Source organism: Vigna unguiculata, chromosome 7 (assembly GCF_004118075.2).
Source record: "Vigna unguiculata cultivar IT97K-499-35 chromosome 7, ASM411807v1, whole genome shotgun sequence".
Classification (NCBI taxonomy): Eukaryota; Viridiplantae; Streptophyta; class Magnoliopsida; order Fabales; family Fabaceae; genus Vigna; species Vigna unguiculata.
The window spans coordinates 36,019,852-36,153,707 of NC_040285.1; the positions used below are offsets into that span (position 1 = coordinate 36,019,852).

A 133,856-nucleotide genomic window follows, 5' to 3' on the forward strand; every position below is an offset into this window, starting at 1 on the left:
TAATAATTTATTTTTATTTCTAGTCGATGTTCTAAGTAATTTTATTTTTGTTTTTGTTACTGGTTGCATTTTTCTTTCTCTCCTTCACTTGTAAAAGATTTTTGGATGGAAAGTGATTTGTATTGACAGTTGAGAGATTCTTGACATGGCTAACAATACCCGAAAATCTTTGTAGATAAGAGGACTCAATTTGAAATATACCTTATTTGAGACAAAATTATCAATGTTGATATAATTATGAAACGTCGTAGGTATGAAGATGGATGCCCCATTAGCAATTAAGAAAAGGAAAATATGTTCAGACCACTGTTTCATCATCAATACAATTGTTTATTGTGATTTATTTTTTGGGTATACATAATGCCCCACATCATCAATACACACTTACAGAACCCAATAATGTCTAAAAGATCTTTGGATTATATTCTGAATTCGACGAAGCTATTGGTTCAATAAATGTATTTGTCAGAGAGAATAAGATTATGACAGCCAATTTTTTTAAGGCTTTTGGTTAATGTCAGGGATCATGTTTGTGTCATACAATATTATTATGCCAAACCATTCCATTGATATTTGAATATTTGGATTCAAATAGGTCTAATTTGGATATTAATTTTTATTTAAAGTACTCTAATTCTCAAATTAAACATTATTTAATTATATAACAAACTGAACACCAGAAAGAAAAATTCACCTTACCTTTAGTGCTCGTTCTTGACAAAAGATAATTTTACACCCCAAAAAGTTTCATATGTGATGGCAATAATTACATATATATGAAAGAAAAACATGACATAATGTTATTGGTAGGAAGTAAGAAGGAAGTGTTGAGTATATTGACCTAGTTTCTAATTTAAGAAAAAACATATGAAGATCGTTTAAAAGTGTTGTTTGATAGGTTATATAGGTTGTTTGATAGATCATTTAAACTAAAAATTGCTAAATAGGTTATATAGCGGTTGTATAATTATATAAGACTACTTAATTACTTTTGTTTTTTTATCAGTAATAATTAATATATAAATAAAAGATTGAGACATTAGGGATTACTTAACCCATGTACAATACCAATAAAAATAGAGAAAATAAGAAAATAAACTTATAATATTAAATCTTTTTTTCAAGATCCAAACTTTCAAATAACATTCAAACTCCGCACGAGATAAAACACAATAAAATGTATTTTATGATGTTTATAGACCTAAAATATTACAAAGAATATATATATATATATATATATATATAATTGATTATTTTTGAATTATTTTTGAGTGTCGAATAAAAAGATTAAATAAATATTTTAAATACTACATCCAATAATATGGTAATATAATATCCATACATAAAATAAATATGATTTATTTATCTAAAATGAATATTTAAAGTTTTAAAGAAAATAAAATTAAAATTTACACTTATAAAAATAACTAAAAACAATAATTTAAGATTTTACCAGAATAAAAAAAATGGTAAAGATGACTCTCAAAACTCACAAACTTGTTAAGTTTGAAAAATAAATACAAATATCACATATCTATCTTTGTTACATGCATGCACCATTACAGCTTTATAATTGGTGGTGGTTGCTGCCGTTGTAATTTTGGAGAAACAACGACAGCACTAATGATAATGGAGAGAGATTAAATTAAAACATAATGATGATTGATATGGACTTTTGTGGTTATGACCTATATGTATGAAAGTTCTATCCATTTTTGGTGGCCATTGTAATAGTCTCTCAATATAACTTTGAAGTGTGAAGACTAAAAAGTAGGTTACCAATTCCTATAGATGATTGATAGTGGTTGGATACAAAAGAAAAGAAAAGAAAGAATCCACATTAGGAAGGTAAGTGCCATGTGGGTTGCCATGTGAACACCATTAAGTTTTTTTAACACTTCCAACTAATATTTAACATAACTCCAACCAAGCTATGCATGTGACAAATCATTCACTCATCAACTACTCACATATATACATACAAATTTTCTATAAGAATTTTAAATAAATATTTTCCATAAAAATTAAGACTAGTTTATATATAAGAGAAATTATTATTCTCATGTAAAAAAAATTATTTTTATTTTTAATTTTTAAGTTAACTTTAATTGATTGGGAAATTATTATTTTTTTCTTCTTAGAACTTTTCTGTGAAAAGTAGTTCAAATATATATGTTTTGTACATATATAAGTACAAGACAAACATAATTAAAGAGGCTTAAGGTAGTTGACGGGTGAGATTCTTTTTGTTTTGAGCTTTTGCATTGAGTATGAAGGATTAGATTATTATTGTTGTAATATTATAAAGGACAACAAACTTGACAGCAGCGCACATAGAAACAAAAAGTATATAAAAAAAAATCTGGTTGGATTTTCAGAACGAATAATGCTATTAGGTGGATTAATGCGGCAGAAGCATAGCCGCAGAAAGTTAAAATGAAACGACAAACCAAGGACTTGAATGGATAATATATATAACATGCGTTTAAATACTATTTTTTCACACTCTTGTTATCATAGATTGTCGTGCTTTGTTTCTGGGTTTGTTAATTTAAGTCTCACTCTAATTAAATGAGATAAATATAAAGATTTATAAATTTATTATTTTAAAATGTTAAACTAAAAATGTTGTCCATTCTTTATTGAAAGATGATATTATAATAACCAAATTTTTATAACTTTTATTATAATTTAAATTTGTATTTTTTAATTAATTTTAAAATATAAAAAAAATAAAAAATATAAGAAATAATTTAGAATATGTACTGTAGACCTATCGAAATCCTAACCAGACCATCGGTCAAGCGATCCAAGGATAAGCTACCGAAGGCCGTCCACTACAGGCAGATGATTCCTTTGGTTAATATGACAATCTCTCCGAAGTGATTTAAGGGAGTTCGCGACCGAACGGTCCCGTTGATCATTCCAATTGAATTTTGTCGCCATAACAAAGCCCTCTTTATGAGGACGCACGACCCTCCGGTCGGACGATTGCACCAAAACTACATTAATAAATTAAAAGTAAATTAAAGTAATACAAGTCAATAATCAACTTTAAAAAACAATTAGGTCATGATTAAGAAAATCCTAATCACGGGCCCATGTCAAAAACTATAAAAAAGGAGATCAAGGTAAGTTGGTGAGATTTTTACTTCACATTTATTACAACATTAATTGCACTTACCAGAACGGACTTGAACTGACTTAAGCATTTATAGACAAATACAATCAACATCTATATTATTCGCATCACTTATAATTCCAAAATTAAAAATAGTATATTTATAAATTTTCATCCTTAAATAATATTCAATTTTCTCATTTTAACTCCATAAAAAAAGTAGACCGAGACTTAGATTCCTGTGAAGATTGGACTCGTAATTGAGTGGTATTATATTTCTCAAGTGAATACCCTCACAAAACTCGTCTCATACCACTTTCCCTCTCTGTACATATACGACTTATCTGACGAGTTTTATACACATGGCGAGCAGAATGACATGAATTAGGTATGAACTCTAAATAAGGCACTCCCTGGATACGCTTTGAATATATTGTGGCGTGCAAGAAATGGAGAGTTACATTGCTCGTATCTATTGCATAAAAGAAGAAATGTTACACATCTTCTTCATGCATGTTCATATCATAAACTTTCTTATATGAATGATACAATTAATACCCATGTTTTGGATAAATGAAAATGGCACAGTATGTGGACCTATGAGTAATAAGGAACTTACATAGTTTCTATCCCTTGGAAGGACACTCACACCAAACACACTTCATTTTCTTCTCATGCATGGTTCTTCTATATATCATGTATCAAAAACTTGCATGATCTCTGATAAAACAGATATTGGATGTAATTTTTACTCGCAGCTATTAACAGTGGCAGGAGTAGTCACTATTTTGATCACAGAGATCGATGGTTCCATTTTAGGCTTTGGTCACTAACATGAGTGGTCCTAAAATTATTACCAAATTTCTGCAATTATTGTTGGCAAGTTAGCCCACTCAATTATGATTCTTCTCATGTAATCAACCTAACTAACTTTATTTTCCGCTGCTTAATAATGATCTCAATAGGCCCTTCAAAATCAGATCACTGGTCCCAAGAGAAGAAGAACAGCTTTTCAACCCCTTCCATTCACCATCACTTTCCTTTCAATGTCAAAACCATCATATTAAAGCCTGAAAGCTACCTTTGTAAATGAGTTTAACTGTTCCAGGTTAAGTGGAAAGAGGATGAAGTTCATTGGAAACACGACATCAACGATATCTAAGTCCAACCAAATAACACATTCATACTAGTATCAATCTAAAACTTTAAGATAATAAATTTATGAGTCTTCATTTTTATATAGTACCCTATTACTATTCACACAAATGCTCTTCTGTAAATTCGACATTCCAGATCTGTTAATATCCAAGAGAAACGATTCGCTGGAAAAGGGAGTTCAAACTTTCAACAGAAGATGCACGTTCCATGTTTCATTTTGCACATCCTCCTCCATATATTTACATACCTACTATGACTCTGACTTTGACTTTTTTTTCAGCAAATTTAATCAATTCAGGGTTCTGAGCTCATGAGTAATTACAGACCAATTGTGATCTTCCGTGTGTCGGGAGTATGAGAAGAAGACCATATTTATTTTCATGTGAAATGGCATCAAAAACTATAGACCAACGAATATGTAGTTGAAAGCAACATTGATCAAAAACAAATATTAAAGTTGTGGGAAAATATAATAGTATATAGCAAGTGATAGTTCTTTTTCATTGATGCTAGGATATTGTCACACTGGCGTCATATTAATTGAGACCTATAAAAGCAAGTTCAACATAAATTGAACAGGTGCAAAATTGTTGAGTGGGGTGAAATTGTGACCCTTTGTAGATAATATTTTTATCTTTTTTGCATGCAATCTTTGAGAAGTGTGTAATTAATTGCATGCGCACTTTGTTAGAGGAAAAGGAGCATTCCTAAATGTTTTTTTTTTTTTTAACTAGAATCACTCTATGAAGATGCTTTGTCTATGTGAAAGAGAAAAAGGAAGAGAAATGTTTTTTTAGGGGAGAGAGTAGAGTAGTATTATTGCAACTTTCGACAGCTTGGAAAAATCTGGCAATGTGTAGTCAAGTCGTGAATTTATTATTTGTCACATTCTTTTGTCAGGTAATTTTAAAGTGAATTATGATTGTAATGAAAGTATAGTTTTGTAACTTACTTTTATATGCATTTCCTTTTCATCCTTATATAATATATTCCCACACTTTTTGGTGAGAGATTTTTTCTAAAAACAACAACAATAAGGTGAGGTGATGAGGTGCCCAATCAGTCCACAACTTTTAACAAAATATATATATTGAGAATTCACATTCACTTTAACTCTCTTCTTTTTTTTTTTTTTTGCATGTTATAATTACCTTATGTATTTGTTATAATTTTCCCGTATATCAGTCGATCACACTTTTATTGGAGATAATTATATGTTAAATTTATAGAAGAAGTTTCACTAGAAAAAAAACAACACTAATAAAATCAGAGTCCAAACACATAAGACATTGACAACACTCTCAACTCAAAATATATTGACACCACTCTCAACCCAAAACATTAAGATAATAAATTTATGTGTTTTTATTCTTATATAGTACTTTATTTTCTCTTTCTCATTTATAATCAATGTGAACTTAGACTCACACTTAAATTTTTAACATTATATTTAATTATATGTTATGGTAATAAATATGAGAGCAGTATAATGAAATTGGGATAAGGACGGTACATAAACATGGAAAAAGTTGCGACGGATTTGATCAATTTTTGTTTTGTGAGTTAGGATGGTGACTGAAGCTTGCACAACAAAGGCTACTTGGCACAAAGCACATGGCCATTATGAGAGGAAATCTTGACATCTTGCACTAAAAAATATTGAAGGAATGAGAAAATTAATTGGATTAGCATTTGTAGCTTTACCTTGCCATGTGCTTTGGGTTTCTCTCAATTTTCTATTCCTTATTTCTTCTCTAACAACCGAAGGAACAAAAGAAATAGGGAAGCTTAGCCAAGTCAAAAAATAAAAACAAAAAAACTCATTTTAAGTGTTTTTGAATAAGGTTGAAGTTATAATGTCAACAACATGTATAAAAATATGAACTCTACACATTAATTACATGTTATGAAAACTAAAACTTACTTATTAATGAACTTATAAGTTCAATATTTTACCTTTTAAAATTAAACGAATAATTATGCATTGACACCTATTATTGTCATGAGGTTAAAATAATATAAATAATTTTTTATTATTTTAAAATTTTTGTTATATTTTTTATATATGGTGAAATAAAAATAATACTTATATCAATAGACATGTAAGATTATTGTTTTTTATTTCAAAATAAATATATTAAATAATATACACATGAATTGAAAGTGGAGTACTTACGTTTAAGTGAGGAATACATAAATCAATTAAAGTAATTATTCTAATTTAATTAACAATCTTGAGTTTAAATATTGAGATGAAGTTATTGTTATTTCTTTTATAAGGATATCAAATTGTACAAGTAAAATGAAAAGTTTATATAACATTTCTCAAGAATTTTTGTGTGTTTAGTCCATTTGAATTCTTCTTAATTTGGACTAAAAATTCAAATCGTTGGCTCATATAAGTTTGAAGAGTAGTGATACTTATGAATTTATTCAAACTTACCAACTTAAAATTATATTACTTAATAAGAGTAAAGATGCACCATGTTAGATTTTATGAACTCAACTCAATGCAGATTTTCTGACCAGAATATCTCTAAGATAACTCAATATCATTCACACAATAAGCTCACTAGTTATGATTTCTTAAAGATTTAATATGAAAATGTTAATCTCATTTTTTTTCAATTAGATTTGCTTGAAGAATAAGTGTTTACAATGACCAAGATATATAAAATTAAGTCTAGAATCATTTGTCTAAATTGTTCGATCTTCAAAATCAAGTTCTAAAAATATTTTTCAATTTTAGATACAATTAAAAGTATAAATAATCAAATCATGCAATACGAAACATCAAGAAAAAACACGAGTCACACTACATATTTATGTTTCAAAAGAAAAATTGCATATATGAAAAAATCATTACATACAATCCCAATGAAAATAGGAGTTAACTGTTCCTAGACGATTAGAAAACAAAAAATAGTCAAGAGAATAACAAGATTGAAGTGAGAAGTCTTTATGAAGTTTCTCCTCTTGTCTCCCTAGCACATAGTTCCTTTCTTCCTCTAAATATTCATTTCAAGAGATTCAGGTTTCCAGTCCAAACTTTTGATTGAGTTTTTTTTTTTTTTTTCTCTATGCTAAACAGACAACCTTTTAAGCACAGTTAACTTTTTCATTATTGAACAAATATCGGTGATTCAATGAATATAATAATCCTTCAATTAAATAAATATTGTAGTTACTAAACAACATGATTTCAAACTAACTTCCTCTCCTTAACTTTCACATTTCTATAAATAATACTAAAAGAAAGTGTTTAAACCTTAAATTTAAACATTTAATAAACAAAGCTCATAACTTAATAGTAAATTCAGAAGTTTAATTAGGATGATGACACAAGATATTATAAACACTTATCAATAATGTTAATTATTTCAACACAAAAATCAGTGAACTCTTTATACACATCTAAAGAGAATGATAGTTGGGCTTTTGTGAGCAGGGCATTCCAAATTAATCATATTGAAATACTGCGGTCTAACTCATTGTTAAAGTCGAAGACTTTTCTTGTAAAATAATTAATAAGAAAAAACTATTCATGCATTAGTATAAAATATTGAAGTGAGAGAACAGGGCATTGAATAAAAAAATAGAAAGAAGGACTAAGAAGTTAGTAAAAATGCAATAGAATAGAATATTATAGGTTTAATTACTAAGATGATCCTCGTTTTTATTCAGATATATTAGTTTGGTACTCGTTTTTAAAAATGTGTTAATCGAGTCCCAATTTTTAAAAAGTTATCTCAATCAGGTCCCTTTCAGAAGAAAATTGTTAACGTCGTTAACAGTATTGATATTTAAAATGACGTACAAAATTAAGTATTGATATTTATATTAAAATTTAGAGGTAAAAGTTATGAATAAAATTAACGGTATTAAAAATTTTTGTCAGAAAATTACCTAATTAAGATATTTTTTTAAAATTTGAAACTCAATTAACACCTTTTAAAAATGAGTATCAAATTAAACCAAAATTATAATATATAGATAGTATTAACTGTTCAGGTACCCACCACTTTGTCCCACTTATTTTACATTTTGGGTAGTTTGATTTATGGGTAGTAGAATTAAAATATTAAATGCTAGAAAAGGGCAGAGCAAAGGTCCCTCCGACCAGCCTTGTCACATTTTCCACTGCCCATGTCCCTTAGAACATGGAGGAAATTATGGCATTTCACTATCTTAAACTTAAACACACTTTCTTTCTCTCTCTCTCTATCTCTCAAACACCATAAAGCCCCTCATTTCACAACAATACCCACTTCCTAGTCCTTCGCCCAACAAAACCATGCTACACGCTAGTAAATAAACAAGACCACCTCAATCATTGTGCCCTTCTTGCATGTCTTAAGGAGAAAGAAAGATTCTCATCCTTACAAAAAACAACAAGTTCGAAAACAGGTATTATAAAGATGGAGATTGAGTCAGTGAAGTGCGAGTGTTGTGGGTTGAAGGAGGATTGCACCCAAGACTACATCACCGAAGTAAAGTCCAAGTTCGATGGAAAATGGTTATGTGGGTTGTGCTCTGAAGCAGTGAGAGACGAAGTGAGCTATGGAGGGAAAAAAACATCACCGGCCATGGATGAAGCTGTGAAGGCTCACATGTCATTCTGCCGCAAGTTCAAATCAAACCCTGCCGTTAGAGTGGCTGATGGGATGAGACAGATGCTGAGGAGAAGGTCCGGTGACCTTTCACAATCTCCGTCTTCATCAAAGAAGTATACAAGGTCAACCACCACTTCTCAAGTCGGAGATTCTTCAACTTTCCGTTTATACTGATGCAGGGTTGGAACAGAACAGAACAGAGCAGAGGCAGAGGCAGAGGATACTCTGTTTTTTGTTGGAATAAAACTAGGTTTAGCCTTATGGGATAAGTTCTTTCTTCTTGTCATGTACAGGAAGTCTTATTTTCTTCTGCTTTTTTTTTTTTTTTTTTCTCTCCAACTGATCTCTAGTTTCTAGTTTGGTATTCCTAATCCTCTTTGTCATCTCTTTGTTCACTTCATTGGCAAAATAGTGACCGAGTTTCAAGAAAAATAAAAAAGATGACCTCAAACTTTTCTCTCCTCCAAAATTTCGACTCGTTTATGTGTATAAATGTACAATCCAAAAACCTTTTTTGATGCTTCTGATTGGGATGAAAGGTAAATTGGTGTTTTGGGTACCAGCGAACTTCTTTGATTAATTATTAGCGTGAGTTTTTTAAGGACTTGAAATTGTTATGAAAAAGTGGAAGGTTGGATTTTTCTTAAGCCTTATCTTCCACTCGCATTAGGATATGTTTTGTGTGAACTCTGGTATTCCAGAATTATTTGAAATTTTAACTGAATTTAAGTTGAGATGAGTGGAACAATTAAGGAATGAATTCGATAAGTTTGGTAAGAGAACAAGAATTCAAGACATTTCATGAAACCAAAATGAAAGTAAATTAAATCTTTATAGTATTCTATAATCATTAAGAAAAAGAAAACAGAAGGAAGAATATGTCTTTAAACTTCACATGTCCATGTTTTTTTCACAGATTTATGTCATCATGTTTCTTGTACTGTCGATATTTCTTCTTTCTTTTCTATCCCTATCTCCATCACCGTCTTCCTCTAGATGCCTAATAAGATATTAATATCCAAGCATCATTTTCCTTACACTTAACATTTCCTTCTTTTTTTTTCTGTGCACATTTTTCTTGCCAGAAGATACTACATAACCCATTTTGCAAGTCAAGCAACACAATGCATTGACATTGCCCTGAAGGAAATAAATTGTTAGGTTTAAGAAACAATTTTGGACCACTCTATTCACCATAATGCCAATGCATTTGTCACATTTGACGTAGTCTCAAACAATCAATAATATCCCCAAGAAAAAAAATTAAAAAAAAAATCAACAAACACGTATGAAAATTTGGTGAAACCATATCTATGGTCAACTTCCCTCAATTTCTAAATATAATTTTTTTCGTATTATGGAGGAATCACGACATTATCGTAACTGTTAAAATAGTGTGTTTTATTAAAATAAAAACATAACTTAAACATGCACAAGATATAACAGAATATCAGAAGATCTTATTGAATCACACATTGGTAGGTAATATGACGTAGTTTTAAACTTTTCCTTTTTCAACTTGGTGATGTGGTTACGATAGTTTTCTTGAGGTTGATGTAATGATGGTATTAAAGTTTGAGGAGATGAAGGACCATGAAGTAGCTAAGACACTCGATTGGTTGTGGTTAAATATGGCGTATCAATAATGTTGATGTTCATTAAGGCACTTGATTGTAATTAAGTTAGGTGTGTTGAATTAAGAAATCATCATTAATGTGTTGCCACTAATTCTAGTCCCGTTAGAGATCATTTCCGAAATGCCTTGTGTTATTGTTCAGTACTCCCTTAATGGATATTTTGTTTTGATTTGTTAGTTAATTCAAAGAAAATCTCTTAGTCTAAAATTCTCTTCTACCCCTCCTCTCATTAGTGCACTGTAACTGCTCAATCAATTACCTACGTCCACAAAATAATAAAATAATTAAGTATTGCGTATATTTTAGTTACCTAGTAGCAGATTCGGAAAGGCATCAATTGCCATTTTATATACATATAATTAGGGATAAGGTAGGATAATACTTCATTCATACTTATTCCTACTTTATGTAAATATCTGTTTTGTATTTATATTTATATCCATCAAATATCTATTATGCGGGTACTTGCATAAACTTTTAATACTCACAGATATTTACAAAAAAAATAAAAATAAATATTTAACAATATATTTTAATTATAAATTCAAATAAAATACAATACAAAACATTCATAAATTTTAAATAAAGTCTAAATAACACATTTAAATAGTGTTGAATAAAAATTTATAAATAAATAAATTTTTTTTAAAACTAATTAATAAAAAAATAACTCATTCAAAATAAATATGTTAATATTTTAATCATATTTTTTTATTTAAATTAGAGTATAGCAGGTACGAATATCCACGGGTACGGATACTATGATACATGTACTCGCCCCGTTAACATATGAATATTAAAAATACTCGTACCAACTACTTGCGGGTATCCATTTCCTACGAGTAATTAAGTTTTAATTATGCTCATTTTAATTTAGTTTGAATATATTATCTTTAAGTTTACATTTTATTATTATTTTCTTGTCTACTTGAACTTTGTTATATATTTTTCAGTTTTGAAGGTATTGGTTGAAAGATTAAATTTGGAAAAGAGATTTAATAACTTTTAATGGCGTTAAAATAGAGAGAACGAAGTAAGTTGAGTTTAACCAAACCAAAATTATATTGTTTAATGTTCATAACATATTTTAAGCGTGTCAAAACTCGTTTATAAATATACAAAAAATTAAAAAATGATAAATATGTAGAATATAGTAAAATTAAAAAATATATTTTTATTTATACACTAGTGTAAGAAAAATAAATTGGAAGTCAAAGTCCTCTGAAAAAGATCTAATCCCCACCACTAACATGGGCCTCATTTTATGTGAAGACTTAAACAACTCATTTACGTGTAACATAAGTTAATTTTGAGAAGAAAAAAAAGTTTTCTCTTAAACGATTTGTTTTTTAATAATTTAAGCACATCAAACAAAATATCATAATGGGAAATATTTATTGTGATCTCTATAGTTTATTCTTTAAAAGTACATTTCTCGTTTTAAAGGGTAAATGGTTTTTATTTATTTATCGTATCAATTGATATATCAGTTGTCACTTTTCTAGTTCCACCTCTATATGTTAAAATTTAAAAATTACTAGAAGTTTATTTACCTAACTAGATGTTTAAGAAAGAAAACCATTTAATCCTTTTAAAATATTATGGAGGGGCTTAAACAATAAGTTTTTTTTTTACCATAAACTTTTAAATTCGTTAGAAAGGGTGATTCATAAAGCTAAGTTCAATAATTACCGAAAATCATGTTACTAAGTCAGTGTGGTCAATTCAATCGATTAATAAATTTTTGAGTAGGTCTGGTTTGTATCCATTCCCCAAATCATGATTTGAAGGTACAAATTGAGTTTCACCCCCAATTCAACACATATTTGACTAAATACAGTTGAAATATGTTTAATTATATATTTTTAAAATTTATTTTTGACAAAAACAAACATAAGTCACTTAATCGCTTTTCTTTTGACTAAAGTGTAAAATCTAAGTGGATCGAAAACTACTTTATAAAATATAATTTATTTTTTTGTTAGATTTAATTAACTTTATAAATTTAAATATTTATAATTGAGTTTGTATTAATTTTTTTAGTACATTAAGTATTAAAAATTCTATATTTTTTTCTTATTTAATTTTTTGGTTAACTAGATATGATGTGAGGTTATGTTTTTAATATAATAATAATGCAAATAAATAGGAACATTCATTTATTTCATTAATGAAAACGGATAACACCTATTTAAAGTGATAAAAAATATTATCTTTGTCATCATCAATAATAATATTTTTAGTGACCAGAATATTATTTTATCACTATTCTTAAAAAAAAAATCTAGCACTATATCCAACTCATTCTCAATAAAAGCAATGAAAATCGGTTACGATTTACATCAACTATAATATATTTTTTATTAGATATAATTATTAATTTGGTCCCAATTATTTTTTATTTCATTTAATTTAGTGTTTGAATTTTTTAAATATTTAATTTGGTACCCGTATTTGTTAAAGTGGATCAATTTAGTATTATACTTATACATCAACAGACTAAAATGATGTTAATTACATCCAACAAACAAATCAATCAATTAACAACTTCATCAAGTTTCTATTGCACAATGACAGCTCACTGGTGTGCAAACTAGTTAACTGAAATATAACGGAAAGTACTAAACTGAACCATTTCTAAAAAATAAGAGTACCAAAAATTAAACCTTCCAAAAACTCAAGACCAAATTGAACCTTCAAAAAATTTAGAAAACAAATTAAATCAACTCAAAAAATTGAGAGACTAAATCAATAATTATACCTCTATATTAATAGTACAGAACTTGGATACAAGAAAATAAGACAATAAGACGTTGAAGATAACAATTACATGATCGTTAAACGAAAAAATAAATAAATATTAATTAAAAGTATAAAAAAATTTAAACATTTAATAAAATAAAAAAATTTAACAAAAACTTAATTAGAAATATTAAAACTTTTGAAAGATTTAAAATTTAATTAAGATAATTTTTTGTAATTATATAATTATTCGCATCGTAATTCTTTATCAAATACGTGTAAATGTTAGAGTATTATTGTATATAAGTAATTCTGGATTATCTATTTTAGAATTATATATATATAAAAGATTGCTTTATAACAAATAAGGAAAGTGTGTTCAGCATTAATTATTTCCGAATTTACGAGGAATCACCAGAAAGTAAGGAGACAAATAAAGAAAAAGTTTGTCCTTTTACCTTCTTTCAATAACCACATTTTTAAATTTTTTTGTCTTCTGATGTAATATTATTTTATCTATATATTTTGATCTTCCTATCAGTGGAGAGATATAAAAATGTTTTATATGTTATTTTTTTCTACTCATTTTTTTCTTTTTGTTTTCATTTCTTTATGTTTTGTAATTTTCTTTTTTTCTTTTTCTTATCAAAGCAGGAAGAGAGATACGAGAGATAGAGTGTATATTTGGACGACATCAACAAAATAAATTTTAAATGAAATAAATTTTGAAGAAATATGAGTTATATTTGAATGTTATTATTATAAAACAATTTAACAACAAAATGGAGTGCAAATTCTTTTACTGAATACATATGTGAATATAGTTATAGATAATGAAGGTGAAACAAAAATGGTATGGAATGATAGATGTTTCAATAGTGGAGGACATACATAGCATTGGAAGGCAGAACAAGCATTGCATTGAAAAAACTTCGGAACTTATTCATTGCTCAATCTGTTGGAAAAAGCGATACTTTCCCACCGCAGGTTTCGTATTTTCCTTGCTTTAGTCCAAATTCACCAACCCTTCCATACTCAACTTTCCTTATTTTAGCTCCTTTCTTTCTTTATTTTAAAAAATGGTATTTGAATAAGTAATTTTATTTTAACTAGTTGGTCTAAACATTACTAATCAAATTTACTATTTGTTTATTTATAATGATTTTATGTTTTATTTAAATCGTTTTTACATTTATTTTTTTATGAAATTTTTACATAATATTATATAATATAACAGTAATTAGTTCGTTAATTTATGTTTTAATTCAAACTACAAAATAAATTAAGAAAAATAATCCAAATATATGTGTAATATTTAATAATTAACATGTTTAATATTAAAAATGCTCTTTAATATTCTGATAAAAGCAATAAAGATAAAGAGTTTAATTTTATAAAAAAATAACAAAGAAATGTATTCAAATATGAGAAATCGTAATAGAAGAAAGATAAAAACGAGTTAAAAATTAGTTGAACTAACATATAGCTATAAGTCAATTTCATTTTAAATAAACTATTTTAAAGTATTGTACTAAAAAATTTTATTTTATTTACACTAAAGGTTACTTTAATTCAACAAATAGATTTGTATTTACCATTAATTTGTAAATTAAGAATATTAATTGTCAACATAATTAAAAAATATATTTTTCATTTAACCGAAGAAAACAATCGTAAAACTTTTATATATTTTGTGATTCTGAGAAAAATTGATTATTATGTGATTATGAGAAGAGATGTTAATCAATTTCGTTTAGTTATTTTATATGTTTTTTATGCTAAAGAATCGATTCCTTCATTGGGGAATTGATTACCCTCTTTTACCTTCATTATTTTTTTTTTCTTTGAAACTTCTTTCCGATCCAAAAGTAATTATTCACTTTTAACGTTAGAATCAGAAGATCATATATGGTATTTTTTGGCTGACGTCATTTTATTTCAAAATCTTCTAATTTGTATGAGGTAGATCTCGCTTTTATTTTCCTTCAAATTAATCGAACCAAATACTACTAATAATTATTATAAATTGTATGAATTATAATAATGTATGTCAACATTTTTTTTATTAAAAAAAATTCTGGCTTGCTATTTAATATAATGACAAAAAACATATTTACAATTTCAATCTCCAAAATCATATTTACATCATATACTAATGTAAAATTATAAACAAAATTATATTACGTGTAACACTTTTGTAGGGTGCGACTAAATTACACTAACTTTTTTTTTATTCAATGGAAGATATTGTACACGTTACTATACATTACTATATAATAAAAGTGTGAAAGAGAAAAAAAAAATAACAAAAAATAATACTTTTTAATAACTATTAGGAAATTGGCTCTAGAGAATAAATAACGACTTCAAACTTGAAATTTGAAAACATATTAACAATTAAAATAAAATAAAATCCTAAATTTCCAATATGACCGTTGGGATTCAAACTCAAAGGTGGGGCCTGAAACCGACGTTCGAATGCTGTTACATCGGGCGCTAGAGGAAAAATCGAAACCAGAAAATAAAAACAAACATCTGTGTTGGGAGGGAGAAGGAAGAAGCCATGGGAACAGTCTTTGTGCAATCAAAGTCAAAATCAAAATCCAGCTCATGGGAAGAAGATAACCGTGAGAGCAGCTGCTACTTTCCTGGTTGCAAGAAAGATGCCAATTGCAATTGCGAAATGTGTTTGGCCAGCATCAATGCCACCCTCGATCTCATGCCCACCAGCGTCCACAAAAGCACCCTCACCAAGTTCTCTAAACCCCACAAAATCAACAACGTTCTCTGCACCCCTCTCTCCTTCGATGCCTCTGTTGTGTCCACTCCCCGATCCAGTTCGTTTCAGCTCTCATCATCCACTCCTCTATCCAGATCAAGTTCCAGATCAGACTCCACCCACGAAATGGAGAAGCAGACCATGAGACAAGAAACCTCTGCTTTCAGTTTCTTCAGGTTGCTTCTCCTTTTTGGATTATTTATATCTGCGGACCTTGTTTTCTCCTCGGTGGTCTCTGGGGTTTTCAAGCCTGCTTTCTCGCCGCATGTGGTCAAAAGGGTCAGTGAGAAATGTAGCCGAGTGAGTGATTTGAATGGAAAGCTGAGGCTTTTGCACACAGAGTTGACAAGTGTGGTTGTTGGGCAAGTTTCAAATTGCAGTTTCACTGATATCTCATCGTGGGAAATCAGCCAGGTATTTGTGACTCTTAAAAAGAAAGCTTTTTTATTCTGTTTTCGTTGATTCTAGGGTAAAATCTGGTTCTCATATTTCTTGAATATGAACTAGCGAGTTTAAAATGTGGAGACTAGAGCTAATTTTTACTGAATAAGCTACAGCACATTTTACACTACATTTTTACCTTGTTAATAAGGCAGTGTTGCTTACAAAAAACAATTGACATTTTGTATAGGATGGTCTGCTATTGAATTCAAGGTGTACAATGTACAAATCTGCTACAGAAGAGGTAACAATTTGGGGATGGCCTTTGCAAACAGCAGGATTGCTCACAAATGGGTTCTCTACTCGAACATTCACTCTTTTATCAGGAAGAGTCACTCAGGTGAATTCTCTGCAATGTCTTGTTTTTTAGTCAGCCTCCACAGGTCGAATGACTAGGATTGGTTTATTGTTGTTGACTAACACTGAGTCGTTGTCAATCTGTTTATAAAGTGGAATGGTGGACAAGGAGGCTATTTGATTCGGAAGGGAAATACTTCATGGATGCAACCAAAATGGGGTGCTTCAGCAGTGCAATTAGACCCAAATACTTGGGTTCTTGAATATCAAAGGAGCTCTATTATTGATGGTACAAGGTTGTATTCTGCAGTATTGGAGTTCCTCAAGTTTAGGATTTCAAGAATTGTCGGCAGACTGAAGAAAGATTTCTGGCTGTCTGTGGCATTTGAAGATAACCGCTACAATGGATTCACTGCAAACAAAAAGGCTCAAATCCCAACTTGACCAAGAGTAGATTTTGGAGTTATAGCTCTTTAATCATCAGCACAAGTCCCTGTCCTCATCTCTTGTGAGGAGCTTCATTTCCTTTAGTTTTAGGTTCTCTTGTGTGTACTTTTTTATCTTTTGATTTTGAAATTCATTTGTATATGTTTTGACTATCCCAACTTACCCTGCAAAGCTATACATTTGAATACAATTGGACAAATGCACTTTTAGAAGAAATTAAGAGAGTTATAGCTCTTTAATCATCAAACAAACTTTTCTTTTCGCTCTATGTTTACAGAGAAATTTATTTAAATATGTAGTAAATCTTATTGAATTTCCAGTTTAAAACAAATGGAAAAGGTTGGACTTGGACATTTGAGAACAAGAACATCCAAGTTGTTATAACTTCACCTTTTCCAGAACTGAAATCTAACATCCATTTCTTTGATATCATTACATCACCTTTAAGTTTTCATTTGTTTTCCCTTTTTATGCATACACTACTGCAAATGACATTTATTCTAGTGCATAACATTGCTCTTCTGCTTAAGTCTTAATATATTTTCTGCAACAAAACTTGGTGTCTGATGTGTGGAGTACATAATATCAATCAGGGCTCTTCAAAACTCGTTTTATCTGCATATCTGTTTTATTTCACTTCGCTTGAACAAGCACGCCAACAAGAGCCAAGCACAAGTGATATCAGCATGCTGGTCTTATCAAGCAGCGCTATGTGGTGCAGTTACATTTGATTGAACATCTTAAACTGTTTGGTCACATATCAAGCGAGTTTCTAATAAACCACTCCTCCATGTTTTGCTGCAAGGATTGCAGTTGAAGAACTTCTGAGCCAAATCCATTGCACTACAAATTAATGATTATCTTCAAAGAAAAATAACAGGGTGCAGATTCTTCTGTTCTTCTTTTCAATGGCGTGACTCCAAATTACAGTGATTTTAGGTGTTTAACTACACTTCTTAAAAGGCTTATATGAAAAAAAAATAAAAATAAACATGTTAGATTTTTTTCACAAAAATAAAATGTTAGCATATAGAGAAAATACATTTCATAACTGCTTGAGAAACATGAAAATGTCTATTCTCATCTTTATATTTTTTTAGAATAAAAAATGATGAGGTTGAAGTGTTTTATTATACATAGGAAATCATGGACAATAGAAGAGACTTTTTTTTAATCTCAAAAAGTTCTCCAGCCCAAATTGTTTTTTCTAAGTACTGCACCTGTCTATTTTTTTTTTTAAATCAGTGTCAATGGGTTCCCTGCTAATGCTATGCTAGAATTTTTATCCCTCTCATGATTTCTAACGTAATTGTTTGTATTTTGACTGGCATTTATTAATTATGACTTGCAATAACATAAATTATTCGTTTCTAGACTCTGTTTCCGTTGCTGTGTATTCCTTTGGCACAAAATTTGTACACTTTTGGGCAAGTGTTTAGTTATAACTTTTATCGGTCTTTGAGTTGTAGTGTTGGTATTTACAAAATACTTTGAAAGGGTACTACCAGAAAGCAAAAACCTTAGGATTGCTTTAAAATTGCTGTTTAGAAACATAAGAAAGTTCGTCCTATTTTTGGGCCTGCGACCTCACCAAATATCTGCCTTTTTTTTTTCGTAGAAAAAGTTTGCCAACTGAAGAAGAAAATATTGTTCTATCTTTCATATCTAAACTTGTCAATGCTGGTTGACTCACTGTAGATGCTGTAATAAGATACTGTGCTGCTGGTACTGTAAGCGTGTTTATGGAACGATGTTGAGTACCCGTCATCGTATTGGATATTTTATGAACTCTTCAATTTCTGTTAACTATGTTTGATAGTTTTTATACTTTTATTTCCTTAATTTTTACCCCCAAAACTTTTACCCCAGTACCACAATAATTAGATAATTTTGTGTACATTTTGTCTTAAAATCTTTTGAATCTGTCATATTCCTATATATTGTATTGATTGATATTTGCAAATAATATAAATCCTGATATCAACCTTCTTTTTTATCTTATTTGTGTGTGTGCAATAATTACAAAATTTGTATGATTCTGTTTTACTAGCAATATTCAGAAATATTGCGGTAATCTAAACAATTAATTTGCATAAATGGTCCATCTAAATCTATTTTGGCACACCATATGCTTATATGAGTTTTTGTACACATTTGGTTATTAAAAAAAAAAAGTTATTTAATTACAATAATATATGAAGAATATTGGATCTTATTCGGTCTAACATGTAATCAAAAGTAAATTTTAAACTTAATTTAATAATACAAAACTGACATATAAGATAAGGTTTGCACTCATTTATATATCATGAAATAGTCTTATCTTCAACGTGGGATCTCCAATAACTCCCCTTCACACCGAAGGTGTGAGACTAGACACTAATGAATAGTTTGATAGTAGGTGGCACCATAAGTCCATCCATCAAACAACAAATCATTTGATAATGGGTGGTACAATAGGCCCAACAAACAATAAATTTCGTTAAGATAGACTTGATACCATGTGATACGATCCTTACCGGAAGTACCAGAAAGATGATGATCTCTTCTGACTTTAGATTTCTTCTGTAAAGAATCACTTAAATAAAAATAAAGAACGTGAAATAAAACAAAAATGGAAAGACGCCACAATTTAACAGTTTGATAAGTTAAAGGAAAATTTGCCACAAAGATGTCCCTCTTTGATAAGGATCGATAGTAGAAATGCCACAATCAATATGATTGATAAGTCGAAAGAAAGTTCGCTACAAAGATCAACTTTTGATAAGTCAAGGAAGGTATGGTTTCCATTGATAGTCCTCTATCACCATATTAAGAAATAAATTTTAAGTCTAACTCAATTTCACAAAATTGACTTGTAAAGTGGAATTTGCTCTCATTTATATATTATAAAATCGTCTTATCTCTAATCGGTATAAGATCTTCGATACCTATTTAACTCCAATCTAACTAGTTAACTTTAATGTAGATCAAAATCATTAGATTCGATGTAGATTCAATCTAATTCAGCTTAATTTGATTTAACAACGTATTTTTTGTCAACTTAATTTAACATAAGTTGACTTAATATTGTGTAACTAACCTGTGATGAAGTAATTGAATAGGAAAATCTTTATATTGGAAAATAAGTTAAAAAAAATCAAAAATAATATAACATAATAAAAATTTAAAAAATTGAATTACAACTTAAACATACCTGAGCATTACGTAACTAACAATGAGATAAAGAAGAATCATAAAATCATCCCATCAAAACTTATCAACATTTTAAGTATTATTTGTCCACTAAGACAAATTGTTGAACTAAAAAGAAATATGCATTGGCATAAACATGTTTTATAACGTATATTTGAAGATAAATCATATTAATATAAATATGATGTAATATTATATTCAACAAATTATAATTTATTAATTTAAAAAAATATTGAGAGACGAGTAGCTAAAATTGTTTCTTAAATGAATTTGTGGCAGTGGGTCAAATTGGAACATTCTATATTATTGCTTCCAATGTACACGGAATCTATTTTCTTAGATTCCAATTCATCAAATTCTCTCTTGTCCGAAAATACTTTATAGTGATATTTTATGCCGATTTAATTTAATCTGATATTAGATATTCCTGTCTTAAAACAATGATGCACTATTTTAAATTCTAATACAATATTTTTAACTATATTTTACATAACATATGCTGTATTGGCTTATCCCATAAATATAACGAAATTAGAATCTATTTACATCTCAGAATTTTTTTCTCTATTTGATTTAAATTTATAATCTCTCGTGTAAATGATTTCAGTCCTGTCTTGAAATGATTTATATTTACACTAAGTGTTTAGTTGACAAGGACAATCTAACTTAACATAGTCACATCTATCATGGCCATTATTATGTAATTGCCCAATTTAATTTTAATCTGTGTTCACATATATCCAAATTTGATTTCAGTCTCTTGAAATACCTTTGGTTGGTTAAAGTTTTTATTGTTTTAAAAGCGAATGATTTGAATATTTACTGTTAATAGACTTCAATTATTAGATAACCACTTTATTTATTGTATGCCAACTTACCATTACTAATTGGCTAATTAATTATAATCCAAACTCTCACATCACACTTGGGGCCTAATTAATTTTCTCGATTCTTCAGGACTCCTCCAATACCTAAAATGATAATGTAAATAATAGTAGGTAAATAGTTTCTTCATCTCAAGTGTAACTTGTAATTTTTTCATAGTTTCTGCCATTATTTAATTTTACTGTGACAAAAATAAATTGGGTTAACATTATATTTTTAAATTAAATATAATTTCAATGTTTAACATATGTAAAGTTATTTGAATTTATTCTCTACCCATTATAAGGAAGTGTGAATCAATCTTTTATTTTTCTACACATGTATTGCACATTTTTTTCATCGATAACAGTATTGATCCCTAATTTTTCTCTTGAAAGACAAAACACTAGAAGCTGTAAATCCAGTAACAAAATTGAAAAACGAAAATTAGCTGTCCCTATTAAAATTCGATCCTAAATTGACGAAGGAGACGAGAGAAAGAGCAAATATAAGATATTATTTTTAACTGTGGATTTAAATTCATTTTAACTCAAACCAATAATTAAAATATTTTTAAATACTAAAACCAAATCTCAATGGAATTTAGTTAAAAAAACTAAAAGAAGTCTATCAAAGTCAAATGTTAGTTAAAACATTATTATTTTTATTTGTCAAGTAATTAAATTAAACAATATACGTACTTAAACATAACTTATAATAATTCATAACATAATTTATTATAATAAACTTTATATAATAATCATATTAATAAATTTTATATAATGACAATATTTCACTTTACAGTAAAATTATAGATTTAAAAAATTAAAAGTACATTTGTAAGGTTTAGATTTTGTCTCTCATAAATTAGAACTGGTGAGTGTTCATAAAATCCAACCTCTTGTAAACTTTTGTCCGAATAGAGTAATATAAGTTTAATCGAGAAAGTTTTGAATGCTTTTGAATTATAATTATTATCATTTGAAACGATTGGATGAAAAAATGTTTATATTCTTAATCCAAATTAGTAAAATTACACATTAGCTAAACATACTCAAATATCTTATGAAACAAGTTTCTAAATTATTATTTATTCGATTTGATATATCTATCAATAAAATGATAATTTTTTTATTTAATTTAGTTTAACTTGTTATTTTAATATAATGTACATATTAAAACCACAAATATCATTTTTAATAACCAAAATTCAATTATTAATTATTTAAATTAATTTCAAAATGGATTTATTTTTAAAACCACATTTCCAATTTTTTATATATTTCCATGTCAATATTAATTTTTAAAACGGTTAGTAATTTTTTCTGTAATATTTTTATATATTTTAGAAAAGAACATGACTTTTTAATATATATTTCAAAAAATATATATTTTTAAATGTAATAGGATGTATAATATTATTTTTATTTGTTTTTTAATTTTATATTTTTTCTTTCTCAAGTCAAGTGTTTTTTAAAAAAATTCTGATTCTGCTGACTTACTTATTGTTTTTTCACTTATCTCAACTTTTCTGTCAAAAAAAATTAGGAGAACTTTTAATTTGATTATTTATATATATTATATAGAAGAAAAATTGTCTAATTTTGTTCCTATCCAATCTCTGAGTGGATAGTGTATGTAGATTTTAGCAGTGAGAGGGCAGGTTGGTTCAGCAATGATGCCAACAGAGTGAGGAGATGCAGGAATACAGAGAACCACAATAATGTGCATTGACGTCAAAAGTTCATTTAATTGAGACCTTTGATGTTACATTACATCCTCAACTTTTGTAATCTGAATGGAGACTCATGTCATATAACATGTGTTGTCAATTCCCATTTTTACAAAAAAATAATAATAATAATTAAAATGAGAATATTAGAATTTGGTAATTTGGACATGAGATCTCATATTTAATGTACACAAGAAAAAACAATAATAAATACAAACTCGTTTTAGTTATTTATGACTGAAATCCTTTTAATTATTGTATGGTTTCTTCTGAATTTGTTCATTCAAAGAATATAACAACATTTATAAGCACTCTTGACTTGTTCCATCTTTAATTGGAATTTAATTATTGAAAAATTAACTTGCTGTTGTGTTTTTGTTTAAACATGTATATATATTTATTGGAGTGATGTACTATTAAACAAAGTTAAGTATTTCTTTTACAAAATTAATATAATGTTACTATGTTATTGTGCAATTGGATAAATTAAATAAAAAATCTATGCATATAAGTAAATTGTGCTTTAGGAAAAGAAATTATTATTTATATTTATTAGTTTCATAACTCTACATAAACACTTAAATGATTTGAAGAGGCTTGACTAAACATAGATCAAATTATATTTCTTTTTGCAAAATCTTCATACAAATACTTATCCAACATCAGAGTTTAGGGATTGATGTATATTACACAATTCAGTCGTCACTACAACTAACCGTTCCAACACTCAAATTGAGAACTCTCACGTGATCAATCATAAAAATGTTTAAATAAGTACACTAAAACATGAGTTCATCCTATTGAAAACATTATTAGTGTCGAACATACCGGTTGAGAAGTCAACAAAGAAGCACAATTAAGGATGTAATCTATGATTTACCTCCATAAGCAATGTTTATGATGTCATCATTAGATCACAATTAGGCCTGACAAAAGGTAAAAACTCATTATTGACACTATAAATATAAGATATAAGTAAGGTAGTTGATATTATATGATCTGCATTTATTGAGACTGCTTAAGTGAACACTTACTTAAACATATGAGTATTTTCTACATGTGTTTCGATGACCCGATAACCTTGTGGAAACCAAATGGTAGAGAACGAACAAGAGACAACAATTAAGGAGAATTTTAGATAATCACACAATCAAAGTGATATTTAATCCAACAAAAACACAAATAATAAAAGTCACTTGTGATTTTATATTAACAACAATATTATTTTTATATTAATCATAATAAATAATAGCAACTATATCATACCTAAATTAAAGGAAATATTATATTACATATACTCAGTTAAAAAGTATAAAACTTTTAAATATTCAGTAAAAAAAAATTAATTGAACATTAATTAAAAATACGCAAATTTAATAGAGACCCAAAACTTAATTAAGTTTTCTATAAATATATTTGTTCATTAAGGTGTATTTAGCCTCATCTTAGTTTATAATTATTTTTATTAATCTTTTCTTGTCTTATTATCATTGTTTGTTTGAATATTCTATCTCATCTTATTTAATTATTTTATATTGTTTAACTAATATATATTATTGCATGTACTTCTTCATTTTAATATTCATTGTTTTTTATTTGGTAAATAAATATAATTATACTTATATTTAAAAATATAATAATTATTAAACTTAAACTTCTCATTATAATTTTCTACGAAAATGATTATTAATATTTAAACTTTTACAGACAAATTTATTTATTTATTTCAATATTTATTGATTGTGATAATAACTTATCGTTAGAGTTATTATTATGATTATTATTATTATTAAAATAAAAATTTGATGAAATTGTAAGTAAAAGTTTGACTCAATATTCAAATTAATAAATAATAACTTTTAAATAAATAAAAATTAGTTTATTCAACAAATCGTTACAGAATTAATTCAACATTTTAATTAAGAATATATATTATTTTTATTATTTATAATATTTGTTTTCATTTTATTTTTTTATTTTTTGTGTAAAATAAAATATCAATTTAAATATGTTAATATACGAAATTATCTTAGCAAACCTTATGGATACTGATTGAAATTCAGTCATAGTCACAAACTCTATTATATCTAAAAGAAAATGATTATTAACCTTGACTTTTTATTCCTCCATATATATTCCTATCACCTTGAAAATGTCAATATTTTCTCTATCTCATACCACTCATACAAGTTACAACCATTTAATAAACATGTTCATACAGACATTGTAAATATAATAATACTATTAAAAAAAGAAAAATTATGAATAAATAAACTCGTTCTTTTTTCTTACCTAATAAATATATACTTTTATATTATATATTAAATTACAAAAGAAAAAAATATTGAATTTTAAAAAAATATATTATTTTAGATTGAAACACATATTAGTAATAGTTATTGAAAAAGAAAAAAAGAAGAAGCTCAAACATAAAAGATAATTGTCGAAGATTTATTCCCACAATGGAATACAAACAGAGTAAATTAAAGTTTTCTTACACAGTAATTTTTTATAATGGAATAAATTTATATATATAGAATTTCTATATAATATTATAATAGAAAGAGCATGTACATGACTCCCGACTTCTTTTTTTTAAAATATAAATTATATATGTTTATATTTATATATTTTATATTATATATTAAAATAAAACTCAAAGCTTTTTAGGACCATTTATTTTAAATCATGATTTTTTTTAGAAATCATTATTCTCTCGTTTATCTTTTTCTAAACTATCACAAAAGTAAATCACTGTACACTTTGTAAACAACTAAAACCCGTGTGGTGTTATATTCGCTCAAAACTCACGCGGGCTACACTAATATTTTTGTCCATATTTACAAAATCACAATTTTATGGCTCAATTATTAATTTATATTTTCTTAACTTTAAAAAATGGAGATTTTAAGCACTATATACGTTTAATTCAGCTGTTACCAAATCTCGTTCAAATAATTTGGAGTAGAGAATGTCTAAATGTCCACATCTTTTGTTTTTTATTTGGCAAAGGCAAGTATCTTCAATCCTTTTTAAATTTAATTAGGAATTCAGAAACCCAAAAGATTAGGCTTTGTTTGATTTAAAGATTGAAAAATATGGGAATAGGAGAGAATAAATAATTGAAGATAGATATTAATTTTAATGAATGAATATGCCACAAAAAAAGAAGATGAGAAAGATAACTTTCCGCTGTTATATTAAAAATATAATCAATAATTTGTTCACTTTTTAAAATCAATACCATTACTTTAATTTTTTTATTATATGTTAATATAAGTTACATACGTAAGACTCTAGAAAATGACATTTAAAAAGTGATAGTGATTTAAAATAGTGAGACTCGATTATTTTAATATTAAAAGGTTTTAGTATAAATAGAATTGTTATAAATGAGTTTCATTATTTCAAAACACACAATCTCTCTAGAAACCATTTTTCTAGAGTTCTCTGACTTCTCTCTAGAGGTTCTATCTCTTTGGTCGTCTGATTGAAGAACCGAGACCGTAGGATTGATCCTCTCGGCGAACTCTTCAAATTGGACCGATCAATTTCTCAGTTCGCGTAAGTTGAGTTTCCGCTCTCTTTTTAGTCTTTTCTTGTTGCATGCGAGCTCTCTTCCGCTTGCATGTGACGTTTTAATCATCAGTATGAGTCTTTGTTGATCAGTAATCATAATGGTAGGTCCTGATCGTTCTTGTGATGTTTCTATGTGTAGATAGAGCATCCTGTGGAGTTATATGCGTTTTGGTGTTCTTTAAGCGGTTTGGGTCTGCAGAGTCGCTTTGTCAGGTAAGGGAAGTTGATAATTGGATTTAATTAGAGGATACAATGAATGTAATGTTTGTAATTAGAATTGATTGTTTGAAGTATGATGGAATGTTAATTGTTTGATGTTTGGTATAAGTGAAATTGTGATTGCATTGTGTGAATTGAGGTTGAATTGAAAAATGAACACTTGAATCATGGCTCTAATTGGTATCATCTCACTTTGCTTAAAAACCATTTTGAAAACTAGACAACACTGCCATGGAGGTGCCAATTTGGGTCATGAAATCAAGTGAAACATCTCCCAATGAAAACCAGAATATGTGTTATTTTCTGGTGTGAGGCTGAGCCTCCGAATTCAAGGATGAGCCTTGAAAAATGCGAGAGGATCAGCGCTGAGCGCCAGCCCAGCGGTGCCTAGTGCTGAAAAATGCGAGAAGAATGAGGCTGAGCGCCAGCCGAGCGGTGCCCCAACGCTGAGACCCCTGCAGGTCTAGAACGAGATTTTAATGCTGAGGTTGAGCGTTGGAATCTGAGGCTGAGCGCTGGCTGTCAGATTTCATGTGTTTGCTATTTTGATGTGTTTCATTGCATTAACTTATCTGAAATGAATCTTTTTGACTGTCTTGGTATGCTTTGAGTGAGATTGGGTGAATATGGACCTATTGTATGTGAATTATGGAGGAATTTCATGGAGAAATTCTAAGTGTGGATGAGGTAGGGTATGCAAAGACATAAGGACTCAGTTTTGGTTAGTATCCTGACGCTCCAATAACCATTAAGGCTCATATAGAGTATAATGAGTTATGTCGTGAGGAGTAGCAGGAGGTCTTAGCCACTGGACTCGATCAAGTCTTTGGCGCGAAGGAGACTTACTTGGTGTGATGATTGGGTGATAACCCCTTGAGGCCAAACTCTGCAGAGTTTGGGAATCATACACGGTGCAAGCCACCAAGAGGTCCTATGTTAATTGCATATATCCGGATGATTGAGTTTATAGTTGAATGGCGTGTGAGTATTGGAATGTTCATGTGTGAATTTGTGATAATTGATTGTTATTATGTTGTTACTCTAATGTAACTTTCTTTAAATCATTATTAGCTTACCCTTGCTTTCTGTGTTTCTGTCTCGTGTTGTATGTTTTCCTTTTGCGATGATTACCTTTTCGGTGGGAGCAGATGTGGTTGCAGTGTCAAGGACACTTCTGGAGAATGAGGATCCATCGTTTTAGGTTATGGAGGAGCTTTCCAGTAGGAGCTTTAGTAGGGGTCAATTTAAACATAGAGTTTACTAGTTTAGTTTAAGTGTATAATTGACATATTTTTATAGTCATATCTTTTGTAAGACTATATTAATATATTGTGTACACTGGATTATCTGGTTTGGAACTATGATGAAACTCCCTATTTCTTTTATTAATTTCAAGCTGCTAAAATTGGGATGTCACAATATTAAAATTGCTAATATTTTTTTGACAGCTAATTGGTAAATAACTATTTATTAATTGTAAAACTAAATTAAATAAAACATATAAATAATAGGGGCAAATAAGTAATCTTATTTTTATGTATTCTTTTATAGGAAAAGGAAGGTTCGCGGCAACCAATATGACACAACAAACAAAACGTAAGCACTTTACTATCTTCTAATTTTCTAAAAGTGAAGAAACAGAATTTAATAATAACTCATTTTGTGTACCGAAAATGATGGGAAAAATGAATTCTCATCGCTTAAGATAGGAGAGAAGAAAAAAAAGACGGACAAAAAGCGAGAACTATAATGAATAAGTAATCAATTATTATATTATTATAAGAAAGACTTTATCATAGATATATAGTTTTTTTTTTGTTAACTTTTTAGGAAATCTTTTATTTTACGTTTTTAATTCACAAAATATGCGCCACGATAGTTAAAGCTATTGTAATGAATATCCATTTAAAGCGATTAAGGTAATTATGATAACTAAATATGTTTTTTATTAATGTAATTAAATTGATCTATATTAAGACAATTAGATCACTTTCATGATTAAAGATACCTTTCTCTCTTCTTCTTTTTTTCTTTTATTTGATAATCACTTCCCTCGTTGATTAAGTAGTGGTGGAAAGTCTTCACGTGGAAGAAGGAATTGTACTCTATGGAAACATTCAAATGGTGAAGTCAAGAGATAGTTTAATAAAACTACAATAATAATAAGGCTCTTTATTGGTGACATGTGCTAAAGAGAATTCATGATCCTAGTTTAGAGGATATATACAAGGAAGAAGAAATGGTTACATCCCTTATATATTATTATCTTCCCTCAATTTCTTATGTATCTTCATTATTTGGACTTGATTTTGAAGTAGTCCAAGATGCATTAGGTTTGATACTTGATTTCGGTCATGTTTTCAAGAAAAAAATTCACAAATTTTATCAAACTCACATCTCACCTTTTGGGTTTCAACCAATGGTAGTGACTTGAAAGCCCTTTATCTCTACTTAATGAACTGCTTGGATTAAATATATTTTAACCACCACTTCTTAAAATGAATATTTTTCTATCACCTGTTTATTTAATTCAAAACAAATATAGAAAGCGTAATAACTTCTTTATCTTTACATGAAAACAAATGATTTATTCATTATTGAAAATACATATTCGATCTAAAATAAGAGAATAATTTGAGATTTTGTAGCCGTGCATGTATTGTGTGATGGTGCAAAGGTCTAGAATTTTCAGAGGCGTTAATAGTTAGTTTTTGTTTTTGACAAGTGGTTTTGTTTCGTAGTTGCTTTAAATTAAAATGTTAATAATTGTTAATAATTGAGGAGAGACAAATATAGTAAATAAAAAGAAGGAGAAGGGCAACACAGTAACATCAAATCCGAATCATCCTCTTCTTTATCTCCGCACGCACTTATTCCGCATCTGTTCTTCCCTTCCGCTCACACATTTTATCAAATTCCCCGCAGCATCTCATTCTCCCCACATTTTCTCCACAAGGGAAAATATATCTTAATAACAATAATAATAAAAAGGGAACCACGCTTTTGCAATCCGCGAAACGCGATCGTCCCGGCGCAATTTGAAATTAGGGTTAGGGTTTTCATCGTCTTCGCCCGAAAAAGGAAGGGGGAAGAAGGAAGAAGGACACCAACAACCGTTCCTTTATGATACAAAAGCTGTCTCAGATCATCTTCATCATCGCGGTATTAATCTTGGTGGCGCAATCCTCTGCGGCGTTCCACGGTAGCAAAAACACCATCATGAAGGTCCACCCTGTTCCGCGAAAACGCAACATCTCAATCCAATTCGGCGTCGGCGGGGGGAACCCCATGTCGGAGGCGCAGGCGCTGTTGGGGATCGCCGGCAAAAAGCTCCGGAGACTCCCGCACGTTTTCAGCTGCGTCCTGGAGCTCCCGTTCCGCTCCGACGCCGACGTGGTGGTGGAGGAGGCTCCTGACTGCTTCCGCTTTGTGGCGGAGACCGACGGTATCGTCGACGTGAGGGCGCACACGGTGGAAATCCACCCCGGCGTGACGAAGATCGTGGTGAGGGACGGAGGCTCGGTGGAGTTTTCGCTCGACCAGCTCGAACTCGATATGTGGAGGTTCCGGTTACCGGAATCGACGCGGCCGGAGCTCGCGAGCGCGGTGTTTGTCGACGGCGAGCTCATCGTGACGGTGCCGAAGGGGCACGGAGAGGAAGACGGGGATGGTGATAGAGGTATGGGTGGTGGTAGACTTGTGCTTGTACAGTGATGAATGAGTGAGTGAGTGAGGTAATGAATGATTCTTTTGTTAACTTCTTGTTGCCCTCCAAACATGGCCATATTAGTATGTTGGTTAGATTTCAGGTTGTTGTTGGACCTAGTTTCTCTGTGAATTTTATTGTTGCTATTGTTGAATCAGGAACAAAAATGTTCTATCTGGAGAATGGTTTATTCATGGCAATGGCAATTTTCGTAAATAGGTGTAACCGTGTTCCTTTGCTCTTTTATTTTCTCGGTAGACATCATGCAGATAACTCTGGTCATGAAATTGGTTAACTTTGTATGTGGCAGTTGTATTATCAATTTTTTGTTGGCTTGAGGTGGGAAAAATTTTAGGGAGGAATTGTCTTGATGAGTTTGGATCGTGAATGATGAGTGAAAGATGGAGAGTGACATTAGATCTCACAATAAGAGAAAAATAGACATGAATTCAGTCTCTTAATCATGTGGATTATCCACAAAGGATATTTTTTGGTGTTACTCTTTTTGATTAAGGGATTAGATTAATTTCAACCCAATCTTATTAGGAAAAAAAGTTAACTTTTACACAATTTTAGCATAATTTTGAAAATTAATGTTTGAAAGGGAGGGGGAAGCAGAAAAAAGACGAGAGAGGAGATTATTTTTGTTTTCTTAATCGCAAATTTTTTTGTTCAACTATTGCATGTTAAACAGTTTATTGACTTCAAAAGTATTTGAACATACGGAAAGGGATCTGGATTCTGCAACTTTGATATTTTTTATGTGGGGGTTGTGTAAAAGAAAAGCGTGGTTGATGTGACAAGTGGTTGAGAGAAATAAAGGTGATTTTCAAGTAGGATGAAGAAAGAGTTCATGGTTATTTTACATAAGAAGAAAATGAGAGATGAGAGAATCCGGAAGGGAATAGGCTAACAGAAATTGACAGAATGCTAAAGAGAAGATGGATTGAGAGGAAGTCCTAGAATCATTGGAACTGGGTTTATTGAAAATGGTGGATGGTCTTGTTTGGTAATTTTTGTATCAACTGAGCGGTTGGAAATAATGTAATAATTTTTGAACTTTTGCTACTTGTATGATTTTCTACTATTAGTTTATTTCTATTTTGGTCCTTTGGACTGGATTGCTTGAATGGGGGGTGATATGCGTCTTTATCTTCTTTTCATTGCATTCAAGCCACATGATAAAATGTCTGCATCTCTAAAGTTTCATATTTTGCCGTCATGGGATTATAGGATGTTTGGCAGGACTTTTCTTTTTCTCATGGAAGGGATCTCATTGTAATGTATAGTGGTTTTATTTGATGAAAGACTCGGGTAGAGGCATTTGTTTAGTGTGTGACCTGGAATCTTTTCCGAAATATTCTTTTAATGACCTCTTTGTCAATATTCTCAAAATGTTGTGGAAATGAATGAACTTCTAATTCTTAGGTATTATGTTCTATTGGTCGATAAGTTACGGTTGCAAAGAAATATGCGACACTTTTAAAAAGGATAGCTGCTCGATGTTGGACACTTCAAAGTTTCAAATGCTTTTGGCTCCATTTTGTTTTATAATTTTTATTTTTTTTTGTGTCAATACTGATTGGAAAACCACGATAATTAGATAATTGAGCATTTTTATCAGTTTTAGGCGTCGTACTCATTTTTTAAACATGAAGTCTTTCGTAATTTGCTTTAATTTTATATATTGTATCATTGCCGTGTTGTGTCCTATGATTGGTGTCGTGTTGGACCGACAACCATGCTTCTTTATCTGTTTGTCTTTGTTCTGACGTGTCCTTTGTAAATTTCAAAGGATAACCTTGCTTTTGGTTATCCACCCGTGTGACATGTTTTATTTAAAATCCAGTCGTGGCATTATGACATGCTCTTTTGGAATAGCTGCAATTTTCTGCATGTGGTGGGGTTGGCTTCATATATGTTATGATACATTGAATATTGAAGGAATTAGTGTGTTCAGTTTACATAATGTGATATGAGAAAGGCCATCTTTTCAAATCTCTTGAATGTTTTGTTGGCATTTGAACAAACCATCCCAATTCTTTGTATACTTGCATTTGAATCTCATCTCTTCTGCTAAAGTATTAAGTGTGCCCACTTTGTAATGTTGAAAGTACATTAGAATCACGAGCTTCGATTAGGTCTAGCACTTTCGTATTAATCTCATTATAGGGTTACTGATAGATTAATGTTATCAGTTGGTGTGTTAATTTTCTTACAGTTAGTGTTCCTTAGTACTGTTTTATATGCACTAATACGCAATTTAAGTATTTCACGCTGCAGTTTAAAATTTGATTATAGTAAAAAGAATCTATAGATGCTGGTAATGCTAATACTGTTTCTTGTGTGTACAGTATCTTAATAGACAACTAGTATCTAACAACTGCGTCATAAATGTTAAAAATAATAATTCACTTTTGTATTTAGATTTTCAACTCAATTCCTCTTCACACCCTTTCTGTCAACTTTACACGAAAAAGAGTAATTAAGATGAGATCACATTATTTAATTTATACATTTGGGAAAGTCTGTTCATATATTTTTTTTAAAATTTCAGTTTTAATTTGTGTATAAACTATATTTTAATTTATGAAACAGTCTGTTTTGTTTTTCTCATTTTCTTTCCTAAAAATATTTTTTGAGGTATTAATCTAAACAGACAGTGATATTTAATAGAATGGAATAGTTTTCTGTACATTTTATAAACATCAAAAGATCATATACCTTTCTTAAACGCGGGAATTAAATCGCACGTGACCTAACTTTTGAACATTAATATGCACTTCCCTTTTCTTGTTACTTTATTCATTTAACTCCAAATTATTTAATACTTTGCAAGTTTTAGTTTATTTCTCTTCAAAATATTTCTAATTTAGAAACCTGAGAAAACACTTTGTTTCAATTACTTTTATATTAATTGGTTTCTCAATTGAATGACTAAGGATTATGTTCCAACTCTATAAAAGGTGTTTTAGTTTAAAAAAGCCATTCTTTATACTACCGTAATTCATCATTTTTCTTCAAAATGTTTTTATTAGAAATACTTAACCTACAAGCAATTTGAATAAAACAATGTCATGATAAAAATATTCCAACTCTTTTAATACTCTTGTATTTTTAAAGAGGGGGAATTTATTGACCAAGCCCATGTCTTCAAGGGTCAAAAGAGACTTGATGAAAAAAAGAATGATACTTTTAGAAACTCTTATATAATAATGTCCGGGATATCATTGAATCTTGCATTGGGTCCATCCATACTGATGACAATGGCCGAAAACGCAAAAGCCCAGAACTAATTGGACCGATAATAATAGAAAAAAGGTCGATGCTTTTTGAGAGCTTTAACAATAAAATTTCTGCATTAAATTATGATGCATCTTTTATAATTTCAAATTAAAAGCCTACTCAAATGTTGGACATTTTACAAGTCACTCCAGAGGGTACTACTAAAGTTAAAAGAACAAGATAGAACAATGAATTAGAAGAAAGATGGAAAAGGATAAAACTGAAATTAAATCATTAGAATTTATCCACGAATGTTCTTAATGTAAGATCTGAATAGAAAAAAAATGTGCTTTTGCTACTTTTTGATTGTTTACAAAGTTTACCAGAGAAACATATAGATGATTTAAAAACGAAGGCGATAGGTGATAAATTTACAATAAAAAGCTACCAATATTGATATACTCTACTAAGTAAACAAACATGCATGTTTGACAACGTAGGATTGGATCAAAATACTGATCCACAAGAAAATTCTTATGACTTTTTTTCCACCTAGCACTTCTATGTTGTGTGGTAGGAAAGATCACTATGAGAATGGTAAGAAAAATTGAATTCATAATGGATAAATCATAGTTATCCATTTAAGATGATACCATTCTTATTGATATTTAATGACTCTATTAGTTCTGTAATTGTTTATTAATTAGTTTCTGTCAAAGGACTTATAGTTTGTCCATCTTCCACCACCAAAGGAAGTGAGTGACGTTCACTTCTAATAACACAGATATTTGGTGTCTTGCTATTTGTGAGAAGTGTAGAAATATCTGGAACACCTAAACGGCATAACATCGGCACCGTCCACCGCCATTTTAATGTTTAATTTAAGAGGAAGAAAAGTGACACAGGATTTAGAAAATATAATTAACATTGTAAAGAAAAAAGCTTCGTGGAAGCAAATGGAAAAAGAAGGTAGAGGCCGACACGTTCCCATGCTATCACTGGTCTTGCTGCCAAGTGTAACGTTTGGCCACGTATTCTCCCTCACCACCTCGATTGCAGCTTATTTATACCAACTTCATTACAGAACCATTTCAACACATTCAACTTAATTCTCGTAATATACCAAACGGAGAAGATGAGTCAGGAACAGCCAAGGCGTCCCCAACCAGGCCAAGACCCCATCAAATACGGCGACGTTTTCGATGTCTCCGGCGACCTTGCAAAGAAGCCTATTGCACCGGAAGATGCTGCCATGATGCAAAGCGCAGAAACTCGAGTGTTGGGACAAACCCAACTCGGCGGGGCAGCTTCCGTCATGCAATCCGCCGCCACTCAGAACGAACAGGCTGGCCTTGTTGGTCACCTCGACGTCAACGATGTTGCCAGCGACCGCGGCGTCACAGTATCGGAAACTCGAGTCCCCGGAAGACGCATAATCACCGAGGCCGTCGGCGGCAAGGTTCTGTTTTTATTTTCCAAAAGCTGACTCTTTTAAGAAATAAGAAGATTTATGCGAGTTTTGTATACGTTCTGTGATTGAAGGTTGTGCAGCAGTATGCTGAACCGACCCCGGTTCAAACCGGACGAGTCAGTGCGGTTGGGGAGAGTGCAATAACCATAGGGGAGGCGTTGGAGGCCACGGCCCAGACCGTGGGCCACAAAGCGGTGGATCAGAGTGACGCCTCCGCGATTCAGGCGGCGGAGGTGAGGGCAACGGGAAACAATGTCACATCGCCGGGTGGGCTGGCGGCTATGGCTCAATCGGCGGCCGCTTATAATGCTGACTGCACCCGTGATGAAGATAAGGTCAAGTTGGGCGACGTTTTGGGCGGAGCCACCGCGAAGTTGGCGGCGGACAAGGCGGTGACAATGGAAGATGCGGAGAGGGTGGCGAGTGCTGAGTTGAGAAATAACCCGGATGAGACTGCCACTCCTGGCGGCGTAGCGGCTTCCGTGGCGGCGGCTGCTAGGATCAATGAAAATGTTGGTGCATTTTGATAAAGATATTTGGGAGTAGTGGAATGAGTTGTGTTATTTGCTTATAATCTAGTTTTAAGGACTCTACTATGTATGTTATATGTTATGGTTTCATATATGCTGTCGTTAAAACGCATGTCAACTATATTACCTACCCCTCCTTTTCCTTTAAATTTCTATGTTCAAAGTATTTTTTTTTTTCATGTCTTAGAAAAATTTTAAAATTTGTGAGCTAAATTAAAAAAAAGAAACCGTTGTTAAAAGTTATTTATGGTAGTTAGATGAAAGAATGTTTTGATGAGAGAAGATAAAAAGAAGTGGAGGATGTAAGCTATAAAAAGATGATGAATGCAATCACGTGATTCCATGGGAGTAGGAAGGAGCGAAGGACACTCCCACTCACATGGGACAGTTGCAGATTAGAGACAAACTCTGATTATCAGCAACAAGTTTTAAGTGTGGGGGCTTATTTTGTCTCCCCATAAATTGGTTTTTATATATATAAGATATAATATAAAGGAAGGAAATAATTTTTCAACAATTAAATTAATTTTGACAATTTTATTTAACATAGAATAAGGCACGTGATAAACACAGGATCCTCAAATTAGAAGGTTTTTCTCCTTCACAAAATTTTCTTCACGGTATAATTATTCATTAATTTTAATGGGTTCTTATCACCCAAGATTTTAGATTGATCTTTGGGAGGTTCACACAATTAATTCTTCAATCAAATTGCGTAACAAACCAGATTTTGTTTTTAAGTGTAGAATCATTCATGAATTATTCATGATTTTTTTCTTGAGTATAACTCTTGATGGATTTTTATCACAAATACGCTATCTATCTGTTTACAAGATGTGATGTTATTAGATCTTTGGGAGAGTCAACATGAAACTTTAATTCTTCTGCAAAAGTTAAGTTATTATTCTATAGAAAGTTTGAAGATTTACACGCGATAATAAAAAAAATCATATTTTAAACTATATTTTTCACTAATAAATAATTATAGATTATTTAAAATCTTAAAATAAAATCTTGAAACAAAATAGCACTTGGCATCTTTTTTAACAGGAAAATCAGAATTCGATCGAAGACATGTCCAGAATTAGAATTCAGTTTAATTCTGAAAATTCTGAACTGCCTGTTCAATATTTTAAACTAAATATGCTCTTACAACCAGATTTAATTTACACTAACCATTATAAATTTACTAAGTAAGATGAAAGTTATGGTTATTATTAATACTTTGTTAATTTATATGAAATTTATTTATAATCTGTTGAAATAGTAAGAGATTACCCAGATAAAAAGAGATAAATTATGATAATTTTGTTAATTTTTAAATTGTTATTTTCAGAATAAATCTAGAGCAATATTAATTCATAATTAAATAATGGTATACAATATTTATCAAATTAAATTCCATATTTACATTATATATATATATATATATCAATACTTTGCTATGCTATTGCTATGCTATCCATATGAAGTTACGAGTTTTGTAGTTTGGGTCTGAACAAATTTAGTCTGATTTTTTTTTTTTTTACAAAAATTTACTCTTATTATTTCAGTTTTTGTTTTATTTGCAAAAAGGATAGTACTGGTGTACCTAGTAAATTGAGTAGTGTTCACTGCACATGATAGTGTATGTTTGGATTAAAATGGAAAGAGTTCCAAAAAGTTTTAGTTTCAAAGCAATAATTTTACTTTTTCATTTTTATATTGAAATTTAGAAAAACATTTTCAAGGTTTAAACCAAATAAATATATATACATTCACCTTTTAATGTTAAAATTAGTGAGTGACTAACTTTTCCTATCCTTTTAAGATAGGTTTATTAATTAGAAATGTAATTTATTTTTCATGTTATATGTAACCTTGTGGGTAACCGAGTTACAATGATTAAACTTTTATCTTCAGTTAGTTAAAAGTTTTTAATATGCCAATTTATCCCAAGTTTATGTTCCTGGGTAGTACTTTTTACTTTTTTTTTTTTTATCAAAAACCAAGCAAGATTTTAGAAATGAGAATAAAAGTAAATTGAAAAAGATATGTAAGTTTTTTTCTAGTGTCTATTTTTTTTTTCATTTGAGGAATAGGACTCATTTAAAAAAAAATCCAACGTCATAAATGTTATTGAGACATAATTTTAATTAAATTTTAAATCACAATTTTAAATATATTAGTCTTTTATAAATTAAAAACATATACTTATAAAAAGGTAAAAGAGATAAACTGACTTTTTAACTTAAGGTTTATTTCGAAGTGGAATGTGAAAATTAACATATGTTCAATATATTTGTAATTGATTTTCCATCAGTGTTATTGGTAATCTGATTTAATTTTTAGCATAGGAAATAAAATAAATAAAAAATTGGACCAAATTTTAATTAATCACTTGTTATTTAAGTCGGTTTTCAGTAGCCCACTTGTTTAATTTCTGTACTTTTGTATTTTTTTTTATTTGTAAATACTTAATTTTACATACATATATATTATACAGATTGGAATCATACATCATCCGTACATTTAAAATACATGCTTATGCATACTCTTTTTATATGCAAAATTGTAATTTAATATTTGCTTTGTACTATTTAAATAATTCCCTTCTGTACTGAATTAATTTAGAGATAACATTATCAAACATAAATAAATTTTAAAATCGAAATAAACTCATGTGGAAGTTTTTCTTCTGGAAAAGAATTGGTCTGAGTCCTACATTGGGACCCCCCATGTGTGGGAGTCCAGTGCAGGGATTCTCCTGTATTAAAAAAAAAAATCATATACTAGTTTTGCCATTTTTCTTATAATTTTATTAATCTAATTCCTATTTTAAAATGTGTCTAATTGAAAAACAATGACGCATTAAAAAAAGAATGCAGATAAGAATGAGGATATGATTTAAAATTGAGAGTGAATGCACTTTACCTTGATCGAAGGGACATGAGGTATTCTAAGACCTTTTGTTGTTTACACTAAAAATGAAGTCATGAATTATACCCTTAAAAGACCATTGAAAAACCCGTGACCACCAAAAGCTGTAAAAATTAACGTTACCTCTTCTAACTTTTACCTCTTTACTATTAACATCAAACTATATCTTTAATTGCAAGTAACAAGTGCACAACATACAAACAACCAAAATAATATTTTAATAATTATATAGTTGTAGTAAAATGTATTTAATGTTTCCTAATTAATCTCTTACCAAATAATCACTCTAATAACCAATCTGAATAAAAAATTCTGAATCCCATAATTGGAGTATTAAAAAGCAAAATTGTCAAACTGAAGTATCCTTAAACACCATAGGTTGATTCACCCCCAGAAAAAGATAAAAAGAAGTATTAGTATAATGTAACTAATATGGTATTTAACGGTGAAAAGAAAATAGAAAAAAAAATTATTAGTAGTATTTATTTTTATGAATTGTAGCATGTGTGTGTGTATGATTGGTGAGTGTGAAGAGACAGAGCAAACACAGTGGTAGAAGTTTATATAAGGCACACACAAACAAACTCTTTCTCCTTGCTCCTTCTTCTCTCTCATATTCTCAAAGCAAAAATGCCTACCCTGTTCTCCAAACGCCTTCACCTCTGTTTCTTCAAGCTCAAATACCCCACCATTCTCCACCACCCTCACCCTCCACCTTCCACCGACAATTCCACCACCTTCACCCACCCCTCTTCTTCTTCCGACGACGATGACGACCGTTCCTCCTCCACGGAGCCCGACTTCGCCTCCGTCTTCGCCTCCCAGCGCTTCTTCTTCTCCTCCCCGGGCACTTCCAACTCCATCGTCGAATCCCCGGACACCCGCACCTTCGTCCCCACCGGCGGCGGCGTCACAGTCCCCAAGTATTCCCTCAACCCCTACGTGGATTTCCTCCGCTCAATGCACGAAATGATCCGTTCACGACAAGTCTTAGACATCACCCAAGACTGGGACTACCTCCACGAACTTCTCCTGTGCTACCTCGCTCTCAACCCCTCTCACACCCACAAGTACATCATTCGCGCCTTCACCGACCTTGTCCTCCAACTCCTCTCCTCCACCCCCTGTCGGACGCACAACCAACACCACCACCGGCGCCACCGTAGCCTCTCCGGAAACTTCCTCTGAACAAAAAAAATAAAACATTAACTCATCATCATTAACACGAGGTTGGTTCGTTTCGAGTTATTTTATCTTACCAGACAAAGAACATATTGGCGGTTGAGCGATCCACTTCATGGGATTCTTTTTTTTTTTTTTTTAAGTTTTCGTATCTTTGTCTTGGGTAAGAGTGGAACCAGAGCGACGTTTGTATTTTGATGATCAAAAAGAGAAAGTTAGCGAAACGAAGGAGAAAGCAGGCGTGTGTTTCGATGAAGGTGTTTGGTTATGATGTATTAAAGAGTATATAGTGCTGCTGCTTCTTTGTTTGTTGTTGTGTTCCTATTATGTAAAATAAGTATAAAGTATACTATACTCTCTCTGGGTTTGAAAGAAAAAGCGAAAGGTGTAAAATTTGTTGGAGTTGTTTCGTGACGTTGGTGATGGGGATAGTGGGTGACAAGCAGTGTTGGTTTATTGTCCTTGTGTTTGTTGCTGTTGCCGCTGTGTGTGTGGTCCTCATAATGGTATAATTAACTCCGCGAATAGCAGGGGAATTCTGCACACTAACTCACGAGCACCTTGCTTTTCTTGTATCTAGTAAGGTACGATGGTGGGCTTTCTTTTGTCTCTCCAGCCACATGTCCTCCAAAAACAGATATTAATTTCTTCATAACGCCAAATCATCCAAATCATGATTTTTAATTCTCCAAACTAAAATGCAGGTATCTGAGTATCTCTATGATTTTAGACATTGAGCTTAATCTCTGCAGGATGTGATTTTATTAGCTTCAAGAGACAATGATCTTGATCCTTGATGGAAAGAAATTGGACCATATGATACGAGTGTTCGTGGGAAGGATGAAAAGGAATATTGGGATAAATTAATGGAGGGAGGTTGCAGGTTGCAGGTTGCAGGTGGCAGTACTTCCTTTTCCCCCTTCTTTTCAGCTTTTTCACCCCATGAAAATAATGCACCCATCAAAAGCAGAAACAAGTACAAAAACAATCAAGGACGAGGGAGAGAGCAAACCTGACAAGTGACAACAAAAAACAGAACTAGATAAGGTTCTTTACCAAACCACCAATTAAAATTCCTTAGTGAATAACAACACCCAAAGAAACAAACAGTTTAGTGACTCTGATGTACCAAAAACTCACTGCTGTGTCTTCCTGCATTTTCATTCCTTTCTCACATGTTCACTTTTCAATGTCTGTATTACTAACGCACACAATCATTTACCTCAGACGTGTGTTCCACTCCAAATTCTCTACCTTAAACATCAAATTTTAGTTAACTTTTAAATTCTTAACGTAGCTCTTCGGTAGTGATTGGTCTAAGTCAATTGGTTGAGTGGACAGTGTAAACTCCCTCGATTCTTATTAAACTACAAAAACCACACAACTAACACATGCACCAAGATTGGCTTTTGCCAGTTATAAAAATGAAGAGTTTTCACAACTTGCTTCGATACGAAAATTCAGAAGGCCCACAGGTTCAAATCACCATGGCCAAGAATTACTTAGCGTGGAACAACACAAATTCGCATCGGGCATAAAAAGCTTTCTGGAGGTTTACTCTACGTAATAATTGCTATTTATTTAATGGCCCTTGTAGGGAAAACTTGGGGACAAACAAAGAGTATCCAAAGAGAGCTTCAACAACTGCGGCTAAAGAATGGATATTGAGTTTAATTAATTTTAATTATGGATTAAAAGTAGTTGGTTTAGGTAAGTTCATATACCGGACTATTTGTCTTTAAGTGTATGCATTATTATTATATGCCAATGTTCATTTCCACGACAAGTTTATGGAATATGTTAACTTAGAGTGGGGGTAGAGAGGGGTTTAAAATATCCCTACGCGAGTATACCAACTTCCATATACACTTCTCACTTTAACTAAATAAAACAACATTGTTAATGTACCAAATCATATTTAACTATAAAACATGCTCGGTAAAGACCGCTAGTGACTTAATTAATAGTAGTATTAGAAACAGTAATGATAAGGACTGCTCTAGAAAAGCCAAAACACGCAAGATTCTCGTTCGTAATTTTATCATACGAATAAAAACATGAACGAGGTATCGTATACGATTTTCTGTTTTGTTACGAACCATTTGTTTAAGATTACTTTTACAAAGTTCACCTTTTAACAAAAACTTTACATTTTTCTTTTCACCATGCCTGCGGGCACATAATATAAAATATTGTTTGTTAAAAGAAAAAACTCGATTGTTCTTAGACTTTTAGCCGCTCTCCCATTTTCTGAAAAATAAAATAATCCACTTTCACACCATAGGTAAAAATTCTTAAATCGGTTAATTTAGTTAAACCGTTTGACATAAAATGTAAGTACACAAGTTTAAGATACACAATGTAATTACACCCTTACCTTTTCATTACGTTCATCTTTATAAGGTTCGTTTTTTGTAAGATTACGGTATACGTATATTAATTCTTCTGTAAGAAGAATCTACTATTGGGATTCAGGATTCAGGATTCATGATTGAGAAGTTGGATTCAATGAATTATTTAACTTATGTTTTTCATATGATCTGATGAGGTAGTTTGGATAGAAGATATAGCACCCTACGCAACATATCTTTCTGAAAGTGATTTTCGATTTAATTAGATCCCTTATTGACCAAACATGAAACGCAGAACATAAATAGTTCAATCATAAAATGTGGTAAGCATGTTTTATTATATGTTTCAAAATAATATTACATGTACAGTAGAACACTTTTACTATTAAGAAATGGAAAAGAAAAATACAAGGCATATAAATATTGCGACAAAAAATTATTAAATAAATTAGTGTATGAATTATTTATCAAACGTAAGCACACGAACATTGAAGTTTGGACAGGATTTGACGCTGTGACCCCTCCTATAATTGAAAATAATGGCAACGTAGAGGAGAAGTTAAAAATAGAGTCCAATATAAACATGTTACATTAATTGAATACGTTCGAATCAAAATTGTGCTGATACAAATCTTTGAAGTGACCTACACACCTCACTTCACACAAGACATGCATATTAGAGTAAGTAAAAAGTTAGATGACTAAAATACAAAAATGACAAATCTGAGGTTGTTGGATAGTATATATAAGTTTATATAAAACAATAACTTTATATATATTGATCTTAAATTTATACTGTTGAAAAAATTACTGCTTCTATCATTATCATATTGTGTGATCTCATAATCACCACATGATTTCAACACACCTCTCACACAAAATAATCTAAAACTAAAAGTCATTGATCGAAAAAATGTTAATGACAATTGATTAAATTAAAAGTAAAAAGGGTAATTAAAAAATTAACTCGAAATAATTTAATTTAGATAATTAAATTCATTTGAATTCCTATGAACCACAAATGGAAATGCAAAAAAAAGAAGCCATGTTGTTTTGCAAATACGAGCGCTGAAACAGGACATATTGGGAGTGATAAAAGTGGTTTTGTATTCTTTTCAAAATCCTGTTTTATCTTACACACCTGTCCTTCTTTTGTAGGGCTATATAGGCTTCTAGGTAGCCACTATTCTTGTTTTCATGCACAAGGACAACGTCCATTGCATGTTTCATGCTCCATGCTTCTATCCTTATGCTTCGTTTATCTTTATAATAATAATTCATCTGCTTTTTTTAAATTACTCATGTTTCTTCATTTATGTTCACCCTTTTCTCATTTTCACGTCTTTATATACGCAAAATAATTGTATTAAAACACTGAGTACAAAGCAATAGTAAAAACAAATTGATTTGCAAATTGTCTACAAAAGTTGAAACTAATATGAAAGTATAAAAATGAAGAACTTTATATTTTGAAATAGTTAGTGGCAGATCTTCAACCAATATTTTGAGATGTTAAAATTTTAGTTGAAATACTCTTTTTGATTTATTTTTTGGTCAAAAAATGTCAAATTGGTCATCTAGTTTTTTTAGTTTCAATTTGATTCTAATTTTTTTAAAAATTATGTGATTCGATCCTTTTTGTTAAATTTCTTGAAGCGGAACAAATATTTTTATCAAAATTGACATTAGGATTATCTCAATTATACCAATAAAATAAACTATCTTTATTCATAACTTCAATTTTGATAAACAAATATTGATCCGATTCAAGAAATTTAACTAAAAATGATCAAATTGCATCTTTTTGTCAAAACTTGGAACCAAAGTGAGACTAAGACAAAACTGGATGACCAACTTAATATTTTTGAATGATAATAGAGACCAAAAGAATATAATCCCAAAATTGTTATATAAACAGCTAAAAACATTGTATTTACTTTTTTCTACGATAATAAAAAATAATAAAATTATTACTTTTGTTATTATTAATTATAAAATTAAATATAAATAATTTTTATAATTATTATAATTAATTTTCATTTATAATAATTAAGTTTAAAAAAACAATTAAATTGAAAAAATGGTTAAATTAAATAAATGATCGCTTAAAAAATAATATTAATAAAATAATTATTTTAATTTAAAAATATATATTTAAAAGGTAAAATTAAAAAATAAATGTGGACAACAAAAAGGAGACTATTTCTTTATATATAGATATAGATATATAAAAATATTTTAGAATATAAAAAATACAAAATATATTAAATATTAAATTTAAACAAAATATTTGAATTACTTATTAAATTATATAAATATAAAAAAATTTGGGGGGCATGGTCCGCCTATGTCACTATTAAGGTTCGTCTCTAGTAATAACACTAAAAGTGTAAGAAACGAAGGAGATGAATATTATCTTGGATAATGATACTATGACTCTCATTTTTTTTACTTTGATCATTTCCTCTCTGACGTAACTTAGTGTGTGTCATTGATTAATGTACCACTGTCTTTTCCTCCCACATCCTATACTTTTTTGTGTGCTATCCTATTAATTTTAAATATGTCTTTTGCTTTTTATTAAATTTTCTTAAAATGTTAATGATATTGTATAATTTAAAAAGTAGAATTATAGTTCGAAAAGTATAATTCCTAATTGTAAACTTGATCATTCTTGACTAGATTAAAAAAGTATATATATATATATATATATATATATATATATATAATTTTTGAAAGAATTGATTAATTTTATTTATGATTTAACTAAATTTTATTTTTTAAAAGTTTGAGTATTTTTAATGGGATTTTTATCGAATATTATTATTACATGAAACCTTAACAAAATCTATATTTTCTAATTAAGTCTCTCTTAGTTGACTTTTTTGTTAGTTAAGTAATATGATTATTATTATGTTTAGTTTCAAAAGAAATAGAGATTTTATGAATAATATAAAATAATATTAATGTTAATGTAACATATGATTTTTATTATTTTTGTTAAAAATGTATTGGATAATAAGATTATATTTCTCGGTAACTTTCATAACATCACAATAAAAAATTATCAATGTACAACTATTGATGTAGAAGAGCATTTTTTTTATCCAATAAAATTGTCAATAAAAATAAATATACAATTCAACATGATCATGAAATAAAATAACAACTACGTTACTTAGTTAAAAAAATAACAAAAATTAATTAAAAATATATAATTTTTAAGTATTTAATGAACTAAATAAATTTAATAAAATTTTAGGTAAAAGTATTTAAAATTACAACGGAATTAAAAGTTAATTAAGTTTTGTTATTCTATTCAAGAGTTTATAAAACCCTCCGTCCATCATAGGACAAGGGAGGTTCCACCTAAAAATATAAATGGAATTTATTAGTTTGTAACATTTGGGGACCTCGGAGAGAGAATAAATTTCAGAAATAAGGTAAATATTTTAGTCTTTGCACTCCATGCGGTACACTCCATTTCAAAGTAAGATGTTGCTTCTAAACCAACTAATTTTGTTTTTATACAATTGAATAAAGTAAAATAAGATGAAATGACTGTTATTAGATTATTCTTTTTGAACATTTTCCAGAAAAAGAATAAAAAAACACATGAAATGTATACTTAATATTCCAATGGAAAATAAAAGTTGAGATTATGTCATCCTGACATTGATCATCTTCTAGAAGAAAAAACTATCGAGATTTGACTTAAAGACAGAGATAAAAGAAAAAATAGTGGATTGCTAGTTAATAACATTACTTTTTTTAAGAGAATAATGATTTAAAATTGATCACTGATATTTTTTTTATTAGTTTCTATATATTTCTTTAAACTTTAACCATTTACTTAATATATTTATACCTTTTTAAAAAAAAATTGTAATGTATTTTATACTAAATAAAAGTTTATAAGTATTTACATTTTATAAATGTTAATGTATATTAAAATATTACATAATTGAATTTGAGTCATATCACCGTACATTAGTCATACTCAACATGATTTTTGTTAAAATTAAAAAAAAATAATGTAATTTTAACATCAATTTAATAGTTTAAAATCATTAAATAAAATATTTTGTATTTGATAATAACAAAGCACAAAATAGTTATATTACACTCGTCCTAAATAAGATAGGCTGAAATATAAATTTATACATCTCGGTCTAAAAGATTGAAGTTTTTCAAATATATATATATATATATATATATATATATATATATATATATATGTACTGGGATAGGACTAGCTCGGATTCCGACCTAGTTCTACTGTGTACCAGGATATAGCTAGTTCGGATTCTGACCTGACTTTTGTTGTGTACTGGGATAGGACTAGTTCGGATTCCGACCTAGGTCTATTGTGTACCAGGATATAGCTAGCTCGGATTATGACCTAACTTTTGTTGTGTACTGGGATCGGACTAGCTCGGACTCCGACCTAGCTCTATTGTGCACCAAGATATAGCTAGCTCGAATCCCGGCCTGACTTTGAGTGTAATCACTAGCTCGAAAGGCGAAGTTGGATGTTTCTCTCTCAGTAATGGGTCAGAGTAGCGTTTTTTAGGCCCAACAGGCCCACTATGAAGTGACCCCCTGAAATATAGGAAGTAGTTCCCCAAATCTAGGCTCGAATCCAGAGACTATCGAAATGCATGGGTGGTTACTTGGGCGGTTCCCTGAATAAACGCTAAAAGATAAAGCAGTTCCTTATCAGTCGGGATTGGAGGTTATCAGAAGGGGTATAAAGAGACAGAAAGGGATAACTAAGGGGGCATGAGTGAAGAAAAAAGGGAGAGTGGAAGAAACTAGAAATTAGTTTGGTAGCTAATTGTATCTGAATTTGCATACCGGAACAATATATATATATATATATATATATAAGAACTTTATATGCTAACTAAACAACTATACTATTATCTTTTTGTATCGATCTAACTACAAGATCCTCATTTGCTCACACCAATAAAGTGATCATTGAAAAAAAAACAACACAAGACAAACAAAACACAGAGAAAAGGACAAGCTAATCTATAAAAGATAGAAGTCTATATCCTTAGGACTCCAAGAGGGAAATCCTTCAATAATTCATTCAGCGAGGGTGTTCTTGACAAGCGACTACAATGTTATTAAACTCTTTGACTTTTGATTCGCTTCATTGAGCAAGTAGCGACTCCTATGCCATTGAGTCTTTGACTTTGTATTCGTGGAGCGAGCTATCCCTCAACCAGCGATTCTACTTAATTCTGAAGATGATTTTGCATAATTATGCCTTCTCAGTCAAGTCTAAGTCAAGAATTTTCACATATACCAAACTTTAATCAACCACAAACATAAGTACCAAACACTCTCAACAGCAAAACCATATGTTTTTTACATATAACAACCTCAATTTTTAAAACATCAACTTCATACAATCATGTATCATTCCATAGATCAACACACCAACAATCCACAACATTATCAAACAAGCAATTGAATATTTCTATAACTTAAAAACACTTAAATTAGCTTTCCTAACTTGGAAGATGACTCCTCGAAACACTCAAAAAGTAATAAATCTCCCTTCCAACTATCAAGACGCACTACTCAACCTAAAGACATCGCAAACATGATTAGAAAACATCATTAGAATCATTGATTAGCAGAAACTCTCAAGGAAGACACAAAAAGCTACATGCGAGTTACGATCACTCACATGCGCAAAGATTAATCCAGATAAAGAAAAAAGACAGAAAATCAATTTACTTGGTTTGAGAAATTGATCAGACAAGAGTGAAGAGCTCGCCACAGAGATCACCTTAACAGTCTCTGATCTTAAAAAAATGCTTAATAATATAATAAATTTAGATAAAATAAAAAAGGACCGAGAGAAAAGGTTTGTAAAAAAATTTATATTAATAAATAATAAAATTGGTTTATAAACTTCTATTTATACTTAAATATTTTTTAATATTAAAATAATCAAGTATTCACTCTTTTAAACATTATATCGATCCATCCTAAAATACCATTCTCTAAATCTTCATAAATAATACTCAAATCGTATTTTATCAAACAAATACAATTTTATTTTAGTGAGTAAAAATTGCATGAATGTAACACGAATTATTTACTATGTTATATTAACTAAACACAACTCTTTTACTTTTGAATTTTTTTTTCAAATTTGTCAAAGTTTCTGTGATTTTGAAGAAAAAATGTACCATTTGAATGCTTTTACCTCTCTTTTCGGCGTATGGATCTCATGAATGTGGAATAAAATTATATTATTTATATTTTTTTCTTGATAAATCGAGTCAAATGAATAAAATAGCCTTTTTATTTAATTATCATCAACCAGGTAATATAAGGTTTGAACATTATTTACAGAAACAAAAATTATTTAGACCCAAAATAAACTGAATCAAACCCTAACAACATCTAAGAATAAACCGATGCTTAAGTAGCGCAACTTAGAAATTTGAAACGGCATGCAAGAAAACCAAAGCTTGTAGAAAAGAATGCACTCTGTTTTCCGATCACCATATCCATGAACGCGCCCTCTCCAAACCTGCTTGGTTCTCTGCTGGAGTCAGCAGTTTCAACCCACTCTTCCCTGCTTGGCCGTGCGGCCCACGCGCTCATCCTCAGAACCCATGACACCCCTCTCTCATCCTTCCTCTGCAACCACCTCGTCAACATGTACTCCAAACTCGACCGTATCAACTCAGCTGAAATCCTTCTCTCACTCACCAACCCCCGCACCGTCGTCACCTGGACCTCTCTCATCTCCGGCTGCGTTCACAACCGTCGTTTCACCTCCGCGCTCCTCCACTTCACTAACATGCGCCGCGAGTCTGTTCTCCCTAACGACTTTACGTTTCCCTGCGTCTTCAAAGCTTCGGCTTCGTTGCACATGCCCTTTACTGGAAAACAGCTTCATGCCCTCGCCCTAAAAGGTGGAAATATATTGGACGTGTTTGTGGGGTGCAGCGCCTTTGACATGTACAGCAAAACCGGCCTTCGAGTTGAGGCTCGTAACATGTTCGACGAAATGCCGCACAGGAACTTGGCCACGTGGAATGCGTATATTTCCAATGCAGTTCAGGATGGCCGGTGTTTGGATGCAGTTTCCGCATTTAAAAAGTTTCTTTCTGTGGGTGGAGAGCCAAATGCGATAACGTTTTGTGTGTTTCTCAATGCGTGTGCTGACATGGCGAGTTTAGAGCTCGGGATTCAGTTACACGGATTTATAGTGCGGAGCCGGTACCGGGAGGATGTTTCTGTTTCCAATGGGCTTATTGATTTCTACGGAAAATGTGGGGACATCGTGTCATCTGAAATGATTTTTAATAGAATTGGCAGTGGCAGGAGGAATGTTGTTTCCTGGTGCTCTATGCTTGCTGCTCTTGTGCAAAACCACGAGGAAGAGAGAGCGTGTATGGTCTTCCTTAAGGCAAGGAAGGAGGTTGAGCCAACAGATTTCATGATATCGAGTGTACTCAGTGCGTGTGCGGAGCTTGGAGGGCTTGAACTGGGCAGGTCAGTTCATGCTCTTGCTGTTAAAGCATGTGTGGATGAGAATATATTTGTTGGGAGTGCACTTGTTTATTTGTATGGAAAATGTGGAAGTATAGAGAACGCAGAGCAAGTATTCAGAGAAATGCCGGAGAGGAACCTAGTCACTTGGAATGCACTGATAGGTGGATATGCACATTTGGGCGATGTTGACATGGCATTGACTTTATTTGAGGAGATGACACTGGGCAGCTTTGGTATAGCACCAAGTTATGTTACACTAGTTTCGGTATTGTCAGCGTGTAGTAGGGCAGGGGCAGTGGAGAGAGGTTTGCATATATTTGAATCCATGAGAGGGAGATATGGAATTGAACCAGGCGCTGAGCATTATGCATGTATTGTGGACCTTCTTGGGAGGTCTGGTTTGGTTGATCGTGCATATGAATTTATTAAAAGAATGCCAATTCTTCCTACTATATCTGTATGGGGAGCTCTACTCGGGTCTTGTAAGATGCATGGGAAAACAAAGTTGGGGAAAATTGCAGCTGAAAAATTATTCCAGCTAGATCCTGATGACTCTGGCAACCATGTAGTGTTTTCCAACATGCTTGCATCTGCTGGCAGGTAAAAATTCACAATTTCGATAACTAAGTTTCCTTCTTGGATAGAATTGACAAGTTAGCTGAATTGTTCGTTCTATTTGGTAGAATAAGCTGTCCCATCCAAATTAGTCTCAAAAGAATTTACCTTCTTTTGCATTTTTCTGCATCTAGTAGGATAAGGTTGTATTATTGTTGTGGTGGTTTTCATTTTTCTGTAGTTTCTTTAACATGTTTAGCCGGAACTAAAACTGTCTCTTCCTTCTGAATTAACATTGTTTATGGTTCTATTGCTAATGCTTGTAATTGCTAAATGCAGATGGGAAGAAGCCACTATTGTCAGGAAGGAAATGAGAGATATTGGTATTAAAAAAAATGTTGGTTATAGTTGGGTTGCTGTAAAGAATAGAGTCCATGTTTTCCAAGCAAAGGATAGTTCTCATGAAAAGAACTCCGAAATTCAGGCAATGCTAGCTAAGCTCAGAGTGGAGATGAAGAAAACTGGGTATGTTCCTGATACCAACCTATCACTCTTCGATTTAGAAGAAGAAGAAAAGGCTTCAGAAGTATGGTACCACAGTGAGAAGATTGCTCTAGCATTTGGCCTCATAGCTCTCCCTCATGGAGTGCCCATACGTGTTACAAAAAATCTTAGGATTTGTGGAGATTGTCATAGTGCCATCAAGTTCATCTCAAAAATTGTTGGAAGAGAAATTATCGTGAGAGATAATAATCGTTTTCATCACTTTAAGGATGGTTGGTGTTCTTGTAAAGATTATTGGTAATAGTTCCACACTCCCATTATTTTATCCGTTTCATATTCGTGAAAGAATATTTTTTAAACAATACATCAGGTTCTCTTTACCCATGATGATAGTGAAGGCCAATAATTGTAGCATTCTCCAAGTGTGTCCATTCTGCACAGGTGCTCATTCAGGGTGTTTACTTGGTAGAGTTTGACAAGGGATTCTGCAGGGTGATTTATGTATGGGACAGGCTGATTTGATTTTGGTATGTGCTCTGCTGTAGTTGATATACCTTCTGCCTTGGATGGGGGCATTACATATTTTTTGGTGGTTGAAGTGGGAAACAGACAATTTTATCCGATTGTTACCAATGTTGCTATAAATTTAGTGACTCGGTTTATAATTTGGTGTGGTTCGGGGCACACCTTAATTTAGGGGCTGAAGTGTGGCTGTGAGTGGATTGTAGGGTGTTCAACATCTGATGAGGTCACAACAAGGTGTTTCCATACAAGCATGGGAAATGCGTAGAAAGTGTTGTATGGGAAACATTGCAGCTGCTGCTCCAGAGCCTAAAAAGGAAATATGAATAATGGAAGAAGATGGACAACCAAGGAGGAAAAGGATATATGAATAATGGAAGAAGATGGACAACCAAGGAGGAAAAGGATATATGAATAATGGAAGAAGATGGATAACCAAGGAGGAGAGTGAATGTATTCGGATAAACCCTAATAGCCCCAAAAGTCTTTAAGGTGTCTTCCACACTTCTGAAAATCCCAAAAGACTCTTTTTCACAGAGAAACAAGGAAAATAAGTCAAATGTGTCATGTCAGCAAAAGTGGTGACGCCCAACGCCACACGTTATGTGCACTCAGACGGAAGAAACTAGCTCTCTGTCCAGCTGGCAGTCAGCTTAGATCACCATTGGGAGGTGGCACCCGGCTTGAGGTAAGTGGCGGCCAGCCTTGAGACAAATTTCCTGTCTGCCTTCATGGTGCTAAGCTCGGTTCAAGTAGCGCCTAACATTGGTAATCTTTTGGAAATCCTAAATTTGACCTTCTATCTCTACTTTGATGGATTTCAATCTTGCTTCACTTTATGTAAAGTGACTAATAATAATGGTGAAAATTAACATTATCAACGGTGAAGTCACTTCATACCAAACTATTAAAGAGAAAACTATATCGAATGAGTGAGTCATCAACAATTTGAATACGTTGTTATTCTATCATATTGAAATTGAATGTTGAACATATATAGTATTTAAATTGTTGTTCTACCATATTGAAATTGAATGTTGAACATATATAGTATTTAAATTGTTGATGTAATGTATCATCGATGTGTACATTCAAAGAATATAAAGTTTAATCTTTAAGAATATTTTGGTCCACATTTGTAGAGTGTGAAGTTTTCTCTATAAAAATCTAGTATGAAGTGATTTGGTATTGTACAATTTGATAACATCCCAACTCTCTGTTGTAGTCTTCTTCTATGTAACGATAGATAAAATTGGCTGCAACGTTCTCGTCTATCTTTAACCACTTTCCATCAATTATATCTGCCGGTTTACTTTTAATTGCATCTATACAAGTTTGTTTCCTCAAAGTTGACCTGATCTTTAATTCCCATAGGAAAAAAAATATTCCCGTTGAACTTCTGTCTCATTTTTGTTGCCACTATTTCACTCTGTTTTATTGTTTTTCATTGATTTGGCTTATGCAACTTTAATTGTCAATAGTACCACCTATTGAAATAATGATGGTAGGAAGTAAAATAGTACCCAGGTGAGTTTCCAAGAAAGAAAATTGAATCGTCAACGGGCACACTTGAATATCAAGTCCTTTATAAATAGAACTTTCTTAGACATATACTTTCATGTTAAATATCAAGTAATAAGATAAACTCCTTTCTGATTGACAAATCAGACTATATTTCAACCACAATGCATATTACAAATTGTCATCAACACTATACTAGTGTACATCACAATGGAATAATATCAATAACCTATTCACTTTGATACTACTAGTGCTGGTTATCATAGTCACAGTAATATCTTAGCTAGAAGATGAGAAAGTACGAATATTAACACTATTTTCACACAACAAACCCTCATCTAGTAAGGGAAAAACCATGGGGCAAGAGTAGAAAAGTATTCTCACTAAGTGGAAGAAAAACTACAGCCTCTCTAAATACGAGTAGAGAAACAATACACTCTCTCATAATAGAATACCCTTGCTTCTAACTCCCTCAAATGAGGAGTTACACTATAGGAATGCATCAAGTTCATGGAATGACTTACTATTTATGGTAATAGGATGAAAATGGTTATTAATAAGCAAGGTAAAAGTTTGTCTGCTTCCTAACCAACTTAGTAGCCTAGAATTGCATGATGTACAAACTTTTCAACTATCTATGTTTTAATTTTATGCCAAAAAATTGGGTTACGTGGTTTCACAGATCTATTCATCTATTTAGTTTAATCTTATTTAGTAGTATCATACTTTATTATGAAGTGGAAATATTGAATTATTGGTCATTATGTTATGCTAATATGTCATTAATAGATTTCTTTTATGTTAGGAAAACTCTTGGGAGTCTACGAAAGAGTTTATTTAGATTTTCAAGTTTGATAACTCTGCATAATAGTAAAATTTAACTAGTATAGTGGTCATTTTCATTGCTATTATTCGAGATATCAAATGCACTCATTAAGAGAATAAAAACCATAGATTATATTCCACGAAAAAGTGCCATTCTAAATAATTTCAGAAGCCTTCTTCATAAGTAAAAAAATTTCCTTTATTTTCTTCTGAAGTAGTGTTTATTTGAGAATTGCAATTTGAATCCGCCACTTGAAATCAGGATTCAAAAGTAAGGCTTTCAGCTTCCCGTCTGACTGATTCAAACAGCACAGAGGACAGGTACCTCTCACCAAAGCTTGGGAAAATAACCTGTACATAATCAAAACAGAACTGTCCGCTAAGTGAAACTTAAAATAATGCTCATTAATCTCAGTTGTCATCCATCAAAACTAAACAAACAATCCATTGACCAAAAACATGGGATTATGTTGCAAGTTCTTGACAGACATTTGTAGAGAAAGAGATCAACTTACAACAACTAGTTTTCCAGCATTTTCTGCTCTTTTTGCTATCTTAATGGCAGCTGCTGCTGCAGCTCCAGATGATATTCCAACCTACAGTAATATTTCAAGTATAGATTCAACAAACTGTACAGGTATTATACAATAAATTTGTATCCAAAATCATAAAAAGAGACAAAATAGATAGGCATCTATTAGAGGAATAGGCTCAATCATTGCTGTTTTAGAGGTTTAGAACTTACGAATAGACCCTCTTTAAGTGCAAGAAGCTTTGCAGTTTCTATTGCTTCATCACTTGATATCTGCCAAATCATACATCCATTGTTAATAAATCTTAAACTGTTAGAAATGTCCAAAAAAAATCGCAAAAACAATGAGAAATAGAGCTAACGAGGGTGCCATTCAAAATTTTCCCAACTCAGGACTTGTGTATGGAAGGAGAGAACCATTGTACTTTGTAGGACAATTATATAGCAGAAACTATAACTGAATGCGCACCATTACTTCCTTACTACCTTCATTTGGTACCCAAAAAAATAATAAACAATATACACCTAAACATGAAATACCTCATTTAGTTGCAAAAATCGGCTTTGCTCAAACCAAAGTGGGCACAATGCAACAATATCAGCAAATTGATATTAAAACAAGAAACACCCATTAGCAAACCCATGTAAAAAGAATTTTACGTTATTTGTCAATCATCATATGAAATAATAAATAGAGGAGTTTTCACATTGTTTCCCAAAACTGTGCTTTTCGTTTCCAAACAACTTCAGAATAAGGTTATAATATTTCCTTATGTATTATTCTGTTAAGCCTTGAAAAACATAATGACTATTCAAAAGGCATTAAAAGCTTACTTGAACTACTTCATCTAAGAGACTAACTTCCAATACTCCTGGGACAAAACCAGCACCAATCCCTTGAATCTTGTGTGGACCTAGATGTTCACAATGGCAATCTGCTTATCAGCAACAGTTAAAGAACATGTTCTTATCTCAACTCTCATTTTTTATTATAAAGAAAAACCATTCAGCGTGTAAATAGGTAATTACCAGAGGGAAAACAAACAGGAAAACGTACAGGGACAGACTAATAAAATTCCGTAGGGACACAAACAATCAATGTTCTGCTGAATAAATAAAACTTGTGGCAATCTTCTTGTAATAATAATACGAGTACGCAGATCAAGACAAAAAAACAGTTCTGCTACAACAACTTCAATACAATCTCTACTTTAATTTCTCACGCAATCTTCCAATAATGAATAAATAGAAAACTAAACAAAAATCAACTGCCCAACATTTTTGTGGAGGAGTGCAAAATATTTCAAATTGAACATTTTGTCAGTTTTCGTCACAGTGGAGCAAAGAATGTGTAAATACTCACCAGGTTTTCCTCCTGAGAGCACTGGACTTTCAACTGGTTCCACACCATATAGCTTCATAAAAATAAAATGAGTACATAAATATATAAAACTGTAAACCATAGCCAAAATATATGGCTCCATTCTCAGGAAAAATTACATGCACAGTTCTATTAAATTATATTTAAACATACAAATTTAAAAACTAACCTTTATATTATGATTCTGCTCTTTAAGAAATTTTCCTGCACCAGTTATGGTGCCACCAGTTCCTATACCACTAATAAGTGCATCAACTTCCCCTCCTGAGCCTTCCCATATCTCTGGGCCTGTAGTTTCATAATGTACCTTCAAATTCAATGATAACAAAATGTGTCACCCAAGTTGTCAAGCATTCACTGCTGCAGTTACAGAACAAATTTGTAGATTACCTTAGGATTGGCAGGGTTTTCAAATTGCTGAAGTATATAGGCATTGGGAGTCTTAGCTAATATCTCTTCAGCTTTGTGAACTGCCCCTTTCATTCCTTTTGCAGGATCTGTGAGAACCAACTCAGCCCCAAACGACAGAAGAATGGTTCTTCTTTCAAGACTCATTGAAGCAGGCATTGTAATTATAAGCTTGTAACCCTTCGCTGCTGCCAGGAATGCTAATCCAATCCCAGTATTCCCACTCGTTGCCTCAATCAGGGTGCTCTTCAGTAAAATAACACAACCCACATGCACCATAAATTGTACTTGTCAACTCAGGGTTACACCAAATTCATACAAACAATTTTATTTTATTTTCTCTCCTCCACTTCCTAGAAAAGTTTTAGCACAAACTAACCTAACGCATACCAGTGTTTTCATACACCTTTAAACAAATAAGTGCCGTGAGATTTAACGAAGTTCATCAATTTCATACACTAAGTTGTTTGTGACTCAAACAGCTTCACTATTGATGCTCAATTCGACGATATTTCTCTGTACTAACCTGTCCAGGGGTGATAATTCCTTTTTCCTCGGCATCAGCAATCATACTAAACGCAATCCTAAATTTAGCGTGCATATATATCATAGGAACAAAGTCATCAAGTGATTCCAAAAAACATCTGAAAGCAAGAACGAAAACTCAAGTGATTGTAGCAAGGTGAAAGAGATCGAAATCGTTACCTGTCTTTTACACTTGAGCATGGCTCCATCAATTCTAGTTTGGCAGCAACCCGGGCAACAGAACCCTCCGTGATTTTAGTCAGATATACTAATGGGGTTTTACCGATCAACTTCATCAAATAAAACAACATACATCACTATGTATACGAGTTACAAACACCAAAACACAAGGGAACAACACTTCTAAAAAAACATTAAAAATGTGATAAAAGAGCAGAAACTCACTTCTGTAACATCTTTGGCAATTCCAGACTTTTCAACTGCCATGATATCAGCTCTCTACAGTGATGGAAGATAAAAAAAGATAAATTAGTATACATATGTGCTTTAACCCGCAAAACGACCAACTTTGTGCAGTCTATCTGTGGAATATGAACTATTTCTGAAATATGAAATTCACATAGTTTCCTATTCTCTCTGGCAATTAGCCTTAAAAACACTACCACTTCAAATTCAATCAGTGTCAACAAGAACAACAAAAATCTCAACCCTTTTGGTTAAACATCTATACCTAAGTCTGATAAATATATAACTTCGGTTACAGAAGTATCTAAACTGAGGGATCTGGTTTAACTTAAAATTGTAAGAAAAAAAAAAAAAAACACAATGCAAGAACTAAATTGAACATAATTGGTATTGATAAATTAATTCCTCAGTGGTGCTGCGAATGTGATGAAGAAAAAACCTGGTTTAGATGACTAATTGGAAATTTAGCCTAATTTAGTGGAGAGGACGAAGAGTGAGCGACCTTTGGAAATGACAATAGCAGAAGCCTAGCGTGTGACCTGACTATAGTTCTTGTCCATATTAAGTAGAGATATTATTTTCTTTGTTTGAAAATTCTTCTAAAATCATTGGTTCCAGTTGAAAGATTTTGAACATTGCCAACTTCTCGTCCACATAAGTTTCAAAGAAATTGTTAAACTTATCATATTCAAACATAGATGGCTGTGATGCATGCAAAAGTAGAATGTAGCATTGGAATGGATAGAAAGAGCATTTTCAGTTTTTGTTTTATTTTTCAATTATGATCCTAAAGGATATTTGTCACACTGAATTTAGAACAAAGAAGAAGGAAAATACACTGGTGTATTTGGACGCTATTCATAATACTATCTTTCTATATTCTATTTTTTTCTTTCTTATTTTGTTTGTACTATAGAACACAGCTAAGCACGTACACATCATGATAAACACAAACATAAAATGGACCATCACTGAAGATGATTCATTTATTGAGTTAGTTTAATATTTTATTTACAATAAAAATTTATTGCATGTCAGAAATATGTTAGAACCTCGTAAAGAGTATAACAAAATAAAAACGGGGATAAAACAGAGAAAATATATGAAAAATTAATGAAAACAAAAAATATTTATTTGTTCCGATGTATTCATTTCCTGTTTTTTTTTTGTCAATCAATTTTTTTTAAAATATTTGTACAGAAAACACTTTTTTTTACTGTTGATCAGAACAAGTATGTGTTTTTATTAGATAAATCAATTCAGTTGCCAGTTGTATTATGAGTTTTTATTTTATATAATAGATTATTTAATTTGTTAAATTTTGTTAAGGGTTAAATATGTTTTTAATCTTTGAATCTTGACGTGAAATTGAGATTTGGTCCAAAATTGTGATATATTTTGGATCTCTAAATTTCAGAAATAAATAAATATAATCCTTTAATCTAATTACTTTAAGTTTTATTTTTAATGTATTTCGTTTTATGTTAAGATTAGAGTTGTTTATATCATTTGATATGTTCTTGTTTTAATGTTAGTTCAAAATTTTTATATTAACATTTGAGTTGTTTACCACATTCTTGCTTTAATGTAAATTGAAAATGCATTTGATACGTAAAAAAACTTAAAATAATTGGGTCGAAAAGAATGTATGTACTCATTCTTTAAGTTATAATTGGAACAAAAATACTATATCTAATCATTCTTTTTTATTTTGAGGACAAAAATGTATTGAAATTTTGAAAAAAAAAATTCCAAAGTTTATGGACTACAATCATATTTAATCCTTTTATTAATATTTTATACAATCACAACAATCTTATGTAGAATATTTCTTTTAATTACATGAAAATATATAATTATATTAAGTAAATAGTTTTTATCAATACGTTCTTTTATATATTCTCTTACTATTTCTTCAAATTGATTCTTCATTTTATTTTTATTAAGTTGACTTCCTTGCTTTCTATATTTGGTTTGTGTTTTCCTGTCAAACTATTTTCTGGCGTTAAAGTTACTTGTGCTTTTTATTTTCTTCATATTTTAAGAAAAAAAGTAATTTTTCTTACTTCTTGGTAATATCAAAACTATGATGTGATAAAAATTTATGGGACAAAATTTGTATATAAAAGATACAAATTGTCATTTTAGTTTTATGGGAAACGACAATGTGGTACAATAAACATGGTTGTAATGTTTAATGTATTATAAAAAAAACAATACTGACAAAAAAAATAATGTAACTAACTATATGATAATTTGTACTAACCGGTCCATTTCGGCAAGTTTTGTATGTTTGTTTGTGTATTGCCGGAAAAAATTTATGAAAATGGGTTCACTCATAAAATATTTGATAGATTATTTTTTTTTAACGCACTTCACGTAATTATAGGCAAAGAAAAATACTATGCTAAATAAAATAACAATGCCAGACAAACTAGTTACCCTTTCACACAAAATACTCAAATAATACAACATAAATCATCAATAAAGTATAAAAATAAGTTATTAAACTCTCAAATAAAATATAATAATAATAATAATAATAATAATCAACTATAAAATTCACAATAAAAATCCAATTACATAATAATAAAATGACATTCCCATTCAATTTAACGTAAATAGTACCACCAAATATTCACATTATCATAATTAAATTGATTATTATGTGCTTTATTAACTATAATACTTAATGTAAGTTTTATAGTATAATATTACTACTGCTAATAATAATAATATAGTTTCTATTATATATATGAGATTGATGTTAATTTATTCAAACAATATTTGATAAAAATATTTAATTATTTCTGGTTTAAACTTTGGCACTTTAGTTAGTTAACAATGTTATTATTATATTATATTATAAGTTATAGCTACTTAAAATTAATTAATTAAACCGATTACAGATCAATCAATCTCATCTTATCTTTGATTAATTGTGGTATGTTTGTAAATTATATCGGAAGGAAACTATGTGGAGTAAGAGACTGAAATGTTTACCTTCGTATATATTTCATAAATTTATAAACAATGTTACTCCTGTAATTAAAAACTTAAAATAGCATATATCACAAAAATTAGATGTAAGTAATAATTTAAGTTTATTAGTTAACATAAAAATAATAAATACGATGACAAAGAAAAGAAATAGTTTATAACAACAATTGTCAACTTCTTTTCAATATGACTTATATTAATATAACTGATTTATATATTTTTTGTAATGATATTAAATTTTACCCAATTAAACAAATTCAAATTTTAATAATTAAACTTAGGTTCTTTTAATTATTATTGGACCTTCGATTTACTACATTTACTATCATTATTCAAACTTACAGTACAGTTTCTTGAAAATATGTTTACTTAAGCTTTTATTTTATTTTTTTTATAAAAGAATCTTAAAAGGAAAAGAGAATCCAACTTTTTTTAGTTGATATTTTTTTGATACTATCAAAGTATCACCTTGTTCTTATTAAATTATTCAAGATGGTGAACACATACAAGTTTTTATATATATATGAAAAGTTGGCAGTAATACTTAAGAAATAAGGATATATACTTTTTTAATCTCAGCTTATTTGTATTGAATTTTATCATATATGAAAAGGGATATTCAAATTTTGAACAATATAAAATCTGAAGCAAAGCAAATCATACATAGAAATATGCAATTTTGATTTAATTCCCATAATTGGGCTTTTCAATCATGATTGGCTGAGGTTCAAGGTATGACTTCAATCAAAACAGGATCGGTTGCGCAGGCACAACATATTTTCATAAAAAAATCAATAACGAACAGTTGAATGTTTTTCAAATATAAGAGTATATGTTTCTAATCTGTCAATTTTTCTGATGAAAAAAATCTGACAATTTTATGTAATTATTTTGATATTTTTCTAAAATATGAAAATTTAGTCCGTTTTAAAAATTCATCAATTTTTAAAGTAATTAAGAAATACTAAATATGTCTTTTTTTTAAGTTTAAAGATAAAAATATATAAAAATCTTGCCACCTTTATCTATTTTTATAAAGACTAAAAAAACATATTTTTTCATCAATATAAGAAATGATAGATTGGAACTCTTTCAAGGAAAAAAATCACTTAACTATCCGCTTGAATAATATATATTAATACTTTAAAGTTAAAAAGTAATATATATACATATATAATTAAATTATTATTATTTTGATTTTTTTTTCTAGATGCGAAAAATATTATATGATCCTAATATATTAGAGAATTTGAAATTGGAAATAGTAGAAGTTGAGTGTGAGAAGGGTAGCTAGGCTTGCTCCACATAGACAATTAGGGTTTTCACGTGAATAAATAGTTGATGTCCCCCATTAAGGTGCTACAACACTCATACAAGATGCTTCATTTATATGCGTCATTCATGTCTCTACAATACCCAATTATCGATCACATCTTATCTGTCAACTACAAAATGTGGCCACTGGGTTTCCTTTTGAATTTTGAAGCTATTATTCCTTGGTTCAGTTTTTCATCTTTCCTTGGAGTGTAAATTACGTGTTCAACTGAACCAAAATTGCTACTTCAACAACAACCTTAGATGCTAGCTAGGCCAAACTTGGAATATTTAGAAATGGAATGACAGCAATAATGTAAGCATGAACGGAGACCTTTGATGTTTCATGATATTATAAGGACCCGTGGACACCTTGCCAACTCTGCGTCTTACTCACAAAAGAACTGTCACTGATTTTGTACAGCAGATACATATTTCGCTTTTACTTCAGACTTAATCAACGTCTCTGCAACTCACATTTAGACTTGTTTTTTTATCTGTTTTCCTTTCAAGAATATTTCATTATCCCAATTCTTGATTATCCTCAGAACTGTACCCAAATTTAAATACATTGCCACGATTTATCATATAATCTGTCCTAAAATCTAAAGACATTCCTTACTAGCTCAAGCATCATGATCCACAAAACACAGTCTCATATCCATTTGAAGGATTTTGACATTAGAGAAACAAGGTTACATGAAAGATGAAGGCTGAGACTAGAAAACATAATCGGAAGTTACTATAACAGGGAATGGTCGTGAAGGACCGAGAAGAAACTGGATGTCCTCGTGGAAATGCGGAATGTGAAATCAAAGTAATCCAAAGCAAAGTATGAGTGATAAGAAAAGTGGAGTAGCAAGTTGTAACTCGACTGTGTAAGCTAGCTTAACATGTGAGAAAAGATTCCCTGCCTCCATGTGGTCTTCTTTGCAACCACCTATCTTCTGTGTTTCTTCCTACTTTTCTTGGGTTGTTGAGTAGTGTCAATACTTTTTTCCTAGGATTCATAATTGCGATCTCTTCCCTTCATATTTTATTTCAATAACAGATATAATATTCTACAGACTAAATTTAGTCGTCAATTTCTCCTACTCCAGCTTCTTTAATGTCAGCATTCTATAATAAAATATGTGAAAAATATTTGTCAAAAACATAAGAAAGCATGAATACTTTCTTCATTTAGTAAACAAGAGGATTAACTTAGAATTATTCTTTAGAAGAATGCCACAAAAGGAATGTAATAAGATACCACAGTTAAATGTGGTACTAACAAATACCGTAGTTGGGGTATTAGGAGTGCAGAAAAACTAGCCATGAAAGATTCCCTGCCTCCATAGCGGTCATTGCAATAACTGTATGTTCCGAGTGCTTTCTTCCTTCTTTTTATGGATACTCATCAAAGATTCCCTGCCTCCTTAGTGGTCTTTACTACCAACTCACGTTCTGAATGTTCTCTTCCTTTCTTTATATGGGTTATTGCGCTCAGTTTAATTAGGTAAGTAGCGTGAATGCGAATACTGTTCCTACTATTCAGGAATACATAATTGTTATCTGTTTCCTTTATTTTTTTTATCCCCAACCGATATACTGTTACTGTCACACCAAACCTCATACACATCCCTGATTTAGCTGGCAGGATTCTCCTAACTTTCCCACTCCACCTGGGTTACTCACATTCTTTTTTCTCATCTTAGGTTTTGGGGAAATAAAAAAGGTAATTGTTAGCCTGACATTATTCTCTAGTTAATCTTTCTAACATTTTATAGAAACATATATTGCATAAAAAAAACATTCTTAACATCTTAAACACATCAGCACTTCATCCAAGGGGTTAAATAGAACTATTCTTTGGAAGAATGCAATACTAAGAAACATCATCGTCCAGTAATGCGAAATCAGAACCCCTCATCAATGTAAAAAACATTCATCTCAGACAAAATTATTTCCTTTATAGTCTTTATACCATAGTCAACAGCTGCCAAGAAACAGATTACCTTTTTTCCTTTTTTGTTTTCCTTCAGTTCGATCCCAAGATAAGCATATAATGTAAACACAGTAAGTCTTTCTACAACTAAACCGAACAGTGGTTGTTGAGTTTCTGATGTTTCTTGGCCGTCCTAGTTACTTTCCACAATCACCTAGTACTATGGGATCAACATTAGAAATACAGCTTATCCCCACGCAGAGCAGGAAGTGGGACAGTAGTTATAATTAACACACAGAACTGCTACCGTTAAACGGTTAGTGATTACAAACAACATTGCGAAAGTAAATTTGATCAAGGTCGTCATATCAGTGGTTACCATCTTCGAGGGTTGTCATTTCTATCGGTAGTAAGCCTGCTGATAAGTGGGTGCCAAGACATTTCCATAGCCACCATATGCAGGATAGTTCATGGGAGCCGCTGGGTAAGATCCTGCAATAGCTGGTGCAGGCTCAGGCGAATAAGCAGCATAAGGATTTGCCGGGGGACTTCTGCTGCCATACATGTGGGGTGGGGAAGGGTATGGTGGAAGAGCAGCTGGGTATTGCCCGTGTGATGGAGACCTAACAAATGTAGGAGCAGCAGGGAAAGATGATACATACGCATTAGTCAAACGCCCAGCTTTGGCTGGTGGCATTGGACCTCCATTGCTGTTGCTTGCTCGAGTTCTCTTATTGGCAGGAACAGCAGCCGGTTTCCTTTTCTCGGTCTTCACTGTCTTCACCTTCTCCAACTGTTCAAGTCGCTTCTTCAGATTTTCTGGAGGGAAATCAGCCTCAAGTTTGTATTCTTCGATGCATTTAATCACAGCCCTGAGTGCAGACTGCTCTTTCCTTGCAGCTAGGTACTGCCAATTTCATTCAACACAGAAAAAAACAAAATGATCGTTAATATATTAAACCCATCACTTCTAATAACTCAAGAAAACAACACCACACAAATAGAGCGCTTTTACCATTTCCGGCCCTTTTTTATCTTCCAACTAACCAAAGAAGAAAAACAAATAGATGAGAAGAATCAGAAATCAGATCAGTGTCTAACCAAGTACCAACACTAAGACCCTGAAAGATATCACCACTCTCTTCCCCTATCAGAAACTGAATCCTAGGCATATTCTTTCTAATAAGCTGCATCCTCTGTCTATACAAAATAAACCAAAAATAGAAACGTGCATCAAGTACCAACTACACATTCACAGACAATCTCGTCGAGCATAAAAGAAAAGGCAGTTCAGCCTCCGCACGTTGACCTAGAAAGGGCGGGTTTGGATAAACTACTCCATAAGCTTTTCTAAATGAACGAAATAATATGAATTAAACTACTTCCTTATGAGCTACAGCTAACTTGTTTCTTATGAATTAAACAACTTCCTTATGAATTAAACTTATTTCTCATAAAAGTTCTCACATTTAATTTCTCCACTTCTCCAGATGTTGAGCTTAGAAAATAACTAAACTTCTTTTTACCCTGTTATTTTCATCTGATACAAGTGTTTCTAGAAGAGTTTTACTCGTTCAACAACTCAACCAAACCAACCACACACAAAGACGTTAAAAACAAAAAGGGGAAAAATACCGCTGCTCGGCCTGCATTATTAGGATCTTCCAAAATAGAAGCCGCAACTTTCTTAGCATCCTTGAGAAAAGACTTCAACAAGGGAACAGGAGGAAACTTATCCACAAGACCCACTTCATATGTAAAATGAACTGCATCAAGCTGCTGCCCTTTGCTGATCAACTCTTCAATCATATCTAAAAACAACACACGCAAACACAACATTTTCAGCAAACAAATAACAAATCCACAAAATGAATTTGCGTAGAACCGTAATTGTGACTATACCAGGCATTTGCTGAGTAAGACCAAGCGAAAGCGCGAGCTTCGGCATCTGTTTCCTCCAAGCGGAAGCAATAACAAGCTTCCGGTACAAATCCAAGTCCTCGTTCTTGACAATCCCGAAGGTAACCACGTGCTGCAAGAAGGTGTGGACGTCAGGTGTCTTCACGTTTTCCGCGCCGCCACGCTCCTCCAGGCTGGCCTTCCAAGTCTCCGCTATCTCCGTGGCATGCTCCTTCACGGTGGGGGTGACCAACAGCCTCGATTTTCCGATGACCGGGTCGACGACGACCGGAATCAGAGACTCGAGGACAAGGACGCAGGCCCAGCCTAGGTCGTGACCGGGCTTCTCCCCTCTCTTGTCGACCGGAAAGACCTCGGAGATGGCCTCGAGGACGAATTTGGCCGGATCGACGCATTCGGCAAGGGCGACAGGGACCTCGGCGCGTAATCCATCGAGCTCCTTCTTCTTGGCGCTGAGGAAGGTCCAGAAGCCGAAGGCATCCATACGGAGGCAGAAGGACTTGAGTTTGAGGACGAGGCCGGTGGCGTCGTCAACCTCGCCGGCGTCGTCGTCCACGTGGTCGTCAAGGAAAGAGGATAGGGCAGCGGTGCGGCGCGTGTCGAGCGTGCGGAGGGCGATCTGGAGAGTGGCGTCGAGGGATGTTTCACGGCGGTCAAGAAGGCGGAGGGAGTCAGAAGTGGCGGTGTCGAGTGTGCGCATCTTGCGTTTCAGAGCTTCAGATTTGTGCTTGAGGTCCTCCTCGAGCGAGGAAAAGTGGTCGGAGAGTTCCTTCCAGAGGAGGGTGCAGCTGGTCATGAGAGAGGTTTGGCGCTGGAACTCGTCGAAGCTCGGCTGAGTCAACTCGCTCAACTCGCCAGGATCGGGGATGGACCCCATGGTTGCGAACTCTAGAGAGAACACACGAAAACCCTACCTCGCTCGCTCACTCACTCACTCACTGCGTTCAATCAATCAGAGAAGAAAGAAAGAATGAAAGAAGGAACGAAGCAAAGAGTAAAGGTGGTGGTGCTAAAATGAAATGAAGAGTGAGGGAAAGAGCCTGTGCTGACGTGGATGGGTAAGGTGGAGACACGTGTTGTCGTTGTCTGAAAAAGGTGGTTGAGGGGCGATGCTACAATGCGCTAGGTGTGCGTACTGGGAAACCAACTAGGCCAGCTTGATATTAGTTTCTATAAATTATTTATTTCACTTTTCAAAATACGATAAAACAAACACACATATCGCTATATATAGTATATACCTGTTTTCTATATATCTGCTTTTAGATAATGTTTCAAAACTCAAATATACTCTTTTTATACAAGTTTATGTACTGTATTTTAATTAGAGATTATTATGAAAATAAATTTCTTTACTGTTAGTACAACATTTTCACATTAATAATGGTATTAATATTAAAGTCAAATAAATAAAAATGTTTAAAGCAATGTTTTCATACATATTTCATATTTTGGTTTATATTTTTTCTTTTTTCTGTATAACTTTTCGTACCTTTACTTTAAATTAGCGGTATTCAAAGTAGATTTTAATCATATATATTGTGTAATTGATGGGTGTTGATGTTTCATGCATAATTTTTTCTTTTAAATATTCGCTTGTTTTATTTTAAAATCCACACGGTAGAAATGATTAAACTGTGTTGAAACCAAATTTATAAATAAAACAATTTCATAATTCCGTACAAGTCCTTTATTTTGATAATCATAAAATAATAGACAGCAAAGTTATTAATTATAGTATATTTATTGATTATAAATATTCCTACCAAGACAACTTGACTTGTGATCACATATTCAACCATATGCTCACCGCATTCAATTAATCTATTTTTATTTTATCAAATTATTTTATTTAATTTATTAACTTTTTTCGTTATCTTTAATTCTATAATAACTATCAAAATATTACATTGTATAATAAAAATAAAATATAAATGTTGCAATAATAATTAAAAATCATAAAGTTACTTTGATTTGTTTGACTTACATAACCATTCCTTTCAGCTAAAAGAAAATTTATATTTATGCACGCAGGAAATAACTAAATTAAAAAAAAAAAAGTCTATTGATTGAGAATGTATATATTTGAATTGATATGACATTATATTCCTCGTATATATAGATAAAGTTTTCAGTTTATTAAGATTTGCTCATTAATTCCAAAGTTATGAAATTATATATGAAAACAAAACAAAACTATTTTATTAGTTTCACAATTGGAAAACCAACGTGTAAAACTCATCTAATTTATTTTTACGAATCTGATTTAGACTGTATTACTATTTTATTTTTAATAATGTAATGTGGGAACGATATAATTAATAAAATAAAATAGTAATACAGTTTAAGTCATATATATATATATATATATATATATATTAAAAGTTATCTCAAATTTTCTTATCATGTCTTCGTTTTTTATCAAAGGTTTCATTCTTATTTTATCATTGTTTTAATAGCAATGTAGGTAATATACGATAGACAAATAAATTTTACATGCAAAAGAAAAAGTTATATAAGAGGTTTTATATGGCTGAAAATAAGAAGGTAATCTTGAGAGACATGAATTATGTTTATAATAGTAAACATTTAAGTTGCATTTTTAAATAGAAATACAGGTGATCAAATTATATAATAAAAATACATGAGATCTGTAGAATAAAGTTATTAGTTGTCTGGTGAAATGAGTTTGCAGAAAAATATTTAATAAATAAAAAATGGTGTAAATATGATGAAAATGATGGTATGTGTCCTAGGAAACACACACTATAATACGCGCATATGGGAGGAAAGAGAGAATGTAGAATAGTTGTATATGAATGGAATGGTACAGATAAGGTAAGGAACTTTCCCAGAAACCGAAGATGGATCCGATGAATGAGAGAGAGAAAGAGAAAGACAGAGAGGAGTGGAGCTCCACATGGGAAGAGTCAGATAAAGTAGTAAAAGTGAGTGAATAGAATGAGGGAATGAAGATACTAATCTAAATTAATTCAAACCAAAGGGTTAAAAACAGACAAACACAATAAACATTGCGTTTCAGGGTACAGTACCTGCTGCCACACAAAGACACATGCATGCGTACAAATCTCTGTCTCTGTTAAGATAACCTATAATTCTCCCTCCACACACATATTCTCCCATCTCTCTCAATTAATAATTATATATTTTTTCAATTCTATAACATTTCTTTCAGATTTTCTTTTCTTTTCATTTTTCTTCAAATGTTGTGAACCACGATCCCAAAAGGCATTAGTTAAAAGAACAAAAATAAACTTTTCACACAATTTTTCTTCAAATTACGATACAGTACATCAGCAATATCTTTTATCAAAAGTTCATATTATATAATGTTTTAAAGCATCTTTTTTTCATAGATAAACATAAAAAAAATCAGAAAGAGAAAATATTAGCCCTCTCTATAATAATATCCTCGACACACAATTTAGTAACTTTTTCTCCTTAAAACTAATTATATCTCCAATTTAGTTATGGATTTGAGAAACTAATAAATTAAACAATTTTTTTATTTGAAGGTTGAGTATGCATATACATAAATGTTAAGAGTAATTGTCTATTAATACAAACTTTAATTATATATATGATAACGTGGATTAATCATTCACCAAAGATATAAATAGTAGTACTACAGTGACTATGATTTTGTCCTTTATTTAATATACGTCTGGGAACTTAACATGCACCTCCCAAAAATTTAGTGCTGGTTAAATCATTCCTAAAAATCTAATGTTAACGCACAAAAACAAATATAACAGAGTTTCAAGATGTTTCATACAAAAATTCATGCGAGTATCATCGTATTTTTGTTATAGAAAACTAATTTCATTAGTGAACCTGCCAATTGAACATATAAATTTGTTTTCAATGAGCACAAGAATAATAAAAATAAAAGCATACAAAAAGTAAAATTATTACTAAGAGGAAACTAAAATCTTTAGTGTGCCAAGCAAAGTTATTATCCATACAGATTAAGACATCGACTGAGAGTAACCAATGTACATGTGAAGTTACATTCAGTAAAAGGGCACACCCGGATAATCAACACCAACTGGAATGGTACCAAATTCCTCTACTACACACACACACACATCAGAGAAATATTAAACAATATATCATTTACATATAAAAAAATATAATTACATAATAATCAAAGGACAAACAAATTATACACTAACAATCTAATACAATTTTCACTATCTTCTAATCCTAAATTAAAATAGATGATAAATTTATTAACTTATATAATCATTATCTTAAAAATCGTATCAATAACTTTTTAAATTAACAATGTATGAACATTAAACTCATTTACATGCATAGATAAAAGAAAATGCTAATCAATATCCTAACGTATTGGTTATAGAATTTTGAGAAAAATAAAAAATAAAACATTTTATTGAACTACATAGAAACACATTCTCCTATAAGTACGTATTGTGCTCGCATGATTCTCAATAGAAACATTCTTCTATAATATTTCAACCAATACAATAAGAACAGTGGTTAGTTATGGAAACACATTAAACACTTTTGTCTCCATTACCCATATACTTCCCCTTAACTAAACACTATTAACAGGATAAAAATTGAGCACAAGAAATTATCCAATCCACACAAGTGTATCTGAATCTTTATTAACATCGCAAGAATTAGAAGTCAATAATGTCTTGAACTCTAAATATAGCTACTAATGTCTCTAAAAAAGGGTCCTCTGATGCGTAGTTGTATTCTGGGTGGAGATGTATTTACCATTAAAGTTCAATTACATAGTTATAATATACTATAAATTAAATATTATACTAACTAGAAACGATATCGCTTGAAAATAACAATCCTTGGTATCTTACGAACAAAAGAAAAACTACATCTGCCAGCAAATCTTTGTAGCCAGACCAGAGTATATCATCTGCAGTTATTTATAGACACTACTTCCGCTGATGTACAGACAGCAAGATCTAGCTTTACCTCCAACTCCAGCAGAATCCACTTATTTCTATGATAAATAATTTCCCAACACCACTTGTGGTGCAGGGTAATATACAAAAAACATGTATTGGTGCCTTAAACTTTAGTAAGCTGGAATACAATCACATTGCTACGAATCCAAAATCCATCAACTCCATGACCTTTTTCATTGAAACTTAAAGCCATATCATCAATGAGCCCTCCTTCTACAGCCTTTGACCAAAAATTCAAAGAAAGGTTGAAAGAAAAAAAATAGAGAAAACGAATAACAACAACTAGGAATTTGCAGTGGATAGAGGGTTTCCTCTATCAATTAAACTGAACTGCAAATAATCAATTAAAAGGGCTACTGATAAGGGGTTTACAGAGTTCGCAGGAAATCATGACTACAAATTTCCATGCCCCACCATTGTAATTAAAAAATGTAAACTGTAAACAAACAGTTCCCAGCCAACATGGGGAAAAGTTAGGATAAGACTAAGACTTTAGAAACCAGTCATTGACTTTAAGTGAGATAGTGCGTTCCAGGTTGTCAGATGGTGTAAAGGCATGCAAATCTTCTTAATGTGCCTAAATAGTAACTATGGCAGAAAATTTTCAGTATAAATTTCGAATTAAAATAAAAAAGATGGCAACGCTGCCTCCTATTGTACATTGAAACGGTCAGCACAATACATAAAACCTTTTATCATCTTCAGGAATCGTCTCTATGCAACTGGAAAGACTTTCCATGTATCCCATTTTACATTGGCATATAGTCAAACACTACATGGGTGGTTTGTATTCTCTCCTGCTCTCTATGACAGCCTTCTTCCTTGTGTCAAAATCAACTTTGTCAAGATCAAAAGCAGTCCCAAGATAGCCATACAAGACCCTCCTTTTCTCTCCTTTTTTCTCATCCACATTAACAAGGTTTGCATTATTTTCATCATCTTTTCCTAATGTTTGTGACTGCACACGGGCCCAACCATTGCGTCCATGGTTTTCCTTCTCAAAGTGTTCAGCAAGTCGAATGGCCTCCTTAAAGCCTGATTGGTCCCCAGCAAATTTAACCAGTGTTATGCCCAAATGACCATCTCTTCCATATAATGATTTTGATTTGCCACCCATAAATCCAAGCTCTGGAAAACCATGCATGAATATCAGATGGAAAAAATATAAAAGCTCACTATATCATCAGATATGAGAGGCTGATTCAAAAATAAACTTTAGAATTTGTTAGGTCCTTCCTAACAAGGAGCGTTTGCACAAACGCTTCCATCAAAGGCACTGCACTTGGACCAACTAATTTACATAAGCCCAACAAAATTGCTGTTCTTCAAGGAAAACTAAGAGGGAGTGAAATTTGGTGGAAGTAGAAGAGAAAAAACAAAAGGGCAGACCAGTGAGCAAACTATCTAAATCAAGAGACTAGAAAGCATGGGAAGCAAATGGACTATGGGAGATAGATTTTTTGTATCTCTTAATTTTTTACTCATCTGTATAGATGGTTTATTTAATTAGCACAATACAGACTAATGAGAATATAACATAATATATTCAAAACCAAAAATAGGTCTAAACTAATTAGCTTAAAGATTACTAATTAAAGGACAAGGTAACCAACTAAGCACTTGCAGTAAGACTACAATCACGATTTACAAAGATTTGCTGAACTCACAAGCTAGTAGGTGATAAAAAAGAGAGTTTAAAAGAATTAGCTTATAGCTGTTTGAAAGAACAAAGTACCCAAGCACTTGCAATAGGACTACAATCCTGATTCACAAGCTAGTAGTTGATAAAAAAGAGAGGTAAGAGATACTAGATACAACTGCACGGAGCTAGAAAAGTGAGAGATGAGAAAAAATACAACAGCTCACCCTCAAAAGAAAAAGTATGCAAGCAGAAAGAAGTAACACTTCACGAGTCACTGAGATTTGACAAAGATAGTAGAGCCAGGCCAAGCCAGGCCAGGCCAGGCTGAAAATTCCATTTGAAAGACATTAGGCACAAAAAACACTAGACAAGTACAAAATAATTCATTCGGCTTAAAGGAAACCCATAGATCAAACATCAACTCCTTTTGACCTTGTTCAAGATCAAGGTAGTAGCATTACCTTGACTAGTTAAAAATATAATTTGAATTTCCTTATCTATATATAACATCAATACTACAATATGTGCTAAAACAATGTGGTTAAGCATCAACTAAATGAATAGTAATTATTTTCGCAAACAACAATCCTCACAATAATGTTAACCACTTTCCTCATTGTTCCAACAGATATCAATAAAATAACGTCTGTGCATAAACGATCTGTTACATGTGGGCATGCATAAAGGGATGGGTAAGAAAGGCATGCACATGCAACACTAAATATTCTCCATCGCTACATAAACATCCTTTGTGCTTGATGCAAAAACAATTTAGTTAGGCAAAAACTTGATAATGTCCAGAAATTATACACAGATGAAGAGTTGTCCTACAAAAACATTCACCAAAACTTCTTGCTTGTTCTCCAACCTACCATCGCCAAAATATCAATATATGCATGGGCATAAATGCACAGCAACATTCGTGCAGAATTACATAAATAAATGGACAAGTTCATATGTCCATACACAATTCAACTCAACAAACATATGCCCTCAAGGCTGGGTATCAAATCAAACGAATAACACAGTTATGCAACAACTAGATTAACATCAGAAAACTTGGGCACAACATGAAGAGCAACACATCCTACTAGAATAACACAGTTAACAGCAACACACCCTACTTTCTTGGTTGTACAATCAACTGTCATCAAGATACAAACACAATTGGGCATGCATATATGCACAGGTAACCAATAAATATCCCCTAGCATTTATGCAATCTTAGGTAGAAATATCTATTTATGAACACTCCAATCTTCCAAGAAACAACTTTAAAGCTAGCCAAAGGAACTTACAATTAAACAGAACAATCATCCAAAAAATCAAATTATGAGAGAGAGGGCGTATGGATGCATTTCATTCAGGTCACCTATACAGTCTAAATAATGTGCTACACAATGGATGCATTTAGGATTGGTAAGCTTACTCAACACCAAAACCAAAAAAACTTCTTCAGGAGAAATAAAATTAAATAAATTCATCAAGTCCGAAGCCAAATTCTGTTTATTCTCTATCTTTTGGCTTATATGTCCTTGTACTTGTTATTGCTTAAACTTATTCTAAGGACTATTTTACAGGATCCCATATTTGATTGTCAATCACAGTATCTTTGTGCCAAAACCCATTTTGAGCTACTCACCATTGACTTCCAGTTCTCATAATTCAGTATACAATTACAAAAAGTATGCAAAGAATGGGTGGAGTGGAACGAAATTTTAGTGGCCCAGAACATGTAACTGACCACACTGATGATGAATTGGGACCAATGTTTAGTAGTTCCTTTGATGGACGAAGCAGATTATAAAGGAGAGGAGTCATCATGAGGTTCAATGGAAAAGAGTACAATGGTCCGTATTAGAAATGAATCTATGAAATAGTAACTTAAAGAAAGGAAAGAACTTCTATATATATATATATATATATATATATATATATATATATATATATATATATTGATTTAACTGTCTCAAAAAAAATATCTATTATATATATCTAAGCATCATGTGGAGGAATAAAATAGTCCCCCCCCCCCCACATAAAGCTACATGCACAAACACACACACATACACACTTGTCACCTAACATTAACACAATTTTCACCATCTGATTGTAGTTAGATGCACCTGTTGTGTGTGTGTATACACTTTTGCATGCATGAACTTTGCTTCTTCCACCTAACCAACTATGAGATGTGACTCAAGTTTTAGTATCAAACATCCTCCCAATGCATTCTAGTCACACTCTAAAATCAAGAGTGATCTGTGTTGCTTATTGAGAAGTTGAATCCTTAGGAGCTATATCTAAAAGTTAGTATGACAATTACATCCAGCCAACCCAAAATCAATCCAAAAATGAATACACAATAGCATTCATTCTGACCATAAGGAAATTTAACCAATATGTAAATTTAACAAAAAGAATCTAACATTTCTAACTCATTACTCGACTCAAGCATCAATGCATTATAAAAAAATTCTAAAAACTTAATTCAAGTAAATCTAGATGGGTTTTATTTTGTAAAGTAAAATGAAACTTAAAATAAAAATTATCAATAATTTGTCATAATCTTGTCAAAGCTATAATGGAAATGCATCCATGGATATAGAGTGAAACAAGCTCACTCATTGAGAGCCAATAGCTGCACATGAAAAGCTATTCTTTTTAGATACCAAAACAGAATACAAGAAAGTTCCAGAAAAACTAACTATATTTTGTAGATCTAACGAAAACAAAAGAGTGAATTCAGACTGAGACATAAAGGGGCAGTACATGCTACTGAAATGAAAAGGACAAAAACTAGAAATGACCAAAAAATTTTGATAAATATAAATTTAGTTACTCAATACACAAACCAGGTCAAGAACCTACCACGAAAATATATAAGACAGGACTTATTACCTCGCAAAATTAAAAAAAAAGAAGCAAAAGAGCACCCTTGACAGATGAATCAACTCCAAAAACTCTTTGATGTTTAATGGAAAGTCAAATAAAATCAAAATTTGTATTTTAAATTATGGGGAGTCTCTAATGTACCAGTTTCTAGTTTGATGTTGATGGCAAATCTTATACAGTCAAAATGACTTCTCATCTCCTCATCTTTGAAGAGATAATGCCATAAGAATATTCCATTAAAAACATCAGCCTAAAGCAGAGTTTTGCTGAAATAAATAATGGGAAAGGGAACTAACTACTGAAAATGCTCTACAGGGTCAACTCAGTATGCATGCAAGAAAGATTTTCCTGAGCTCATAACCACCATTAACAGAGACATCATAATAGAAGACGATAAAGAATGGAGGTTCACATTATACCTCTAATTTTATTATCCATAGTTTTGTTTCCCAAACCCTCCATACGACCATCTCTACTTTTTCCTGTATTTGTGTTATGAATGATCACCAAAGGTGGCCACATGATCAAATCATCCTGATTTGCAGCTACTTCATCGGCAGATAAAAACTGATACGCCTTCGAGTTATCAGGAGGCTTTGAGTAGTTCCAACCCATTAAGACACACAGAGCTTTGTGCAATCCCAAATGTTCAACATGTGAATCAGCGTTATCTGAGTTGTAAGTGTGCATGATGAGAGCATGCATATCTGGAAAATCTTTAGCAGACCTGAAAGTTGGAATATCAAGGGCATTGAAGAATATACTTTAGGTTTCCATCCTGTAAGTACACAGAAAAGGCAAAGTAAAGGTACATGTTCACTTCCTTTCATTTAGATTTAAAACCTAAGATGTTCTTTCTGAAATCACACAGTGAACCAACATCCTAAAGTACATCAAAGCACCAAGGTACTACTTAAGAAAACCCGAGAGTGGAGAAGCACAACCCGTGAAAGTTCTAATCAGCACTACGAATTAAGCTTGGTACCAAAGAGTTGCAGATTCCAAGATTTCCAAAGACAAATTGACAACATAGAAAAATTATACCATTTTGTGCAATATAAAGGTACATTGCTCTCTCTAAAGAGATACAGAAAGATAACTCTATTTGGTATAAACAATTATCACCAATGATGCCAAGAGTCAACTTCAGAAGCAATGAACTAAAGGAAACTGACTGGGCATAATAAACTGGGACTTGTGAGGCTAAATTCCAGTAGAAAAGGAAGAGGTAAGCGAGAAAACTCAGAAGAAAATGTATATCATCAACTAAAGGAAGAAGGAGATAATTGTATATGGAATATATGCATGGTCTAAGGTTCCACAAAATAAAAGGGATGGATGAAGCCCACCTATGTATTAAGACAATAACATCAACCTAAGTCAAGAACATCTCTATCACCCTCAGAAAATGCCCATATGATCACAAATTTCTTTTGAACAATCGAACTACAAAATTACCCTAGCTTTAATAAACGATTGAAAAACATAACAATACTCTAACAAACACTGCACCACATGTTCAAAAATATTAAAAAGTCTTAATACATACAGAACAGAGAAGGCTGTGCTGCCGTCATATATTAGAATAATTAAGAGTTTGATAGAAATGTATTACAATTTATAAATCAAGCAACATTAGAGAAAAGGGAGGAAGAAAAGGCAAACCAACACAGGGCTGGCTCCCATCATGTGGAATCTAGGAGGGTAAATAGATAAAACCTTAAACAACCTCCCTGGAGCAGGTTTTTCTCACAATTTGACATTGTGACCTCTAAACCCTAGGTAACACCAAGTAACACTTTTTAAGAAAAAAAAAACCGAAAGCACAACTATTTCCATATTAAAAGGCATAGAGAAGTATAAACCTGTTACAAATACAAAGCTAAATGAAGCAGGCGTTCTACAAATTCCATATTAGAAAACATAAGAGCTCTAGCTATGTTATATGGCAACCAAAATTTCTCCAAAGACAAACCACTAGCCCACAACAAAATTGAGATCAAGGAAAGATAATCAATAGACGCATACGAATTACGAGATAAGCAACATCACAAGTATATCTGATCTAAGAATTAGGTTTCCCAGTCCATAGATCCTAAGGAATCATCAACTCACTTCATAGTAACATGTCAAAAAATACCATTTCCCACTATTTCTAACGAACTATAACAGCAACAGCAGAAATGGACAAGTTCAACAGTTACACTGGTCATTTCAATATGAATACTAATGGAAATGACTGAATACAGACAACATATATACAAGTATACAAAATTCAAAGGCTGACTACCTCACTACACATTATTTTCCCATTATACCTCAGAACCAAAGATCTATGTACAAGATTTCCTGACAAGAACCAGAGCTAATGAAATAACATTATAAACTAACTAGTTGAGATTTTTATGGACTAAAAGACTGAGAACTCTTGATACTCATAAGCGTAACATCAGAAGCTTCATGACTAGATTATATGCTGTCAACTATAAGCAATAAACTAAATTTGACATGATGTTTCAAGGACCGTGTTTTCTAGGCTTAACTGAATGTGTACTATAGCCGTCAGATTTTGTGGGGCTTGGTAACCATATAATATGTCCTCCCTAACGCCATGCTGAGTAAGGATGGAATGAGAGCTAATCCGTTAGCCCATCACCAATTTGACAGAGTGCGTAGGCATTTTCAACTTGCCAACCCACCAGCCAATTATTGCATTGTGCTGTTTGAAAGACACAAATATGCAACAATATTGTACTTCAAATCTGAACACATACAAATTAAGTTCCAATTATTGATTTTAATTGAATAATTTAGCAATAGAAATAATCCTCTTAACTTTTCCAATGAAACGTATTAATTAACCAGTCAAAGACTCAAAAGATATTTTCATGATTAAGTGTGCCTAATATGTATATAAGAATGGCATATCCTCTGACAAGAAAAGCCAAGGACTTCAGCCCAAGCCGACTATGCCTGGCCATCCCGGACAGACCCACTTTTTGCAAGCACGTCACTAGAGCGACAGGCTAGCCTGTTTTGCCACCTCTAATGTTGAGAAAAATCGATAGATGACAAGGGCTGCCAAAAAAGAAAAAATGCTAAAAGGACACTGCAGCAGCTGGAAAGTAAAAGTTATCAAAGGACATAGCAGTTGCCAGAAAGCAAAGAAAACTCAAAGGACACAGTGACAGATGAAAAGCAAAATATGCTCAAAGGACACCAGAATTGCCCAAAAACAAAAGAAACTCTGGACATGGCAACTGCGGAAAAGCAAAAGTTTGAAAACACAGTAGTCATCAGAAAGAAAAAATGATCAGATGTCTTACAATGACCGTTGGGAGCAACAAATGGTCATCAAGAGATAAGTGATGTCAGTGGTGGTGTTCATCAGCTGACAAGAGCTCATTAAAGGGACATTGGTGGTGAGCAGCAATGCCACCATCAAATAGTAACATTAGTGGTGAACATTGACGGGTTAGTGAACAGTGTTGGTGATGAAATCGGTAACTTTTGTGAGCAATAGGTCCATAGAGAAACAACAGCTAACAAAGAAACAAAAACATCGAAAACACACACAGTTTAAAAAAAAGTACACTTATGATCAATAGGTCCATAGAGAAAGCACAGATTAGGATTTCCTTCTTACTAGGCTCTTGACGCGATGTTCAAAGAATTAGTGACAAACCAGGTCATAGAAAATGGTATGCTATGGTACCATGTTGAGAACATAGAAACCAAGAAGGAATATAATGAATTTTGTGTGTTGTACACACATGATTATTCTTATTTATAATGAAGAAATACAAATGATAACGAACAAAACCAATATATAATAATGGGAAACATTGGGTAAGAAATTTCCCTATCATATCCTTATTTAATGCAATATTGAATAAAGTGAACATCGAAGACAGATAGAATGAACTAAATGTATTTTATTAACATCAGACACTGAAACATATGTTCACTGACTTATTTATACATGTCAGCTGTTATACACTGAGCTGTAACTGTTACACACTTGACAGCTGTACAAGAAAATAAAAGAGATACACTAGAATAGAACCTACAGCTGCACAATACAAAATAATGAATACAAGCCAACTATAGGTAACTATAGTATACTAAAAGCCCCCTCAAACTCAAGGAGAATATTTTTCAAAAGAAAAATTCTTCACATTGTGTTTGGCACGAAGAAGAGCAACACACACAATAGGGTTTTTCTAAAATTTCAAGAGTGGCACAATTGGACAGCAGCAGCAGCAACATGGTCAGGTGAAGTTGAGTAAGACTGAGGAAGTGAGGAGTGGCACAATAGGGTTTTTCTAAAGTTTTGCTGGGTTTGGTTTAGATTGTGGGTTGTAGGACCCAACCCCTTCTTTTGAAAAAAAAAAATGAAGTGGGTCGCCTTTGGTCCAGTAAGGAAACCAAACCCACAAAAAAGTCTACAGAGTCGAGTTGGGCTGCATGACCCAAAAGTTTTTCCTTGCTCAAGGGATATATGAGGAAATGATAGCACCATTAAAGCCATGGTCGATCCACAGTGTCATACCGCAACCCCATAGCAACAGCAACAAACCATGACCTGATTCACCACTGCCTTGTTGTAGTGGCGGGGGACAGAAGTGCAACCACAGTCTGCCGTGGATGATATTTGATAACCCTGATCTAGTTTAGGATTAGCTTGCTATCTCACCCCCAATTGCATATTTTTGCAGATGATAACTTTTGATTCAGAAATTAAGGGAAGTAGGTAGCTTAAACTTGAGCTTTGGAGACAGACTTTAGAAGCAAAGGACTTTCACTAAAGTAGGAGTACGATAAATTACATACATTGCTACTTTACCAAGGGACAAACAAAATATGACCTACAAGTAAAATTGAAAGAAGACATCAGACAAAAGTTTCGAAGTTTAAATATTAGGACTGGATATTATAAAATGATGGGCAAATTAAAAAGAACGTCACACAAGACTACTATAATGAAAACAAAAGCATTAGCAATTGTCTATGATTGCAGACGATAGTGAAGTTCAAAGAGGTGTTTTATCGTACAGCTATACTTTATGATAGTGCATGTTGAACTTTAAAGGAACAACAGAAACAGGTGGTGGTAGTAGAACTGATACGCTACATGAGGAGGAAACAGTAGGATCGGGAACCTAGAATTTTTCGAAACCTAAGCTCCAGACGAATCCAAGTGGTAAGTGTTGTCAACCTGAAATAGAGTAATCAACTTCCACTACTCAACTGAACTGCACAGGTGCACAAGACAGAACAGACCTATCGTCCAAAACTAAAGACACCTAATTTCTTACAAATTTACAGCTATCACAAAAATTCCAAAAATCCTAACACTTCTTTTGTCTCCCCATATCTATTAATAAGCTAAAAAGGTAGTCAAAGGAGCGCCTCAGAAGCAAAAAACATCTTGCCCAATGAAGTCCAGCCCAGCCACTAAGGTTCTCCAAAATTTTCAACACAACCGGTTGTCAATCTTCTGTATCTTAGCAGCAAGAAGCTGGGTCACCTAAATTTTGCAACTTATGATTGTCATGCTAAGGTGGAAAAGTTAACCTGTACAAGAAAAACAGCATTATATAATATATTATACAACCCCCTCCTCCTTCTTGTTCATCTAATTTTTTATGCCCATTGTCTGAAGCTACCGAAGCCCATATCACCCTCAAGGACATCAACTAATACCTTGCTTTCAACCATATAAATAAATAGACCACAGACAGACAAACTTCGAAGAAACAATGGCAATGATGTGAATAGCACCAAACCTGCCAGTGCCACAAGCAAGACAGTGAAGGCGTCCCTGCTTCCCATCCTCCAAGTAACTCCTCTTCTGCGAGACATTCTCGTTGATGAGTTTCGCGAAGGTAACAAAGGCTTTCTTCAACGCGTCCTGATCCACCTGCGAGTGCCTACTGAAACTCGCCCCATCGTGCCTCGAGTGCTTGGAGGGCCTCATTTCAGGGGGGTCCACCAACTCACGCTTGAGGGAGGTACCGCCGCTGGGACCCGCAGAGAACTCGCCGCCAGAAATCCTAGAGAGGCCATTGGCGTTACGGAGGAGCTGTTCCCTCTGTCTGGCGAGGTCATCCCGGGAGCCATCGTCTTCGCCGTACTTGCGCTTTCCGGCGCCGGGAGGGAAGTCAGGGAGGCGGAAGCGACCGGGGCTGAGGGGCGGAGGGAAGCGAGGAAGGAAGTCGAGAGGGCGGGGCGCAAAGTCCTGGTAATCCGGGGGAAGGGCGAAGTAGGAACGGACGCTGCCGTCGGCGAGGACGATGGTACGGCGTTCGAGCATGTGGAAGCCGTAGGCGGGAGGAGGGGGTGGGCCGAGAGGGGCAGGATCTGGGAAGGGGAAGGGGAGAAGAGGAGGGTGATCAGATGGGTGTTTGGGGCTATGGTTAGGGTTAGAGTTGGGTTTGGGCTTGGGTTTGGGTGAAGGGGCGGTGGAGGGTTTGGGATCGGGTGGAGATTTGACGGTGGAGGAGTTTGGTTCCCAGCGGGATTTACGGTGGGAGGCGGAGGAGGTGGAGGAGGGCGGAGGTTTGTTGTGGAGAGAAGACTTCGGATGGTTGCCGCCGGCCATCCTGCACGGAGGAGATTGCAAGGGATCTTTGCCGATCCGGCTAAATTTCACGGCCGGGGCACTGCTTTCTCTGCTTTAATACTCCTGCCCCTTCTCAACTTTACCAGGAGAGTTTCACGTGTTTAGTTTTAAAACAACGAAGAGATTAAACGAAAAATAAAATAAATAGAGAATCATTCTGGTGGGAAGAAGAGGAACCTCACTTTTTATTTTAGAGCTCAAGGCTCTGATTGACCATTATCAACAAAATTTCTTCCAAAAAAAATCCATTTACCAAAAGCTTTCAAAAAGCAACTCTTGAAAATTTATAATTTTTTTCATAACGTGATAGAATATCAGTGAACTCATCAATTAATTAAACAAATCAAAAAATAAATATAGATAAACAATACTTAATTTTATATGAAAGTGGAAATATCACAAAGTTTAGATATTTTTTTAGTTTACTTTTATTTCATTGTTGCAAATAGAATCACATAATAAAATGACTATAGAAAACATTTTAAAATTAGACTTAAATACCTTTTTTTTCCCCATTTTTGCAGTGTTTGTTGTGGATGGTCCTCATTTTGACAGAATGTTTAAAATGGTCCTCATTTTTATCGAATGTTTAAAATGGTCCTCATTTTCGCAATTCATGTTTTATTTTGTCATTGTCTGTAACGCCGTTTAAATCATTTACTGAGCATTGTACATGTGGCACAGTGTACTATACAGGTGGCTAATTAACGTTAATTTTTCAATTTAGGAAAAATTTTGTAATTAGGAAAAAAAATTTATCTTTGTCTTTCTTGAGCTCGGATTTGCATAGGAAACAACTAATACTTGTCATTTCATCGTTGGATTGCAGTTGCGCTCTTCATTTCAATTTTCCAATTAATCATCATCAACGAGGTAAGTGGGTTTAGGATTTTTTGGGTTGTATTTGCTCGTGGGTTAGGGTTTTCGTAATTTTATCTTGGGGTTTATTTGTCTTTTGATTGTTGTGATGTTCTGCATGGTTTCTAAATTACCTGTTGAGACTACACCATATGCCTAAACTGATCAACTGGTGAAACTGCTGAGAATGCACCAACTACTAAAACTCAAACAACTCAACCACAAAGGAATGAAGTGGAGAGTCAAGCAGCACCACTACCAACACCAGAAGAACCATCTCAGTTTAGGATGAAATTACAGATTAGGAGGAGGTCATGATAGTAGCTACGAACGTCTTAGTTATTTTTTGGAATTTCTGATGTAGAATTCATTATTGATGTAATGCATTTTGATTTTCCCTAAACTTCGTTCAATCTCACTTTTGTCAAACATTGATGTAGTGCATTCTGATGAAGATGAATTAAAGTTATGAATTTAACTTCTTCTAAACTTAGATCAATTTAATTTTTTTCAAGCTTATATCAATATCACTTACTTCAATGCTCATATTAAGATGTCATTTTGAACATGTTGGGATTAATATTAACATAATCAAACTAATTCATTTCTTCATTTAACAATATTATAAAATAGATTTGACTTTAAAAGATTACACACAATAACAGTTCGAATAATACAATAACAACACAAGTGAACCCTATTACTAATTGCAGCCTCTTCTCTGCAACCTTCAATGACTTATCCAAATCATTAATCTGTTTCATTTGTGTAATGATGATGACATCCTTCTCATTAACACCACCGTTTTTGAAAAAGTTGCAGCCCACATTATTGGAACCACCACTCTGTAAATCAATAAACCAAAAATTAAAACCAATTTATTATTAACACAAAAATAAAAACAGATTGTATCCAAAATTTTATCGTTGAACCACCAACAGTGCATGAAAATTGGGACCGTAACATACCTATATAATGGGATTGCAGGAAGAAGAAGATTGCAGCAACACCAATTGAGAATGGAGGAACAAGATTGTCAAAACTCACCAACTACCCAAACATTTCTTACCAAAACCCTAACTCACTTATTTATCCCCAAATATCTAATTAACACACATGTACAGTACACGTAACACACCCTAATACAAATCATGCCACATGTACAATGCTCCATTAATGATTTAAACCGCGTTACAGAAAATGACCAAATAAAACACGAATTGCGAAAATGAGGACCATTTAAAACATTCTGTAAAAATGATGACCATTTTAAACATTCTGTCAAAATGAAGATCATCCGCAACAAACACTACAAAAATGAGGACCAAAAAGGTATTTAAACCTTAAAATTAAAAGAAAAGTATGCTTACTCAAACAAAAACTTCAAAGTTAATGTCTACTTTTTTTCTCTCTCAGTTTGGAATATAACATGATCTCCAAAACTTCTTTTCATCTATGACCAATCTTGGTAGACTTTTCGGGTGAGTTCTTTACCAATACTTTACATTTGACATTGTTCACATTACATTTGTGAATCAATGTTTGCCAACATGGATAGCAAAACCTGATTGCAAGTCCTAAAAATATACAATTCAATTAACCATAACAAAAAATTTAGAATATCCAAATTAAATGTATAAATATATGTATGGTAATGAAGTTAAAGAGCAAACAGATCTTACTATATAGTTTCCTCTTTCTTGATAAGTGGTCAATTTGACATGAAAAACAGTAATAATAACTTGACAAACAATACCATAATGAAAGTAATTCAAACTTAAGTCTATGCAATTTCATTTGAAATTTCTAATATGAAAATATATATAGTCTCCATTGTGTTGGGCACCTTAAGGTTATAGAGAGTCTTAATCTTTGGCTAAGTAGTGTCCTAGGTACGTTAACATTACTTTTCATCTTCATCTTCACTTTCCACTATCGTATGAAACTAATTCACAAGAAAAAACACTAACAAAACATATTAATATAAATTTCATAATAAAATAAAGAATTAATTAAAATAAAAATATTAAAAAAAATTACATATTTAACTTTCAATACTTTATTTCAGTGTAATTTTATTATAAATCATAATTTTTATCTATTAAAAATATTTTTTTTCTATCATATCTATTAAATTATTTATATATTTCTCTTAATCTAAACAATTTGATTTTCACTTATTATGTTTTTCAAATCTACTCATTTCCACATTTTTTTTTTCTAAATCCATCATTCAAGCTTAATCCTCAAATTTGTATGAAACTTTTGCATTAATTCAAACTCATTGAGCTATTATATTGAAACGTATATACATTGAATGTTATCACAATAAATATATCACGTTGAAGACATGACACAAGGAAAAAGATAAAAACAAAAAATTTGTTAAAAACGTTTAATGAAAGGTCCTAAAAACTAAAGAAAATCATATATGTAAGGTCTTAAGAGAATAAAAATATATTTTTGTTAAAAAGGGTCTAATGAAAGATCTTCAAAGAATAAAAATATATTTTTATTACTAAATATTAAATAAAAAAGAATGGAAGAAACCTTTTCTTATTCATTGTTAAATAAGCTTTCGGATGAATAAAAAAAATAAAGAACCAGGTAAAATCAGTATGAATATATGTAATTGTGTAATGGGGGGTTTTAGCATGATCCCTTTCGATAAGTCTGCAAAGGAAATTGTTTCGCAGGATTCCGGAGAGATTGTGGTTGCTGCAAAGCACAGGTAAGAGAAGCATAACATTTTCATTTCGTTATTCCAAACGCTATTATGTTCTGTGTTGTGTTCAATTATTTCTTTAAAAATTTTGCTCTGCTTTAAACTTTTGAAACTTTATTCTGATTTATGATATCCAGATTTTGAACCGTTCATTGTTGTACTTGGATTTTGCTTGTTAGTTGGTAGTGTATGTTTCTTGAATTTATACAGCACACTGCAGCTTTTATTTTATTTTATTTGTAATCCAAATTTTTGCCCTTGGCGGCGCCGGGTGGGTGGTCGGGGAGGCAGAAGCAGCCGGAACTGGCGGGAGACGGGCATTTAGTTATGTATTGGTATGTGTTTGTGTGATCGTGTGTAGAAGTACGAGTGTCAGTTCGATTGAAGAACATTCATGCTAGACAAAATTTATGATTAACTGGGTGGAATGATGGTGAAATTATTGGTACTTTGTGTATTTAGTGGATGTAGCTCTGTATTGTGGAAATTTGTAAAAGGAGGATGGCAATTATCCTTGCAGCAAATATGTGTTCCATCACAAATTCCAAGACGGTTGAAGGGATCAAAAGATTTGCTAATGAAGGTATGCCTAAAATTTCAAAAAGCCTTTTTTAGGGCATGTTTGTGACACCTTATGCGGTTTTTAACGTTTGGATGAAAGCTACTAGTTGTAGTTTATGCATTTTATAACCATTTTGACGAGATCTGTTTCGGGTGGACATGTTTCCAATCATAGCTTATTATTTTTTATGTTTGCTGTTTCTGTATTATTCTTAATCTTGTTCCTTTATGTTCCCATTTCACTATTTGTCATACTAAAGGACATAGTTCTTTTGGATTGCTATTTTCTGATTGATTATATTGAAAGAATAGCTTATTTTCATTTGAAGAAGGAAAAAGAAAGTAGAATCAATAAGAACATTATACATAGTTTGTGAAGAACAACATGATACCCTGAGTACAGTAGGTCCTTCATTTATTGACAACTTCTGCAACATAACAGATAAAGTGCAATCCAGGTCTAATATTGCATTGCCTCATCTGGAAGCTTCATCAAGTCGCAGGCATCTTTTAGTCGGTGTTGGCCCTTCATTGGCTACCTTGGCTTGTGGTTTGTCACCATCAATGGTATGGGCTGAAGAGAGTTCTGGTGAGAAAGAGGAAGAAGATAAAGGGGTTATTGGGGCTATCAAATCATTATTTGATCCTAATGAGAAAACAAAGTATGGAAAGGTGTTGCCTAAGGCTTACTTAAAGTCAGCAAGAGAAGTAGTGAAAACACTGCGTGAATCTTTAAATGAAACCAGTGATGACGTTGCCAAATTTAGAAGGACTGCAGATTCCGCAAAGGAGTCAATTCGGAAATATTTGGGCAGTTGGAGGGGAAATCAGACTCTTGTGCAAGAAGTATGGATTTCTACTTGAAACTCTTTATGCAACGAAAATTCAATGCCTTTACTACTAATATGTGGAAATTTTGTTGCAGATTACCCTTTTATGATCATGTTTTGGATGTCTCGCAGGAATCATATGTTATTTTGGAGAAAGTAATAAGATCTTTGGCAAACTTTTACTCGAAGGCAGGGCCATCAGCTCCACTATCACAAGAAGTTAAGTCTGAAATATTAGATTACCTAAATACAGCTGAAGATTTTTTGTAGAAAAAATGTTATAGAAATAGCACTATTTTTAACTCGCTGGTGCTACATAGCATGTCATTAAGCAAAATTATTCTTCAATCAAATTAATTTAGTTCCAAAAAATTGATCCAACTTCTTTTTTTATTTTTTCATCCGAATTCTGATTGCTTGTTTTGGTTGATGATTATCCTCCCCTCTCCGTCCTCTCTCCTGTGTCCAAAATTAGAGAAGACTGGGAAAATTGAGTCTATTTATCTTGTTTTATTTCCATATTCTTCTGTTATATTAAAAGCGCAAGATATCTATTATCTTGTTTTATTTCCATATTTTTACCAGAAAATAAGATTTGCATTAAGATAAATTAAATTGCCATAGCATAATAAATATATATATATATATAATAGTTATTTTAAAAACTAGATAAGTTATTTGATACCACTAGCAAAATAAACTCCTCGTTTATTTAAGCTTCTTGTAATTGATTTTCATCTCATCACCACAATAATATAACATTGGTCGTGGTCAACCACTTGCCTCTGGCGCAGCGTACATTATTTTTCAGCAGTAATTTCTTGTACATTTTTCGTGTAAATGTCTTGTGTCTTTAACTTATTATTTCCCTTTTTTAAAATTGAGGGGAAACGATGCTATATTGGTCAAAGTTTATCGAATCTAAAAGCAGTTAAGCTATTTGAATTTAAAACGTTTAATAAAATTAACTGATAATTTATTAAAAAATTTAATTCTTTAAATAGCTAATAATCTAAAAATTAACATACTATTTTAAACTTTATCCTCACTTTATATATTAATATTAAATAAAAATAGTTGTTCAGATTATAGTTTGATACAATATAAAAAATTCGTGAGGGAAAAGTGAAAAAACATGGAGCTGCTCAACGTAAGGATGAAAGAAATTTTAATAAAACAAGTGATGATAGAAAAATAAACTAAAAGGTTTTATAGCTTCACATGTTAGAAAAAACATTATTTAAACAGTTAAAAACTAATAAAATAAATACTTTCACTAAAGTGCTTTATTTTACTAACAATAATTGTTTTAAGATAAAAGTTAAACTAATTTAACTACTCTGGAAGAGGAGAGTATAAACAAGTTTCCGGAGCACTAAAGCTTTTCCCCCATTATTTATTTTAAAATATACACCAAAGAAAACCACCAAAATAATTTTATTTCTACAATAAAAATACTTACAACAAGCATCTATCATCACACAACGATTATGATATACCAAAAATATATGAAGGTCCAACAGCAGATATCAGCTACGAGACAGAACCCCCTTCGAGCTGTGCATAGAAAATCAATGGAAGTATTAGTTTTTTACACGACAACACAACTGCATTCATGGAAATCATGTAAATCCAAAGAACGAAAACAAACAAAAACTATTATCATTTGAAGACAAAGCATAAAGCTGGTTTCATCCTCTACAGCAAAGATATCATCTTTGTTATAAAAAAAGAAAAAGAAAAAAAAGAGAGAGGAGAAATATAGATGGTTTTCAAGTAATACTAGAAGCAAATAGTACATCGAATGAAATCTAATTCTCTTCATCTTGGCACAAAATAAAAAGGCACCATACCTTGGTACAGTTCCAAGGCGACGTGGATCATACTCGGTTGCTTGTCGAAGAGCCCTAGCAAAAGCTTTAAAGGTCGCCTCAATAATATGATGGGAATTTTTTCCAGCAAGCTGTGCTCAGAGGAATGCATATAAGTTCTGTTACAAGGTTTTCAAAATTGGGATAAAAAGTATCAACTAGAAAAAAGAAGCATAGGCTCCAAGTTGGATTATGTAGTCAATCTGTTAATGCATGAAAAATATAGAAACAATATCTCATTTTTCCAGCCTACGTGGCTATGAGACATATCAAAGATCCCAGGTCAAACATCTACAATATCCAGCATGTTTAAATCGTAATGATATGCTCAAATATATCTACAAATTGAATGACTATAACTGATGATGACCTAAGTTCTATGTATTGATACCTGCCGAATGTGAAGTGTCATACCAGACGTGTTCACCAATGATTGGAAGAAGTGTTCCACCAACTAAAAACGATGATATCCAGTAGAATTCATTAGTATATAATAATACTAAAGGTAAAGATAAAAGGAACAAGAAGCACAAAAGATGGTTATAGTACCTGAGTATCGTATGTCCCAACCCTCTGAGTGGGTATGTCCAAATTATAACCTAGATATGGCCGGCCAGACAAATCCTGGAAAAGAGTGCAAGGAATCCATGATGGAAGAATAACAGAGAAAACAAAGTTAGATGTTAATTCCTTCTACTACTACTCCCATTTAAGTTAAACGTTTTCAACCGTTCTAACTAACAACTGATATGATGCTCTAAGGTAGTTATGCAAATAACAAATTGATCAAATTGGAAAGAAGAACTTCCTAATTTCAATTCAGAAGCATTGTGTAAGTACTACTAGAGCTGATCATGATCGAGTCTCAAAACAAGCTCATGTATGCAGTGTCTCTTTGTCCGAAGCAACTAAACTCTAAGAGTAATTTGAATTTATTTATGCACATAACAAACATAGAAGAAGTCCTAACACATTTTGAAGTGTGGTTATCCATTTACCGTGTTTATAAGCAATGGCAAATCACACTTTCCCACAACACCTAAGTTAACATTTACCGACAAATTAGTATTTCTACAAATTGTATGCAAGTTACCAGCGAAACGTGTATTAATGCCTCATCAAGTGGAGCAGAGAAGTTACCAAACCGGTTAATACCCTTCCTATCACCAAGAGCCTGCAGCAAAGCCTGAAGATGTAGTAACAGAAACCTCTTAGTTTTGACATGATAGATAAATGCAAAATTATTAAAAAAAAGACTAGTGTAATTACAAATCCCTGTTGCAATAAGATTAGAACTGGCACTATAATTGTTAAAATGATCAACAATTACTTAGATGTCAGCGTGCATAAGAAAGGAAAAGGTAAAAAGTATATAAAGATACAACTTTCGCACCAATCTTCGGTGCAAGACCAAGCATGCTTTAGTTTGAAGGAACAAATATAATATAGAAAACCAAAAAAGGAAATAAAGAATCAGCTCATTTGTTCATAGAAAGGTTTGCATACTGTTCCAATAGCAAGTGCGACGTCTTCATTTGTGTGATGATCATCAATATGTATGTCACCTGTAGCCTTTACGTGTACATCAAACAGCCCATGGGATGCAAGTTGCTGAAAAAACACAGCCAAGTATAGTTTCCAAAATTATTATCTGCATTGAGTGTTTTACATCCTCAGTAGCATTTAGTGTTTAGTTTCGAAGATATAAAGCAGACAAAAAAAATACTCATCACAAAATTCAACTCTTATCCAACTAGCCTTTCATCTATTTCATTCCACATTACCGTGCTCGTTAAATTGTTATAGCACGAACTTCGATGACATAATATGCATTTTCATTTTAGATGTGTTTTACTAAGTAAATGTCAAGTGTATAAAGAATAATTCACTGTACAATTCTTTAATTAATTATTTAATATATTTTGGCTCCCATGATTATTTTCCGCATCATACAAGAATTACAAGAATATGAACAATGATCGAAATCTCAATTAACATTTTGAGGCAGATAACAATGACGGGAATTAAAAAGTAAACGAAGGGGGGTAATAACAAACAAAAACATAAAGCATCCTCAACAAGAATGCACTAAAATTGAGTTGAAATTACTGACGTCGAGCATATGATCGAGGAAGGGAATTCCGCTACTACTATCAGCAACCCCGGAACCATCCAAGTTTATCTTGACTGATACATTGGTCTCCTTAGTGACCCTTTTAACCTCTCCAATTCTAGCACCTAAAAGTGGTCGAAAAAGGTGTTGGAGAAACCAAAATCTCAAAAAGTGAAGATTAGGAATAGAGGGTTGCATTGACCTGAGTCAATAGGCAACGTCGTCGTAGCTGAATCATTGTCTCCCACCACGGCAGCGGAGGAGACGTTTCTGGGAAGATCCATCGGAGTGAATTTGCGTGGATTGAGTGAAAAGATTGAAGCTTTGAAAGGTGAGGGCGTGGGGTTGGGTATTGCGTTGAAAACCCTAACCCTTGATTTTAGAAGTGGGGAAGAAGGAGATGCTGGAAAAGAGGGAGGAGCAGATAGTTCCATTGAGAGTGTACCAAGAACGGCAGCACCGCGCCGATCTTCTCCGAGGGTGGTTTCAGTCCACAGAAAAACTTAGGTGGATTTGGGCAAAAAGAGTGTCAGGCCCAAATAAATTGCAAGATTATATAATAGGCTTATTGTAAGCCTTTTCTTTCTAGAGCCCCATAGTTTCTATGTGCAACCTCATGGGGTGGTTATCAAACCAAAATGCTTTTCTGCATCTTTTCGTGCTAATCAAACGCTTAGATCTCTTCTTTATTTCCCCTTAACCCGCTTAAATCCTATCAATTATATTGACATCTTCTCGGAATTTTAAAATCACATCAACACTCAATTCTTTGTTAAATATAAATACTACACAGACCTAGACATGTCAAAATAAGCCAATCCGATTCACACGGGTTGGTTCACCACGAGCCGGATTGAAAATGAGTGAATCCAACCCGACTCACTTTATGGTGAGCCAAAAATTTTGTAACCCGGTTTAATCCATCACGGATTGGTGGGTTAAGTGGGTTGACTTACCAAACCACCTAATTTTTTTTTTTTAGTATTCAAATATTTAAATAAATTTTTAAGTAACCCATGAGATGACAATCAAACTAAAATCAAGAACCAATGTTTTGATCATACTCACCACTAATATATGAAGAATTATTTCCAAAAAAGTATCCATATAATCTAAGAAAACATGGCTAATATTACAAATTTTCTGTTATACTATTCAACAAAATATAAATAAAAAAAACTATACATTTTTTTTCATGCTAATTTAGAAAAAAATGTTTATAAGACGGTTACTTGAGTAATTTACTATAAAGATTATAGTTAAATATTAAAGTATCAACATATATATAACTTGAAAATCAAATTAATTAAACATTCAAACTATTCAAATATAATTAAACAACATTCTAACATTTATAAATATGAAATTGTGAACAAATATAATAGAAGTAGTAAATAATTATTAAAAAAATTAAATATTCCTGTACGCGCACGTAGATAATGCAGACAATTTTTTCTTTTTAGACAGTGGAAGTAACGAATGGATGGTAGAATTATTCAAGACCAAGATTGTTTAATTCAACGAACATCAAGACTAAAATGTACAACAAAAATTTAGGAGAACCAAAATTCGTAAAAGTATTATATTTAAAAATTTTATTCTATCTGATATATATTTTTTGTCTAATTTAAGATATCAAATGAAACCGTTTTCTATATTCAATCGTAAAATGTTTATATAATGGGCTAAACTTTATTTCACTAAATTAGGCAGATAAAGCATAGCTGAGTTTTTCCAAAGGAAACGTGGAAGTAGTAGTTTGCATGAGGAAAATACAATCTCTAATTAGCTTTTTTCTAACACAGAAAACACAATAGCATATTTTTATAGGTTTCCTTGTATCTTTGTCTGCTCAAAATTTTTCAATGGGAAGTTACATTTCTCAAATTTTGTTCCAATTCTCTCTATTCTGTCTCTGGCTTATTCGTGAAGTTGTTCAGACTTCAGATTCAAGAAAATGGCTATCTTCGTTGAGTTCAAAGCGTAATTAGTTTGAAAAGCTTAGAAAGTATGGAATTAAGGCTCCATTCTTAGGCAGAAAACAGGAAACACTATAACTTTATAAGTTCATCCACCTTTAAACCAAACAAGACAATATATCATAAGTACACTATTCAAACACCACAGAAACAGAAACGCAAAGCTTTGAGTATTATTGTTATCAATACGAGATATGGCCCCAATGTTATGCTCTAATGTTAAGCAAATTGCTTCATTTGTTATTAAACTACAGAACATACTAAATAACGTAAATTGTACTAAAATTACTACACAAGGGCACAGTTTATTTATAGTAAAACAAACTACAGTAATAAGGTTTACAATAAAATCATGTAAATCTACCACAGTTTCAGGCATAAGATATCAATGAATATCACTAGAAAGTTAAAAATTAAATTGAAACTAAACTGAAGCAGAATAATGTTATCACTTCCTGACTAAAGCGGTATCAATCAATGAGTTATCAATTTTACGTACACCTAGAAGTTAAACCTTTAAAGACAAGCATGAGTGTCACTGAATTAACGAAGTGGTTGATTCAAATCCCAAGTTGCTGAAAATGTCCACTTTGGTAATGAGGCTTCTGCAATCTTGATTGTGTCACAATCATAAATATTCTTTTGTCGTCAAAACTATAGAAAACGCAGAACGTATGTATTTTGGCTCGTGGCCAGAGCCACACCAATATGGATAGAAAGTAATGAGAAATTTATGCTTTCAGTTGAATGTGCTAGTAAACCGCTGGTCAAATTGTAGTCTACACCAAATGTAACTGTTTCTTTCTTCTACCAGTAATCCTGACAAGAGCAAGAACCATCCTTGAAATGATGAAATCGGGTTGCATCTCTAACTATAATTTCTCTTTTCACAAGCTTAGAGATGTATTTTATGGCAGTGTGGCAGTCATTACAAACTCTAAGGTTCTTCATAATCCTCAGTGTAGAATACTCTGGAGTATTTATTAATGCAAATGCAATAGCAAGTTTTTCACTGTGATGTCTAAGGATTTGTTCTTTCACTTCTTGTTCCAGGTCATGCAACACAGAATTGGTGTCAGGAATAAAGCCCATTTTCTTGATCTCATTCCATATTTTTGAAATCATACGGTAGATTGCATCTCTTTGGGGGTGAAGTGCATCGTCAACTCCAAAAGTATGGACTTTGTTCTGGATTTGCACCCAACTGAATCCTTGTTCTTTCTTTACTGCTCTGTCCTTCATTGACTTCCTAACCTTAGCAGCATCCTCCCATTTACCGCAGGCTGAAAGTGTATTAGCAAGTGCCGAGTAAGCCCCACTATTGTTGGGATCAATAAAAAGCAACTTTTCAGCTGCTACTTTAGCCAAATCAACATTTTTATAAACCCTACAAGAAGACAAAAGTGAACCCCAGGCCACCACATCTGGTTCGATGGGCATATTTGTAATAAAATTATATGCTTCTTCAAGCAATCCAGCACGCCCAAGAAGGTCAATCATGCATGCGTAGTGGCTAGAGGTGGGTTCAATGTTATGAACATTTGTCATCAAATTAAAGTAACGTTTACCCTGTTCTACCAATCCCACATGTGTGCAAGCAGACAACACACTAACATAAGTAATGTGATCGGGCTTTAAGTTAATTTTCAACATCTTTTCAAACAGTTCTATGGCCACATTTCCAAGTCCATGTTGAGCTAGAGCCAAAATCATGGAAGTCCAAGTCAATGTATCCCTGTAGGAGCAGATCTGATTGAATACTTTCCTAGCATCTTTGATGCTACCAGATCTTGAGTACATGGTAATTAAAGCATTACCCACAGAAATTGATGATGCTTCTTCCAATCTCATAGCAACTGCATGAAGCTGCTTACCGTGATCCAGAGAAGCCAAGCTTGAGAAGACACTTAATAGTGCTGCCAAAGTATAACTGTTTGGCTTTGGACCTTCTCTTATCATCGACCTAAAGAGAGCCAAAGCGTTGCTAATTAAGCCATTCTGTGCATAACCAACAATCATGGCAGTCCATGCAACTACATCAGGACACTTCAGTGAATCAAATATCTCTCTTGCAGGGTTTATATCCCCAATTTTGACATAGCCATCCAACAGTGATGTGAATGCTATAACATTAAGACTCGAAGTTCCAGTTAGCTGTACAATCCTTCGAGCAATTTCAACAGCACCCGACTTTGCATACATTGAAACCAGAGCATTCCCCACTGGCCCGGCAGTGTCAATATCAACTCTTACAATATGTGCATGAATTTGTTTCCCAAGTTTCAAGCTTTCGAGATTTGCACAAGCTGACAGCACACTTGCCAAAGTGAACTTATCCGGATTCAGAGATGAACTCTTAAGCATAGAAGAAAAGGTTTCCAGGGCTTTGATATCATGTCCCTGATGACAGTACCCTGTGATGATGGAATTCCAAGAGACAATATCCGGATCACTCATTTGATCAAAGAGTGAAAGTGCAAGGTCAAGTCGACCGAACTGCATGTGCATTGAAATCATAGTATTCCAAGTTGATTTGTCCTTCAGCCTCATCCTCTCAAAAACAACCTTTGCCATAACAGAATCACCACACTTTGCATACATGTTAAGCAGTGAATTTGCCACAGGAACAACCCCAGATAGCCCCTGTTTAACAACAAAGGAATGAACCTTATTTCCAACATTCAGGGCTTTCTTTGCAGAACATGAGGCCAGAACATTGGTAAATGTGAATTGGGTAGGAGAAATTCCAGAGGAAACCATGCGGAGAAACGTGTTAATAGCGGTATTGAAAAGACCCAAGTGGTTATACCCCACAATCATGGTGGTCCAAGACACGGAATCTGGGTTGGGAATTTCGTCAAACAGTTGTCGTGCAGAGTCCAAGTGACCACCCTTAACGTGCATGGAGAGAATGGTGTTCCATGAGAAGGTGGTCTTAAGGGGCATTTCATGGAACAAGCGGTGGGCATCGGAGAAGAACCCGGTTTTGGAGTAGAAATTGAGGAGGTTGTTCATCAAGAAGACGCCAAGGCAAAGGCCGTGTTTGATGATTGGAGCGTGAATGCATCTTCCCAGGAATGGGTCTCGGGATTTGATTGCGGATTGGAGAAGGATGGCCCATTTGTCGGAAAGAGAGGGAGTGTTTGGGTTTTGCATCAACACAAGCAGAGTGTGTTGAAGTGTCTCCCTCCCAAAGTTGCACCAGCATCAACCCTTCCCAACAATTTTGCAAACACTAACTTCCTTTTCTTGCCTCCAAAACATTCACTCAACACTCTGGAATTGTAGTATATTGTTGTATTGTCTATCCACAGTTGGTTTTGTCTCCTAGAGTTGAATTGAATTTACACAAATAAAAACAATTTAGCTTATTAGAAATGATAATGGTAAAAATATCACGTTCACATGGAAGAATTTACAATTTTCAAGAAAGTTCAAATATATTAAATTTAAATCTATTTTATTTAGATAACACGATTTAAATTATTGAACTTTAATTTTATTGTTTTGTCAACAAATATGAAAAACACTTCTTCAACCACAGAGATATAAATAAAAATTAAGCATTAAAATTTTTAATTGAAAAGATCTTCTTAAAACACCCATCAAAAAACAATTTCATTGATATTAGTAAAAAAAATCTTAACATACATTATTAAAAAATAGTTATAATTTACACTGGTAAATAAGTAATCTCAACTTGAGAATAATTCATATTAAGATTAACTTAAAAAAAAAGTTCTTCTTATTTATATTAATAAAAAAATTATCTTACTAATGTTGTATAATAAAATCTTGATTAATGTTAGTTAAAAAAATAATATGTTTTAGTTGATGTTGGTCGAAAAAGTCCTCCATTTACTAAAAAAATAATATATGATGATTTTAAATAAAAATGTTGTGAATCATATTAGTTGAGTAACATTATTAATATTGATGATTCTTTTTAACAACATAAATTAAGAAATAATATTGATATAATATCAATAAGCAAATAACCTTGTTCATATAACATCAACAATTAATTAGTCTTGATCAGACGATCAAATAATAATTCTAATTAACTTTAAAAAACCTCTATCGATATAAGTTAAAAACAAGAATAAATTAATATCGTATTGATGTCAGTTGAGTTAACATAAATTCATTGAACTAAAATGACATAGAAAAAGTATCCCGAATTTTGATAAACATCGAATTGTCTAATTTTAAATAACTATTTTAATATATTCATAACATTTTAATTTATTTACAATACTTTGTACATAAACAATATATTTTTATCTTATACTATCCTACAATTTATATAAAGAGGAATCATCCTCCTCTGAAAATTTACTATGCAAAGATAAGGTTAAGGTATAATGTTATAAAAAATAATTATACAATTATCTTGAATTTTGAGCCTTCCCAACTTATTACAACGTTAAATTATTTGATTGACTTATACAACTACTTGTGTTGCAGACATATAATAAGCAATGTAAAAAGATTGTTTCCAATTATATTGTGTATTTTTTTTTTATCGAACTTTGTTTTAATGGATAGGATATGCCACTTTAATGAATTTCGACATTATTTTTATTATAATAAATGTTTATTAAAATGTTGAGGAATAAAAAAGCTGTTCATTAAAATAACTATTTCCTTTATTTGTAAATAGTTAAAGTAGTTAAATAAACATATTATACTCCTTAAACAAACCTAGTTTACAAAACAAAAACATTCCCTACTGTCCTAGCTACTAACAAAGTTAAATTTACACTAATAATATCTAGCCTTAAATTATGACTATCAATATTCTATATTATCGAATCTTCGTAACACATTATTAATGCAAAATATGCATTTTTTTTAATCGATTAATTTTTGTTTGAAAACTCAAATAATTATATTTAGTAAATTTATATATATAAACTTATTTTTAAAAAAATAGTTCAGTCATACTAGGATTAATGACGTGTGAACTTGTTCAATTATTTAATTTTGAAGAAAGAAATGGTGTTTGATAATTTAGAGTTTAGGTGTAAAGTGGCGAATAAAGCAAACAACAAAGGAATCCGTCTAAGTGTGTTTATGATGACATTCAATGCATTTGAATGCATTACACTTTTCCATGTTCTGTTTTTCCCAGGCTGCCACTGTTGTTAGTAAAAGGTGTCAACACAATCACCATCTTTAGCATATGCCTTTTAATGAAGAGAGAAGATAACCAACAACACTGCCAATATCTACATTATTTTATTCATAACAAAAATTCTACATTCATTCAAGATATATACACTAAACTCTCTTATCTAGCTAAAATACCATGTTATTTAATAACAAATAAAAATTTATCAACGGAGTCGTATCTCAACTTTAAAACCAAAGATAATTCAAATGTACAAAACTTATTGAAAATGTTTTAAGAAAATCAATTAAATTAATTATTTTTATTGTTACATGTTAGAAGTATATATTATCAAAACTAGAGGAATACACTTTTTATAATCATTTCTCATAACTATAATTTGTAATTTACCCGTTCTTTATTGTTTATTCCACTGTTCATTTTAAAATAGCCAAAATTGATTACGATGCCGAATATGTTTAAAATAAGAATTTATTATTAAATATTTTATCTTGGAGTAATTTTGAAATATTTAAAAAGGCAAAAAGCATATATTTTTTCCTTCCACGTTAAGGTGTGTTTGAAATCGTTACCAAATAACTCATGTCCGAAAGCTACGTGTTTCTCTGTCATTCCCATTGGGTCCAAAAACCCACTTAATTAAATGAAACTGAGACTCAAAACAAAAATCAAAACGTAACACCTATAAGCACCATGGAAAATTGACCGATGATTTTGAGTTGCCAAAACCCAACTTGTACTGTGTTGGTAAAATATATTAATTCAATCCATGCAAAAGATTTATTATTTTAAAGATTCATTAAAATAATAAATTTATGAATCTTATCTTTTATGTTGTTCATTTTTTTTATTCAAACCTAAACTCATATTTAGATTCTGCTCATTAGATTACACCTTACATAGTATTTCTTAAGACAAGTGACTGCTTAAATGAAAGTGAACCTATGCAGTTTATATTAATTCTTAATCTCCAAAATTCCTTTAACGGATATGTTCATTGTTTGGCCAGCAAAATTTACAGGGCGATAGGATTTTGTCAGAGCCACCTTTATCGTAGCTTTGAAACATGGAGCTGCAAAAGCATGTGGCGTCGCTGTTATGATGAAGTGTTCACACCAGCAGAACATTAAACATCACACAAAATGATGGACCATTTCTTTCTTTGCTCTTCCAAACCACCGCACAATGCTCTCTCAGACAGAGGGTTCCTCTTTGTCAGTACTCATCAAAAGTGTAATCTTTTCAGTAATATAAAGGACTAGAAATTATGAATATTTTACACCAGTTTATTACAGTGCTGAGGAAGAAGGAACTAAAAATTAGATAGTTTTCTAGTTGTACAAGTATCTGGTTACATGGTACCTCCTTTTCTGGAAAAGTTATTGTTCGACCCAGACTGTCACATGCCTATGGTTTAGTCAAATTTTAAACTTAACTTGGGGGCTTTGAACCATACAATAATTTCTGATTTAGAACATTATTTAGCTGCCTCATGATTCATTACATTAGGTTAGTGAGAAAGGTTAGGAATGATAAATGGATAAAAACTTATATCATAGAGAAAACTGACAGATTTTACTGACACAGCATTTCATATCATTTATAGTATCTAATCCTCTAGGAGATGGAGCTGAAATTCAGCATCTCAAGGGAAAACTTTACTTACATTAATGTGACTGAGTTAGGCTGTGCATGATTTACATCTGGCATTTTTCATACTAGGTCAACTGACCATCATGGAAAAGGGTGCCCACAAGCTAAATTACAGCTACGATCTTTTGAGTAAATCCTATCAGTCTCAGGCTCTGATTTTCTTTCCTAAGTTTAAGAAAACAGGCAATCGGTTAATGTAGTTACATTGGTACATGATTATGAACTTTGGTGGTTTCTAGATTCTAGAATTCTATTGCATCAACAGGAAGCGAGGTTGCCCTCTGAAGTGAGCTTGGAAACAAAGCTCCTGTGAAGAAATCCTTGGCTGTGACCATTCGCTCAGGACTGTTAGACTGATTAATCTCATCAACATTTTGAACCATTTGATCAGCATAATCGTTGAATTTCTCGTCTTCAACAGGAAAATGCTTCCCAGAAACTATAGATCTTAATTGTGGTTTATTCTTTTGTATCTTCAATTTGTATTGAGCTGATAAACTCTGAATTCCATTTTTCCCACAATTTAATTTTTTCGTATCAGGAGAAATGATGCAAGTAAGTTTTGGCTTAACCCCCAGTTGTTGATCTTTAAGCTCCCTTAACTGAATCTGGTACTTTGCTTTGAGCCATCTTAGCTCTTGCCTAATTTCATTTTCACAATCCGACATAACACAACTTACTGCAGGGTTTGAATGAGGCCTTTTGGTATTGAGATCACTTTCTTCATCTACATTAACAGCTTTTCCTTCCTCCTTGATGTTCAACGGGTTTGATACCTCATGAGTTTGGTCACAGTGTATGTCTTTTAACTCTTCATTGCATAACTCTGGTTCATCTCTCTGAGCCCAAATATCTGTAAAATGAATGCCATCGGAATGGCTTGACGCATGCCGTGTACCTTCGGTGTCACTACTTGCAGATCCTTCAACTTGATACGTTATCTCTTCAAATCGGCCATGAATTGCAGCACATCCATTTTTAGAACAATGAAGAAATTGAAGGTTCTTGCCACAGGGATTATTTGATGATACATAATCAAACAAGTAACCGTTTGCAGCACAATTGAGGCAGACACCTGCACTTGAACATTCTGAATTTTCCTCTATTCTGGCTCCTGTTCTCCACTCGGGAACCAGTGTTGCAATTTCATTGTCTATCATATTTGCCAAATCTGATACATCTTGATCAGTTATGTCAAGCTCAGCTACCATTTCATTTGCAACGCTCAATGCAGTATCAGTCTCAATGTCAAATGGGAAGTAGATGTTTCGAATTCGACCTATTTAGAGGAATGCCTTGTTACTTTGTTTTATTTGCTTATGCAGTAAGTATCAGAAGAACAACAGAATATAGAATAATCAAAGACAGAGAGTTCCATAAAGAATATAAGAAATTGAAATGCTAACCTTCGTTATCTGCAATTCTGAGTCTCAAAAAGATGCCATCATCTTCTTTTCTCCCACTTTTGATTGTTGTGTCAACCTTAACCAAATTGTTATCCTCTTCACAATCAAAGAGACCGATTTCCCTTGTTTCGAAATCGTTTTGATGATAATCCAATTCAGAGAAGGATCCATAACCACCAAGATTATCAGTGTACCTACTCATTGAGGTGTTGATGCCATACGCTCCATTCAAAGGCTGTCTGATTAATGGGGCTACTTCATAGCAATCTCTTTGATACTGCACTACTTTTGAGTCAAATCCATAATCATCAATTTGTAGAAAAGGATCCTCCAAGAGTTCCTTCGCTGAAAGTCTGAGGGACGCAGTTGCTAAGCATTTCTCTACAAACTGTCTTACCTCTGGGTTGACTACTTTGTAAAGAGCTTCTGGCTTCTTCCCCTGTAAAATATACATACAAATTAGTGGACAAAGATGAAGAATCATATAGGACAGAAAGGTAAATTAAATAAAAGAACGACTTTTGCTTCATACAGATACAACTTTCTTGTAAATTTGAGCAGGGTGGTTGCATTCACTATAAGGATATTCAAAAGTGACCATCTCTAAGATGCACATTCCAAAAGAGTATATGTCAACCAACTCATTGTAATCCTCTTCATACACTTCCGGAGCCATAAACTCAGGTGTGCCTGGAGTAAAACAAAGAAGGAAAAGCAAATAGAGTCTTAACCTGGTGAACTGTGCAGACATAGAGGACTAATTATCATAGCGGAAAGTAACATTTTCATAATCATCTTTTGGAACATAATGAAAGGCTTTCATGCTGCTTTTCTACGCACCAACACAACGAGCAGCATTAGATTTGCGGAGAATCGCAGCAAGGCCAAGATCTCCGATTTTGACTTCCCCTTGGTTGCCATTGATGAAAATGTTATCACACTTGAGATCTCTATGGATCACAGGAGGATTATGGCTGTGCAGATACAGAAGCCCTTCCAAAATCTGCCTACACCAATGCTTAACAGCTCTGATGTTAACTCGTCTGTGCTTAAGTCTGTACCTGCATACACAATGAATACAATGAACACACCCATTTGTTAACAAAAGGAAGCAGAAGCTAGAACTACCAGAATAAATCATTCAGTGGAATACACACATATACGATTACATGCATAGAAGATAAGGAGAGGGCTTACTGTCTTAGAGTCCCAGAGGTAAACATCTCAGTGACAAAATTGATTTGTCTGTTGGCAGTATCAACCCACGAAGTATAGAACTTCATGATGTTCTTGTGTTTCAATGTCTTGAGAAGATGGATTTCACTGTATAACCTCTCAAGATCTTCAGGATTCTGCAAAAAGTCATAAAGCTTTACTTGATTCCATGCCACTTCTATCCCGTCATACTCATCAAATGCTCTATAGCTGCAACAAATGAATATGGTCTCATTAAAAAAGGAAAAGAAGAGAAACAACTCATTTTGTTGAAACCCGGTAACTGTTCCACTCAAACAACAAAAATGGAGAACATCTCAAGCAGTCAAAAGATTTTGTTTGGAAAACTCTGAGATGGGTATGCTGAAAACCAAGAGCTAAGGGATATCATGCATACACTGTCTTGGAAGCTCCTTTGCCAAGAATTTCATTGTACTGCCAAACATGAAATTCAAATCCAGGAATCAGAACAAAGAATCTGAACATAAAGAACATACAAAACTTTGAGTAAAGGAAAGGTTGTATATGTACTCTTCCATATCTTCCTGTAGGATCAACTTCAGCAAACTCAAAGCCCTCTGCCTCAACACATGCAGCACCATTCATGCTTTTCTTCTTATTATCTGTTCTCTCCTTTGGTTTAGTTTATAAAGACTTTTACTTCCTCTTCTGAGAGAGTAAGAGGGATAAAGAACACGAGATGAGAGAAAAAAAAATGGTAGTTTTTCTTTTGTCAATGCATAATACAAGGAATATAGGAAACTGTGTAACTAATTACTTTGGTTTTCTGTGGACAAAGAGAGAATCAGGGAAGAGAGAGAGAGAGGAAGAGCGTAGGAAGGTCCATCAAAAGGACAAAGTTATTGCCAAGTGCCAACTAACCTAAACAAGAAAGCAAATGCTTCACAAGGTAGGAGAGTGATACCTCAGTCATACCTCTAATTTACCACCACGCTTCTCTGACAGTAACTGACAAAAACACACTCTCTCTCTCTCCCTTTCTTCTAGCCTCCTCTTTTTACATCTCATCACGAGCTGTAAAACCATTATCACTCTCTAAATGCAACAGCTTGCACTGCATGGACCAGCCATTGTTTTATAGGCTTTCGTATTAATCAAATATTTTATGTGGTGCTCTATGCACGGGAGGGGAATTTGGGTCCTGTGCATTTATGGGAAGGTTAGACTTTGTTGCATCATTGAAATTTATGAAACCTTTCTAGTTAGGAAATTGGGCTTTCCTTGCTATTGTTACTATTTTAGTGAACTTGATCAACTTGTTTAGATTTGGCCATGCCCTCTATGTTACTTCTCTCTAATGGTGGGTTCCTTTTTTAGTTCTCCACTGTGGACAGCAACAGGTAGTGAACAAAAATTGAGTTAGGAGGAGTAATGAAAAAGTTGCACTCAAGGTTGGTTGGTCTAATGATTACCAAACTAAGTCTTAAAATAGAAATGTGTAGAAAAGTATTTTGAAGTGGGTGGTGTCTAATTCAGCTAACTGATATTAGTCTAAGGAAAATTAGTTTTGATGGGAGAAAGTTTAGGATGCATATAGAAAAAGTTTATAGAGTTAGGAGCAGTGGTGATTGGGAGAGTGAGATAATTGGTTAAGAAATGAGTGGTGGCTTATGATAAAGAAAGGGGACCAGTGCTCTTTATCTTTAACTAGCCTACCCTTCAACGTCACTATATATGCTGCTGGATTTTCGGAGGGGAATTGCGTTTCAACCTCAATTTTTATTTTTGGTTTTTTCTGCATTTTATAATTTACTTATCAATATTTTATCTGGATTCTAAATTCCTTTTCAAGATTTTTTGTTCCTTCAAATTGGAGTGGTTATAGGATTAATAGATACCAAACGTCAATATGGTTAATTTTATTTTATTATTTTAGCTCTTAAATTATGTAATATTACTACTATCTTGATCTCATGTATATCAACTTTTAAATGATTTAAATATATCAATATGTAATTCAACGATAAAAATTATTTAAGCTGTGAATAGTATATTTTATGCTAAAATTATGTGGAGCACAACAAAATATCTATTTTTTCTTCTGAAATTTAATATATTTCATGAGAGTTGATTTTGAACACATTTTCAGCCTTTTTTTTATAATTTAGTTGTAAAATTTAATTTGTAATATTTTTCTATATTTTTTTTTCATGAGTATGTGTCTCTATTTTCCAAAATAAAGTTTAATAAATTTAAAGAAAAAGAAAGAAAACAAAGCACTCTCTGAATGTTTCTTAGCAGGAACACCATCAATTGATACGACATGAATTTGTTTCTTAAATATATTTTTGTAAACTTAAATCCCTAACTGAGAAAGGAAGTGATTTTCCGGTCAAATAATAAAACTGAAATCATATGATAATTTAAGAACCATAAGTTTGGTCTAATATTAATTTCTTTCACTAACATAAAATAAGGTTGATCTGAGGAATTTGAAAATAAATATAAAAAAATTATGGATTCAACTAAAGTTATTAAAAATATATTTGAGCAATATAAAAAATATATATAATTCAAACTATAAAGTTATTAAAATATATATATATATATATATATATATATATATATATATATATATATATATATATATATATATATAATTCAAACTAAAGTTATTAAAATATATATTTAACTTAACTTTTAACGTGTTTTATGATTGACCTCGTATATTTAAAACATTTTTTTATTAACTTATCTTTAGAACGTCAAGTATTATTAATTTTGTAAGCAGTGTTCCAAATCGATATCTTTGACAGTATTTTAAATGAGTAACTTATAAATATTCATACTTTCAACAACATCTTTAATATATAAAAAAAATGCAGTGAGAAACCAACGTATCATTAAAGGATTAAAGGAATGGAAGTCGAATATTTTAGTCAAAGTTTGATATTTGATTTATAAGGATAAAAAAATTGTGTTTTGAAAGAAAAACTTCACTAATGTTTTCAGTTACTTGATAAAAATTAGTTACTAGTAAAATTCACCAATAATATAATATTTAAATAAGAATACCGTTTTCTATTCTTTCTCACAAATAAAAATAATTAATTTTGTCTATGTTTATTTGAAGTTAAACGGAAATATAAAGACAGATTATATAGTAATTTTAACGTTCGTTTGAAGAGAATTAAGAACAAGAAAATGCAATGATTAGTGGGATTTATAAGTTTTTCAATCTTACATATTAAGAGGTCATTCGAGCTAATTCATTGATGAAATATAATTTGACCCTCTCATGCTTTTTTTTTTACACATGAAAGAACATGAGACCTCACTTGGAACAGAATTGGATGCTTAAAAGGGGAGAGGATTCAATGTATATATTATTTTTTTTTCAATTTTAGTAGTTAAAAAAATTAACAAAATAAATTTACTCATACAAATATCAATTTATAATACTCATTACATAAAAGACAAAAGGGTAATCTCACCAATATTTTTATTAAAATATAATTTTTAATCTATCAATCAAATCTTTCATAGATTTGCACAAAAATTATTTTCAAGTCTACTTCCAATCACCTCTAAATCTCATAAAAAAAAAAACACATAATTCATTCTTAAATTCATTCAAACTCATCCGCTTCCTATGGTTCAAATCATCTCTCTCAAATTAACACGACATAAGCATAAGACTTTATTTGGATAAATTTTTAAATAAACACTTTTATAATTTAAATTTTGTTATGATTTTTTTTACAGAAATGTTGAAAATAAATCCGTATAGATTCTTAACCTAATCCTGGTTAGAAAGTTTTCTCACCAAACAAAGAGACCTAAAAATTTAAAGTGGTTTGTAGGAAGCTATCCCTTGGAGCCCCAAAGATGCTGCCGACCAGCTAGAGAGGACGGTGCCAGCCAGATAAGGAAAAAAGGATGGTTGTTTCGGACAACTAGCAACCATTTGTGCTTTTAGGTGTATTTTTGTTAAAATAAAATAAAAATATAAAGTATAAAAAAAAAACTTATACTTTTATTATTATCGTACGATAAAACTTATTTTTTTTAAATCGTACATTGTGGATTAAATACTGGTGAATAACTTCAAAGAAAGAAACTAATGACATGTTTGGTTGTCCATAAGAAATAAATGATACACGCTAGCTTTAATTACACTAGTATGACTAGCTTTTACATCCTTTTCAAATCCTGTGATGTAGAAATTCTGTGTTATCGATAGATATTTAGATACATCTCAAATTCTTCTGAACTCAAAAGGAAATTAATAGACATGTAGAAAACGGTTGAATTGTTCTTTACGTATGAACACTGTATATACAGCAATATATATTATCAAGTTAAATCACCATCTTTTCATTTTTGTACTTTAGCTTGTTGTCTTATGTGAAAATTCAAACCTACTTAATCTATAGCATAGCATGTGATGGTGGTCTGTTAAACTCGTTGAGAAACATAATTTAGAAACAAAGTTGTTTTTATTGCTGTTTGCCTCTGAACCAAGTAGGGTTGTGTCTCTTTCTCTTTCCTTCATGTTGTAGATGTTCAATCCTGGTCCAAGGATTTGTTTGTTGAGAAATGCTAATTAACAACTACTATAGAAAAGTATTTTCTTAGTGGTTGAAAAGTAGTAGAAATCACGGAAAAAAATTTTAAATTCATATCCCTCATAGTTTTATAGCTATAAATAAATAAGTCTTAACCAATAAAAAATATGTTTAAAAGATTGTGTTGTCTGATGAGGGGGTAAAATATTAAGAAATGAGTTCTTAATATATAAATTTTTGTTTGTTATAAAAGAATGGGTGAATGTGCCAAAGAATCCTCTTATGAAGTTATATAATCTTAGATCTTATGGAACTAATACTTTTTTAAGAAAAAGAAAAACATTCTAGTGTTATCTGATCTTTGGACTTGGATTATGTTACGGAGTGACCAACAAGGTTTGTACACATGCCACTGTGTCCACAACATGAGATAAAACCAAAAAGAATAAAATCACATCTTCAAGTAGAACACTTCACAGATAATTTCTATATAATAATCGTAATCTGATTTTGTCAATCAGCTTAAAGACAAAGTTCAACACTGTTGTCATATTTGCATGTGACATTTTCATACATTTTACTGTTTTTTAAGGAACTTGAAACCTGGCTCATCTGCTAACGGCCAAATTTCTCTTGTCATGCAGCCAGATTTTTGTTGACTTAAATTGAATCTTTTGGTTTGCTACGAAACAGAACACAGCTAATAATCTTTACATTGTTTTTTATTTTGTTTTGTAGATTCAAGAAGTTGCAAGGAAAAAAAAGCAAAAAGTAACAAGTGCTTTATTTTTATTTTTTTACATTATTATTATTGGTTAGAAGTGTTTTTTCTTTAATGGTTTGTCTTGACTTTGATATAATCTTCCCTCCTAATCACTTTTTTTATTTTTTATTTTCCTTTACTGACTCGAAACTTTTATAGATGGTAGTTGAATTTCACTCCAATAAATAATATGTTGGTAAATAATGTTGTTTAGTTGAAGAAACATTTTTTTCCTAATTGCAAAGTGACACTTTATTTTATTTACTTCCTACTTCTTCAAATTTGAATAAGTAGTGAATTTTTATTCTGTTTTCATAGTCTTTTATACAAACTTTGGAAACAGCAAAGGTAAGAATTAAATTACATATTTGTAACTTAAAATGAAAACATATTTTTTTTCTGTAGTTATGATTTAAAACATTTGTATTGAGAAAAAAGAAGAAAAAAAATCTTCAGTTACACAGATTTTCTGCATTTTGTATTACCTGTGCATGTTTTTATTTCCTGCACCTCCAGAATTACAAACTGCACGATCATCACCGCCGCTTAAGAGGAGGAAGAAGAGAAAAAATACGGAAAAAAAAACTCGCTTCATAAAGCTATGTTTAAAACATATTTCATGTGTTCCTGAGAGCTCCTTTCAGAACACATTTTAATGTAGGAGTATTCAGGAAAACTCATTCCAAAAGGCATTATATGCATCCCAAAAAATTGTTTCAGAAATCATATTTCGGAAAAGTTTATTCCAAAATATATTTAATACATTCCGAAAATTCTGTTACGAGAATCTTGTTCCCAAATTTTTATTCCAGAATTCAATGGATTCTGGAAGTCGTTTCACAGCAGGTAAAATGGCATTTTGAAAATTTGAGGGAGTGTGCAAAGAAATTGTGGGGTGCAGGAAGTAAAATATAGAAAATAATATTATTATGTCACTTAAAAAAAAGATTTTTGTTTTCTAAATAACCAACTTGATCCAACGAGTAGATCTCATCTAGCTTGAACCATTTCAGACAGTTCTATTTTTAGACCGCCTTAGAATGATGGTATAAGGAAACTTGTATCATTCTATTTCTCATATAGTAATCACTTGATTGCTTCAGTTGTGAGCAACACCAGAAAAGTCTTATCCTGCGATGTAAAACTTTAACATACTTTGAGTTAAACTCTATCGCCGATTGATCGGCTAAAGCGTAGTTGGGAATCCAGTACATGGTAGATTACCTTTTCCCATTTATTTTCTTCAACAAATTGAAAACAATCAAGTTATATTTTTAGAATACTTTTTATTATATTGTTTCGTTCAAGTCATTTTCCACATAAACAGATACAAGAGGATAATATTGTACGACGAGAAAATAAAATAGTGCCAGACCTGAGTATTAGAGATGGATTCTCTATTTTTATTCCTATTCTCTCTATTGGATCTCTGACTAATTCATGAAGTTGTTCAGACTACAGATTCAAGAAAATGGCCACGTTCCAAGAGATAAGATTGTCATGTAGTTGATGAGCCAAGGAAATATGGAATAGCGAATGTAAAAGTCAACCAAAGAAGGAGAAGGTCAACTATCGTCCGTTTCATCCCATCGCATTAGCAACATGCATATATGTTACTTATTGGGTACCCTTCCGTAACTGCTTTCTCCATAATCTTTTCCTGGATAACAGTTGTGATCCTCCCTGGTCCACCCTACAGTTACTCTAGTTTAGAAAATCACTTAAAAAAACAGAATCAATTGCAGCACCAGTAGAAATATATCACCTGAAATTGCTTTTTGGTCCATGATATTTCCTTCCAAGTTTTAGAATGGGCTGATTTCCATTCTGTTGGAACCTGAATATTATCCACATGTTGCAAAAGCCTCAAGCTATCTGCAATGACATTTAGTCCCAAGTGAATGGAAGAATATGATAGGCCAACATTTGATTTAGACAGTTATGAATCTCTATTAGGAAATCAGTAGGCATTTATTTTTACCTTAATCTTCTTGTTTATGTGGCAGCTGTAGTAATACATAACTACATAAGTTGCGTTATGGACTCATAAAAATAAATTAAGGTGTCAGATTGTTATTCCGTGTACGTTGAAGGAGGGACCTCCTTGTTGGAGGAATATTGTGTTTGTGATCAAACATGGAATAAAAACCAGGTTTTTATCCTTATGTAGAAAGCATTGTGTTTATTTCTTGCGGCCAACTATTAGTCAGAACCACTTTAAAGGTATCAGAAACAATCCTGACCCTTTAGACTGCCACCATTCGGCTTTATTAGACACTCAGTCTAGACAGATACTGAAATTTCTAAAAGAACTACTAATGTATATTCTTAAGCATTTGAATACTAATTAAATGAAAGCATTGTAAAGACAAAATAATACTCGTGATGAATGCCTCCTCCCAAATTTCATGTTCTGACCACGAGGGAGCAACTTCTCGAAATGGAATTCCTTCATTCCTGCATACCCTGCACATAATGCAAGTCAATGCTCAATCACACGAGAACAACTTGTTAGTGCTTCTCAGTAGCCTTTATCCTATACACTGGCCCCCCATTTCTTTTCATTCCTTTTGCCCTTCTTGCATCACATCTTCCTGACAACAATAAACTAGTTTCATTTTACCCCCACAAACATTTCTCTGTGGCCAAGACAGAATCTTAATATTAGATAAAGCAAGTATCCCGTTTAACCAAGCTTGACTTTAAGAATTAAGTTTGTAACTGTGATAATAGAGCTTAGAACTCCATATGAATGTAAAAAAGAAAAAGAAAAAAAATAGAACTCTTAGGCAGAACAAAGGAAAAAAGTATAAGTTCATTCACCTTTAAACCAAACAAGAGAATATATCATATCTACAATATTCAAACACTACAGAAGCAGAAAGACAATGCTTTAAGTCTAACTGTGGCCAATACGAGATACAGCCCTAATTTTATGCTAGTTTCAAGAAAATATGTTAAACTATAGACCATATTAAATAACATAAATCCTACACGAGGGCATGGTTTCTCTATGGTCAAAGAAAATATATCAGTAAGATTTATAATCAAACCGTACTCAAGCACTAGTTGGCGTATTGTTCCTGGAAGGACACCATCACTGATAGGAGCTGTTTGTACTTCAAAGGAATCACACCGGTCCTTCCCATCATTTGAATCCAAAACCTAAATGAAACAAGAAATGAACACTAAAAGTCACACAGGCTAATCATCAAAAGCAAAAAAGAAATACAAAGTAATGCATGAGTTTATTTCATAAAATGTTCCAAAGAACACACATGCACATACACATACACAGAAAAAGATCAGGGGAAACTCAAATGATGGCATCAGTACCTTTGCAGTCACAAAAGTGTAGTGAACATCAAATGATCATGAAAGCACACAAATTTAAAACAGAACACAAATATATAAAAAAGGATTGAAACTCAATGAGTATTCCAGTACTGTATATTCATCAATATGACGAAGAATAGGAATTCATACAGAATATTTCCATCCTGCCAAATGAATAGAAAATGAACTTAAAGGTTTTTAATAAATTGGTATGCTTGTAAATCTTTATCAAATCAAAGAATGGTTCATCCTACTCAACAGACACCTCTATTTAAAGAAAGCTCGTTGCATTGGTTGTAGCATTACAACAAATCAAATTTAAAAACTTACTAGAACATTAAAGTTTGTTCAACCCAACCCCATTATTTAGCAACAGCTTTAGGTTCAGATTGTTGAGAGTGATGCATATATATATGCGTACCAAAAAAATAGGCATATAGAATCTAGCATGAGATAAGTATGAATGCCGTAAGATAGAAAGTTAGAAATAAATTGATAGATAAAATAAGCCCACCTTGCTGCAAACAACAAAAAAATTTGTCACACAACCTTCCAGGATCTGATCCCCATCATTTGACAGCACCAGTTCGGTCACGGAGGGAGGCCTGAGCTTTTCCAGAGGCTTCCTAATCCTGCATAGTAGCAAAATTTCCAACTATTAACTTGAAGGAACATCACCACAACAAGCAGCAAGAAAATGAATAAATATGCAATTTTACACGGTCAGAGACAGCAGATTGCAGATAAATATTAATAATGAAATTTAAAAGAAAAGTAGATCATCCTCAATTCATTAGTGGAGTTATAGTCACTAAAAATAAAGGGGTTATTTTAGTAAAAATACTTGGCTTGGTTCCAACCAAGCATTAATATATAACTTAATTTAAAGTCATGCGACAGATGCTATACAATTTCTGGGAAATCAAACCATTAAGACACCAGTGTCTCCAAAAAAACAAATTAGATCAAACCTGAGATGTGAATTCATTAGGCAATACATGTTGGATGGATGTAAAACAGAAAAAGTATTCTAAGACAATATACAAATAATTTTTAATACTTCTTATCATAGATTCCTAGATGTGTCCCTCTTGAACTTTACAACCCAAAATGCTCGTAATTTCTAGACAACTAACTAATTAAGGCAATTTAAGAAAACCATAATAGAGAAAAAAATAATATTCATGCCTTTTAGTGTTTATATCTTTATGCAGTAATATCCTGCTATTTTTTTTGCACAGGATTTAAGGAAAAAAGTAAGTGTTTAATAATGCTTCCAAATCAAAATGCATAAACTAACCTTACCCAATCTGAATATTTTGCAGCTGCGACATTCCTCCCATGGCCCACCAAAGCCAAATGTACACCATTTCCCCAAATACCGAATGTAGGAGGAACATAAGTTTCAACATGCACATGCACATCGAGAATTTTACTCATGTTTTCGTTGCTAACAGTTTCACATGCATTTAATTCCTCTAAATTACCACTAACAAGAGTTGTAATGGCCAGCTCCTGACAAACTTTCCTTTCTTTCAGAGCAATTGGCAAGACTTTGCATAGAGAATCATTAACAAGCACCTGTACAGTGGGTTGCCATATTGGCAAGATTGCTGATGACGGTGACAAAACTGCAGGATGATTAGATTTAAATAGAAGCCATGGGGCGGAATTTGATAGAATTTGTATAGATTCTGAAAGTCTTTTCATATGCCTTTCCCAAAATAACACCCACGAAGCATTGCTGTGAGTACGTGATGTCGTGTAAGCACCTAGACCAGAAGTTAGCTAAATAAGTTTAAAATAAACAAAATATGTATAAAGAAATCTTGCTATAGTTCAATTACTTATTTTACTAAATTGTTGTTAATTTTGAAAGTACCTGGATGAGTTTCAAGGAAGTTTTTGACTGTAGGGGCATCTGAGGACTGTAAAAGGATACCATTACTGAGGAGATACCTTGATGATGACATTTGTTAAGCCTCCAGACAATGAGAGGAGGAGAATCCAACCGTATATCTGTTCAAAACATGAAACTGCTCTCAAAACCCTCCACACACAGTAGTTTCTCTAAATATCCATCTTCAAAGACAACTAAAAAATCCATGTGCACTGCAAATAGTTGCCATAGTGTGATACATGTTCTATTTCTACAAGTTATGTGTTACAAAATTGATTTTAGTAAAATACACTCATTCTGGGTTGAAAAATCGATTATATATGACACCGCGAAACCAAACACGCACATATGATGGTTGTCATTTATAAAGAGCTCAACAAACATAAGAGAGGTGTGTGCAGGGAAACCCAATGGAGGTGCAAATAGCGAGCAATTATAGTCCAATATAAACACGTGTGGGTGCAGAGAAATCAAAAAGGGGGTGCACAAATCAAATTATTGGGTTAACCCAACTTCCTCTTCTTCAATATACCCAAAAACATAAATCCTCAAGGTCTCCTCCATTCTTCATATTCCCCGTGTGAACCACCATTGCCAGCAGCCCCTCCCGTCGCCGCATGCTACTCGATTGGCCAGGGCCATCGCTGGCGACGCCGGTCACCACCGGAAGCTTCGCCGGCGACGACATGATTTCCCTCCGTGTTCTTCCTCTTTAAAAACGCGTTTCTACCACCTCCCAATACCCACATCGGAAATCGCCGGGAATTCCGCCACCAGAGCAATCTGGAGCCACCACCACGACAATGCCGTGGCCGTCGCACGACCGAGCACTATCACCGGAGCACCGACGCAGACCCGAAACGGGTTATTGCAATTCAGAGCCGCCGCTGCTCCTCACTTCCTTTCTTTTCAGTCTTACCAAGCCTTCCCCTGATTTCCGGTTCTCTTCATAGTGTGGGTGTTGAGAGTTTTATGTTATGGTCTATTGGGATTTCCCTGTGCATGTGTGGAACTGTAGAAGGTGATGGATGATGAAGATGAACAGAGATGAAGAGTAAAGGTGATGATGGATGGGAGGGTGAAGGCGTGGCTAACGAAGCTAATGAAAGAAAGAAGAAGTAGTGCAGAAAAGACGAGAGCGTAGAAACTTAATAGTGATCCACATCCACAATTGCAAAACAGAATCAATAGGCTTGAATGAGATAGTAGACAGGAAACCTTACCTTCACCGTTTGAGGAGCTACTTCTTTCTTCTTAGATGCTGTGATGCTCCTCACGTCACTGTCTCGCTTTTCTCAGCTTCTCCTCCTTTTTCTTTTTCTTTTTTTGCTTTCTCTCGGGATTTTCTGTTTTTTGGTTGTGTTGGTGATGGAGTGCAGATCACGTGTGTGTAGATGAAGATAAAACAAAATGGTGGAGATGAATGTAACGATGGAAGAGCTGATCTTTTGGTGCTTCTGTCTCCTTCCCCTGTAATGTCTGTGTCATTATGTTGGTGATTTTTTCTTTATATATATTTTATTTTTCATTCATCATTTTTTTAAAAGAATTTTCTAACACATTTATTTTAATTAATTTTTAAACTGAAAGTCTTAATTAATAGTTTTCTAAAATTTTTGAAGAGATTTTTACTTTATCTCTTTTTTATTTATTATTTTAAAAAATAAAATTTATCTTATTTATTAAGAAATTGGGTATTTATGATATAAATGTGTTTGGTACAATATATCATTAATGTTCTGTTTGAATTGGAGGATAGATATGGAAGAGTGAGTTTGAATTAATTTGACTAGATTTGGAGATGAATATAAGTTTTGAGTTATGAAAAAAAAAATGATTTGAGTAGATATAAAATGAATATATGTAAAAATTTATGTATGATGTGATGTATATGAAAGATTAAAAAAATATTTTTTTAAATAAAATTAGATAATTATCATTTTATTTGTAAAAGTATATTTAATATAAATTTAAATTTAAAAATAAAAGTAGTATTAAAATAAAAATAAAATTATAATTTAAAAAACTTAAAGATAAAAATTATTACTATTATTATATAAAAGGATAATTATAATTATATATATATATATATATATATATATATATATATATATTAACAAATTTATATAATGGTGGACAAAACTGGCTAATCTGATTTATTTTGGTCCATCTCACATCGTGAGCTAGTTCTCCGGCCTGAAGACTAAAACATTTGTGATAAACAAAATAATTTTTTTTCTTATAATAATTAATATCCATCTTTATCGAAATAATTTTAATTAATCTAATAAAAATAAAAAACAATACCAGTGTGCTGTCTTATAAAACAAATATAAATTTATAAGTCTAAAAATAAATAAAAAGATATTTCATATTAAAAAACTAAAATAATTATCTTATAATGATTATAAATAATAATAATAATAAATAAATAAAAAAACTTATATACAATGATTATAAATATAATCATTGTATATAAAATTTAAAAATAAAAATATATAATTTCGTAAATAGGACAGCGGACCGTCTGTCCTGCTCCTCTTTTAACCCAGGCAGACCGCAAATTTCTATAGGACGACGTTGGCCAACGCTATTTCATATCTCAGTCTGTGGTGTATTTTTTTTTTTTTTTTCTGCAAATATGTGGACCAGAGGACTCTCAAATTCGAATTTTCACCCTTAGTTTATATATACATTCGTTTGTATTTAGAATTGATTTTTAAATTTTAAGTTTGTTAACTTTTTTTTTCGAAAGCTATTTTTAAGCAAAAAAATCAGTTTTATTTATTTATCATTTACAAAATTGAAAGAAAACAAGGAAGCGAAAACCCAGAAAGTGGAAACAAGAGATGAAGGTTACCAATCACGAAAGGCACACAGCAGAAACAATCTCAGAAAAAAAAAAAAAAAGTAACCTTGCTTTGGGGATTTCATACTTTTCCTTGTTTCTCTTTGACATATTCTTGATTAACATGTTAGATTATGTTCTATAAAACTTCACATATATCGAATATTTCTTTCATTGAATATTTTAGTTTTCTAAAAAATCCAAAAAAATTTAGAAAACACAAAAAAAAATGTGCTTAAATTTTATACGGATAAAAAATAATATTTTTTAAATGATATTTGAATATATTATAAAAATGTAAAATGTATTTTATCATTATGAATGACGAACAAGTTTTAAATATCGATTTAGCCTACATTTAATCCTTACAAAAATATTTATTAATTTTAAATTTGTAACATTTAAATTTTTTCGGTCCTTATCTTTAATTTTAATTATTTAATGTTAAAAATAAAAAAGTATCAATTAAAATATAAAAATATTTAATTAAGATAATTATAAATTTTTAAATATATAATTTAGTTAATTAGTATATTTCTTATTTATTATAAATAAATTAATTATGTACTTTTTTATTTTCAATTTATTTGCATTGTATTTCATTAAAAATAATTGCAATTTACCTAAATGATTGTGATTTGTTTTCTGTATATTAATTGTGAAATTATAATTTTGAATTAAATATATTATAAGTTGGAATTTTATCTTTATAGAAAAATAATTAAATATATTTTATATTTTCACAAATAACTAATTAAAATATATTCAAATTATTTGTAATACTATAATTTATTATTATTCTTTTATTTTTTTCTTCATTAAACAATTTAAAAATAATATGAAATAATTTTAGTTATAATAATTAATATATTTTGTCATTAACGTTTTTTAAGTATAAAAGGATAATATGTAATTATAAAATAAAATTTATATACAATAATTTTCTTTTATTGTATATAAGGTGTTCAATTGTTTCAATTTCGGCTATTCAATATTGTAAATTCTATTAAGTAATATATGATGAATGTTTGGCAAGTGAACCAATCATTAATCTAGTAATAAAATATCGTCCTCTGGGATTGGATTGATTAGTTGAATACTAGATTCCTAATTTACGTAATTTTAAGCAAATGCGAATCAATATAATTGCAAGCATAAAATTTATAACAAAAAAACTTTAATCAATAGAAGAATCATTAGACATTAGATGATTGATTTCGTACTTTTTCCTATAAAATTATACTCTTTTTCAATTGATGCAAGTAACGTAATCATCCACTTGAGTTTACTAAGAGTTGTTTTGCCCCTAATCCTTTAGTAGGTAAAATCTATTTATTAAATTCGAACCCCCAATTCCTTAGGTCAGTTTACAAAAATTCAATAAAATCATGAAAAATCATTAATCATCTCTACTGCAAACTAATTAGATATGCCCAATTTCCCAATTGTGACATAATCTAACCTGTCTTGTTTATAATCGCAAGCGATCCCTAATTTTCTAATTGTGAAATTGCTCATAAATAATCTATAAAACCATAAACTGAGTACTGAAATGAATAACATTAACAAAACATCAAATGTAAAGAGTAGAACCTATAATCCAAATTCTTACATCAATCCTCCAACAAAAAGAAATTAATTCTGCATAATGAAAAAAAAAACTCCAAACGGTAGCCAAAACAACAGACGAAAATAGAGAGGAAAAAGAAGAAGTTTTTTTCCGTGAACGCTCCCCTTTTATCTTTCCCCACGTTCTTTCCTTTGTTGAGGTGATTTTCTCTCTCCTCTAACCGTTTCCTCCTATCTCTCCTCTTTATATTTTCTTTTCCTTTTAAATCTTTATCAGTCCACGTAATTTTTAAATTTCTCGCTGGAAATTCCACAGGTTGTGGAAAAATCCACAGGCCACCTGTGGAACACACTATTTTTGCGCATGATCTCCTAAAGCAAACTCCACAGATGGTGGAAAAATCCACCAGGCACCTGTGGAACAAACTATTTTGAAACTCGCATCTTTGAAGCTAAATCCACAAGTCGTGGAAGATTCCACCAGGCACTTGTGGAACATGCTATTTTGTGTTTAACTTACTCCCTTCATACTTGTTTACACCATAAACACACCAATCCAAATGTATGATCCGAAACTAGATAAATCATGGGATGAAATGAGTCTAATAATGCACAAATGAATAAAAATGTCCTAAACCAATGCATGAATATACCTATATCTTATGTGATCATCAATATAAATAACAATTTTTTAATTTGCTAAAATTATTTTATTATTTTTTAACTATTTCATTGATTTGATATTTGACAATATATGAGAAGTTTTTTTAAAATCTATAAAATATTTTCTATTTTGTCATAACCTTAATTATACCTTATTTTTTTAATGTGATGTTTGATTCAATGATGCATCAAATGATTTATTTTTAGAACACACATTTGATATTTTTGTTTTTTAATGTTTTCATTTGTGTGGCATATTTTTGTGATATAAAATATTGTTTCAATGATATTTATATAAATATTTTTATTTTTTAATTCATTATCATAAGTGTAACTTTGATGAAAAAATGTGTCATCATGAAAAATATCAATGTTTTTATCTTCTATAAAATCACTCTACCAATAAAGAGAAAAGACAAATAATCAATACAAAAATAATACAAAAATATAATGTAAAAATCCAAACTTGAGAAAAACCATAATCATTATCTAATGTAGCCAAAGAATACCATAATAACTTTTGGTTATTTGACATCAAATATAGCCACATTTTCTTCAGGGCGAACTTAATGACATTTCATAAGTTCAAAGTACTTAAACTTGAAGTGACTAAAACTATAGACTTAGATAAAATAAATATTTTTAATATTTTTAAACTTGATTATTTGTTATTTTTATATTTTTTTAAGAAAATAATTATCGATTTGTTTCATCAACATAAACACTATTTTATAAAATTAAAATAAATATTTTGATCGTTACTAAATTTTACTCATGTGTAATTATTTAATATTTTACATAATTCTTTGATTATTATTGTTATTATATTATTGAGTCTTTTAATTCGAGATTAATATTATTATAATTTTTTTCTAATATTTGAATTGAAAAAAAATGTTCTTAACATTAAATATTATATTAGAAAAATGAGAAATGATAAGATAAATATTTTATACCTTTGATATATGAGAATAAAAATGAAGATTAACTTTTGAGAATGGAGACGAAGATGAGGTGATAAGACGTGAACCCTACCCCTATTTTGAAGAGTGATAAACTAAACATAAAAAAAAGTCACATCAATTCCGATAAATGATTCTCACATGTTATTTAATTTTAAAATGGATACTTTTTTCCTAATATTTTTATAAAATGATATTCACACACTTTGTATTTTAATAAAATATTTAATTTGTATATTTTAAAACTTTACATTCGTTGAATTTTAGTTATATTAAATTTTTAAATAAAACAATATGAATTTACTTTATTAAAAATATAAAGTAAAAATGAGTTTTATTTACGAAAACATAAAATATGACTGTGTATTTAAAACTAGATGACGTGAATGTGATTTTACTTCAAAACACAAGCAATCACAATATAATTAGGTGCAATTTTCTTAAAAAATATATTTTTAATTTAAGAGTTTGGTGAAAACTAAATTTTCCAACAAAATGCTCCCATATATTATATAATTAATTAAAACATCACATCAACTCTTAGTGATACCTGTTTTTCCTCACATCGTATTGACTTTTTCTGCATAGATTACTATAATTAGTAGAAAGCTAGTGATTTCAATTGAATTAGCTTCTGCTGTAAAGAAATTATTTAGATCCCAGGCTGTGTGGTTGCTACAAAAGGCAGTGTGAACTGTTCCATTAATGTGAAGAGGCATAACATAGAAGACTTTCACATTCAGCATATGTTAACACTATTAAACCAGAAGACCTGTTCTCATTTAACCTAACATCCTGTCACTAATTTTTAGACTGACTAAGTTTAAGCCTGTGCTTTCACAGGTCAACTTCAACAATGGAAATTAAAAGGAACAAACTACCATATCAACAGCTTCAAATAGACTCCTTAACTAACAATACAAATTAAACAAACCCCTTTCTAAGAAAAAAATTGTGACTTCCCAATAACATGAAGCCAAGTTTCTTGATAGTAAACCCAGAAGCATTCAAGAGGGTACAAAGATAAGTAAATTTTTATATATAAGAACTTGGTAGATGCTTCAAAAGCAAAAGTCACTGTCTGCTACTGATGCTACAAAAGTTAAAGGAAAAGGTAAAAGTAAGATAAAAACACTCTATATATAGTATGAACATTATAAATATTTTATTATGTACATCATTACTATAGCCCCTTCTCAATTTTGTCTTGTATCCAAGGCCTTCATTTTTTTGGATGGCATAGAAGGTGAATGCGGTTCCACCAGTATGGACCAGAGAACGTGCACGTCTTCATAGGGGCAAGACTTGACATCTTCATACAGAATGTAAATCCCTCTTCCTGAAATGTTGGAAACAAATGTGAAAAAAAAAGGAATCTAATCATGCAGTGTCCCCCCTTAGTAGTTAGCAAAGGAAAAAGGTATAGTGTGTTTGTGTAAAAAACACGTTTCCCAGAACATGAATTGAATTGGATTGTCTTTTACTCGATTTCGAATCCCAATGAAACGGTAGTAAATAAGTGAAAGAGAACATTGGTGTATTCGATGATCGGTTCAAGAATAAACAGAAAAGCTTTGTGAAGCAATGTAACAAACAGGTATAGTGTGTCTGTGAAGCAATGTAACAAACAGGATGCAGCAAAAAACAAAATAATGATGATGGAACGTACTCTTCTTTTGAGTTGAATTGAAGCGGAGCCAGAACTTCTTGAGTGGAGAGAGGAGGGATTGCAGCCACCCCATTTGGTGAAGAAGTGGGTGTGGCTCATGCAGAAGAAGTAAAGTGGAGGAGATAACAAGAGGGGTAAGAGAGATGAAGAGGAACCATCTACGCTTTTCTTAGACAAGGGTTAAGATTTTGCAAGGTCACTGTTATATATTTTGGGACGTTTTAAATACCATAATAGGTCACTCATGAATTAAAATTTGTTGCTGGTGCATTGTCCCTTTCAAACATTTTCTCCCTTGCACAAGAAGAACCCACTCCACCAATCACCCATGCTGCTCATTTTACATTTCCCAGTGCCTTATTCCACAAGATATATTTCAAATTGGTGCTAAAAGCAACACATTGGGCTTTAGTTGTTTGTAATCACAATCTCTTTACCATATATAATGTTAATGGAAAAACCAGAAATTTATATAAATGCTCTGCTTATTCATTTCTCACCTAACACTCGTTGTTGGACAAATATTGAAAATGGTCACTACAGAAAGAAACATTCCATCTACAACTGAAAAAATCACTGCAAACATGCATTTCAAAGCATGTACATTGCATTTTAAATCACCAGGATTTAGCAATTTGCCTTCTGGTCCACTAAAAAAGATGCGTTCCCTATTGTCAAATTCGTGCGTAATCAGATATATGAAAGAACGTATACTCTGCTTAGATTGCTGAAAGAAATATAAAGAAAGAACAGATGTATAGAGAGAGCATAGAAGGATGATTCTAGCACACATCATACATCACTTGGTACTCCATCAAAATGATATGTTATATCAGGTTTATGTAGTATTTGTATGTGTATCTGTCAGATATTGCCTCTAGAACTATGATATTGTTTTCTTCTAATAAATAATAATGAAATTATATCATTTAAATTTGCATTTTGAAGTGCGATTTGCGTATTACTTTACCAATAAAAAATCATGGGATTTAAATATTTTAATAGACTTAAGTAATAGTTCTTTAATTGGAATATGGTTGGATAATATTTTCATAATTTATTTAAATAAATAAATAAATAAATTTTCCATAAATTAAAATTAGTTTAATTTAATTGATAGACATTCTATCATATCAGAAAAGTGTTTAAGTCCCTAAAAAAATCATTAATGTAATACTGTAGAAGCTACTTGTATGCAAGTTTTGCCTCCACCTTTTTTTTAATGTCCAATACAGTCTTTTTAGGCCTTGGCTCCATGTTAAAGCCCAAAGTTGTGTCTTTTTAGGGTCTTTCTTTCTGCACCTCTAAAATTTCTTCTACACCTCCAAATTTTTTTTAAATTCCTAAAAAACCCTTTGACCATTTAACAAACAACGCAGACACCACACCCCCAAAATTATGTAGACTTCCAAAAGTCAAAATATATGACTTCCGGAAGTCAAAATATATCACCGGAAGTCGATTTCCGGAAATCAAAAATCATCACCGGAAGTCGACTTCTGGAAGTCAAAAATCATCACCGGAAGTCAACTTCCGGAAGTCAAAAAACATCACCGGAAGTCGACTTCCGGAAGTCAAAAAAAATTATGGAAGTCGACTTCCGTATATAAAAATATATATTTTTTATTTTATTTAATTTTTTAAAATACGTATACAAAATTATAAAACATTTAAATTTAAAAAAGATTACTTTAAAAAATAATAAAATTACTAAATAAAAAATTGAAAAACAAAATTAAAATATAATTTAAATTCAAATAATAAAACTTTAAATAATTTAAAAATGAAAAAATGTATATATAAATATATATATATAAACCGGAAGTCGGACTTCCGTATATAAACGGAAGTCGACTTCCGGTATTAAAAATTATAAAACATATATATTTTATAAAGTTTTATTATTTTAATTTAAATTATATTTTAATTTTATTTTTACTTTTACTTATTTTATAGATATTATTATAATTATTTTATTTATATATTTCATGTATATTATTTTATATTTTATTTGAATTTTTTAATTTTTTTTAAAATATAAATATTTAATTTTAATCAAATTTTAAATTTTTTTTAATTATATATTTTTTATATTTTTAAATTTAAATTTATTTTTATATAATTTATTAAAAAAAATACAAAAGAATTAAAAAAATGATATTTAAAATAACATATATAAATAATATATAAATAATCAAATTTAAAATAAAAATAAATAGGAATATTCTTGAAAATCGAATTCTAATGATATATAATTTATTTTAAATTTGATTATTAATATTTGTTATTTCAAATATAATTTTTTTATTTTTTTTATTTTTATTAAATTTTTAATAAATTATATAAAAATAAATTTAAATTTAAAAATATAAAAATATATATAATTGAAAAAATTTTAAAAATTTAATTAAAATTAAAAATTTAAATTTTAAGCAAAATTAAAAAATTCAAATAAAATATAAAATAATATACATGAAATATATAAATAAAATAATTATAATAATATCAATAAAATAAGTAAAAGTGAAAATAAAATTCAAAAATAATTTAAATTAAAATAATAAAACTTTATAAAATATATATGTTTTATAATTTTTAATATCGGAAGTCGACTTCCGTTGTATATATATACGGAAGTCCGACTTCCGGTTTATATATATATATATATATATATATATGTTTTTTTTTATTTTTAAATTATTTAAAGTTTTATTATTTGAATTTAAATTATTTTTCAATTTTTTATTTAGTAATTTTATTATTTTTTATTTTTTAAAGTAATATTTTTTAAATTTAAATGTTTTATAATTTTGTATATGTATTTTATAAAATAAAATAAAATAAAATATATTTTTTTTTATATACGGAAGTCGACTTCCGTAATTTTTTTGACTTCCGGAAGTCGACTTCCGGTGATGATTTTTGATTTTCGGAAGTCGACTTTCGGTGATGATTTTTGATTTCCAAAAGTCGACATCCGAAAGTATTTTTGGGTGTGTGATGTCCGTGCGTTTGTTTAAATGGTCAAAGAGTATTTTGGGAATTTAAAGATTTTTTTGAAGGTGCAGAAGAAATGCTTGGAGGTGTAGGAAGAAAGACCCGTCTTCTTATTGGCAACAGGATAAATGAAAATGGTTTTGGAGTTAAAGCCCAACAAAGAACCATTCCATTGCCAAATCACTGCTACAGCTTAATCCACTATTATAATATTTTTTTTATAACGTTGAAAATTATATTACATACTATTCAGAATAATTGTATATTATTTTCATACTAAAATAGTAAAAGCAAGTATTTTACACATGTACATTCAGAAACTTCTCTATGAGCATGGAATGTTGATTAGAAGCAAAAGGTAAATCTCTACACGAGAGTTGTGAAACGCAGAAAGGTAACATTTAGTTGGTATCGATGGTCAAACTATCGTTTTTCAAAATTTTAAAAAAGCAAACTGTGTACATATCGGTCATCATTTAGAAAGAGAAGTTTTCATGAAGTGGGTTTCACAAAAAATTACGTGTTAGAAAATTTTTGGAAACCTGAATATGATTTTTGTGTGGGTTGATGATTAGTGTAACTACATCTTTGAATGTAATAATTAAAGGAAAGGAAAATAAAAGATTGATGTTAAAAGGGGGTCCAAGTTGCAGAAAATTTGCAGATGCAGAAGAAAAAGGCATGGATCCAGATCGATCACACCCTCTCAGAGAATCCACTTCTCCCTGTGTTGATGCATCAAGTGTCCAACAGGTCTTCACAGTGGATCATGGATTGAACTCTGAGGACAAAATAATGGCCTGCTCCAACCACATTATCACTCGATTAAAATCATAAAAGCTCACAACTTAGTGCTATTGGTGGGTTCTCGATACTAATTACCTCCACCCTTTTATTTTCGCTTTTGCAACGGTTGGTTAAGAATCAACTATTCCACTTGTGCGCATGCATCACAATATCTTCACAAATTAAAAAAAAAAAAAAATGTCAATTTCAGTTCATCCGTTACATGCCCCCACCAAAGTTCCAAGTCCACGTCATAATCCACTGTTTCACTCTATGCAACGATATCAGCCCATAGCATCTACTTTTGTAGCGTGAATAGTACCATGTTTTCTTTCTTAATTTACAGTTACTTTCGTAAAGATTAGCAAACCAACGTAGGTAAATTAGTCAAATGTTTTTTATTTTGGGAAAAGAAAATCCCAGTGGATATGGTGGTTTAGGTTCAAAATGGTACCAAATTATTGGGTAAAGTCTTTATGATCACAAAAGTTTGCAAGACATATGGAAAACCCTTTTAAGTTACCGTTTGATTAATTATTCCACTCCTTTACGATTGTTTGTTACTTTGGGTTTAAACTTTAAAGTTTAAACTTCCTTTTTGTGCTGACAATCATTCCATGTATCTGTATTTAAGGTTCTTACAAGACATCTCTTTTTATATTCAGAGATGTGGCTAACTATTGCCAACTACCTAATTCAATTAATTAAAATGCCAATCTGAATTTTCAATATTTTGATACACAACAAAGCTTTCAAAACTTTGATGCACCAAGTTGTTTATTCCCCTTTTGACCTATATGTACTTGCCTCTCCATTGTTAAAAAAAAACTGCTTAATTGATAAGGAAAATAAATAATAATTTAGAGTTTGTGTATATTTATAACATATTTTTGCAATGTTCCCAAAATAGATAGAGATGATATTTTAAACAAAATACCAATAAGATAATAAATCAGAAGGAGTTCATATTTGTAACCGGAAATTATCTTGTCGCTAACGTTGTCTTTGATCATACTGATAAAAAAAAAAATCTGGAAATAACGTTGTCGCTAGGGATCGGAGAGGATGAATATTAAAGGAAGTATAGGATTAATTAATTCATAATTTTTACATTATTGAAAAAGATCATATTTTATAATTATTAATTACGTGTATTAAATATATAATGTCAATGAAGGTAGGATCAAATATGAAAACGTTTTCTAATTGGCGACTACGGCGAAAAGGAAAAACAAAAGGACCAAAGTGGCAAAAATAGTCGTTAGTTAAAACTAAAAGTAAACAAATATGATTTCCTTAAAATTTTAATTTGAATTGTAACTAATACCATGTGCTTTAGGTCCTTCGTTAGTTCCTATTATTTCTGCTAAATAACGATACACATCAACACCAACTTAGTATTAAGTGCTTCTTTTTTTAATATTTGTTATATATTTATGCGAGACTATACACGTAGCTTGTAATTATATGATACGATTATAATTATTTTATCATGCAAACTATTGCAATTTTTGAAGCACCTGTTTAATTATTGAGCATCATTTTGAAAAGTTAGTAAACCGCAAGAAAAATCAATGGAGTTGATGAAGATAATAATAGGTCCTATGTCTTATGTCTTATTACATGGTCAATGCAATAAGATGAAAGAGTTATATGAAGTATTAAGATGATTAGATATAATATGAATAATAAAATAAATAAAAAAAAGGAGTATAGTTATAATTGCAGTGGAAGAGGTGGGGGACATGTCATTTATGAATGTGGTATTGGTGTGTCCCAGAATGAGTCCTTTTACATATGAAGATAGTCCTCTGAAGTAATGTGAAGGCTCATAAGTTCTGTCCGTTTCAGGCCATAAAAGCAGACATCCATGTCCCACTCACTCCAATTCTAGTCAAATTACATACTTGCTTCTATTATTTTAGGAAAATCGCTGTCTCTCTAATCTTCTGCACAGTGAGGACTACTATTTAGAGGGAGAGAGAAAAGGAACGTGCACTTTGAATTTAAAGGGTGTAATGATTCAATGATGATGTGGTTTTAGTTAAAGAAAAGTGGTGTGCAATATGCATTGGTCATTATGTTCACAAGGGCAACAGGGAGGGAGAGAGGTAGTGTTTCAAATTTTGAAATTAGAGAAAGTGAAGAAGAGAAGAAAGATTTTTGTGACACCCCACGGGGTAGGTGAGTGAGTGAGATGAGAACAAGAGAAGCGACTTTAGTAAAGCTTGGCCACGTGGGACAGATTTATTTCAAGCAGTTAGCTCAACTAAGCCAACCTCACCCCATTCTTATATTATTATATTCAAATTATCCTAACCCAGAACTTCAAATATTACTTAACTATCAATCACTTTCTTAACATAAAATAAAACGAAGTTGAAAAAAAGAGAGAGAGAGAACAGAATCTCTGTGATATTTGAATGACGACAAGTGAAACATATGTCACACTAAATTCCACCTTTATCAATATTAGTTTAACCAAAACGATAAAGCTTACAACTTCGTCTTGGAAGCCCAACTTAGCAGCCTAAACACCGTGATTTACTTTCCCTCAGCCCCACAAAATGCACTGTTTTCTTCAGTTAACAGACGGGTATATGCTTTTATTTCTTTTCTTTAATCCATTTTTTATGTATGTAATCTATTTCAATATATATTGACTTTGGCTTTCGAAATCGGGCTACGTTCTTCTAGACATGCAATTAATTAAGGAATTCAGAGGTTGATAGCTGCATAAAAAATTTCTAACTCAGAACCACTTGTTTAAATAAGAGAAGAAACGATTCAGCAATGGTAAATGTTCATTTTTTTAAATTTTTGACGTGTAGAGAATGTCCCGGGCATCAATTTCTCTCTCTTCATTTTTTTTTTCTATCTTTGGTGGGTCACCGCCGTAAGGACAACGGAGCTTGAACTTCTATGAACATGGAACTTATTTAGTGTATCATTTACTATGTAAGTGTCTTTTTAAATAGCATGGAAGAACAAGTATCAAGGTTTTGACTTATGGAACAAAGTTAATTTTTTGTGCTGAACAATTTTTCTCCGTGTGAGTCTGCCAACACTGTTTTCACAAGCATTTGTCGTCCAAAAACAGTGTGTTCGATAAATATAATATAAGGAATGCATGAGGACGGGTTATTTACTGTGTTAGCCTCCTATTTCATGCATTATTTTGTATCCATATGTACGAATTCCCTTGTTCGTGGTTCATTGTCTTTCATGATGCCAAAAGTAAATTTAAATATCTACCCGTCCCATTCGTGAGGTCTAATTAAGGAGAACCAAACAACACCATTAAATGCTTAATTATCATCATACACATATATACATATATATACAGACATGTGTGTAGGAAGCATACAGAATTTTTTAAGTATTACACAACTACTTCAAATGATGACAAAATATTAGGGTTTCAAAAAAGTAGCTTGTCATGATCTTATTTGAAGGTACTGTTTGATATAATTTTTTTTATCAACTCTGTTTGGTATAATGCTAATGAAAAAAAATGGTGATTTGATGTTTTATAGTCCATTGCTGATGCATGCATGATGCTGAAAGAGTAACGAATTGAAGGGAACAAAACTTAGAGATTCTTATATACGAGAATAATCATTGAAGAAACAATAGACATAGGTAGCATGTATCCAAATGATTCATACAAGCATCCAGAATTGAGTGCATGCAGAGAGGGGAAAAAAAAAGTGGGAGAAAAGAGTTAGGAAGGTGGTACGAAGAAGTTAAAAGAAGGGGGAGAATCTCCCATCAAATCTAAACAGAGAGTGGAGATGGTGAATGAATATTCCCTTTAACCCTCCATGCAATAAGAACAATCTGAGAGCAGAAAAAGTGGGATTCACAATTTTCCACTTGTAAGCAAAGAACAAGAGTAGAGACTAGTAGTGTTGATTGGAGACACGCAAAGCAAAGGAAAGACACCACAGTTCACAAAATCAGAAGGAAGGTAGGTAGGTAGAGATAGGTATTAGGTATACCTCATAGGTAGATAGGCATAGATAAAGGGAAAGATGATTGTATTGTAGTAGGTGTGTATTATTTGAATGAGTAAGAAGTTACTTACTACAAACAAAATCATCCACTCTTCTCTCTGTAACACATAGATGGTAATCATAGTTCTACTTATCCCGCAATATCCGTTCACGTGCCCGAGTATTGTTTTGGCCACATACTTAGAAGTTCTTATATGATCCCATTTTCCAAAAAAATGATCATGTACTTGTTGGGGTAATTACTCTCCCGCACAGTCACTCTCCTGTTCATCCTAATCCATCACTGCAGCCTTTCCCTTCTACCACCACTGCACACACCACACTTCAGGTCTCACACATCATAATTGAACTGTCACTATGAAAATTCAATGCCACTTTGCCGCTAGCTGCTACATGAGTAAAGGAATATATGCATCTGCCTCTGCTATCATAATTTCCTAACCACAACAGCGTCCAAGGACACACCATCAAAAACACGAAAACAAAAATGCTACCAGTTATTTTTCGCCTATATATATTTTTCTTGTATTAGGATCAAAGTGCATTTGTTGTAAGATGGTACGTAACAGTGGCAGTAGTAGTAGCTAAACATAACAAAATCTATAATTAAATAGCGTATAACAATCGTAACACTATGAAATAAAAACGCTCAGGTCAGACGGTTTGATTCTTATACATGTTAAAAGAAATTTACATATATTATTATAATGATTACGTGCTGATTTATATATATATTGTTATAAATAAATTAAAGTCCATTGTTAAGGAAAAACAGAATTCGTTCGTGGTTTCTTGAAGTTTAGGCTGAAAAATCTCTACCAATACTATACAAAAATAGGAATCAGCACATATTTCTATGTTGATTATCTAAAAGACTAGGCGTTTGAAGAAGATATAGTCTAAAACTTGTGAACATTTACAAACTTTATGTATTCATTAAGTACCACAGGAACATATTTATCATTTCTTACACTAATTCTTAGTAATTGAATTTATGTACAATTAAATCTCACAAAACTACTTGATAAGCGAGGATTGTGTTCTAATTTGATCATATTTCTAGTTTATGTGAAATTTAAAGCATATTTTTCATGTCGATAAATAATAATTGTGTAAGATTAAATATTAATAGATATTCTGATATGAATCCATTATTAGTGTCATATAACAACTCTAATGAATTTGACTAAAATGAGTTTTGAATGACTTTGATATTATTTTAGTAAGTTTAAATCTAATTTAACTTCACAAAATTTACTTGTAAGATAAGGATGGTAAGATAAGGATTAAACGGTAAAAATATTATATTTACATTTTTTCTAGTGGATGTAAATCTTTTAAAAACTTTGTTGTTATGCTTTAAAATTCACGGTGGTTGCTAGTATAAAAAAGTTCATGTGTTGACAAAATCATTTACAACTTTTTGTGTATGTACACACGTACACATACATCTTTGTTGGCTTCATAATTCTTTTATATGAAATATTGTAATATTAATTTAGAAAAGTCTATGTTACTTATTATTCATGTGAAAAGATTCATGATGAAGAAATTGTCCATGAGAATAAGTTCTTGCAATGAAATATCACTAGGTTAAAGGTTTCAAGAGATAAGATCAATTTATAATATATAAGTGGATGCAAATCTCACTTCACAAGTCAATATCGTGAGGTTGAGTTAGACATAAAGCCAAATTCTTAACATGATTTCAGAGTCATGAGTTAAAGTTTATCATAACAAGATTTGTTGGTTGTTGGGCCTATCATTCCACTCAATATCGGGCTGCAATTGGATCACCTATTAACATCTAGTTTCACACTTCTTAAGATGTATATAACTCAGTGTGAGAGGTGTGTTACAGATCTCACATATAAGGTAAGTAGATAAGCTTATCGTATATTAGAGGATGCAAAACTTTGAATTTGAATTCTCTGTTGGTTTTTTTGTGTTGTTCCTCTACTGTGTCTTTATAATAAATTGATTACCACTAATTTTGGCGTTTTAAAATATATTAAAAAGATATTTAAAATATCAACACAATGTATAATGCTCAGCAGAGGACAACACAAAAAAAAAAAACCAGTAGAGAATCTGGACTCCAAAACTTTACCTTACAACATTTCACCATACAAATCAATTTCGTGGGATTAAATAAAACTCAAAGTTCATTTCTTAACAAAAAAATAATAGAAAGAGTAAGGTAAAAAAAACAGAGGTAAGGTAAAAATATGCATGGATATAGAAAATTCAATAAAAGTAACATAAATATATAGGGTATGGTAACAATTTTTTGTACAATTTGATAGGTCATTTAACTTTTGCATTTTTATGCATTTAGATTTGTTATTGTTTTATAATGAGAATTTAATTTAACCGTTTTCATGTTGTGTATTTGGAGATCAATACGAAATGTGCGTTTGTTTTATTAGAGTGCTTTTAAAATGAGTTAAAGTTGAATTAATTCAAGTTGTGCATTTGAAGTGCACATTTCAGTCGTTTATAAAAAAATGCTACCTAAATTAATTCAATAGCGATATTAATCCTCCATTAACTTATGAATGATTGAGTACTTGTAAAAATCATATAAAGACTTCTTATCTATGATAAGTTCTTGAATAATTACATGACAAAGACATGATACGACAAAGTGGTTGGTATTCCATAATTTTCCATAATTATTTCATATTCAAGGGGATAATGTTGTTATGTAAGATTGAATAGGAAATAAGTTTTGTGACGATGGTAAAAAGAATTTTCACGGAACTTTGTGTATGTGAAGTGATTGAGAAACACTTTCGTATCTTCAGAACTCAAGATTTACAAGGTTGTCATTTGTTTTATGTCTTGTGAATTTGAAGGTAAATTATAGTTAAGTGTGATACAAATTTCAATTATTTGTTGAAGTTTTTGAATATTATGTTATCAAACGATAACACGTTGCAAATACTATATAATGAAAATACTTGATCCAATAAATTTAAAATAAAAAAATACAGGTTTATTATAACAATTACATAAAATTTACACTGTGCATATGTCGATGTTGTAAAGACGATGATGGATTTAAAAAAAAAAAACCCAGAGTCCTCCAAAACTGATTTTATAGTATCTTCTATTAGTTGCAAGGCAAAGAAATTATCGGCTAATAAAAATAGTAGAAAAATATTATTTAAGATGTAAATAGAAAAAAATGGACAACTTTAACATTCTACCGATTGTCCGCTCAAGTTTAAATTTGCTTTGTTAATATTCCTTGAACGTTATATTTTTTTGGAATCCAGATTTGTATAGACATTATGTTTAGCGCATACACTTTTAGTTGTTTTCTTTTACTTGTTCCTTTTTTTTTTCATTTTACTTTAAGATAATGGAAATTAGTGAAATATAAAACATAATAACAACAATTCTCTTTAACTTATGGTTACTTTCTCTTAACAATAATTTAACTCTTTTTTTTGTTTATTTTTTTTAATGTGCTTGTCTAATTTGTTTGGTTAGTGTTACTATACAAATTTTTTTCGATCGGGAAGATACAACACCAATAAAATATTAGTCCGACCCACATACAAGGGATTGCAACACTCTTAACCCAAAACCTTAAGGTACGAGTTTATGGATTTTCATCATTATATGATGCTCAAATTTCTTATTTTTACTTAATATGAGACTTAGATTCACACTTGGAGTCCTAATAATCACTCCCTCAAGTGTGAATCCCTTTACATTGGTACTTCCCCCTAGAGCTTAATCCATGAGTACTCCTTATTTTGTACTGCCATTTATCTTAATGGGACATGCTTACCTGACTCGTTGTCAAGAGACTTTCGATACAAAGACTCGTTTATGTCGTCACCACACCAACCTTCGACTCTAATATAACATGTTGGGTCTTTCAAGAGGGAATCATTTGGGAGATACAACGCCAATGATACATGAACTCAACCTGCACATAAAAAATAAAGAATTGACATCACTCTTAAACCTTTGGTCCACACTGATTTAATTAAAGAAAATAAAATATGTAGTTTTATTTATGGGCTCTCAGCCCATTATGCAATTTAAAATATACAACTCTTGCATAAGATTAGTTATGTGAGAAAATAATGTGAGGAGACAAAGGAGAGATAAAAGTTGTGAGTGTAGGGAAGCTAAAAATAATCTGAGGAGACAAAGAGACAAAAGTTGTGAGTATAGAGAAAGCTAAAAGGTTTTATGTCTCATCTGGTATATTGAGATTTCTTCTGCTGTTTTTTCTTTAAAGTATTTATTGGGGATTGTTATCTATCTTATTGGCGAAGAGAATAATGTTTAATGTTTTGTTGATCCTTGGAAACTCCAATCCAAGAGAGCCTGATGTACTCATTAATTATTATGAGTGAAAGATTTTAGTGAATTAGATCTCATGGATTTTTCTCCATATTGAAATTTTTATAGGTTAAAAAATTGTAATGTTCGTTGGTTCCTCCCTTATTTCTTTAATACATTTTATTATTTTACATATTATTTATTTAAAAAATATTTGATATGAATTTTAGTTCTGTTTGTTCATTTGTTAATTTTTTAGATCTTTCCAACCGTATATATATATAATATGGTAAAATCAAGCGAAATATATATAATGAGGAATATCGAGAGTTAGTGGAAACGTCATCTAGAGTTTTAGTAACCGTTTGATTTTCAAGGAATGATTTATCCTTAAAATTCCGCATTCTTGAATTTGAGATTTGTTGCAAAGAGAGAAATCTCTTCTTACCGTCACACATTAATATGAGTTTTTTTTTTTTTTTTCACACTCTTTTACACTTAAAACTGTATATTTTGAATAGGGAGTTTGTAGTAATACACATTTATTAGTAGTTTAATAACAACTAATTTTAGTGGTCTAGTAAAAATTTTTTTCCTATGATCTAATATCAATTTATAATTTTAGTTTGTTTAATTGACTCCAAAGACTAACTTAATATTTATTCATTGTCGTTTAAATAAAATACCAAGTGGTTGTTTTGTAACTTGCTGCTTTTAGAAAGAATAAATTCTTAGGAGTTATAATTTCTCTTTTGTTGTTTTCAATTAATTGAAGTACAATTAATGAGTAGTTCACCTACAACATCACTATGAGAGCGACCGTCATGATAAATCTAGGTTTTATTTGGCAAGCCTTTTCAATTCATTTTTAATTTCTCTAGCTGAAAATCTTTTTTAATTGGTATACAAATTTCTTTCAGCAGTTTTTTTTTTAAACATTAGATTCTAATTTTTTATATTTATTTCTTTATTATCCTTGTAATAATACTTATTAAATTTTCGTTTTATTCATTTTAAAAAGGGTAATACTTTTATTATAACTTACTATACACAAGTCAACCCAGTTAGAGAGTGATGTTTGGTTTTTATGGTATTTTTATTTGAAAATAATTAAAAATATGTTAAGATAGTGCATAAGATTAATAATAAAGTAATACAAAAAATATAATAATTAAAACTGAATAATATGATTTAAATAATTGATTTATGAATAAAATTTAAAATTGAATTTAGATGAGTCAAGTTTTGTCATTTTATATTTATCAGTCACTTAGAAAGCTTTATTAAATGATTATAGTTTAACATTTTTTAATTTCCAACAATTCGTTTTACAATTTTTTATTAAGTTTTTCGATTTGAACTACTTTTGCCAAAATTCACTGTATGCGTTATGTGCCAATAGGCATATTAAAAATGTTATTTTAGAGTTTCTAAAGAAAAACTAAAAGTTTTAGTTATGGTGGGTAGTTTTTTAGTTTATGAGAGTTTCATTAAAAATTTTACATTGGTCATATATTGCACAAAATAATAAATATAAGTGGATCTAAATTTTATGTTATTTAACCAATTTATTGAATTTTAGTTCATATTAAATTCTCTATTTTAATATGAGTCATTTCTAATATATTACCAAAGCATAATATAGAGAGTTACTAAAAATCCATTATAATCAAAATTAAAAACTTACAACAGCTAAAATTTGAGTCTATCGAACTTTTTTCAATTTTCATATTGGATGCCAACGGTGCAAGAGAATATGTTGAAAATTCACATCACGTAAAAATTAGATCAAATAATGTATAAAAATAATATGTAACTGAAAAAAAATCTTATTGTATTGAATTAATTTAATGAAACTGAAATAAGTTCAATTTTTACCACATTATTATATTGTCAAGACATTAATAATTATTTTAATTAAAATTTAAC

General features: G+C 31.5%; 14 protein-coding genes and 1 long non-coding RNA gene across 30 annotated transcripts; 7 read left to right on the forward strand and 8 right to left on the reverse strand.

Annotated features, from left to right (window-relative positions):
* The first annotated feature begins 8,401 nt into the window (after window positions 1-8,401).
* Window positions 8,402-9,361, forward strand: LOC114190425. The gene has a single exon (XM_028079302.1). The coding sequence runs from the start codon at window positions 8,698-8,700 to the stop codon at window positions 9,064-9,066; it is 369 nt and encodes a 122-aa protein (XP_027935103.1). The 5' UTR covers window positions 8,402-8,697; the 3' UTR covers window positions 9,067-9,361.
* A 6,406-nt stretch (window positions 9,362-15,767) lies between these two features.
* Window positions 15,768-17,464, forward strand: LOC114192205. Its single transcript, XM_028081848.1, has 3 exons — window positions 15,768-16,464; window positions 16,682-16,831; window positions 16,942-17,464. The coding sequence occupies exons 1-3, from the start codon at window positions 15,835-15,837 to the stop codon at window positions 17,230-17,232; spliced, it is 1,071 nt and encodes a 356-aa protein (XP_027937649.1). The 5' UTR covers window positions 15,768-15,834; the 3' UTR covers window positions 17,233-17,464.
* Window positions 17,465-29,647: 12,183 nt separating this feature from the next.
* On the forward strand, window positions 29,648-30,755 carry LOC114189669. The gene has a single exon (XM_028078299.1). The coding sequence runs from the start codon at window positions 29,948-29,950 to the stop codon at window positions 30,536-30,538; it is 591 nt and encodes a 196-aa protein (XP_027934100.1). The 5' UTR covers window positions 29,648-29,947; the 3' UTR covers window positions 30,539-30,755.
* Window positions 30,756-34,835: 4,080 nt separating this feature from the next.
* On the forward strand, window positions 34,836-35,905 carry LOC114190684 (late embryogenesis abundant protein D-34-like). Its single transcript, XM_028079662.1, has 2 exons — window positions 34,836-35,214; window positions 35,298-35,905. Exons 1-2 carry the CDS (start codon window positions 34,891-34,893, stop codon window positions 35,751-35,753), a joined length of 780 nt encoding a protein of 259 aa, XP_027935463.1. The 5' UTR covers window positions 34,836-34,890; the 3' UTR covers window positions 35,754-35,905.
* Window positions 35,906-39,235: 3,330 nt separating this feature from the next.
* On the forward strand, window positions 39,236-40,313 carry LOC114190609 (transcription repressor OFP12-like). The gene has a single exon (XM_028079562.1). The coding sequence runs from the start codon at window positions 39,306-39,308 to the stop codon at window positions 39,861-39,863; it is 558 nt and encodes a 185-aa protein (XP_027935363.1). The 5' UTR covers window positions 39,236-39,305; the 3' UTR covers window positions 39,864-40,313.
* An 8,297-nt stretch (window positions 40,314-48,610) lies between these two features.
* On the forward strand, window positions 48,611-52,610 carry LOC114189895 (pentatricopeptide repeat-containing protein At4g14850). The gene is made up of 2 exons (XM_028078619.1): window positions 48,611-50,338; window positions 50,633-52,610. The coding sequence occupies exons 1-2, from the start codon at window positions 48,747-48,749 to the stop codon at window positions 51,096-51,098; spliced, it is 2,058 nt and encodes a 685-aa protein (XP_027934420.1). The 5' UTR covers window positions 48,611-48,746; the 3' UTR covers window positions 51,099-52,610.
* Window positions 52,611-53,773: 1,163 nt separating this feature from the next.
* Window positions 53,774-57,592, reverse strand: LOC114189807 (cysteine synthase-like). Of its 2 annotated transcripts, none has more exons than XM_028078505.1 (11): window positions 57,440-57,592; window positions 56,917-56,970; window positions 56,692-56,801; window positions 56,513-56,570; window positions 55,969-56,232; window positions 55,748-55,885; window positions 55,561-55,612; window positions 55,032-55,111; window positions 54,411-54,470; window positions 54,181-54,261; window positions 53,774-54,016 (listed from the first exon to the last, which is right to left on the reverse strand). In XM_028078505.1, the coding sequence occupies exons 2-11, from the start codon at window positions 56,956-56,958 to the stop codon at window positions 53,924-53,926; spliced, it is 978 nt and encodes a 325-aa protein (XP_027934306.1). In that variant the 5' UTR covers window positions 56,959-56,970; window positions 57,440-57,592; the 3' UTR covers window positions 53,774-53,923. The 2 variants fall into 2 exon arrangements, with proteins under 2 accessions (XP_027934306.1, XP_027934305.1); XM_028078504.1 differs by having other exon boundaries at window positions 57,377-57,570.
* Window positions 57,593-63,181: 5,589 nt separating this feature from the next.
* Window positions 63,182-66,098, reverse strand: LOC114190403 (FRIGIDA-like protein 4a). 2 transcript variants are annotated; one of them, XM_028079270.1, is made up of 4 exons: window positions 65,081-66,098; window positions 64,814-64,989; window positions 64,194-64,220; window positions 63,182-64,085 (listed from the first exon to the last, which is right to left on the reverse strand). In XM_028079270.1, the coding sequence occupies exons 1-4, from the start codon at window positions 65,973-65,975 to the stop codon at window positions 63,579-63,581; spliced, it is 1,605 nt and encodes a 534-aa protein (XP_027935071.1). In that variant the 5' UTR covers window positions 65,976-66,098; the 3' UTR covers window positions 63,182-63,578. The 2 variants fall into 2 exon arrangements, with proteins under 2 accessions (XP_027935071.1, XP_027935072.1); XM_028079271.1 differs by lacking the exon at window positions 64,194-64,220 and having other exon boundaries at window positions 65,081-66,096.
* A 4,523-nt stretch (window positions 66,099-70,621) lies between these two features.
* LOC114192359 (protein SUPPRESSOR OF GENE SILENCING 3 homolog) lies at window positions 70,622-81,425 on the reverse strand. Its single transcript, XM_028082058.1, has 3 exons — window positions 80,404-81,425; window positions 75,034-75,341; window positions 70,622-71,205 (listed from the first exon to the last, which is right to left on the reverse strand). The coding sequence occupies exons 1-3, from the start codon at window positions 81,216-81,218 to the stop codon at window positions 70,850-70,852; spliced, it is 1,479 nt and encodes a 492-aa protein (XP_027937859.1). The 5' UTR covers window positions 81,219-81,425; the 3' UTR covers window positions 70,622-70,849.
* Window positions 81,426-84,698: 3,273 nt separating this feature from the next.
* LOC114190483 (photosystem II D1 precursor processing protein PSB27-H2, chloroplastic) lies at window positions 84,699-86,633 on the forward strand. 10 transcript variants are annotated; one of them, XM_028079386.1, is made up of 4 exons: window positions 84,699-85,157; window positions 85,343-85,405; window positions 85,826-86,229; window positions 86,346-86,619. In XM_028079386.1, exons 2-4 carry the CDS (start codon window positions 85,348-85,350, stop codon window positions 86,481-86,483), a joined length of 600 nt encoding a protein of 199 aa, XP_027935187.1. In that variant the 5' UTR covers window positions 84,699-85,157; window positions 85,343-85,347; the 3' UTR covers window positions 86,484-86,619. The 10 variants fall into 10 exon arrangements, with proteins under 10 accessions (XP_027935187.1, XP_027935188.1, XP_027935186.1 ...); XM_028079387.1 differs by having other exon boundaries at window positions 84,699-84,828; window positions 86,346-86,618; XM_028079385.1 differs by having other exon boundaries at window positions 85,285-85,405; window positions 86,346-86,614.
* A 936-nt stretch (window positions 86,634-87,569) lies between these two features.
* On the reverse strand, window positions 87,570-90,723 carry LOC114190156 (imidazoleglycerol-phosphate dehydratase, chloroplastic-like). Of its 2 annotated transcripts, XM_028078942.1 has the most exons (8): window positions 90,400-90,722; window positions 90,198-90,322; window positions 89,591-89,695; window positions 89,178-89,270; window positions 88,634-88,708; window positions 88,476-88,538; window positions 88,067-88,176; window positions 87,570-87,770 (listed from the first exon to the last, which is right to left on the reverse strand). In XM_028078942.1, the coding sequence occupies exons 1-8, from the start codon at window positions 90,629-90,631 to the stop codon at window positions 87,743-87,745; spliced, it is 831 nt and encodes a 276-aa protein (XP_027934743.1). In that variant the 5' UTR covers window positions 90,632-90,722; the 3' UTR covers window positions 87,570-87,742. The 2 variants fall into 2 exon arrangements, with proteins under 2 accessions (XP_027934743.1, XP_027934744.1); XM_028078943.1 differs by lacking the exon at window positions 87,570-87,770 and having other exon boundaries at window positions 88,156-88,203; window positions 90,400-90,723.
* Window positions 90,724-92,448: 1,725 nt separating this feature from the next.
* Window positions 92,449-95,491, reverse strand: LOC114190192 (pentatricopeptide repeat-containing protein At2g22070-like). The gene has a single exon (XM_028078990.1). It carries the CDS (start codon window positions 95,330-95,332, stop codon window positions 92,984-92,986), a length of 2,349 nt encoding a protein of 782 aa, XP_027934791.1. The 5' UTR covers window positions 95,333-95,491; the 3' UTR covers window positions 92,449-92,983.
* Window positions 95,492-98,866: 3,375 nt separating this feature from the next.
* On the reverse strand, window positions 98,867-102,688 carry LOC114191644 (probable serine/threonine-protein kinase WNK9). Of its 2 annotated transcripts, XM_028080948.1 has the most exons (8): window positions 102,521-102,688; window positions 102,116-102,253; window positions 101,982-102,019; window positions 101,567-101,794; window positions 101,210-101,430; window positions 100,902-101,059; window positions 100,370-100,808; window positions 98,867-100,242 (listed from the first exon to the last, which is right to left on the reverse strand). In XM_028080948.1, the coding sequence occupies exons 2-8, from the start codon at window positions 102,188-102,190 to the stop codon at window positions 99,206-99,208; spliced, it is 2,196 nt and encodes a 731-aa protein (XP_027936749.1). In that variant the 5' UTR covers window positions 102,191-102,253; window positions 102,521-102,688; the 3' UTR covers window positions 98,867-99,205. The 2 variants fall into 2 exon arrangements, with proteins under 2 accessions (XP_027936749.1, XP_027936748.1); XM_028080947.1 differs by lacking the exon at window positions 102,521-102,688 and having other exon boundaries at window positions 102,116-102,496.
* Window positions 102,689-108,147: 5,459 nt separating this feature from the next.
* Window positions 108,148-113,601, reverse strand: LOC114190009. 3 transcript variants are annotated; one of them, XM_028078746.1, is made up of 8 exons: window positions 113,336-113,601; window positions 112,095-112,231; window positions 111,513-111,984; window positions 110,727-110,844; window positions 109,935-110,041; window positions 109,257-109,342; window positions 108,642-108,751; window positions 108,148-108,569 (listed from the first exon to the last, which is right to left on the reverse strand). In XM_028078746.1, exons 2-8 carry the CDS (start codon window positions 112,183-112,185, stop codon window positions 108,471-108,473), a joined length of 1,083 nt encoding a protein of 360 aa, XP_027934547.1. In that variant the 5' UTR covers window positions 112,186-112,231; window positions 113,336-113,601; the 3' UTR covers window positions 108,148-108,470. The 3 variants fall into 3 exon arrangements, with proteins under 3 accessions (XP_027934547.1, XP_027934549.1, XP_027934548.1); XM_028078748.1 differs by lacking the exon at window positions 113,336-113,601 and adding an exon at window positions 112,645-113,329; XM_028078747.1 differs by lacking the exon at window positions 113,336-113,601 and having other exon boundaries at window positions 112,095-112,515.
* Window positions 113,602-119,170: 5,569 nt separating this feature from the next.
* On the reverse strand, window positions 119,171-120,044 carry LOC114192567. The gene is made up of 2 exons (XR_003606119.1): window positions 119,824-120,044; window positions 119,171-119,493 (listed from the first exon to the last, which is right to left on the reverse strand). It is a non-coding gene; the product is annotated as an uncharacterized LOC114192567 (long non-coding RNA).
* Window positions 120,045-133,856: the final 13,812 nt, after the last annotated feature.

What these genes read in the sequence shown, in the direction of transcription:
- LOC114189807 (XM_028078505.1), bottom strand. Translation starts at nt 56,958, where the DNA reads ATGGCAGTTGAAAAGTCTGGAATTGCCAAAGATGTTACAGAA. An exon ending in AAAACCCTGCCAATCCTAAG is followed by an intron (nt 55,886 to 55,968) that starts GTAATCTACAAA and finishes TTGAATTTGAAG; the next exon opens with GTACATTATGAAACTACAGG. An exon ending in CACTTAAAGAGGGTCTATTC is followed by an intron (nt 54,262 to 54,410) that starts GTAAGTTCTAAA and finishes ATATTACTGTAG; the next exon opens with GTTGGAATATCATCTGGAGC.
- LOC114190425 (XM_028079302.1), top strand. Translation starts at nt 8,698, where the DNA reads ATGGAGATTGAGTCAGTGAAGTGCGAGTGTTGTGGGTTGAAGGAGGAT.
- LOC114190483 (XM_028079381.1), top strand. Translation starts at nt 84,716, where the DNA reads ATGAATATATGTAATTGTGTAATGGGGGGTTTTAGCATGATCCCTTTC. An exon ending in GTGGTTGCTGCAAAGCACAG is followed by an intron (nt 84,829 to 85,841) that starts GTAAGAGAAGCA and finishes AGTGCAATCCAG; the next exon opens with GTCTAATATTGCATTGCCTC. An exon ending in ATCAGACTCTTGTGCAAGAA is followed by an intron (nt 86,230 to 86,345) that starts GTATGGATTTCT and finishes GATGTCTCGCAG; the next exon opens with GAATCATATGTTATTTTGGA.
- LOC114192359 (XM_028082058.1), bottom strand. Translation starts at nt 81,218, where the DNA reads ATGGCCGGCGGCAACCATCCGAAGTCTTCTCTCCACAACAAACCTCCG. An exon ending in CTTGCTTGTGGCACTGGCAG is followed by an intron (nt 75,342 to 80,403) that starts GTTTGGTGCTAT and finishes TCCAACTTTCAG; the next exon opens with GTCTGCTAAAGATTTTCCAG. An exon ending in TATGGATAATAAAATTAGAG is followed by an intron (nt 71,206 to 75,033) that starts GTATAATGTGAA and finishes ATGGTTTTCCAG; the next exon opens with AGCTTGGATTTATGGGTGGC.
- LOC114190192 (XM_028078990.1), bottom strand. Translation starts at nt 95,332, where the DNA reads ATGCAAAACCCAAACACTCCCTCTCTTTCCGACAAATGGGCCATCCTT.
- LOC114190609 (XM_028079562.1), top strand. Translation starts at nt 39,306, where the DNA reads ATGCCTACCCTGTTCTCCAAACGCCTTCACCTCTGTTTCTTCAAGCTC.
- LOC114189669 (XM_028078299.1), top strand. Translation starts at nt 29,948, where the DNA reads ATGATACAAAAGCTGTCTCAGATCATCTTCATCATCGCGGTATTAATC.
- LOC114190009 (XM_028078746.1), bottom strand. Translation starts at nt 112,185, where the DNA reads ATGTCATCATCAAGGTATCTCCTCAGTAATGGTATCCTTTTACAGTCC. An exon ending in CTTCCTTGAAACTCATCCAG is followed by an intron (nt 111,985 to 112,094) that starts GTACTTTCAAAA and finishes CTTCTGGTCTAG; the next exon opens with GTGCTTACACGACATCACGT. An exon ending in GGACCAAAAAGCAATTTCAG is followed by an intron (nt 108,570 to 108,641) that starts GTGATATATTTC and finishes GAGTAACTGTAG; the next exon opens with GGTGGACCAGGGAGGATCAC.
- LOC114191644 (XM_028080948.1), bottom strand. Translation starts at nt 102,190, where the DNA reads ATGAATGGTGCTGCATGTGTTGAGGCAGAGGGCTTTGAGTTTGCTGAA. An exon ending in AAAGGAGCTTCCAAGACAGT is followed by an intron (nt 101,795 to 101,981) that starts GTATGCATGATA and finishes CATTTGTTGCAG; the next exon opens with CTATAGAGCATTTGATGAGT. An exon ending in TTTACAAGAAAGTTGTATCT is followed by an intron (nt 100,809 to 100,901) that starts GTATGAAGCAAA and finishes TATATTTTACAG; the next exon opens with GGGAAGAAGCCAGAAGCTCT.
- LOC114192205 (XM_028081848.1), top strand. Translation starts at nt 15,835, where the DNA reads ATGGGAACAGTCTTTGTGCAATCAAAGTCAAAATCAAAATCCAGCTCA. An exon ending in CATCGTGGGAAATCAGCCAG is followed by an intron (nt 16,465 to 16,681) that starts GTATTTGTGACT and finishes CATTTTGTATAG; the next exon opens with GATGGTCTGCTATTGAATTC. An exon ending in TATCAGGAAGAGTCACTCAG is followed by an intron (nt 16,832 to 16,941) that starts GTGAATTCTCTG and finishes CTGTTTATAAAG; the next exon opens with TGGAATGGTGGACAAGGAGG.
- LOC114190403 (XM_028079270.1), bottom strand. Translation starts at nt 65,975, where the DNA reads ATGGGGTCCATCCCCGATCCTGGCGAGTTGAGCGAGTTGACTCAGCCG. An exon ending in TCTTACTCAGCAAATGCCTG is followed by an intron (nt 64,990 to 65,080) that starts GTATAGTCACAA and finishes TGTTGTTTTTAG; the next exon opens with ATATGATTGAAGAGTTGATC. An exon ending in ATAATGCAGGCCGAGCAGCG is followed by an intron (nt 64,221 to 64,813) that starts GTATTTTTCCCC and finishes TTCTTTGGTTAG; the next exon opens with TTGGAAGATAAAAAAGGGCC.
- LOC114189895 (XM_028078619.1), top strand. Translation starts at nt 48,747, where the DNA reads ATGAACGCGCCCTCTCCAAACCTGCTTGGTTCTCTGCTGGAGTCAGCA. An exon ending in ATGCTTGCATCTGCTGGCAG is followed by an intron (nt 50,339 to 50,632) that starts GTAAAAATTCAC and finishes TGCTAAATGCAG; the next exon opens with ATGGGAAGAAGCCACTATTG.
- LOC114190156 (XM_028078942.1), bottom strand. Translation starts at nt 90,631, where the DNA reads ATGGAACTATCTGCTCCTCCCTCTTTTCCAGCATCTCCTTCTTCCCCA. An exon ending in TCGCACTTGCTATTGGAACA is followed by an intron (nt 89,271 to 89,590) that starts GTATGCAAACCT and finishes CTACATCTTCAG; the next exon opens with GCTTTGCTGCAGGCTCTTGG. An exon ending in CGCCTTGGAACTGTACCAAG is followed by an intron (nt 87,771 to 88,066) that starts GTATGGTGCCTT and finishes TTCTATGCACAG; the next exon opens with CTCGAAGGGGGTTCTGTCTC.
- LOC114190684 (XM_028079662.1), top strand. Translation starts at nt 34,891, where the DNA reads ATGAGTCAGGAACAGCCAAGGCGTCCCCAACCAGGCCAAGACCCCATC. An exon ending in CCGAGGCCGTCGGCGGCAAG is followed by an intron (nt 35,215 to 35,297) that starts GTTCTGTTTTTA and finishes CTGTGATTGAAG; the next exon opens with GTTGTGCAGCAGTATGCTGA.